The 119,338-nt window shown below is 37.1% G+C and overlaps 12 protein-coding genes and 1 pseudogene across 20 annotated transcripts; 5 read left to right on the top strand and 8 right to left on the bottom strand.

Annotated features, from left to right (window-relative positions):
• Positions 1-1,265: 1,265 nt before the first annotated feature.
• LOC113116847 (nectin-4-like) lies at positions 1,266-5,182 on the bottom strand. 2 transcript variants are annotated; one of them, XM_026285170.1, is made up of 6 exons: positions 5,053-5,182; positions 3,263-3,625; positions 2,590-2,725; positions 2,131-2,156; positions 1,668-1,699; positions 1,266-1,508 (listed from the first exon to the last, which is right to left on the bottom strand). In XM_026285170.1, the coding sequence occupies exons 1-6, from the start codon at positions 5,111-5,113 to the stop codon at positions 1,305-1,307; spliced, it is 822 nt and encodes a 273-aa protein (XP_026140955.1). In that variant the 5' UTR covers positions 5,114-5,182; the 3' UTR covers positions 1,266-1,304. The 2 variants fall into 2 exon arrangements, with proteins under 2 accessions (XP_026140955.1, XP_026140956.1); XM_026285171.1 differs by having other exon boundaries at positions 2,590-2,698.
• A 6,736-nt stretch (positions 5,183-11,918) lies between these two features.
• Positions 11,919-20,021, bottom strand: LOC113116846 (nectin-4-like). Of its 2 annotated transcripts, XM_026285168.1 has the most exons (6): positions 19,831-20,018; positions 15,794-16,156; positions 13,445-13,553; positions 12,970-12,995; positions 12,508-12,539; positions 11,919-12,356 (listed from the first exon to the last, which is right to left on the bottom strand). In XM_026285168.1, the coding sequence occupies exons 1-6, from the start codon at positions 19,889-19,891 to the stop codon at positions 12,168-12,170; spliced, it is 780 nt and encodes a 259-aa protein (XP_026140953.1). In that variant the 5' UTR covers positions 19,892-20,018; the 3' UTR covers positions 11,919-12,167. The 2 variants fall into 2 exon arrangements, with proteins under 2 accessions (XP_026140953.1, XP_026140954.1); XM_026285169.1 differs by lacking the exon at positions 13,445-13,553 and having other exon boundaries at positions 12,196-12,356; positions 19,831-20,021.
• A 2,862-nt stretch (positions 20,022-22,883) lies between these two features.
• On the top strand, positions 22,884-24,399 carry LOC113116845 (carcinoembryonic antigen-related cell adhesion molecule 1-like). The gene is made up of 3 exons (XM_026285167.1): positions 22,884-23,655; positions 23,755-24,009; positions 24,218-24,399. Exons 1-3 carry the CDS (start codon positions 23,628-23,630, stop codon positions 24,265-24,267), a joined length of 333 nt encoding a protein of 110 aa, XP_026140952.1. The 5' UTR covers positions 22,884-23,627; the 3' UTR covers positions 24,268-24,399.
• A 7,899-nt stretch (positions 24,400-32,298) lies between these two features.
• Positions 32,299-41,590, top strand: LOC113116402 (carcinoembryonic antigen-related cell adhesion molecule 5-like). The gene is made up of 13 exons (XM_026284546.1): positions 32,299-32,468; positions 32,961-33,263; positions 35,989-36,270; positions 36,418-36,681; positions 36,780-37,052; positions 37,850-38,101; positions 38,243-38,518; positions 38,637-38,885; positions 39,177-39,452; positions 39,536-39,784; positions 40,264-40,539; positions 40,621-40,854; positions 40,976-41,590. The coding sequence occupies exons 1-13, from the start codon at positions 32,420-32,422 to the stop codon at positions 41,062-41,064; spliced, it is 3,072 nt and encodes a 1,023-aa protein (XP_026140331.1). The 5' UTR covers positions 32,299-32,419; the 3' UTR covers positions 41,065-41,590.
• A 4,298-nt stretch (positions 41,591-45,888) lies between these two features.
• pafah1b3 (platelet-activating factor acetylhydrolase, isoform Ib, gamma subunit) lies at positions 45,889-51,348 on the bottom strand. Of its 2 annotated transcripts, none has more exons than XM_026284544.1 (6): positions 51,215-51,348; positions 50,561-50,644; positions 50,322-50,411; positions 50,092-50,208; positions 48,402-48,524; positions 45,889-47,455 (listed from the first exon to the last, which is right to left on the bottom strand). In XM_026284544.1, the coding sequence occupies exons 2-6, from the start codon at positions 50,636-50,638 to the stop codon at positions 47,198-47,200; spliced, it is 666 nt and encodes a 221-aa protein (XP_026140329.1). In that variant the 5' UTR covers positions 50,639-50,644; positions 51,215-51,348; the 3' UTR covers positions 45,889-47,197. The 2 variants fall into 2 exon arrangements, with proteins under 2 accessions (XP_026140329.1, XP_026140330.1); XM_026284545.1 differs by having other exon boundaries at positions 50,561-50,640; positions 51,215-51,285.
• prr19 (proline rich 19) lies at positions 51,283-55,044 on the top strand. 2 transcript variants are annotated; one of them, XM_026284543.1, is made up of 5 exons: positions 51,283-51,367; positions 51,460-51,529; positions 51,810-53,209; positions 53,700-53,848; positions 53,993-55,044. In XM_026284543.1, the coding sequence occupies exons 3-5, from the start codon at positions 51,817-51,819 to the stop codon at positions 54,527-54,529; spliced, it is 2,079 nt and encodes a 692-aa protein (XP_026140328.1). In that variant the 5' UTR covers positions 51,283-51,367; positions 51,460-51,529; positions 51,810-51,816; the 3' UTR covers positions 54,530-55,044. The 2 variants fall into 2 exon arrangements, with proteins under 2 accessions (XP_026140328.1, XP_026140327.1); XM_026284542.1 differs by having other exon boundaries at positions 51,460-51,651.
• A 152-nt stretch (positions 55,045-55,196) lies between these two features.
• On the bottom strand, positions 55,197-59,206 carry tlr21 (toll-like receptor 21). 2 transcript variants are annotated; one of them, XM_026284540.1, is made up of 2 exons: positions 59,081-59,206; positions 55,197-58,442 (listed from the first exon to the last, which is right to left on the bottom strand). In XM_026284540.1, exon 2 carries the CDS (start codon positions 58,319-58,321, stop codon positions 55,376-55,378), a length of 2,946 nt encoding a protein of 981 aa, XP_026140325.1. In that variant the 5' UTR covers positions 58,322-58,442; positions 59,081-59,206; the 3' UTR covers positions 55,197-55,375. The 2 variants fall into 2 exon arrangements, with proteins under 2 accessions (XP_026140325.1, XP_026140324.1); XM_026284539.1 differs by having other exon boundaries at positions 55,197-58,439.
• Positions 59,207-59,471: 265 nt separating this feature from the next.
• On the bottom strand, positions 59,472-62,885 carry LOC113116399 (toll-like receptor 13; annotated as a pseudogene).
• Positions 62,886-64,739: 1,854 nt separating this feature from the next.
• Positions 64,740-65,962, bottom strand: cnfn (cornifelin). The gene is made up of 4 exons (XM_026285166.1): positions 65,877-65,962; positions 65,525-65,638; positions 65,185-65,321; positions 64,740-65,021 (listed from the first exon to the last, which is right to left on the bottom strand). Exons 2-4 carry the CDS (start codon positions 65,634-65,636, stop codon positions 64,932-64,934), a joined length of 339 nt encoding a protein of 112 aa, XP_026140951.1. The 5' UTR covers positions 65,637-65,638; positions 65,877-65,962; the 3' UTR covers positions 64,740-64,931.
• Positions 65,963-70,293: 4,331 nt separating this feature from the next.
• cxcr3.2 (chemokine (C-X-C motif) receptor 3, tandem duplicate 2) lies at positions 70,294-73,709 on the top strand. 2 transcript variants are annotated; one of them, XM_026284538.1, is made up of 3 exons: positions 70,294-70,378; positions 71,584-71,704; positions 71,787-73,709. In XM_026284538.1, exons 2-3 carry the CDS (start codon positions 71,672-71,674, stop codon positions 72,897-72,899), a joined length of 1,146 nt encoding a protein of 381 aa, XP_026140323.1. In that variant the 5' UTR covers positions 70,294-70,378; positions 71,584-71,671; the 3' UTR covers positions 72,900-73,709. The 2 variants fall into 2 exon arrangements, with proteins under 2 accessions (XP_026140323.1, XP_026140322.1); XM_026284537.1 differs by having other exon boundaries at positions 70,332-70,378; positions 71,580-71,704.
• Positions 73,710-80,663: 6,954 nt separating this feature from the next.
• Positions 80,664-82,875, top strand: cxcr3.3 (chemokine (C-X-C motif) receptor 3, tandem duplicate 3). Its single transcript, XM_026284536.1, has 2 exons — positions 80,664-81,097; positions 81,529-82,875. The coding sequence occupies exons 1-2, from the start codon at positions 80,753-80,755 to the stop codon at positions 82,285-82,287; spliced, it is 1,104 nt and encodes a 367-aa protein (XP_026140321.1). The 5' UTR covers positions 80,664-80,752; the 3' UTR covers positions 82,288-82,875.
• Positions 82,876-88,811: 5,936 nt separating this feature from the next.
• On the bottom strand, positions 88,812-106,004 carry LOC113116394 (C-X-C chemokine receptor type 3-like). Of its 3 annotated transcripts, XM_026284533.1 has the most exons (5): positions 105,954-106,004; positions 104,577-104,594; positions 93,161-93,168; positions 90,107-90,431; positions 88,812-89,715 (listed from the first exon to the last, which is right to left on the bottom strand). In XM_026284533.1, exons 2-5 carry the CDS (start codon positions 104,589-104,591, stop codon positions 89,062-89,064), a joined length of 1,002 nt encoding a protein of 333 aa, XP_026140318.1. In that variant the 5' UTR covers positions 104,592-104,594; positions 105,954-106,004; the 3' UTR covers positions 88,812-89,061. The 3 variants fall into 3 exon arrangements, with proteins under 3 accessions (XP_026140318.1, XP_026140316.1, XP_026140317.1); XM_026284531.1 differs by lacking the exons at positions 93,161-93,168; positions 104,577-104,594; positions 105,954-106,004 and adding an exon at positions 92,881-93,053 and having other exon boundaries at positions 90,107-90,472; XM_026284532.1 differs by lacking the exons at positions 93,161-93,168; positions 104,577-104,594; positions 105,954-106,004 and adding an exon at positions 92,072-92,238 and having other exon boundaries at positions 90,107-90,472.
• On the bottom strand, positions 101,748-108,356 carry LOC113116395 (C-X-C chemokine receptor type 3-like). The gene is made up of 4 exons (XM_026284535.1): positions 108,330-108,356; positions 105,954-106,017; positions 104,214-104,594; positions 101,748-103,158 (listed from the first exon to the last, which is right to left on the bottom strand). Exons 3-4 carry the CDS (start codon positions 104,589-104,591, stop codon positions 102,433-102,435), a joined length of 1,104 nt encoding a protein of 367 aa, XP_026140320.1. The 5' UTR covers positions 104,592-104,594; positions 105,954-106,017; positions 108,330-108,356; the 3' UTR covers positions 101,748-102,432.
• Positions 108,357-119,338: the final 10,982 nt, after the last annotated feature.

Genomic DNA, 119,338 nt, shown 5'->3' with positions numbered 1-119,338 from the left:
AAGAAAGAAAGAAGGAAATAGAAGAATCACAGGTGTTCCAAAATGGTGAACTATAGATTCATTCTATAGAAAATACTTTGGAATAAAAAAAATAATCTTTACATTTACATTTAATCATTTAGCAGACGCTTTTATCCAAAGTGAACTACAAATGCGAACAGAAGCAATCAGACCGACAAGAGAACAATAACAGTGTACAAGTGTCATGACAAGTCTCAGTTAGTCTAGTACAGAACACGTAGCCATTTTTTTAAAGAATATGATAGACAAGAAAAGAAAAGGTAAGTGCTAGTATTAGCTGTTTAATTGCCGGCGAAAAAGATGAGTCTTTAGATGTTTTTTGAAAATGAGTAAAGACTCGAATTGAGATTGGGAGGTATTTCCAGCAGCTGGGCACAGTCCAGGAAAAGGTCCGTGAGAGTGATTTTGAACCTCTTTGGGATGGCACCACAAGTCGTCGTTCACTCGCAGAACGCAAACTTCTGGAGGGCCCATAAGTTTGAACTAATGAGTTTAGGTATATTGGAGCCGTGCCAGTGGTCGTCTTGTAGGCAAGCATCAGTACCTTGAATTTGATGCGAGCGGCTACTGGTACCCAGTGTAACCTGATGAGGAGAGGAGTAACATTTCTTTTGGCTCATTGAAGACAACCCTCGCTGCTGCATTCTGGGTAAGTTGCAGAGGCTTGATAGTACATGCATGAAGACCCGCCAGGAGAGCATTATAGTCCAGTCTGGAGAGAACAAGAGCTTGGACAAGAAGTTGGGTGGCTTGCTCTGACAGGAAGGGTCTAATCTTCCTAATATTCATATTAGGGTCATTTGTCTTTACAAACTTGCATTTTTCCTTTTTTAATTTTACTTTCCTTTTTTTTAATTGTCAACCCTTATGGTTTGTACACACTGGATTGTGTTTTTCTGCAGACAATTGTGTTATTCTAAATCTAAATCAAAGCCAACAAAGAGATGAAAATAAAGGGACACTAGGAATAATTGTTTACAATGAGTTTGTATTGTAATTGTGACGAGTGGGGCGGGGCCGAGAGACGTGGGAACAGGAGCGAGGCCAGTGGAGTGATTGGAAATGAGCGACACCTGCTCGACCCACCAGTCTCGAGTCCCTGCCCCACTCGTCACAGTAATGTATTCAAATCAACCAATTTCTTTCATCTTAAGAGGTACTAAAATTTGTGACTTTTTTTTTGTGTGTGTAAACCACACACAGACTCAAGTCTACCTCTAAAAAGAAAACAAGAACACTTAAAATCTTAATAGGACAATAAGTTTTGACATTTTTACTCAAAATCAGTCTCTCTTCACCTGTGCATACACAGTGTCCTGCTCTGCTGTGTGGGAACCCAAAGCCATCTGACTGGCTGATGCTCGCAGTGACGCTGATTCTGAACGACCGCTGAAGGAAACCGCAGCATATTCAATGTCACCTGATGTTGAGGTGCTTCTGTTAGCCTTGCCTGATTTCAGTATTGTGACATCAGAATATGTGACATCCTAATACAGGTAAAGAGAAGTTAAGTTACTTTCTGAAGCTCATGGTCTGTTTGACATGTGTAAAATACATAACTTGTGATTCAGGATTGATTGCATCTTTCACTAAATATCTTTTGCTCCCACAGTAAAGATGTTGTTCTCAGCAGCAGGAAGTCTCACCTGTTGTAGGTCACTGGGGCTCTGAGTTGTGTCTAGTAAAAAGGAAAAACACAGGTCAAATAGCTGCATGATACATGGTTTCACAGAAGAGGATTGGAGTCAAAGGGATAAAAGTGTGACTAAAGTGCAAGAGCAAAGAGGAAAGTAAAGAGCCCCCTATACAACCTTTGTCAAAAGTCTGTCCCCATGATTTTGTAATCTGTACTCACCAATATTTTGAAGCCATACTGTCAGTTTTATACTTTATACAGTTGTACTTAGAGATCATAAACTGCACCCTTAAATTTGTATAAGATTAGTTCTAAAATCTGTTCCTATTTCAATTTCATCTTTCAGGAGACCTTTTATCTACAGCAATGTTAAGAAACAGAAGTAATTAATCAAGCAAGCATTAGTAATATTTCCAGTTTCACACTTTTAAAAGAGAGATTTTAAACAGTCCATGCATGACATTTATACTTACAATAAGTGAAAGTTCTGCCGGTTCGTCTGCCATGTGTACCAAAACATAAAAAGAGAAATGTTAAAGGTGTTTTATCATATTGTGATAACTTTATGCTGAATACTGAACATGATAATAAATGTATTAGTTACAGCTCACTTTACTATTGTTTTACTGATTCTATATTTAACATCAGTATGTTCTTTTTATTAGTTCCAGGTTTGTTAAAAATAAAGACAATGATGGATTATGTTGCGTTTCTTATATAAATATAATGTCTAATGCTGGCACATTATCTTGTTTTACCTATAATACATGTATAGACGCAGTGCTGGATTAACAACATGAAATCAATTTTTAGTTGGAGAACCTCATGAAATGGATTTAATTTTTTTTGCTGTTTTTTTGCCGTGCTTGTTGACTGTTGGCATGAATCAATCTTATTTTGATGCATTAACTAAATGTTTTGTGGTCACATACCGTCTGTTTTGCAGGAATAGATACCCCACAACAACAATAATCAGAGTGATGATCACTACAGCAGTCCCAATCCCTACAGCCTCAGCGGTGGACAGAACAGGACGACTGTCTGTGGACAGATCAGCAAGAGGAGCTCCTAATAAACCAGCAGTTTAGGAAATCAAGGGCTGAAACTATCATGAATGTAATGCACAATTTCTATTCACTTTCACTTTCAAGGAGAGGTGCACTATCATGTGTCACAGTAATCATTATTTTTAGAAACCATTAGAAACCAATATAGCAGGGGCAAGTAACAAATATTTGTATTCTTCAGAAAACTAGAAAATTGTAGGTTATAAATGTTGAATAGTTTACACAATTGTCAAATAACTAAACTTTAATGTTTCATTATGTAGGCTTATTAAGACACTACAGGCAAAAACTTTTGTAAGTGCTGGTCAATTTTAATATCTAAGGATGAGACAGTTTTTACACTTTAAAATCTCCTAATTAAGGTAATAATGGCATGACGTATCAACTTTGCTTATCAACATTACAACAATTCATAAAACATATATAAACATATACAATTTAGAAAATTATTCAGAATTTATAAAACTAAGTTTCTTATAAAACACCAGTTTCTTTAGACGCCTTGGTCAGTTGAAATGAGCTGTATTTACTTACATACCTTCTAACACTATAAGAGTGGTTTGTCCTGTAAGACTCCCTCCAGGGAAGATTGTGATGTCACAGCTGTAAAGTCCCTGATCACTTATCTTCACATCTCTGATGATGATGGAGGCCTCGTCGATTGAAGGAGAGCTCTTACTGAAGCTGACTCTGTCTTTCAGGGGTGTCTCATGTATATGAAGACCATAATCATTGTTAAAGACCATGATTTTATATTCACTGGACTGATTCTGCCATGTCCACTGCACTTGTGTAATTTTGTCTTCTGAGCTTCGATGGATATATTGGCATAACAGTGTGACATCATTACCCTGGTACACAGTAACCTTAGGATCAGTGACAACTTTCTGTCCATAAAGTACTGTAAAAAAGAGAAAGAGATGTGTATGTAATGATAAAATCTCCATATTCATCCGGAAGAAGGAGGCGGGAACCGGCGCACAATCAAAATGAAACTTTAATATTAAAAAAAAATACAAAACAGCGCACCAGCCCCTCGCGGACGACTGGTGCGCGCAAATAAAAACCAAAACATAAAATAATGGCCCAGGCCTGGTCCTCTCTCGTCCTTCACTATAGTCGCTCCAGTTTTATATCCTTCCACCTCCTACGTGGGACTCGATACCAGCGGTGGGGCGCAGGTGCAGCTCATCTCCAATCACTACACCTGGCCTCACTCCTCGTTCCCACGTCTCTCGGCCCCGCCCCACTCGCCACAGTGTATATTTATAGAACCATTTCATTGTTGACAGGGCTTTTTAACCATATAAAATATTCCAAGATTTTAAAAAGAATCTAATTACAATATATGTCTGCTAATATCAAGCAAACTAGTTTCAATAGTGTACTCTGTCCACACAGGAAATTTCCAGAGACAGCATGACAGGAAATGCTTTATAAAATAAAGTAAGACACAGAAAGAGTTTAGCAAAATCAGCTTTCCTCCTATACATATAACTCATATATGTTTCCTTATTTACACACACACACACACACACACACACACACACGTTTGTTTTTGTGAAAAGTGGGTTCATCCCATAGGCGTAATGGTTTTTATACTGTATAAACTGTATATTCTATCGCCCTACACCGACCCTACACCTAACCCTAACCCTCACAGGAAACTTTGGGCACTTTTACTTTTTACAAACTCATTCTGTATGATTTATAAGCATTTTGAAAAATGGGGACATGGGTTATGTCCTCATAAGTCACCCTCTCCTTGCAATACCTGTGTCATACCCATGTCATTATACAGAGTTGTGTCCTTATATGTCACAAAAACAAGAGCACCCTCACACTCACAAACACACTCACACACACACTCACACACACACACAAAACCCTTTGTACAATGAATTCCCTCTGAAAAACTCCTTCCATTGATCTGAAGTGATTTTATCATGATTCACATGATGATATTAGGACTGTGGAATAAACATAAAATTGTATATATATATATATATATATATATACAATTTTATGTTTATTCCACAGTCCTAATATCATCATGTGAATCATGAGTTTTTCAGAGGGAATAATGCATGAAAAGAAAAAGGATTGAAATCAATTACATTTTCATCATCTTACAGCAAATTTTGTAAAGACAGTCTGTAAATGTTAGAGATAATGATGAATACTGTATGACAGCTATGTTCTCCTGCACTAGATTTGACACTACATTCATTGTACAAAGGGTTTTGATCATATAGCTATTAACTTTATTTACAGTCAGGACTCGCTGAATAATTTCTAAAATATGAAAAAGCAGTAAAATTCACTAACCTGTAAACACAGACGTGCAAGACAGAAGTAGAGGAATAAACACATTATGTAAGTCCATCATAAGCTTTCATTTCCATCGAGCAACAACACAAGCTGCATAACACCAGTTCATCTTATAAAAACTTTTCAAAGTTTAGTCATATAAAGGGAAGTTGAAAGAGCTGCAGACAGCCCTGACAACTTGTAGATGAAGTTGTTTTAAAACAGAAGAAGAAAAAAAGCAGAAATTATAAATAGGTTCCCCAGATGCTGGATACAATGGTGAAAATGGGTTTGCATTAGGCCTATGTTTCTGTATTTGAGTCCCTTAGTTTTCCTGTAGCTCAATTGGTAGAGCACTGCGGGTTGGGGGTTTAATCCCCGGGAACACATGAAATGTAAAAATTTCTACCCTGAATGCACTGTATAAAAGTGTCTGCTAAATGCATAAATGAAATTTAATTAAACTTGTTATGTTCTGTTTCCATTTCTTTACAGTAGAAATTTAATTTGATCGGTTTGACATTTTAAGATTTTCACAAGATCAAGAGTTTGCAATAATGGAATGACCAATTGAATTTTTTTCATATTTTAGTCAATGTACTGTAGGTCTGCTACTGTATTATTGCTCAATCAAGGACAGCAAGCCAAGTGTGTTTACCATTAGGTATATCTAGCAGGACTGCATGGGCAGGCAAACTTGTGAAAAAAAAAAGTGTTCGTGTGTGTGTGTGTATGTGAGTGTGTGTGTGTGTGAGTGAGTGTGAGTTTGTGTGTACCAGGTATTCTCTACATTATGAGGACCAAGAGTCTCCACAAGTATAGTAATACTAGCAATCTGTGTGTATTGTGTGCTGGTGATTTGTTACAATCAGCAGTCGACGAAGTACACAAATCAAGTACTTAAGTAAAAGTACAGATGCGTATAAAAAATATTACTCCAGTAAAAGTAAAAGTACTACTTTTTCAATTTTACTCAAGTGAAAGTGCAAAAATACTACATTTTTTAATCCTACTGCTCAAAATACCTGAGATTTTTTCCAAAATAACCACTATATGGAGTCAAGATACATTTTTGTTGTTGATATGGACTACATTGACGAGAATTATGTTCATTGTGAAGCATATACTGCGATGTACCTGAGAGAAAACAGATCTGACCATATGATCTTCACCAGGAGGAAAAAAAGTGTTTTAAAGTTGTTTTTTACAGAACATCACAGTTATATACGACATGAGAAAAAGGCCTACACTTAGGAAAAACATATATATTATATTTTCATATTGATTTTTCCCTTCTTAAACCTTGTCTGTGGTGTAAAAACACCCCTAGCATCACTTCCCACTTTGATAATTAATGTAGTTACCATGTTCTGAACATCACATCCTTTCTTGTCCCTGCAGATGTAATCTATCTAGGTGGCTGAATAAAAATATTGGACTTATTTTAAAAAAAAAAAAATCGGTCAGGTCATGTTTTTTTTTTTTTTACCATAAATATAGAGACACTGATTGAGGTGTCATGACGTCATGTCACTATCATCAGACACGCTTTACTAGCATTGGACTTCCTCTCACACACTTGCCGAGTATTGTTTAGCCTAGCTCCCTTACCAAGCACTTCCTAGTTTCCTGTTTCCCAGTCTTGTTCCTTGCCTCGTTGCCTTGATCTTTTGCCTGTTTTTGGATTTTGCTCTATTGTCTCGCTGTTTGGACTCTGTTTTCCCCTGCCTGGACTATTGCTCATGTAGACAGATTACCCCTCTTGTCAAGGCTTTGGATATTGTTTGCCGATCAATGAGCCACGCATGCTCTCTGAATACTCTTATGTCTTGCCCGGTTTGCCATTGTTTGACCCTGCTTGTGTTTGACTATGTTTCTAAATAAAAGCTTGCACATGGATCTGCACCCCTCACGTATCGTCGGCTCCCACCTTACAGTCTGCAATCAAGCATTTTCAGTGGTCTTAAATAGATCACTCTTTACAGCACATTTAGTTCACAAACAACTGACAGTTTTGACCTATATATGATTTTCAGTTACAATAATTAATCGTAAATTTCAATAGATTAACCCTCTGGAGTCTAAGGGTATTTTTGGGGCCTGGAGAAGTTTTGTCATGCCCTGATATTTGTGTTTTTTTCCGTTTCTTATAAATATCTAAATGGGTAAAGTCTAATATCACTGTAATCAGCACAAACTGGGCTATAATAATATGTGAAATGCATGTATGTACATGATTGTATTTTTGAGAAAAAAAATTTTATGCATGGTTAGTGAAAAACTAAAAATGTTAAATCACTTGAATAAGGCCATAAAACACATACATAACATTGGTTCCCGGGATTGTTGAGAACTGGAGCTTGTAGCCTAGAATTTTTCTTTCTAAATTATGTGAAAATCATCTTGTTTACTCATTCACAGAAAAAAATATATTGATTTAAATTTTCTAAGACACTTTTTGTTGGTAAAAGTCATATGCGAGTAGGCGTCAACTATCATGAATATCATTGTGAATTACACCTGAGAAGACAAAGGCCTGCATAATGAGCTGCATAATGAGCCTCTCATTCAACTGTGCCACTGAGGGAGGACTTACAAGAAAGAATGTGAGAACAAAATAAAAGTATATAATTTTATGTTTGTAGTTTATTAAGAATATATTTAATTATCTGTAATATCCACTTGGGGGAGCAGTTAAACAGTTTACTAGGGACAATCAAAGCTGACTTTCAAACAAATTTTACTCCAGTCACACAATCCTTCAGAAATCCTTTTAACAATCTTATTTTCTACCAAAAAAAAAACATTTATTATCATCATCATCATTATTATTATTATTAATGTTGAAAAGAGCTGAGAATATTTTTCAGATTTTTGTTATGGGGAATAAATTGAAAGAACTGCATTGTTTTTACATTTGTTAGAGTTATCTCTATTTGTCACATTTATATTATTTACATCAAGCTTTTGAATGATATAGTATTGTATACTGTTATTGAAACTTCATAATGTTTCACTTGAATCTGAATTCTATTATATCTGAAACACAATCTGGTTTTTTTAAAAGGACGTCATATATCCAGCAATATTAAACTAGTCTAGTAGATTCCATGCACTCTCAAGGTCTTTTTCTTTTTCTTGATTTTTACAAAGCCTTTGACCCGACTGAACACCATTTTCTTTTTAAATCACTTAAATTGTTTGGTTTTGAGGATTCTTTTATTTCTACTATTTCTATGTTTTATAAAGGAATCCACAGCTCAGTTTTTATTCATTTTGACATTTCTCACAGATTTGATGTATGCCTACAGCGTGGTGTTAGGCAGGGCTGTGCTTTTTTTATTAGTTACTGAGTTGCTTATCTGTGAGCATTGTTCAGAATCAAGAATTGAAAGGAATCTTTGTTTTTTTTGGGGGGGGGGGGGATTTAAATTTCACACTTGGCAGATGACACCACGTTGTTCCTAAAATATGAAAATGTGTGTCAAAGGCTTTAGATTTAATTAAACAGTTTTCTTGTGCTTCTGGTTTAAAATTAAACATTTCAAAATGTGAGATCATGCATGTCCATGATTTGAATCATGATTCGATAGAAAATATTTCTGTTAAGCCCACCTAGGTACAATACCTAGGTATATTACAAAAACTCTTCTGGCAAGACGACACTTAAATGTTTCAGCTAATTAAATCTAAAAATATTCTTGATATCTGGTTACAACGGGACCTGTTGTTATATCAAAGGCAGAAAGTATTTCTTATTTTGTATATCAATCTTTTTCTATATTTGTTGAGAACAAAATAAAAAAAGAGTTGATCTCTAATTTTAGAGCAGAGGGAGGTGTTGATTTTATTTTTATTTTTTTTCTGACATGATAAGCGTGTTTAAAATAAATTGGCTTAAAATATGTTTTGCCAATCCAAGCAAAACATCCTGCCCTATCTCCAAGCAATTTTGGTCCAACGTTGGCTCATGTATATTTGATTATGCCAATGTTACTTCTTAATGTTAATTCTCTCAGTCTAAAAGACATTATATTTTATTATATTAATGATAAAAATAGACCCCTACGAGTGCAATCTTTTCTTTATCTTATATGGCATATTCTTTATTCATAAACAAATTCTATTACCATTTTAAAGCTGAATTAATATCACTTCTTAAATCTCTTAGTTAAATATAAACAACAAAAAATCCCTAAGATTTATAAAATATTATGAAGAAATGTTTAAAGAAAATACATGCATTTAAAAGCTTTCCCTGTATATTAATGTTTGTATGTTATTGTATCAATTATGGTAATGTATGTATTCTTTTTTTCTTCTTAGTTTTTATTTTTATTTTGTATAACCCTTGTTTTGTTGTGTTTTCTTTGTTTTATTATATATATTTGTAAGTAATTCCTTGACAATGTTCTTATGTTATTAAGCATTAATTATAATAATAAAAATATGGTTGGAGCATGTGATATATTATAAGGAGTAACGATATGTTTTATGAAATGTAGTGAAGTAAAAAATAGAATCTGCTTTGGAATGTAGTGAAGTAAAATTAAAACTTACTCAAAATAAAACTACTCCAATAAAGTACAAATACATGAAAAATGTACTTGAGTAACGAAGTATACTCCATTAAAGACCAGCACTGGTTACAATTGTGTCAAGGATGATTTAATGTTAATAAAATTCATAATTCATTCCAGTTCATGTCTTAGAATGTGTATTTTTGTTTGTAATTTCACAGCTGTTTCAAGTTGGCACTCTTTTATAGCGAATGTACTGAATCTGCTGATGTAATTACAACCGCTAATGTTAGAGGGGGTCAGGGGGTATGGGGCTGAGCTCTCGTGCCTCCACTGGTAAAAAAAAAAAAAGGAAATAAAAAAGTGACCTTGCCACTCAGCATCGAGCGTTCACTTTCATTGCTGAGGAGTGTTGAGAAAAGAAACCTGGCAAGGTTGGTATATCACCCATTCACCATATAGATGTAAATTAAAAACTATTAGTTTGAAAGTCTTGGCCTGCGCTGATAATGTACCAAGTACTTATGATGAGTAACGATAACGATAACGATATTGAATATTTGATCACCAATATTTCTATCGTACCAAGTGATAGGCCAAATGTTCACAACTCATAGACACTTCCTCATGTTTAACCACCAGACACTTACAGCTGCATATTTCTGTCTCAAAGGTTCTCCTTTCAGAGATGAGATAAGTCTGGCAGTTCTGCAGTTGCAGGAGAATAACAGGTTGGAGATCCTGAAGAGAAGATGGTGGGAGGGAGGGCAGTGTCCCAAAGAGGAAGACCACCGTGCCAAAGGCATGAACCTCTCCTGCACTTCAACACAATATTCTCCTCACATTCTCATCCCTGTGGAAAAACCCAGTTGGAAAAGGTCTTCCAAAACAAAGTTACTGTTGTTAGATGCACTTATAGCTCTTAAACATGAAAAAAGACAGATTTTCATGATGTGTCCCCTTTAAGTGGCCCTGGGTCCCCCCGCACTGACAGTGCTTCTGCCGCGGGGCTGCACTCAGGTGCGCATTTGCCAGGAGTGCCGATGATTCAGAGTCTCCACACAACGTCCTGCACACGTATCCCTCCCTCCTCGTCCCCTCTGTCTCGTCTGGCCCCGCCCCCTCCACACTCATCCTCCAATACAGACAGCGAAGGTGGCGGTGGGCCGAGCCTGACTGAACTCAGCCTCTATATCACGAAAGAGGTCACACAGAGGAAGTAGCACAGAGACACGCCCTTCTGGATGTCATTTTCTCAATGATAACATACAGATCAGAGCCAGACCGTGACAGAATGACAGCACACACGTTAATGGAGGACGATGACGATATAAAACACAGACTTGTTAATTAAAAAGATATTCTAAACAGATATTCTTACTTTTCTGTACTATACTTATTTTTAAATTCACTGTCTGTGTAATTTAATTCTGGGGTTGTGTTGTCTGAATTGGAAATTAAAAATAGAGCTACTTTATTGATACAGAGGAGATCAACTCTGACTGAATATGTATGTTACTGGAAATGAGGAGTTGTGTGTTCATTAAAACGTGGACTTTGATTCGTCTGCAAGAACTTGTGAGTCCGTAAACTGTGCTGGAAATCACACCACATACCTCAACCCAAATTTACTCAGGCGTGTTTGTCTGCATTCACCACAGATCAGAGTTTTTAGAAACAGGAAGTCAGATCTGATGTCATAGTTCATGCTTGAAGATTTTTCACACACATCAGTGAACTGAAAATGACTAATTTAAGAAAGAAAGACGGAAATAGAAGAATCAACAGGTGTTCCAAAATGGTGAACCGAATCTCTTTTTTAGTATAAATTATTTTAAATATTTCTATACAAATGTGTATTGCAAAAAAATGATGGTTATTTACATTAAAAATACATCTTGAGGTGCAGAGGATATTTTAAATTAATATATCAACAGGGATTGAGGAGCTTTTCCAACCAGGTGATCGTGTTATGTCAAAACTACAGATAAAGAAAATACTTTGGAATAAAAAATCATCTGTATGAATTTGTCTTTGACAACATGCATTTTTCCATTTTTTTTATTCATTCCTTTTTTTTTATTGTCAACCCTTATGCTGTGTACAGACTGGATTGTGGATTTTCTGCAGACAAATGTGTTATTCTAAATCTAAATCAAAGCCAACAAAGTGATGAAAATAAAGGGACACTTCGGAATAATTGTTTACAATGAGTATGTATTAAAATGTATTCAAATTAGCTAATTTCTCTCATTTTAAGAAGCTCTTAAATTTGTGACTTTTTGCGTAGACCTCAGACAGACTCAAGTCTACCTCTAAAAAGAAAACAAGGACACTATTTCAAGCATTTTTGCTTTTTTTATTTTAATAGTACAATACGTTTTGACAAGAAGCACAGTGGGAGAGAGAAACGGGGATGAAATCAGGAAAGAATGATAACAATAATTATTCATTAATTATTTTCCATACTAAAGGTCAATGACGTTTTGCTTCTTATAAGCTGGAGTTTTATTGTCTGCTGCTATAGATGCTCAAGCTGTATAATTCTCTACTGTACAAACACCTCATTCAATAATAGAAACATGTAATTATCTTTGACATTTGAACTCAAAATCAGTCTATCTTCGCCTGTGCGTTCACAGTCTCCTGCTCTATTGTTTGGAAAATCAAAGCAATCTGATTGGCTGAGGCTCGCAGTGACGCTGATTCTGACCACAAGCTGAAGGAAACCGCAGTGTATTCAGTGTCCCATGATGATGAGGTGCTTCTGTTAGCCTTGCCTGATTTCAGTATTGTGACATCCTAATACAGGTAAAGAGAGTTAAGCTCATGGTCTGTTTGACACTTGTGAAATATAAGACTTGTGTATTAGATTCAGGATTGACTGCATCTTTCACTAAATAACTTTTGCTCCCACAGTTAAGATGTTGTTCTCAGCAGCAGGAAGTCTCACCTGTTGTAGGTCACTGGGGCTCTGAGTTGTGTCTAGTAAAGAGGAAAAACACAGGTCAAATAGCTGCATGATACATGGTTTCACAGAAGAGGATTGGAGTCAAAGGGATACAAGTGTGACTAAAGTGCAAGAGCAAAGAGGAAAATAAACAGCCCCCTTTACAACCTTTGTCAAAAGTCTATACCTGTGATTTTGTAAGCTGTACTCACCAATATTTTGAAGCCATACTGTTAGTTTATACTTTATACATTTGTACTTAGAGATCATAAACTGCACCTTTAAATTTGTATAAGATTAATTCTAAAATCTGTTCCTATTTCAATTTAATCTTTTGTGAGACCTTTTATCTACAGTAATGTAGAGAAACAGAAGTAATTAATCAAGCAAGCATTAGTAATATTTCCAGTTTCACACTTTTAAAAGAGAGATTTTAAACAGCCCATTCATGACATTTATACTTACAATAAGTGAAAGTTCTGCCGGTTCGTCTGCCATGTGTACCAAATCATAAAAAGAGAAATGTTAAAAGTGTTTTATCATCTCGTAATAACTTTATGCTGAATACTGAACATGATAATAAATGTATTAGTTACAGCTCACTTTACTATTGTTTTACTGATTCTATATTTAACATCAGTATGTTCTTTTTATTAGATCCAGGTTTGTTAAAAATAAGGACAATGATGGATTATGTTGTGTTTCTTATATTAATATAATGTCTAATGCTGGCACATTATCTTGGTTTATCTGTAATACATGTATAGATGCAGTGCTGGATTAACAACATGAAATCAATTTTAAATCAATTTTATTACAAATTAGAGAACCTTTTGGAAATGCATTTTATTTTTTTGTTTGTTTTTTGCCGTGCTAGTTGGCTGGTGGCATGAATCGATCTTATTTTGATGCATTAACTAAATGTTTTGTGGTCACATACCGTCTGTTTTGCAGGAATAGATACCCCACAACAACAATAATCAGAGTGATGATCACTACAGCAGTCCCAATCCCTACAGCCTCAGCGGTGGACAGAACAGGACGACTGTCTGTGGACAGATCAGCAAGAGGAGCTCGTAATAAACCAGCAGTTTAGGAAATCGAGGGCTGAAACTATCATGATTGTAATGCACAATATCTATTCATTTTCACCACTCAATCTAAGTATCAAACTTTGGAAAATCATATCACGCCATTTGTAATAATTACAAGAATGAAACCTAACTGTGCTGCTTCATTATTTTTTGAAACCATTAAAGCAGGGGCAACACGTATTTGTATTCTTCAGAAAACTTTAAAATTGTAGTTAAAAGGTTCTAAATGTTGAATAATTTACACAATTGTCAAATAACTAAACTTAATGTTTCATTATGTAGGCTAATTAAGACAAGACACTACAGGCAAAAACTTTTGTAAGTGCTGGTCAATTTTAAGCAGTGGCGTAGCCAGGGGAGGGGCCATGGGGGCACTGGCCCCTCCTGAAAACTGATTGGCCCCCCAGTGTGCCCCCACCCTTCTACTTGTCTGTCACTCACAAATTCAAATCATAATCTTCGATTAGCGAGTTGTTGCAGTCCAAGAAGTGTTTGGTACTAACGTTAATGTCTTTCAGTGTTAGACAGACCAGGTTCGATGACGATGTTATCTCTTAGAGCAGACCAAGATGCTAATCATTATACTTACTATGCTCCTCTGATGCTGAATGTAAAAGGGGTTTACTGCGTTACGATTTACTTTTTTTTTCGGCCGAACGCGCCGATATAGGCAACAACGAAATTTAAAGCAATGGTTTAAAAAAAGTATTATAGCAATTCTAATAAAGTCATTATTGAATCATGCAGTCGATTAGCGACTTTTTTCACTTAAGTGAGGTGACGAAACAAATCGTATAATGTTTATCTAACGCCCCACACTTGAGACTTTTTTTTATAGTCTATGGGTGAGACACATGCAAAAACATCATTTTTTTACTGGTCAATTTTGAGATTTGGGGCTGTTTGTCTTCAATAACATGTCTTCTTTCAGACTTGTGGTGAAAAAAAACTTCCAAAATACACATATAGGTCTTTATTTTTCTACACCTTTAATCTATTTGCGTCTGTAGATTTCTCATAAATTCAGTTGCCGTTCTAAAATCACCATGGTGCTCCGCGATTGTTGTCTGCACCCTGGAAAGCTCTCTCTCCCCCCCTTCACAGACGTTATTGACAAAACGTCATTTGATGACACCCAGAAACATTCTCAAATTAAAAGTCATACATAAATATTTAATGCATGATTAAATAGCAAAATAAATAACTAATACTAAAATAACACTGGACTAATTAAGCTATTGTAAACTGTTTTATAGGATCCACATATTTTACATGTTAAAATAAAGCTACCTTTTTGAACAAGTAGCTTTTTAACAAAGTATGGTTATATGATATTTTTAAATCAATATGCTCAAGATTAATTAGCCGTGACATAAGTAGATTTTGATTATTTATCAATGCAAATTTACTGCAACTGATGCTATGCAAATTGAATGGGATGTGGATAATAAACAAAAACAATTTATTATATTAAATTTATATTATATTAATTCATTAATTGTGTATTTATTTCTATGAATTATTAATGTTATTCTGCATTTATATAAATAAGGCTATTATATATATAAATATATATATATATATATATATATATATATATATATATATATATATATATATATATATATATATATATATATATATATATATATATATATATTATATAAGGCTATTATAAATAAATTCTATTATTATTATTTGTGAGTTGTACACTATTCATACATTGGATTATTTTATTTATTGCAGTTTTTCTTTCACTTTTGTAAAGTGAAAAGTTAATACAAATTGTATTTGATTGTTTTGATTTAGAGCAGTGAATAACTGCTATTAAAATATAATAGGGTATCACTGTTTATTACTGATTTTAAAGGTTACTGAACTCTTGAAATGATTTGGATATACCATTCAAACAACACAAGATTGGCCCCTCTGTATTATTCGTGGCCCCTCTTGTGCCCCCCAGTTGAAAAAATCCTAGAATCGCCCCTGATTTTAAGATCTAAGGATGAGACAGTTTTTACACTTTATAATCTCATAATTAAGTTAACTTCAACTTTGCTTATTAACATAACAACAATTCATAAAACATATATAAACGTATATAATTTGGAAAAATTATTCTGAATTTATAAAACTAAGTTTCTTATAAAACACCAGTTTGTTTTAGTTGAAATGAGCTGTATTTACTTACATACCTTCTAACACTATAAGAGTGGTTTGTCCTGTAAGACTCCCTCCAGGGTAGATTGTGATGTCACAGCTGTAAAGTCCCTTATCACTTATCTTCACATCTCTGATGATGATGGAGGCCTCGTCGATTGAAGGAGAGCTCTTACTGAAGCTGACTCTGTCTTTCAGGGGTGTCTCATGTATATGAAGACCATAATCATTGTGAAAGACCATGATTTTATATTCACTGGACTGATTCTGCCATGTCCACCGCACTTGTGTAATTTTGTCTTCTGTGCTTCGACGGATATATTGGCATAACAGTGTGACATCATTACCCTGGTACACAGTAACCTTAGGATCAGTGACAACTTTCTGTCCATAAAGTACTGTAAATAAGAGGAAGAGATGTGTGTATATTTATAGAACCATTTCATTGTTGACAGGGCTTTAATCATATAAAATATTCAGAGATTGTAGATCTAATTACGATATATGTCTGCTAATATCAAGCAAACTAGTTTCAATAGTTTACTCTGTCCACACAGGAAATTTCCAGAGACAGCATGACAGGAAATGAGTTTAGCAAAATCAGCTTTCCTCCTATACATATGCCTTATATATATTTCCTTAATTACATATAATTTCTAACATATATATATTGTATAAGTGGTGGGCCGTTATCGGCGTTAATGTGCTGCACTAACATGAGACTCTTATCGGGCAATAAAAAAAAATATTGCCTTTAATCTATTCTCAAAGTTGGGTGGAGAGCTGGGTCTATACTAAGCAAGCTATGATGACTTTCACCTTGATATTTTAGCAGGGATGTATACCTAGCCATATTTCAATGTAGGGGGCGAGAACGAGTCTTCGAACCTGTGTGTATGCCCACTGTGAAGTTACCACATTAAACGTGACTTGCTAACATGGATGCAGCTGAAGCCGTCAGGCTTGCTTCTGGGAATTTATTTATTTTATCTTATTTTTTTGATGAAGCTTCCCAATGGAAACCTCGACAAGACACACGCCTGTTTCACACATACTCCGTCTGCAGTGCGTATGCAGTCTCTGTGCGTTTCGTATGTGGTGCAGAAGCAGCAAGGACTCATACTCATTGTGCTTTCACACAGGACACGTTTGCAGTACGTAAACGATCGTTGCACTGCTGCAGACGCAACGCTCCTGGAACGCACTGACGGAGCGCAACCATGTGAACGTTGGAATCCCGTAACATGGGTTTACAGCTTTCTCAAGCACTTTGTGATACATTTTGGAAACAGGAGATGAGCCCCTGGTCTAATGCACCACCTGGCTTGAGAAATGCATTCTCAAAGACTTACTTTTAGTCATTATTTTATTTGGGTAGCACACATATTGTGAATGCCTGGCAGAATACAAATGAGCCATTTTAATCTAGATTAATCAAGATTAATTCCAAGATTACAAAGAGATTAATCTAGATTAAAAAAAATAATCTATGCCCACCACTAATATATATATATATATATATATATATATATATATATATATATATATATATATATATATATATATATATATATATATATATTGTAGCAGAAATGAGTCGAATCAGACAAATCAAAGAGTCTATCAGAGCTGTGTGCATTGAGACATGAGCTGAATTCCTCAGGAAGTCATAAATCAGTTCTAGTGCCACAAGAACCAAGCAAGATAACCAACCAACCAACTTGTTCACACAACAGCTTTCAACATTAACACCAATAGAACAATTATTAACAATTTTAATTCGAAGAAGAGATTGTCAAATTTATTGTTCGTGATTGAAATGCAACGCTGGACATCACATGTAAACCCAGGAGATCAAGTTAAATTCTTGCATTGACTTCCCCCCACCCAGAAGAACCAGACTGAAATTCCTAAGGGGGAAGGGCTTTAAACCTTTGTCTTCACAGAAAAGTCCTTTGCCAGAGAATGGCAAAGAAACCCTTTTTATACATTATATATGGACCAGAATGAACTCAAAAAAGACTTATGAATGAATCATTCCATTGCTTAACTCCATATTCATTTACGTGTAACCCACACATTTGACTATCATGTATAATCACTTATTGTGTATGTCTTTTGATAACTATAGGATACCTAGTCATGTCTAGTATTGAAATAATCGCATTTTCTTGCTTGATATTGTCCTGACAATCATTTATTTGTAAAATATATCATAATCATGTTATAGGAATCATGTCCAAAATTAGACCCTGTGAGGCAAGAACCACATGCTTGGTAAGATAAACAAATGATTTATGATACCCACCCCAAGAACATATCTGATTGGTCAAGGCAACATTTGAGGGGTGGCCAACAGGAAAGTTTAAATACTTTGGATACGATTAAATTTTGCTTTTAGTTCTAGTCTAGCTGCTGCTATTAGCCATGTCGGCTTTTAGTTCTAGCATTGCTCGTGCTATCAGTCATGCCTGCTCTTAGCTTTTAGCTTGTAGCTTTGCTACCTAGCTTTAGCTTGTAGCATCTAGCCATGCGGTAGTCATCATTGTTCTTTGAGCGCGGTTCCAGCGTGCCTGCCTGCTGCTACTATGAGAAAGAACACAACCTAGTCTCGTCAAACTTTATTTCTTTTCTTTTCCGTTTGAGAGTTTCGTGTTCTGAGTTAAGTTTTGTAACGTCCATTCAACTTCAACCAGCGAACACGACTCTGCACTTTCAGCCAACGCCCAACAACCACGAGCTTCCCAAGACGTCACTTCAGCAACTACTGAACTTCCAGCCAATCAACGACCTCGGGATAGCCCTTTCACCGAGGCTCCTTCTTCACAGGAGATGCAAGTAACTTTACCTCCAGACTGTGACCTTTACTGGTGTATCTAATATAATTTTAACCTCATTGAGGAACTCAATGCGAGCGCTAATTACGTGATTGATGGTTGTTCATGTCTATGCAATTTAACGTATTGCTGTTAACTTGGGATTCCATATTTCCATTCTTTTAAACTCATCTTTCCCTAACTTTCGATATTCCTGCAACTTGTGTGAATGTGTGTGTGCGTGCGTTTATGTGTTAGATTAGTTTATATGTCTTAGATTTATCTAATAAAGCCTCATTCATATTGAAAAGAGAAGTATCTTGTGTTTTGTGCTTACAAGTTAATGTCTTAAGCTGCCGATCTTGTTACTGTGCTAATTGATAGTGTTTCACTATAGTTTGGATATTAGTATCCAGCGCAGATTTGATGTTAAACGGCTCGTTCACTGAACCGCAGGCGCGTCTCCGTGACCAGCCGTGAAACAGTGATTCTGTTCAAATTCCCTTTAAAATCTTAAATGATTCCCTTTGAGCTAAATTGACCTGTTTCCCTTACAATATATATATATATATATATATATATATATATATATATATATATATATATATATATATATATATATATATATATATATTGTGACAAGTGGGGTGGGGCCGAGAGCCATGGGAATGGAGCGAGGCCGGTGGGAACGGAGTGGGGCGGACCTCCTCCATGGGACTCAAGACCAGGCCTGGATTTTATTTTGTGTTTTGTTTTTGTTTGTACGCGGCAGTCATCAACGAGGGGCTGTCACACTGTTTCGTGTTTATTTTGTAATTCAAGTTTAATCTGAGTGTTCGCCGGTTCCAGCCTCCTTTTTCATGTGACTGTGTAGGTTTTCTATTGCGTTACACATATATATGTATGTGTTATGTTTTTCAGCAGTCTTAATGAGTTCTTGGCAAATCATGTTAAAATCAGGTAAATCAATTCAGATCAATGGAAGGAGTTTTTCAGAGGAAATAATGCATGAAAAGAAAAAGGATTGAAATCAATTACATTTTCATCATTTTACAGCAAATTTTGTAAAGACAGTCTGTAAATGTTAGAGATAATGATGAATACTGTACAGTATGACAGCTATGTTCTGCTGCACTAGATTTAACACTACATTCATTCATTCAAAGGGTTTTGATCATATAGCTATTAACTTTATTTACAGTCAGGACTCGCTGAATAATTTCTAAAATATGAAAAAGCTGTAAAAATTCACTTACCTGTAAACACAGAGGTGCAAGACAGAAGTAGAGGAATAAACACATTATGTAAGTCCATCATAAGCTTTCATTTCCATCGAGCAACAACACAAGCTGCATAACACCAGTTAACCTTATAAAAACTGTTCAAAGTTTAGTCATATAAAGGGAAGTTGAAAGAGCTGCAGACAGCCCTGACCACTTGTAGATGAAGTTAAAACAGAAGAAGAAAAAAAGCAGAAATGTGTAGAAATAAGTTCCCCAATCAGGGTATTTTCCATCCATTCCAAATCCTTTTGCAATTATAATACTTGAGTCTTTTCGTTTTCTATTTTTAAAGTATTTTAAAATGTAACGGCAGTACGACATATTAAGTTAATTACGGTAATGCGACAGAGAGTCGAGTGGTTATGACGCAATTGTTAGCCTATTTTTACAAAAACTGTTTCTACGGGGCCATAATGTAACATAGAAGGTAATGTAGCCCTTTATAGATTGTCGTGTATCTTTAGAAATAAATAATGGACAAATGGAGTCTTTAAACACCTCAGATGTAAAGTTATTCACTGTCAAAGTGACGCCAAAATGAATGGGAGTCAATGGGATGCTAACGCAAGTGAAGTTCTGCTAAAAGATGGCGGCACCCGGCCGACTTCAACTTCCGGTCGACTTCCTTGCCGCCTGCGCACGGCAGCGCGGGGGAGCGAAGGGGGAGCGAAGTGCAGACCGCTTTCAGTTTATGTGAACATCTAGTTATAACTTTTGTTTTAGACAATATGCTGCATTTTGAACCATGAGGGAACTTAAATAAAGTGACATATATTAATAGAAATTAGCACATCTATTATTTATTACTTTTCTATTTTGAGTTTTATTAATAAAGCACTTTATGCAAATTTCAGAAACCATTGGTTGTTATCCCAAATGTTTACCTTATGCTGTGTTCTAGACAACCCGGATGCAATATAATATTTTTATTATATCATACTTAATTATACGAATAAGATTATACTTTAAATAATAATAATAATAATAATAATAATAATAATTATTATTATTATTATTATTATTATATAGCCTAGAGAGAGAGAGAGAGACATTATTTTGGGGTCCAGGTTGCTGGTTTTCGTGCAAGTCAGCAAGTCATTTATAGATTATTTTTATGTACTAGTAGTTATTTATTAGGTACTAGTGTGTATTTTTTAGATACTAGTACTCATTCATTAGATACTAGTACCTATATTAAATAGACACTAGTACTTATTCATTAGATACTAGTCCTTATTATTAGATACTAGTACTTATTGTTTTAGATACTAGTACTTATTATTAGATAATAGTACTTATTCATTAGGTACTAGTGCTTATTTATTAAAAACTAGTCCTCATTCATTAGATACTAGTACCTATTAAATAGATACTAGTACTTATTCGTTACTAGTATGATTTTTTTTTTTACTAATATTTTTTTTTTGTTGAACTCTACTGTAGCCATTTGGACTAGTCATAACATAAGACCAGTAAAAAAGCAGATCTGACTAGTAAGATAAGAATAGTTACTAGTAGTGATTAAAAAGGTACTAGTGTCTAAAGAATAAGAACTAGTACCTAATGAATAAGAACCAGTATCTAAAAAATAAGTACAAGTATCTAATGACTACTTACTAATAATATTTAAATAAATACTAGATACTTTTGGAATAATTACTTGTTTAGTGTTTTTATTTATAAATAATAACCATAACCATTATTAGTTTTATTGATACATGTAAACATACATGTAAAAACATTCACTACTTACTAGTAAAATTTAAATAAATACTAGATACTATTGCAATAATTACTTGTCAGAAATTAAAAGATGATATCAAAAACAGAATAACTCCAAAATAAGTTATAAGAATATGTTCGTTTGGAGATAACTTCAACCTCATTAAGAACTAGTAAGAATGCATTTGGAGATATCTTCATTTAAACAGATCATTACATAAACATGAGTACCTCTCCACCGTCCAATCAGAGTCCACATGGGGGTTCACACTGTGACCGAAGGGAACCGTGGGTCTGCTACACCAGAAGGGAGAGCCCCGTCAGATGCTGAATAGGCAATGAGATTCGAGCCGCTGTTTGGCACGTTGGATGAAGGGCTCCTAATGCAACCCGAAGGGAGCCAGCGGCTGTACCCCATCGGGAGGGAGATCCCTAGCCATCGTTGAGCATGCAACATGACTCAGATCGGGTGTTCACACTGTGACCGAAGGGAGCTGTGGGTCTGCTGCACCGGAAGAGGAGCCCTAGTCCGATGCTGAGAAGGCAAAGAGATGCGACTGTTGGAGGGACTCCCGCTGCATCCGAAGGGAGCTGCGGCTCTGCTGCACCGGAAGGGAGAGTCCCACATTGCGGGTTTATGTGAGGCACATTTTTTTAGCCTCGGAGGGTTCTCCCAGCCTCCGCAGGGGATTCGCAACTCTGCAGCGGGAGTGCTGCCCCGGAGGGGAGAGCCCTGATTGACACTAACTGGAATACGACTGTTGGAGGGACTCTTGCTGCGTCCGAAGGGAGCTGCGGCTCTGCTGCACCCGAAAGGCGAGTCCCCCTTGCGATGCGAGGCATGGCTTGATGCGTCTGATGGAGGGCTCTCACTGCAACCGAAGGGAGCCAACAGCTCGTTTCCACCGGGAGGGAGAACCCTGTCTGCCCTTGAGCATGCAACATAACTCAGACGGGGGTGTTCACCCTGCGACCGAAGGGAGCCATGGGTCTGCTGCACCGGAAGGGAGAGCCCCATCAGATGCAGAATAGGCAAGAAGATTCGAGGCACGGTTTGATGCATCGGATGGAGGGCTCCTGCTGCGACCGAAGGGAGCCAGCGGCTGTGTTCCCCCGGGAGGGAGATCCCTGTCCGCCATAGAGCATGCAACATAACTCAGAGAGGCTTCTATTATTCAAGTACACAACATGACTTGAGGAATATTTATTTATTTATTATTTATTTTTATTATTATTATTATAATTATAATTATTAATTTTTTTATATATATGTCTGATTAACAACAACCGAGGGCATCTATCGGATTACGTGAGAGGCCCCTTTTGAGCTGCTTAAGTTTAGGGCTGAAACTATTCCTCAAGTAACATGATTACAAAAAAAAAAAAAATTATTTAGGTAAATTCCTCTGCCTTGAAGCCTCTTTTAATTTATTCTAAATCCCACATCATGTTCAGATCTTATTCATGCAATTATAAATAAATAGTAAACATATGACCTCATATGTCCTCATATGTGACCACAGATATTTAAAAAAAAAAAAAAACAATTATTTGTCCATCAAAAATTCTCTGGTCCCAGTGTGCAAGTCCACAATACATTCCTGACACATATCCTCAAGTGGGATTTTAAAATCTTTCTTATTTATTTTTTCACAAGCAAAAGTTTGTCAAACCCCCCCCCTCCCCCCGACCCCCCACCCACACACACACATTCTGCTCATAACTTGGAACTGGGTTCTAACTATATTCAATGCTTACTAAATGTGAAAGAGTCATTTTGTTCTTTGTCTCTCACTTACACAGAACAAATATCTAATGTCAGGCTTATTGCTCCAGAAGAATCATTAATAGAGGGAGAATCATTTGCTAAAATCAGCTCTGAGGGAACTGGCAGCATCACTTCTGGAGTGATGAAAAATAACAGTCCTCTGTCTCCTAGCAACAGCATCATTTTCTCATCTGATAACAGATCAGTGTCCATCAGTCCAGTGTAGAGATCAGACAGTGGAGAATATCAGTGTACATATAGAAACCCTGTCAGCTCTGAGATGGCAAAACTCAGCCTGATCATCCACTGTGAGTCTTAAACATTCAAACATCAGACTTGATGAAAAACAGACATTCTTCAGTGCTCCGTTTGTTCCTCTAACAGAGAGTCTCTTGTATGTGTTCTAGATGGACCAGACGATGTTTCTATTAAGGTTCTGGATGTGGTGGATTTAGGCGTTCGTGTATCGCTCTCTTGTTCTGCAAATTCTGAACCTTCTGCCTCATTCAGCTGGAAGTTTAATGGAGCAGACACTGATGTGACCACAGACACATTCACCATAGATCAGACTGACTTCACACACAGTGGAGATTATGAATGCACAGCCTGGAATAGTGTGACAAAGAGAAGCGTTTCACAAAAACATGCTTTAATAGTTAAAGGTAAGTACTGTAGCTATAATTAACCTGAAATGAGTTAAGTTTTGATAGCTAGTGCTTTAACATCTACAATTCTATTTTCAAAATCTAAAATAAATAAATATGTAAATACATAAATCTCTACTATTCTATACACCTCTATTTTAGCTTCTGCTCTTATTTTGTTTTAGAAATGTTGTGTTTCTTTACTGTTCTTGTATGTTTACCATAGTAGGTGGAGGAGATGGAGGTGGAAGATACTGTATCCCAGAGAACAAGTAACCATTGAATTGCAAAATGGAATAGAATTAATGTTTCAAGACAATGTTGATTCAGTGCCACTTCTGCACCCTCATTTAATGGTGAAATAAAAATGTTAAAATTACAATTGTTAAGTTATTCAATCAATATAACAAACAATATAACAATATAACTTCAATATTGCTAAAATCAAGTATACACACACACACATATATATATATATGTGTGTGTGTGTATGTATATATATATATATATATATATATATATATATATATATATATATATATATATATATATGGCACCCTGCATTTAATGTTGAAACAAAGCTCAGATTTTAAGAAAAAAATCTGTAGTGATGTCACTTAATCAATGCTATACTACAGTGTATTCTTAATTCTACATTCTTTAAACGACATTGAAAATACAATTGTAACAAAATTCAATGTCAACATTATTAAATATGATGTACACTGTTAATATTACTATTACACATTATTATTAACTCATCATTAACAAATATGCTTCATTAATTCATGACCATTACAAAGATTATATTAATACAGTTAAACAAAGTATAAAAAAATAGATTAAACATTTTTTTTACAGTATTTAAGTGACTTTCATTTTACTAGAATACTATACTACAGTATACTATACACACATATACTGTAAATCTGTCATGTATACTTCTGCGGCCCCTGCGCCTTGTCTGATGAGCTTTAGCAATGGAAAGCAATGAAAAGATCTACAGTGGTAGAGTACAGTACAGTGGCCATAATTAGGTATATTTGTCATGATTCTGCCTTCATGTCCTGACTTTTCTCTAGTCTTGAGGCAGGATCCGATCATGACAGATCCGTGTTTTGTGTACAAGCACATGGCCTTGTCTTTGGCCATGTGCTTGTGTTGTCTCGTCCCCTTGCCCCGCCCCCTTGTTATCCTAGTTTTGTCGTGATTGCCTTACCTGTGCCACCTGTTGTGTCTTGATTAGTTCCCCTATTTAGATCCCCTAGTGTGCTCTGTCTTTTGTCGGTTCATTGTAATTGTTCCTCATTGTGATTGTTTCCCCATTGTGATATGCGTTTCTACATGTTCCTGTGAAATATTGTTACTCGGTGTTGCTCTTGGAAGAAGACGTTGTGAGACCTGTTATTGTTTATTTGTAGTTAGTGTTCTTGTGTTTCGAGTCTTTGTTTATCGTGTCTACCCAGTCTTGTTAAGTAATTTAGTATCTGCCCTAGTCATTGTTTTCCCCCTCGTGGGTTTTGTTTTTTCCCTTTTGTGATTAATAAACCCTGCGTGTTGTGATTCCTGTCTGCACTTGAGTTCCTCCTTGCCAGACCCTGACAATATTGTTATGTGAAATATATTTGAATTTAATGTTTTAATGGTTTAACATTTAGACCTACATTTAATATTATTTATTATTTTTTTGAGCAAAGCTGAATTTTCAGCATTGTCCTCAGCGTCACATGATTCAGAAATCATTCCAATATACTGATTTGTTGCTTTATTATTCCAATTATTATTTATGCTCAGTTATTATATGAGTGTACAGGGAAAAAGTCTGCATCTTTCAAGAAGATTGATTTTTATGCAAGACAACGCTCCATCACATGCATCAAAGTACTGCACTGCGTGGCTGGCCAGTAAAACCCGCGTGTGCAAGAACGATCCGAACAGGATCTAGTTCTTTCTCACAACTAGTCCAAAACTATCTCATAATGTTCAGGGAGGTAAATATCATGTTAGTGGGGTTGTGTCAACCCACAAAGTTGAAAAACTTACCTTAGCAACAGAGAGAAAAAAAAGTATCCAAATTCCTCAGGGAAAATGTGGATATGGCAACACTTGCATAGCGCGCAATCATACGCAAGTAAACACGAAGGATATAAAGTAATCGATTATGCGTTTATTTAAAGTGTGATCTGAACAACACTTTTTTTCACTTCACTAAGTACTTATTTAACAGGAATTATATAAATAGATTTTGTAACAACAATATGTATAAGAGTAATTGGAACCATTTGATCCAGGGGGTGGAGATGGGTAGCTTTAGGGGTGAAAATGGAATGGGGAGGAGTTGGATCTCCAGTTGGAGTTGGAGCACCACTGTTATACCAGTGTACTTACATGGTAACTCCTCAGGGAACTGTCCACTTAATATAAAGATTACCCTTCTGGACAGCAGCCACAATTTATATGTAAAGCCTAACTTACTGGCCGATGCTGTGTAACAGAGTAATTAAATGATAAATCTTATTGAAAGTGTAACACTTTCTTTACCAAAAATTGCTGATAGTCCTGATATACAAAAAAAAAAAAAAAAAAACGGTCGCATTGCAAAACATTTGACATGGCTTGGATTTAGTACCACATATGGAAGTGGCACAAATCAGAATGAAAAAGATCAGATTTCATGATTCTTTGTAAGAAGCCACATCCTCTTAAAGAAGGATTTATTTCTGACATTATGAAGTCAGTTTGGAGTAAAAACATGTTACTAAATGTGGTATTTTCACTTGCTTTTAGATGGATAAAATTAACTACACTGAGTCGTAGTTCACTGACAAGCTACACAAACAGCTTCATAATCGCAGAACAATTTCTTTGATTTTATTCATGATTAAATCGTCTGAGATTATAAACAATTGTGTAGCTTGTCAGATATATTGCAAATATTTAAAATGTTATTTCAGTAATACAATTTATTATATAAAACGCTCTCTAAAAATACATAGAGAAAGAGAGAGAAAGTATTTGTCATGCTCAAAAATAATATATATGCAATATATATCAAATATATCTTCAAATTCCTTAATATAAGCTAAACTGAAATGCACACATGTGCACTGACCACACTTGTTTCTTCCTTTTTTTCTGAGAAATATGTAAAAGTAAATTTCTCATAGAATTTCCTTCGTCCTACAACTGTTACAAAACTCCAACTTTTACAACCTCCCAACAGATGATCAAATTGTAGCACTCTTAAGCATTTCTAAATTCATTAACTTTTACAAACTTAAATGTTCTGTATAAATGTTCTTTATGAAACATGCAGTAAACATGCATAACATGGTTGTTAAATCACACTGGTTGTTTAACTTTGTGTAAAAGGTAAATTTAGACAGAATTTTTGTTTCTGTAAAACAAACTGCCTTTGACAGGGTATTGTTGTACAGCCTGATTGATAATTGTCCTGAATCATTATAAAACAGTCTACTTGAACTGTGTTTTGTAGCCATAAAAAATAAAAATAAATACAAATTACGTAAAAAACGTTAGCAAAACAAATATTTTGTTAAGCCAGCTACTCTGCAAATAAAACAATACCTGGACATGAACATTTATTTGAATAGACCTATTTTTAATTTACCTTTATATTACCTTAAAGCTTCCGGTAAGAAAAATGGTCCATTATGAAAATTAATGGGAAAATCGACATTAAACGAACACTGCACCAATGAACAGTAGGCTATCTACTAAATAAAAACTACAAGAAGTTAGACGCAAGATGGCGCTAGTAAACAAGAGAGCGCGCCTGTGATGCGACACACTTGAAAGCAGGTAGCCTGATCCAATCAAAATCGCGCATTCCAGAAAGCCATATAGCACAATACTTTTATCCAGCACCGAGCCTGATTGCATTATTACTTGTGTTTGCATTACAGAACCAGCCTTTTAACCTATACACAGAGTATTACCCTTTGAAACGTCATGACTGTGTGCCTCTCTCCTGAGGTACAGATAAATAAAATCAACAGGTGCCTTTGTCTCTAGAGAAGTCTTGCGATATAAACGCAAACATAAGTAGACAAATATTTCCAGACATTATTGTGTATTGTAGCATAAAAGGTGAGGCTGGTCCTCCCCACCCAAAAAACAAAAAAACAAAACAAAACAAAAAAAAACCCCGCCTTTGGTATTTGTTATCTGATCGCCCACTGAAGATACAATTCTGTCTTTGATATCATTTATTGACTTTGTGGTTCCCAGACAATCAGGGTGCAGCAGCCACACTAATTTTTTCTTACTTCAAATCTGTGAAGAGATTTATCATTCAAAATAGGCCTAGAAGCCACAAAAATTAAAATTCAGTGTTACCATTTACCTACCCTCATGTCACTGCAAACCTCTATGACTTAAGTTTTGTTGTTGTTGTTGTTTTTATGTTCCACAAGAAGGAAAGTCATAGAGGCTTGGAATGGCATAATGGTGAGTAAATGATGACAGAATTTTCATTTGAATGTGAATTGTACCTTTGATGACTAGTCAAATTTATATCTTTAAAAAACTTGACCCTGCAGTGATGCATTTACAATGGTGACAGTAAAAAGCATAATCTATGTTTATTATTGAGCAAATATGTCAGTCAGTGATGGCAATAGTTTAATAGCTTATTAATGACACCATTTACAAATCATTCACAGTAACTGAATGATTGATCTTCATTTTAACAGGGGTTTAGCTGAAAAGAGTAGGCCTACATGAGAAAAAACATAAGAACATCAAAGAGTGCATGCTACAGAACATCAGATCTGTTTGCTCATGGTGTGTAGCAGGAGACAAATAAAAACTTTAGAACAATAGCACTTAGTCAGATATTAAAAAGCTCTTTTTTTTGTCATGGCACACCTTCTTTATATTAAGTTTTTACATGTAGAAATGCTGCTTGGTGAGATTGGATTCATCAAGCATTTTCCTCTTCACTGTTTGTTGTCAGCATATTATAAAACTACAGAATGGTTGATGTATTGATATTATATCAGTTAATTAAATGCCAACATTTACGGTACTGCAAATTTAAGTATAATCTCAATTAATAAATAATCATATAAAATGTAAGGACTTAATTTAAAATATCTGAACATATATATATATATCATGGGTCATTATTTTCCTGAGGCACAGAATTTGATTAATTAACTTGAAAAAAAGTTTGACTGTTTAAAACTCACAATGTTGATATTCAGACAAAACTAAAAATAGCACGCTGTGTTGAAATGAGATTTTGTGCCATATGATCAAGAGAATATATAAGGTACCATCTTATCCTGTCTTACTATATTTCATAAACAAACTAAGCAGTATATCACCCTGGGGATATATTTACACATAAATACATAATTATTTGATTTAGTTGTCTGCTGTTGACGCTTCCAAATTTATGATTAAGAGGATCACACTTATAGGGTAGCATTGTCACCGATGGTCATGTCTGATTATTACACTGTAAACCCCGACAAGTTAACTTAACTCAAACCGTTTGAGTAAACAGATTGCCTTGATTTAAACCATGTAAGTTTTAAAACTTTGCATTTAAGTAATTAAGTGATTAACTAAGTTCTGATTGAGAATTAGTGATGAACAGCTGCTGTTAACAAACAGAATCACTGAAGAAAAGAGAAACACAAGAACTACTACAACTGACTTCAGACACAGCCTTAGATGAAATCAACTGAAATAAAATACATGAAATCTCTCAAGATCTGATTAAACAACCCCACAAACAGCATCACCAGCTCCACTTATTAATAACCAGACTGACTTTATTTCTGTCAGACGTCTACAGAAGATCTTATTGAGAATGAACTAAGGTTTAGATGTTGATTTATTGTTTAATTTGAAGTAACCATGTTAGAGATCAGTGTTTGCTTTAGTTGGGCTCTTGACCCTTGACTTCTGTCTTAGTCTTTTCTCTGGCTGTTATAACCGTGTGTTTCTGAAACACATTTGTTGTAACTCAAAAGCCCAGAAGAAAAGCCATCAGGTGTTAACCTGTACCTAGGTGTAGGTTGTTATACTTTATATTGGTGATAATCATCAATTATTGATTCATAAGAAGTCTAATCTCTGATGAAATAAGTGTTATGTAATTTGATTGATTACAGGAGAAGTGATCCTAAGACCCAGTGGTTCTGTGATAATCCATTAATACAAAGACTTTCCAAACAGTTTGGTCTTCTATGGTGTCAATTAGTCACACACAGACATCAATAATCAGAATATGAACCTCAACAATGGTGACCATAAAAAAAAAAAAATCCTGCAGAGCATGCTGGGCGCCATGGATTTTTATTGTAGAGTTTTGTTCTACAATAGTACCCAGCATGCATTGCAGCATGTTTTTTTGTCACCATTGTAGAGGTTCATATTCTGATTATTGATGTCTGTGTTTGACCAGTTACTGGCATAGAAGACAAAAGTCTATGTACAAAATGTTTATGAAGTCATTTTAATATTAATTGAATATTACAGAATCACTGGCTTTTAGTGTCATTTTTACTAGGTCCACTTCTACTAATTACACATCAGAGATTAGACTCCACATGGATCAATAACTGTGAATAATAATGAATAATTACCATCACCTTTGTAAAGTATAACAACCTACACCTAGGTACAGGTTAACACCTGATGGCATTTCTTCTGGGCTTTCGAGGTACAACAAATATGTTTTAGAAACACACGGTTATAACAGCCAGAGAAACGACTAAGACAGAAATCAAGGGTCAAGAGCCCAACTAAAGCAAACACTGATCTCTAACATGGTTACTTCAAATTAAACAATAAATCAACATCTAAACCTTAGTTCATTCTCAATAAGATCTTCTGTAGACGTCTGACAGAAATAAAGTCAGTCTGGTTATTAATAAGTGGAGCTGGTGATGCTGTTTGTGGGGTTGTTTAATCAGATCTTGAGAGATTTCATGTATTTTATTTCAGTTGATTTCATCTAAGTCTGTCTGAAGTCAGTTGTAGTAGTTCTTGTGTTTCTCTTTTCTTCAGTGATTCTGTTTGTTAACAGCAGCTGTTCATCACTAATTCTCAATCAGCACTTAGTTAATCACTTAATTACTTAATTGCAATGTACATCTTTCAGTGAACTCAACTGAATTAAGTAAAGAGTACTCATAACTGTTAGTTTTTTCAACTTAAACGGTTTAAGGCAATCGGTTTCCTCAAACGGTTTGAGTTAACATAACTTGTCAGGTTTGAGTGAGGCTGTGTCTGAAGTCAGCTGTTGTTCCTTTCTCTCTTTTCTTCAGTGATTCTGTTTGTTAACAGCAGGTGTTCATCACTAAAGCTCAATTATCACTCAGTTAATCACTTAATCACTTAATTGCAATGTATATCTTCTTTCAGTGAACTCAACTGAATTAAGTTCAGAGTACTCATAACTGTTAGTTTTTTCAACTTAAACGGTTTAAGGCAATCGGTTTCCTCAAACGGTTTGAGTTAACATAACTTAAGGATATCTGTTTACTCAAACCGTTTGAGTAAAGTTTACTTGTCGGGTATTACAGTCAAGGCAATCAGTTTACTCAAACGATTTGAGTTGAGTTAACTTGTCGGGTTTTACAGTGTATTAGTCCCTGATCAATAAGTGACTACGTTTCATTTATAAAACATTTTATTATTATTAAAGAGTCAAATGGGAATGGTTCTTGGGTGCATCAGCTCTGAACATGAAAGTCAAAAGGGCGCTATAACATTTAAATAATCGCAAAATAATCAGTGATTCATGATCCTTCACTATTTTTACTGCATAAAAAAAATCCTGTCAATCTGAAGTCATCTTTAAGAATGAAGTAAATGAAGTAATGTTAAACGTAGTAAATGAAGTAATGTTAAACACGGCTTTTCAATGACGTGTTTGGTTAAGGTCCTGCACTTGAGATAAAACAGTTATATGTACTGGAAACATACTGTACACCTTCAGTACTCGAAACCAGGAGTGACGCTGAAAGCTAGTTTGAAAGAAAACATCAAACTTCAATTGTCATAATGAGTCACTCCATGTTAATATCAATTCTTAGTGTTGATAGTCCACACGTTTTACTGACCACAAATCTTTTCTTTCAACATGACGAACTATTTAAATACGCATGACATGACCTTCCATGACTAGTACGTCATCTTGGTACCAGCGGTCTGGCTCTATGTAATAAACCACAACAAACACACCCTCCACTCAACGTGAATGTGTGTGATGATGACAAAAGGTGTGTACCTTTCTGTCACATGCATATTCATTGGTGAACCTAGCCTTTTACATAACAGGGTAAATATTAGCAGAATGTAAGTATAGCTTTGATTTTACCATTTTACCATATTGCAGACTTGTCGGAAGTCTGTGGAAGAAGTGAATGATTTTCATAGGATTTCCAAAATGGGACATAAAGTAATCGCCATATTCTTCACCTTAATATGTGCACCAGGTAATTATTCAGCTGTATTTTCCTAGTTTTTTAAATTAAATTCTAATTTCCTATTTTTCATAAATAGCAATGCAGAAAGGAGACTGTTTGATAATGTAAATTTACAGCAACTGTTTGACACAACAGTTAAGTTTCTAATCTTTTAATTCAGTATTTTAAGATTTTTTTTGTTTTTTAAGATTTACTTGTAATTCTGCATAAAAAGGGGGTTTATGTCAAATTTAGGAAAATATCAGAAATACTGAGCAACAAATAGCTTTATAAATACATGTATTATCAAAAGCATTTGATAAATTATATTTGAATATTTGACTTTACTCAGTTTCATGACAGTATTAGATGTTGGCACAAATGGAAACAAGCAATTAATATACAAAGGCAAAATGTAAATCAGTAGACTTGGTTCCATCAAGATATGGAACAGCAATGAAGAGTTGAAAGTTTTCTTTATATATTCAAAATTATACCAACTGACACTCCTGTCTCTCTTAGGTCTTTTTGCAATGTTCCTGATTCCATCAAAAAACCCTGTGGCTGTTGGGACCAGTGTAACTATACGTGCGAATGACACTGGGATCATAACAATTGGTGCCTGGTTATATGGACCTAGTGCATTGTTCATATGGTACCCAGGGGGCATTTTACCGGGAACTAGCCTCAAAAATGGAACAGCATTTGACAATTCTACATATCAGCTCACCTTATCGTCAGTAACGCTGATGAGTTCTGGCCTGTATGTATTAGAATCCTTAGAGCCGATCAAAACACGAGCTGAGATAACCTTAGATGTTCAGGGTAAGTTGAAAAAGATTCTCTTATCCTACACACTGTAAAAATTAAATATTAACAGCATTTTAAAACCTTCGATTCATCTACATAAGAATATGTATTGCAAGAATTTGTTAAGCTACTTGTCCTAAAATGTCATATCATGAACTGCCTAGATTGTGTAGACTGGTAGAAATAAGCCACAGAACTTTGTTTTTAGGTTCACTGTTTACATTTGGATGTTATCATGTGAAACACTTTTTTTTATAATTATATTAGGGCTGTCAGTTTAAAGCAATAACTTAATTAATTCTGGAGAAAAAAAAATAACTCAATTAAAATATTTTAAAGCAGATAACGCACTGACCCCGCCGCCAGACCTATACATCACCAGGTATACTGAAACGTATCTGGGCCAGTTTTGGCAAAGATGTGGCACAGTAAGCTCTGAATAATGTGGCTGTGAGATAAAGTGGCCCGCATATGATGCCACAAATGTGGCCCAGTTATCCTAAAAAACGTATATGGGCCAGGTTTGGCAAAAATATAGCACAGGCTAATGTGATCATGAGCCTTAAGTGCCTAATATTGCCCAAATATTGAATAACAATTTGAGTCACTTTTGGCAAATACAGTATATGGCACAGTTAGCATTGGCTAGCCAGTGAGTAAGCCTAATTTTTTTTTTTTTGACATGGCAAATATGCCCAATATATTATAAAACAGATGAGTGTCCTTTCTGGTTTGGATGTAGCACTTGACACTGGCTAACTGAAATGGATATATGAAATTGTAAATATGGCCTAATAGATTTTGGCTACTTTTAGTAGGATGCAACACAGAAAACTGATGCAGGGTGATCTTGATACGAGTTATAAGGTGGCTACATACCCAATTAATTTTTTTAAACATGCTTTTGATGGCAGTTTTAAAACAGAAAGTATTAAGAGAGACTATAAAAAACACAGAAAACATAAAAAAAACAGAAGTGTCTGTCTGTCTAACTGTCAAGGTTTTTGTTAATTTAGACTTTTCTTTCCTTTTGCACCATTTCCTTTGTTTATTGTATTATTCTATGCCTAGTTAATTATTCCTGTTTGGTCTGAGTATTTATGTTCACTTTAAGTTTGTCTGGTGTTACATCTACAAGTCTGAATGTTGCTGTGCTACATTATGTTTGGCTTTACCCTTGTTGGTTTGAACACTTATGGTATATAACCATTCATCTTTGATGTGAGCTCTTTAACACAGCGTAGCTGTGACACTTATAGACTTACTGTGAAGGTAGAGTCTGAGTGAGAAGCATTTAGATTCAAACTTGTGAAGAACTGTTTTTAAAGTCTCACCATGTGTCTTTGAATATTTATCTGTAACATTTGGGTTGCTGCTTGTGCAATTGTCCTTATACCAACTTGGGTTGGGATGATTTTACAAAGTAGGAAAAATTTCTGTAACTTATTTAAATATTTAGGGAGGACATTTAAAAATGTGTCTTTACAATATGTTGAGTATTGTTGATTAGTAACTCGCTTAGGCTTAGTTTGGCCCAGATAATGTATGTTTCTGATTTATTTGTTTCTTATGAACTAAAATGTGCTCAGGAACGGTGGACGGGAGTCAATGGTGTGATGTCTACTTGATACTTTCTCATTTAACACACACACAAAAAATTAAATTAAATAATCTGTTGTGGGTATTTTCACAGTCACATTTATTTAGAGATGAATTAAATTTATTAATCGACTGCTCATGTAATTAATTAGATAAAAAAATGTTAAAAGACTGACAGCCCTTATATTTCCTTACAAATTAGATTTCTTGAGTTGTAGTAAATGTTTCTTGTGTTCTAGGTAACATTTTCAAAAATCTTGTATTTCCTGTTGTTTTCTTTAAAAAATACACATTTTTAGGGTTAATTGCTTATTTCAAACGCAATGTATCCCTCACAATTCAATGTGTTTGAACTATTTTAATATTCATAGTACCTTCTTGTGGCCTGATAATCTACTGCATGTCCGGTGATTTGTAGACTGCTCCCTTATATGACCACTGAATCATTTAACATTCACAATATTATACAATAGCCTAAGATAGCAGCTTAGCAAGGATCATCAAAACCGTACATTTTACAATGAAATGTTATAAATTCTTAACTCTTAATGATAAAATAATATAAGGACCATTGTGAACCAAAATGACAGACAGAAAAAAAAAACTGCGACAATCTTTTGCTATTTTACCAACATTATCTACTGGATCTCAGAATAATTTGCTGTGGTTTGTGTACACATTTTAAGTGAGGGTGATTGCAAAACAAACATTTGCGCAGTGAGCACACAATCAATTAACTTTTGCTTATGAAGCATTACTTAGTTTCAAGAAGCAAATCCTTACACTCCCTGTACAAAATGCAACATTATTATAACGCCTACATTTGCCTCATGATTGCTTAATGTTATTTATATATATATATATATATATATATATATATATATATATATATATATATATATATATATAAATTTAGGATTACATTTAATAATCTTTTTAATTTAAATAATAACTGTGCTAACATTAACCTATTAGCTAAGACAGCAGCGTTGTGTTTGCCGACAGCTATGGTTTTTGTCTACTCTGCAGTGAAAAGTCCAAAATATTACACGGTTGAGGGGATGCTAATGGATTTTAAAAACTCATTAAAAACGTAATGTACTTTAAACTTTCGCACTAAACATTTTCTTTTAACCTGTAGAACCTGTCGGTAATGTAGCCGCATTTGTAAGCATGACAAACCTGGTGGAGTTTAACGACAACGTGACCTTCACCTGCACCGCCGTCAGCGGAAACCCGCTGTGGTTTTCATGGCGCAACGGAAGCTCTACCGTCACAGCGGGAGGAAGAGTTGACCTCAGGAACGGTGGACGAGAGCTCTTCATCAATGGTGTGATGCGCTACGACGAAGGACCGTTCAAGTGTCTTGTGGAAAACAACATCAGCAAAGCAGAGTCTAATCAAATGAATCTAAACATAAGCTGTGAGTATGACAGCACACAACCATGATTTCACTAAAGCACTAAAGCAGTTTTCCTTCAAAGGGTATGGACAGCTGACAGTAACTACGAACCTAATTCATGTTTCAGAAGCTCAACTGAAATGTTTTTTTTTTTGTGTGTGTGTCTAGATGGGCCCAGTAACATGGCAGTGACAGCCTCGCCAGAGAAAGCGGCATATATTTCTGGTTCAGACATTTTTCTGTCATGTTCTGCTGACTCTAAACCGGCAGCTTCTTTCTACTGGATGTACAACGGCAATAACCTAAATGTCTCTGGTTCAAGTTATAACCTTAGAAACACAACTTCTAACAGGAGTGGCCAGTACACTTGTGTTGCCAAAAATGCAGTCACGCTCCGTTCTGTTGCAGTGATAAAACAAATTAAAATAGTTGGTGAGAACATGCATACACAAAATATGTTTTTATAAATTCCTGATTATTCTTGTGATAATTTTTTTTAATCTCAAATACATTTTTTTTTCTTTATTTAGATCCAATATTGTCAGTGACAGTGAATCCAGCGGGCTCCCCAGTAGAAGGCAATGTTTTTAATCTAAGCTGTAATGTTGTGGGGCCAGTGGACTCCATTCTTTGGATGAAGAATGGAATATCCCTGGGTGCCGATGATACGATCACTTTCTTCAATAAAAACACAATCTTGAGCTTTTATCGTCTCGGTCTTCGTTATGACGGACTGTACACGTGTGCTGCTAGTAATGCAGTCAGCAACATGACCAGTGGGGCCTACAATCTTATGGTCAACTGTGCGTATGATATTTCCAGAACATCCATGTTTCTTGTTTCTGTATAGATTAAGATGGGGTAAGATGTCCTCCCAACATAAATTTTTCTCTTGACTATAGATAGATGGGCATAAAAGGTAATTTCTACACAGTTATTGAATGGTTATGCTTTGGGGTGGCTCAATGCCACTTTTTCAGAACCAATCCTGACCTGATATTATCAGTTCTGAGTATCGGACGATAACGATTTTAATCTGATTCCAGTGCAGTTTTTTCTGTACCTCGATATGTGCTGAACGGATTATCACTCTTTTGTGTTACACACAAAACTAAATATAGACAACTTTCTCAGAAATATAATATATGACAAAAATACTATTCTAAACTAGGTTAGTGGATAAATCTGTAGCAAAAGTTACTCTAGAAAAATCATGAATGCACAATTTTATAAAATCTAACTGGGACACAGTTATTTGATTTAGTTTGTTGGTTTGTCTGTTATTTAACTACAACATGTACATGCACATGAAATATTTGTCAGGCTATTTTACATTAATGACTCTTTTTGAAAAAATATATACTTTGAAAGTCTTCTTGATCCAGGTAGGGAACCATCTTACCCCTAACTAATCAACTACTCAAAGCAAAAGTTTTAATTTATTTTCTCTAATAATATATTAAATAATATCAAATGCATCTTCAACAATCTCACCTTATATATGAGTTCAAAATATTAGTTAAATCTGTTTGCATTTCATTGTCAGTTTCCTTGTAATGTAATAAAGATAACATATTAATACAGTTGCTGTATTTGATAGATGGCCCAAACAACACCGCAGCCTCTGGTCCAAATATAGCAGAAGTGGGATCCAGCGTGACCTTCAGCTGTTCCTCAGTCTCTCGTCCTCAAAGTCAATACAGCTGGTATTTCAATGGCTTAAATGTGAAAAATGCTTCAGTGTATGTGACTGCGCCTCTCTCAAAAACCGGCAGCGGAGAGTACACCTGCATGGCCTTCAATAGCATAACAGGCAGAAGCAGCAGTTCCTCCGTGACATTAGCTGTATATGGTAAGTTATTTAATTCAGTGCTTTGCTTAACTGAAACCAGCGAGTGCATTTGTTCTAAAATGTGAAAATGTTTAACATCCTGGTTTTTAAAATCTAAAATGTTTGTGAATGTGATTTATAATTGTTTTGAATGAAATTTAGTTCCTGTCAGCAATGTTACGGTGAATGGGAACAATCGGCAACCAATCTTCAATCAGCCATTCACACTAACCTGCACTGCCAGTGGAGATGTTCAAAACATTCAGTGGATGAAGAACGGCACAAAAATAAACAGCGACAACAGGATCAGTTTCACCGCTAACAACTCGGTTTTGAACTTTAACCCACTCACTCTAAGTGATAATGGGCTGTATCAATGTCTAGCTAGTAATGCTGTCAACAACATGACCAGTGCGGCCTATAACCTCCAGGTCTTCTGTGAGTAAAACACCTTCATTTGACCTAGCTGCTGGGCTTTGTTCTCGTATGCAACACTTTCGAATGTAACTTTGAGCAGAGAGTGACTTGTGCCTTACCTGTGTCTGTGCCTTAACAGATGGTCCTAGGGACACAACCATCTCTGGACCAACTGTAGGAGCTATTGGACGTAATGTCACCTTCAGCTGTTCTGCTAATTCTAACCCACCAAGTCGATACAGTTGGTTTTTAAACAGCACAAAGGTGGGAGAGGGTCCAGTGTTAACCAGAGCTCTCTCTCTGGATAGTGGTGGACTCTACACATGCATGGCCTCCAATGATATCACAGGCAGCATCAGCAATGTAACACTGAAGTTAACTTTACTATGTGAGTTGTTATGCCTTCAAGTAATGTATTTACTGTAGTTTATGAAAAGTTTATAAATTTGGTTGTTCAACAGGCAGGTCAGCACATCTTTCTTATATAGTTCTTATAAAGAGTGATATCGAAAGGTCAGTTTGTTTTGTACATTTTTTTGTGCTCTCCAGAATAATGGATACTGTACATGTTTGGAAAGGCATAAGAGGGAGTAAATGATGACTGAATAAGAATATTTGATTGAACTATCCCTTTAAGTGATGTAATCTGTCTGATTTCGTTTTTCTGTCTAAATTTTAGATCCAGTCAGCAATGTGATTGTAAATGCGGTCAACCAGCCACCAGTATTCAGTCAGCCATTTACTCTAACCTGCACTGCCTCAGGAGATGTTCAAAACATTCAGTGGATGAAGAACAACATGTTCCTTCTTCCTCGCACTGGAATCACTTTCTCCACTGACAACTCGACATTGAGTTTCCAAAGTCTAAATCTGAATGATGATGGATATTATCAGTGTGCAGCAAGCAACAACGTCAGCCTCATGACTAGCCTCGTTTATGACCTGAAAGTCAACTGTGAGTAATGCACATATATTTGTAACATGTCCACTGAATCAGTGTTCATGGGAATCATTTTCGATGTATATGGCATCTTTTAGATGGTCCATGGAACACGACAGTTGTTGGCCCAAGCATGGGAGAGATGGGGTCCAGTGTGACTTTCAGCTGTTCTGCAACCTCTCGTCCTAGTCAGTATAGCTGGTTCTACAATAATTCAAAGGTAGGAGATGGTCCAGTGTTTGTGAATGCAGCTCTCTCACTGGCGAGTAGTGGACGCTACACCTGCATGGCCTTCAATAACATCACAGGCAGCAGCAGCAATGCATCACTGGAGTTCACTGTAATAGGTAAGCTATACTTCCTTACAGTGATGTCTTTTCTTCTTCTTTGAGGATCAAATTGGCTTTTTCATTTACATATAGAAAAGGATCATTTGAAAAGGTGATAAGGGGATTTAATATTACAATTAAAACACTGAAGAAATATTGTATGATTATTCCTTAAAAATAAGGTTTTAATCATTTTTGTAGTAGTAGTATCCTATTAAATACGTTCTACAGAACACTAGTAATGTAGTTCTGCCAAAATGTCTTCAAGTTAAACCAAACTTTTATTTTGATGGTTTGCGCTTTATGTTTATAAATGATATATAAGGATAGTTCAATGAAATGGTCAAATATGAAGTTACTCTCAGAGCAGTTCTGGAGAAGTTGTTTGTATATTTATGTCCTCACGTTGAAGGATGTTAATATCACTGCAAGCATCACGCGCACTTCATTACACACACAAGGTGAGTGACTAATCTAATATTCTGTACACTCCATAGAAGCCATTGTGAGAGTGGACATCACCTCCAATAAACCCATTCCTCTGGCTTCCCAAAGCCTGCAACTCACCTGTAACGTGACGGGAGCCTACAACAGAGTCCTCTGGCTTCGAAACAACCAGTATATCCAGCCATCAAACAGAGTCACGTTTTCCGCAGATAACACCACCGTGACTTTCAAAGCCTTGCAGACTGCTGATGACGGGAGATACCAGTGCGTCGCTTCGAACGCAGTGAGACCGCATTTCAGTCAGCCATACGATCTTGCGGTCGTCTGTGAGTAATATAAAACATCTGTAAATTACTTTGATAAAACATGTTTTGCATGAACTAAAGCTCTGTGTGTTTATTGGGCAGTTGGACCAGAGAGTGTGACGATCTTTGTGCGCCCTGGGATTCCCCCTGCCCTGACATGTCAAGCAGTGTCTCAGCCACCAGCTGTTTATAAATGGATCCTCGAAAACAATGTAGTAGTTGGAAATCATTCTTCCATATTGCTTCCCATAAACTCTATCTTTGGCAGCAATTACACCTGTGTGGCCAAAAACCCACTGACCAATGTGACACTCTACATGAGCCACATCCTCAATTGTGAGCATTAGCCCAACTTCACACACAGCAGCTAACATGCAAAATATAAGTTAACTGATTGTCAGAAATTATTTTGAAGGAAACTAATAACAGATCATCATTTCCTCTGTCTTTACTCCAGATCCTGACGCAGCTGTCAGTGTCCAGGCGAGTGTGATGTTGACGGCTCTGTTTGTTCTGCTGATCCCAGTGCTGGATGAATGGCTCTAATACTGATATTTCTGTGAACATGCCATCTGTCTTTGAGGCCAGAATGAGACTTGTGGGTACATTTATCACTTAAAAGCAGCAAGAAAAAAATCGCACTGGCAACATCATTCAGCCCAGATTAGTGGAGCTGCTTCTTAATTTTAAAACATATTTAAACATCATGTAAAGACAGGTATGAAAAATTATTAACCAAACATGCTTATGGCAAGTACAAAGTAAAAAAAATAAAAATAGGATTACATCTTAACAGTCATACATTTTAATGAATCATACTTTATCACTCGCCTATATGTTTATCTTCTAAAACCTATATCTTTCGTACATTTATTACTATCATTAATTGGACAGTAATTTAAGACATGGATGCTATACTATAATTAAATCTGCTGAAATGAATAAACTCTGGATTATTTTCTCACTTTTAGCTCTGGTTTTAAGTTTCTATTACTAATATACACCAAATTCAGGCAAAGAATACCCGAATGACCAATTATCCAAATTACCTGTTTGCATCCGAAATGTGTATTTATCTCACAATAGTAAAATATTTTCTTATAGAAATATTATATGCCTTCTGTGTGATTATTTGAAATGTTTTACACTTTATTTATATACCAAATAAAAGTACACTATTCAAATTAATTTCTCTCTTTGTCAACATGCTTTATTTGTAAATGTACATGTCTTTTTCCAGTATGCACTTTCCCCCGTTTTAAAACCTGAATGTAGAGCATTGACTAGAATACATGTTATTGTATTGTTAATATAAGAATTACAAAAATAGTTCAGTATATACTACTTAAGATATGGTGTGATAAGTACATGTTTAAAATTATGGGGGTGAATAGTTGGTGAGTATAGTGACTGTTAGTTAAATCGGCATACTGAAGCCTTTTTTCTCCTTCCTGTTTTCTCCAACCAACTGTTGGCATTTTCTAAATGTTGAAATTCCCTTCTTTTGGCACCATGCTTTCTTGTCTTTACTGAGGATTCCTGAAAATAAAACAAGATGTATGTATGTATTATAACTTCCGCAAAAACTTTGTAACTTTTGTACAATTATTTTACAAGCTTTCTTTTGACACAGTGTTTCGTGACCTGCTATGTATTACATAACAAACAAAATGGTCTGGGTAAATACAGGTTGCATGACTCACTATTTTGACGTTGCAACCCACAGGGACAGTTCTGCTCCAGTGCATTTCTTTTCCCTGTGGAAAAAAAACCCCACATCAATTAAAATTAATAGGACTCTTTCATTTTATATAGTAAATACTACAAAGTATTACATTTGGGCAGCACATACTATTAGAGAATTTCTGAACCAAAACCTACATCACACTTTAAAGAAGCACAAGACGACACATTTTACTACTGCAACACATAAAATAAGAGTTTTCTTCAGAATGGCTCATTGAATGGCTAAGGATCATTACTAAATCTTTATTTATGTATAAGAAGTTATAAGTGATTTCTGGCTCCTAATATGTGATGATTGATTAAAAGATTATTTTTAAATCATTTGTTGACATGGTAGGGCTTGCACAGACTTGTCGACTACATGCACAGAGTTTGCAAGTACTACGTGAATTTTAGGATTACAATATTGCGTTTAGCTGTTACTTTCTATGACTTTATTGATGTTGCATGTACAATTTAAATATGTAATTTAATAATTAGGGGTGTGGCCAAAGCTGAATACCTTAATCGGAATGGCACGGATTCAAAAAGAGTAACGGACAAGGAATAATTCTGCCTGAATATTCGGCTGAGGCTGGCACAGTCTGGTGTTTGCTTTAAAACAGATGAGCCAGGGGATCAGTGCAATATTATATAATGTCCTCTAAAGTCACGCAAAAGAGTGTAAAGTGAATGAATGTAAACTGGATTGAATGAAAAGAGCGCAATTCAAGCACCGCTTTGGTGTGGCCTCTCCGTGAAATCAGAGCTTGGCAAGAGTAATATCACCTATAATAATACACCATACACATTCTATTATTTGTATATTTTTTTAAAAATCTATGTTTTAGGCTACGATATGATGCGAATGAATGGAATAAGCAAGCGCGCTCAACAATCAAACAGTCGCGCTGCGCGTCTCAATCTCTCAAAAACAACACCAGTTCTCTCTCATAGGCTAATAATCATCTTAGAAACAGAAACATTTTATAATTGGCCTACATGTTTGCATCTTTATTTTTTCTGGTTTGCGTGGCACTCACATTTTTGTTTAGAGAAGTTCACAAAAAGACTCGCTTAAAGAGTTCTGCGTAATGAAAAGGTGCGCATTCAATTAATTCAGTTCAAATGAACACTTAACGTTTGTCATGACATCTCTCTGCTTGCATGATAAGTATATTTTTAGAAATTAATAATTGTTTTAGTTTAGTCATGCAACCATTTATGCCATGGTGACCTGTAGGTTCCAAAAAAATTCAACTTTCTGTAACTGTTTGCATAGAAAGATCACATACCAATGCAGTTACATGTCTTGCCCTGGTGCCTGGATATGACTTGACCTTTGACCACTGGAGACTTATTTGAATCTCCCACCTGAGGTTGTTCTGCAATAAAGGAGTATATAGAAACATATAGATACAAACAATAACACAAACTAACAATACACAGAATTTAAATTTTACCTTGACAGTTGATGTTAGTGGTAATCACCACAGCAAAGACCAGCAGAAGCACCTGGAAGTTCATTGTTATCCCTAGCGCTTAGTCAGAAAATGAGAAACGTTGTCTAAAAGGATGCTCTTAAGTCTTCAAGACTTCTGCTTTTCAAGAGAACTCTGTTCAAATCTAGGGTTACACAGTATTTATACGACAAAGCTCCGATTTCTGGGGCTCAAAAGCCACATCTAATTATGCCCCAACTTGTTGGATAGAATCTTAGAAATGAAGAGTGAATGAAAAGTTGACAGCATATCTCGTTTACTGGGAACTGCCAAGATTTGGGATGAGGGCAGCATGCAATTTAGGAAAAGAAAGCCATTATTTGCCTACTTTGTAATTCAAACTTTGATATGACCCTTCACAGATTTTTTTCTTTTCTTTCTTTTTCTTACCATATCTCATTTATAACTGTTCTGTTCAATTCAAATGAGACTCAAGTTCTGCACTTGAGTGTTCTGTGAGAATCCAGAGTTCAGGTTTCACTAAACCTTAGAAGAAATAATTTGTCCTTTCTCTAGTCTAATAACATACTATGCAGTTACTGATGCGGCAACAGTGATATGTCATGATAAAAACATGATGGATGTTTTTGAGAACAAGAAGACCATAGGTCAAACTTAATGCACACCTTAGGACCAAAAAAAAAAATTCCTTAACAGCTAAATGATTTCAAGCATGCACACCATAATCAGTCTTGTATTCACTCAGATTCATCTGAAAAGACATGGTGGTCTCACTAAAAGTATTGTATAACTGATGAACAAAAATGGAAAAACATATTGTCTTGGTCAAGAGTTTAACCTCAACCCAACTGAGATGCATTGGCATTACTAAGAATATGGTTGAAATACTCTTTCCATTTAATATACAAAATTCTCCAGAATTGCTGTGCAAGTATGATTCACATTTGTAGAAAAACGTGGTTTGAAACCGTATTATGTTAAGCAGACTGCGAAAATCAGTTCAAAGTTATGCAGAAATATAAGTGTCTTGAAGTGGGCTTTCAGATTAGATGGAATGAAGAGAAATCAGATTCTACCTGTAAATCTACCGGTTACATGCTGACATGTACACTGCATTGTGAAAATTTTTAATAGCATAACCCTTTATTTTTTTTTTCACATTTTGTTACGTTGCTGCCTTGTGTGAAGAACTGTCACAACTATGTAAATGTATTTAAAAAATAAGTACATTGCAAAAGCATATTCATAACCTTAACTTAGTACTTAGCTGAAGCACTTTACTGCCTCATATCTTTTGGGGTATGATGCGACAAGCTTTGCTCCTCATCATTTGGAAATTCTCTGTCATTCTTCTCTTCACCTCTCAAGCTCTGTCAGGTTGGATGGGGACAGATGCACATTTTCAGGGTTCTCCAGGAATATTTGATTGAGCTCAATCCCTGGCTTTGGCTTGGCCACTCCAGGACTGTGAACTGAGGTGTGTGGTAATTATAAGCAGTTTAACATAATACTGCAACATTAAAAAAAAAATTAAAAAAATTAAGGGGTATGAATACTTTCGAATTAATAAAACTTCTAAAAAGAACTGAAGTTACATATGTCTAGACACTCACTGATTTAGATCTTGGAACTGTAATTCCATCTTTACCAGGCTGAATCACTCAGCATGATCTCATATGTCACCCAACACATTTTATGTGTACACCATAACATGTCCCAGCCAAGTGCTTTGCAATGCGTATCATGTTGTAGCAGCAAAGACGCAGTATCATGAGACTTCAGCTCATACAGCTCAAGGAGAGCTGTCAGCCACTGAAGAATGTTTTCTGAAAGCAACAGTTGTTACTTTAATATCTTAGATACACATGATTAAATTAATTTATAAGCACGTTTAAGAACTAAATTGAATTCTTATGGCTTTTCTTATTTTTATGGCTAGTTCAGGCTGTAAAATGTCAGCCTTGGTGACCTTAAAGTGTATATTTTAAAAATATATATTTTAAAATCATACTAACCACAAATTTTTGGGTAATATTTAAAATCTTTTTTGTATACCAAAAAGTTATTTCTTGGCAAATGTTGTAAAGTGAAATTTTCCTTTTTTATTATGGACACATATCCATGATTCATAAACTAAACATAGCATTTCAAATAACCATAAGGAAATCCAAAACCTGACAAGTTTTCCATGATAACTGTTTATTGCAGCACCAGGCATGACATCGAACTCCTCAATTTCTGGAATCGCCCAAGACTGGAAGATAGTAACGTTCACAAAAACCCTTCAGACAAAGCAGTACGAACACAAACACCAGGACAAAGCAGGACATTTGAAAGTGATGGTTTGTTGGTTGTAATACAACAATACATTTTAACTGTAATACAATAAAAATAAAACCAGTGATTGGCTCCTTATGATTTAAATTCTCAACATAAAAGATCATGTCGCCCGAACCTTTAGTTATGCGATTTTAGAATTCCATCCACAGTTTAAATCTTTCAGATACCCCGGTGCATAAAGTTCACATAATTCACCTGCTGTCTTGTGATTCGACAGCTTATCACACACTGGAACGAAACACTAAATGAACAATACAAATATAAAGTAGGAATATACCTGGGAGAAAATTACAAAAATAACAAAAATACTGTACAAAGTAAATGAAACACTAATTCAGTGTTTATCACCAAGTGTCTAAACAATACATCTGAGGGAATCATTTTAAAGGTACATAACTTTTTGTGAAGCACCTACCCTTTTCTCAGAAAAGAGCATATGGGCATGTACTGTGGACAATCAGTAATGGAGAACAAACCAAATGAACTCGTATTGTTCCTTTCAACAAGTTAATGAAGAGTTGTCACCATCGAAGAGCTATACTGCATGCTTCTGGGAAAGCTGCCGTTTCCTACACAAGCATTACATGAAGTTCTTCAGCAATCAAACCACGATAGCAGCACATAGCCCTCATGTAAACTTCAACAGCCATTAGTCATCAGAGCTCATCCATGGAATAACATCATTTGAGTTGTTGCATCTCGTAAATATACACATTTTGCATAAAGAGAATAAATCTGACAGAATTTTGAAGGGATAGTTCACCCAAAAAATTAAAATCTGTTTTTACTTACCCTGATGTCATTCTAAACCTGTATGACTACTTATTTTGTGAAGCACAGAAGAAAACGCATTTGGGGACAAAAATAGAACAACATGAAGAATGACATCACAGATTTTTGTTTTTTTTGTTTTGATGAACTCTCCCTTTAAGTAGGTTCCCAGCGAACAATAAAATAAATTTTTGTAGTAACAAGGAAGCAATAATGTATATTGATGGAAAGCATGTGATATACAGTATATGTGTTTATGTATATTAAGCAGTCATGAGTTTTATAAAGGGTGTTTATATCCCAGTAATGCTTAATTTGTAGAGCATAAAGGATCCGTTAAATGGACATGAAAGGGTGTTTCTGATGTATTTTTTGTGTGTTCAGGGAGCATGTTTATCTAACAGGGATCTAATGCGTTCATGTAAGGGCTGGCACACCCTCTGGTAGGCCCGAGGCGTGAGGTGCAGATAATCATACATGTCCTGATGTGCGATGGAACCATCTGATTGAATGAACCCAGGGTCCATGTCCAGAAAGGAGGCATGAGACAGAGATGCTACCTCAGCCTGAACTAGATCATTCACACTCGCATTACGTGCACGAAGAGGGTTTGGACTTTTGCCTCTCGGCAGCAACCCCTAGTGGAGAGGAAAGAGAGCATTACATTACAGATGATAAGTTTGGGCCTTTTACACCACACAATGTACTAATGGGACACCAATACCTATTGAGGAGTAAGACGGTAGTATTGTTCAAATTTATTATAAAATTATGGCAAAGCTGAGTTTTCAGCAGCTGTTACTCCAATCGTCCGTGTCACATGATCTTTTAGAAATCATTGTAATGTGTTGATGTGGGGTTCATGGAACTTTTCTCATTATCAATGTGGACAAAGATAGCGCTGTTATAAATATTTTTGTTGAAACCGTGATACCTTTTTTCAAGATTTTTGATGAATAGAATGTTCAAAAGACCAGCACATTTTTGAAATTATACATTTAGCAGAAGCTTTTATCCAAAGTGACTTACAAATGAGAGGAATGGAAGCAATCAAAATCAACAAAAGAGCAATAATATGCAGGTGCTATAACAAGTCTCAGTGAGCTCAATGCAACACATGTAGCATGGTTTTTAAAATCATATAATAAATTATAAAAGAAAATGAAAAAAAAAAAAAATTTTTATAATGCTACAAATTCTGTCACTTTTAAGCAATTGAATGCATCCTTGCTGAATAATATCATTGATATCTTAAAAAACAACAACAACAGTGGTGCACATTATAGTTAATGTGATTTATATTTCCATTCATATGATGAAATTATTTGAATATCTTTTTTGTAAGTATCCCCTGATTCTTGTTTTTTTCAACAATATTTTCTTGCATTTTTTTTTTCTTTTGTTTGACAGGTATATTACTTCAGTTTTTTTTAAGCATATTCTGTTGCCTAATTCTCTGATGACCACTGCAAAATAGCTAAGAAATGCCACTTATAATACTGGTATGATGAATTAAATTAAACATTAAATGATTGTAAAGAATTAAACAATGCTGTGACAGATGTAAGAGCTAAGATTACTAACCAATACAAGAGTGTGAGCGTGGGGCAGTTTCTGATGGATCACATTGATGATGGCCATGATGCCTCCACAGATCTGTTCTGGGGTGTGACCATGATTATTAGTGCCTACCCATAACACCACCACCTGTATAAAAACAAACAAAATATCACATTTCTACTTACTCTATTCTGCTTCAAGATTATCTTCCACATTTTTGTTATTTCAAATTTAAGATGTCAAATTTTCTTTCATCTCCCAATAAAGATAAGGGATTCATATACAAATACAAATGCAGAGATTTACTGTTTACATATACATAGTTCATCTGGACCATCTAGAATAGGGTAATGATACTCCACCTTAAAGGGATAGTTCACCCAAATACCAAAATTATATAATTTAATACTGGTTCCAAACCAGTAAGACCTCCATTTATCTTCGGAACACAGTTTAAGATATTTTAGATTTAGTCCCAGAGCTCTCAGTCCCTCCATTGAAGCTGTGTGTATGGTATACTGTCCATGTCCAGAAAGGTAAGAAAAACATCAAAGTAGTCCATGTGACATCAGAGGGTCAGTTACAATTTTTTGAAGCATCGAAAATACATTTTGGTCCAAAAATAGCAAAAACTATGCCTTTATTCAGCATTGTCTTCTCTTCCGTGTCTGTTGTGAGAGAGAGTTCAAAACAAAGCAGTTTGTCATATCCGGTTCGTGAATGAATCATTCGATGAAACCGGAACTTTTGGTACCAGTTCAACAAATCGAACTGAATCGTTTGAAACGGTTCGCGTCTCCTATACGCATTAATCCACAAATGACTTAAGATGTTAATTTGTTTAATGTGGCTGACACTCCCTGGGAGTTAAAACAAACCAATATCCCGGAGTTATTCATGTACTCAAACAGTACACTGACTGAACTGCTGTGAAAAGAGAACTGAAGATGAACACAGAGCCGAGCCAGATAACGAACAATCATCTTCAGTTCTCTCTTCACAGCAGTTCAGTCAGTGTACTGTTTGAGTATAGCATTACTCCGGGATATTGGTTTGTTTAAACTCAGAGGGAGTGTAAGCCACATTAAAAAAGTTAACAGCTTAAGTCATTTGTCGATTAATGCGTATTTGGAGACGCGAACCGTTTCAAACGATTCAGTTCGATTTGGTGAACTGAATGATTAGTTTGCGAACCAAAAATCACAAACTGGTTTGTTTGAACTCTCTCACAACAGACACAGAAGAGAAGACAATGCTGAATAAAGTCGTAGTTTTTGCTATTTTTGGACCAAAATGTATTTGATGCTTCAAAAAATTCTAACTGACCCTCTGATGTCACATGGACTACTTTGATGATGTTTTTCTTACCTTTCTGGACATGGACAGTATACCGTACACACAGCTTCAATGGAGGGATTGAGAGCTCTCGGACTAAATCTAAAATATCTTAAACTGTGTTCCAAAGATACCGGTCTTTACTGGATTAGAACAACATGAGGATAAGTTATTAATGACAATTTTGCTATTTGGGTGAACGATCCCTTTAATATTCTGAAAAGCTTAGTTAGATAATCGCTGGCTTTATTGTGAAAAAAAAACAGATTTTACAGATTTTGTAAAATGAGGGGAATAAAATCTCTAAGAGAATTTTAAAAGAGTAATCCTTATTTTTATAATTTCATTCAATAAATGGTAAAATTCTTCAATCGTATACCTTTGGGCTGATGTAGTCCAGTTCTCCATTCATGAGTCTCCACAATACATGGTGTGTAGCATCCCCACCAACCCCAAAATTCAGAGCATGGAGAGGAGAAAACAGTTTTCGCCAAACCTGCCAACAAACATAAAAAAATATTTTACAAAAACACATAAATATGTGTGCGGTCGCTCATATGACTAACAGATATGAAGTATGAAGAAGGAGATGCAGATACTTTGCTATACCTCAAACTCATGCAGAAGCTGGACAAGTGAATCTCCAACAAACAGAACATCAGGCTCCTTTCCTTTACTGTCTGACACAAATCGATTGTGCTGCAAGAAGAGATCACGTTAAAAATACTATAACGACTCAATTTTCATATTAGAGAAGATATTTGCTAAGTGTTTAAAACAAAGTGATATATTAGCAGCCTAACAGGAAGTCTAAGGTTGTAAAATATATTATTATAGAAAAGAAGCACCAATGACATCCATCGGCCATCTCCCTGTATGTCCTCACAGGGTGTGGGTGTGGCTGCAGGGTTTGAATCTTCACTCATCACTTCCTGGGGACAGACAATAAAAGGTTACATTGTCTCCAATAGCGTTAAATATGCATCCGCATATTAGACCAAACAATATTTAACTTACATTTTGAGTACGACGTTGCGTTTTAAGCATACACAATATTTTTCGACAAGTTGTATTGTGGTTAGTTTATATACTTTGTACATATCCTATGACAAACACAAATGCAGTAAAAAAGCAGAAGAAAATTCACAGCTGAACTAGTTTGGTGCAGTTTTTGGGTGAAGTTTGCACTGCAGTAACGTTAGTTAACCTCACAAACAAGCTGGAGCACAATAAGCATCATATCTTATTAGCATCTGGCATCTTTGTGTTAATATATACAAGTTAACGTTCTCTAACGTTCTTCTTAGTAGAACTAACCAGCTCACATGGCTAATGTAACGTTAGCACTTAGCATGCAGATAACGCTGCCTTCAATCTAGAGAAACATTACGCAAATGCGTTAAAACGATGTGTTACATCATACATTTCTTATTTAAGTATATCTAATACATATTAACACTAATGTCGATTCATATTAGCTAAAGAAAGGAGATTATTGTTACCAAAAAGTGTTTCCACAGCGTGTTCAGTGTTCAATCAATCAGCCAGCGTCTGCTTCGCTTCCAAACCCCGGAAGCTGGAATATCGAGCCAGGCATTACTGGGAGATCGCCGAGCACCGTCGGCCTTTAAAATTATACTTTTTAAACGAGAAAGGTCATTAAATGTCCTTCGTTTTTGATGTTTCAGTGGTTCAAATGTACGTAAAACATTCAAACATTATTTAATTCCATTCCGTTTTACCGTAGTTCCTTTCTTCGAGGAAATATGCGTTTGATGGATATCTATCTTTGAAGCACGTTGCCAAGCAACGCAAAGGTAAAACATAACGGCTTTTGGATTTCAACTACATGTCGATGTTATTTGTTGATTTGAAATACCTATATTTAACAATGAAGAAAGTACTTCACTTTCAACACAAAGAATGATGATCATTTGAGGTATGTTGCTTATAAATGTTGCCATATGGTCTAAGTTACGTTAACGTTACGTGTAAGTTAATAACATTAAACATTAGACTGTTAAATCAGACTATTTATCGGAATTATGAACGCATTCAGACTAATTTGTTTTAATTTTAATAACTTGTGTTTAATAGTCTTAACATGAAGATGAGCCAGCAATCCAACAAAAGTTTTGTACATAAACATAATTTGCTGAAGACATCCAGTGACCGCCACAGTAGCACATCCAAGTCTTCATGCCAAACAGCCAATGCTGCCCACACCAGCAAACAAGTGTGCTCCAGCAGCACGAGAACAGATGTGCATTGCAAATCGTCACATAAAGTGAGGCGTCTTAAAACCAGGAACGAGAGGAATCAGATTCGAGGTCTGGAGAGGAACAGGTATCACACAGTTTCTCAGCACAGCAGAAGAGAAGGTGGTGAGAAAGCACATCATCCACTGGCTTGCTCTAGAAAAGAGAGGGCATTCGCTAAGCCATTCATACCCCAGAAACCAAGCATCATAACTGAAGGACGCCTTACTTCCAACCGAGGCATTTTCAGTCATGAGATTAGGTCCATAGATATTGAGAGGCTGGTGAGCGAGCAGATAAAGAGAGACGAGCTGAGAAAAGAGCAAAGAAATAAGTCTGTGATGCACATTACATCACCGCTGCCTCCCTCTATACCTGATTCAGTCACTGTCTGCTGTCTGGATGAGGTACAGGAACCAGAAAAGAATACGCCGCCACAAGTGAAAGGGAAGAAAAGCTCAAGAAAAGAGCCTAGTGAAATAAACACAAGTGGTTTTCAGATTAATAGAGGGGTTGTTGTATCTATGGGACCATCTAGAGAAGATGGGAAGCATGACAGAAATGCCAACTGCAGAAAGGAAGATGCCAATAGCCAAACAAGACAAGATAGTCAGAGTAGCCCCCCAAGAGAAACTGTGGTCTTGTCATTCTCCCGAAATGAACCGATTTATCACTTATGCTCTACTCCAGTTGAAACTAAAATGAATAACTCATATGATGTTTCACAAACAGGCGATCTCAAATCCCCTAATGGAGAAAACCATCAAAATGGTTTTATGAATATTCAGAGATTTGAGAAAATCTCGAGAACGGTGGGATTCCCAAACATGGAAGTTACGCAAATGCTCGAAAACCCGCAGACTTTAACCTCTCCATCTGACCTGGACTCTGGGGCTCGTCAAGTAGGAGACAATGTTGAGCAAGGAGGGCAAATGTCACTGTCATGTAGGGAAGCAGTGAAAAGGCTCCTGACAAGGTTGTGCCAGAGTTCAGAGCTCAGTGTGCCAAGCCTTTGTCATCCCCTGCTGGCTGAGTGTAAAGAGACACTACTACAGGATTTACAAAAAAGACACAGTTTCCAGTTAGAGCGCAACCTCCACAGGCTACGCTCCTTCTTGAATAGGAATCAAATGGCTTCTCAGCTCAGCTCAGGACAGAGAGATGAAAATTGTTCACCTTCTAGCCATACGGTGGAGAATGAGGATAGGTGCTTCAACAGGAACAAGGAGATATGGACAGGTGTGACATTTATTTTATTTTTTACATTTTTACAGACAAAAAGAAGAAAATTATTTTGGAAATCAGTTGAGCATGAAAACATTGAAAAAAAAACAACTTAAAACAAGGTCATTGGCTCAATTCCCACTGAATGTAAGAAATGTATACTTTAAATACAGTAAATTCACTCTGGATAAAAAGTGTTTGCCAAATTCATAAATCAAAATTAAATGTCTTTAAATAAGTCATGTTGTACCCATCAAGTAAAAAGTAATAACATACATTGTTCTCACACTTTGAATGTGTTTTTAAATAATAACAGATTATGCCAAACTCCTCTGTGGGATTTTATTATTATTATTATTATTATTAGATCAGGACAATTGTATCACTTATTTTTGAATTAATGCACTCCAAACATATGATTTGTAATTAAGAAAAAATATGCGTGCCATTTGCATGATGGGTATAATTTACGATGGATATTTTAAACGACCTTTCTGCATCCTAGACAGTGCCATGCATCAGGATTACTTAACACAGGATGTTAAGCAGGACTTGGACAAAGGAGCTTTCACCAAGAAACGTAGGATACACGAGTGGAAGACCTCGTCCAATTTCTTCTCCCTTGAAGAACCGCAACAGTCACACATTGAAATGGTGAGTAACGAAGTAAAGAATCAAATCCAAATAATACTAAAATAGTTGTAAACTAGACTATAACAGAGGTTAAAAATGTTCACTAATGCAGTTGAGGATTGAATGGCTAATTTGCATGTGCATTTGATTGGTTAATCTTTGCAGTTTGACCAGTGGAGGACAGCTAGGTTGTCTCAGGATTGCATGAGAGCTCAGCATCATCGCAGCAGACAGCTCTTTAACCAGGAACAGAACTTTACCCAGCATGCCATCCCTAAACTCAAAAGCCCCATCTGGGTTGATCATACAGTGGACTCCTTTTCTCAGCAGCAGTCACTGAGCAGAGGGGAAGGTTTGAAAAACATAGATTTAGATCTCTCAAGAATCTCTCAACAGTGGAGGGAAGACAAAGATCTTGATTTGAATTTGTATCACATATATGAGAGCAGAAAACAAAAACCGCAAGCATCTTTTGGAGGATCCAGATTCTGGTCGCATCAGCAGCAAGTTCAGGATGAAACTGAAAGATGTGCTCCCTTTTCATTCTCAGCATCTTATCTCTCAGAGGGCTTTCAATACAAGCCTTTTTTTCGCTGTCCACATCCATCTAACACCCAGCACAGGTCAGACTGTCTTGGTATGTCTTACTGTCCCAAGACAAACACACCAGATAGGGTATTTTACCCTCCCCTTTATCTTTAGCAAAGCTGTTTGCCACAATTGAGGCTGTTTATCTTTGTACGAGTAACACACATTTCTTTTTTTCTTTTTTTTTGAAAGACCATCACCTTGAGATTTGAATTTGAGGGTTCAGTGTGCTCAGATTATGTACAGTCATGATTTCTCTGGTGTATTTATACATACTGGTAACACAGGTATTAAGAGTGAATGAAACTTCTTAAAAATAAATCACTCTTTGTGCTGCACAAATAACACAAATATTTTATTCTTTTGAATTAATAGGGAAATGTTTATTCACACGGATGCTTATTGTTTATTTACTTATTTGATTATTATTTTTATTATATATTTTTTAAATCAGATTTCTTCTGTATATCTTAACTGGACTTTTATCAGTTAGTTCAGCATTCTGTAAATAAAGAAAAAGATGCATATGGTTTTGTGATATTCTTTAATAAAGCAGTACAAAAATAACAATTTACATTTTGTATTTGGTAAAATATCTTGTAGTAAATTTAAATGTAAGAATTCAGCTGTGTAATACTCTTGTGAAGGTTAACTGAACACAGCTTTTCAGTTATTTTATCTGTTGAATATATATATATATATATATATATATATATATATATATATATATATATATATATATATATATGTATATGTATATATATTTTTTTTTACAGTAAACTCCTAATTAAAATTCTAAATTCCTTCTGGCGAGTTTGTATCTTTTCCATTATTATTTGTTCCATGTTTGCAAACCCGCAGAATTTAAAGCCCTTTAATTTACATTTATTGAAGTTCATAAAATTTGTTCTTATTAAATTTGTTCTTATATTGTGCAGATTAAATTATATGTCAGTGTTATCAGGGCATCAGGTAATATACTTCATTATTTATTGGTGTCTGATTGACAAAATATTCTCTTTCCTCTTGGTCCGCACCCTCTTTGTCTTCCCTCCTCTGATCTTTATGCTCCTTCATCTTCTGCTCCTCTTGGCTTTCAGTGTTGCTGCTTCTTAGTGCTCTCTTTAATTGATTCCAGAACAGTTCTTTTGCACTGTTTGGATCAGAACAGTTTGGCCCAGGCCACTGCAGATATGTCTTTTTGAGCATGACCTTCCTCATACGATGATAAGTGGACAATTGTCGCTCAGGGATAGGTTCCAGAAGAACCAGCAAAAGCACATCCTGCATTTCTTGAAAGAGGCGATAGCTGGCCAGCTGGATCTCCAGTGAACACCATTCGCTGCGAAGGAAGCTCTGACTGACCACACAGATGGTTTTGCGACTGCCATATACAGCAGCCACAATGTTGTCAACAATATCACGGCCCAGCTCGAAATCTCTGTGGTGCAGGCAGAGCCGAAAAGAGGAACCCTCAAGGTTTGGCAGCAGCTGTTCCATAACCCAGTCTTCATCTGCTGAGTTGTAGGAAACGAAGGCATCATACTTGTAATTCTCTTCCTGGTCCCTTAAGCGACGCCACTGTTCTCCAAACCATGATCGAAACACATAGTAGCTGTACTTAAATTTCCAGTAAAGTTTGACATAGAGAAGTGGTATCAAGCTCAGTAAGATTGTGAATGTACATGTTGAGGAAAACAGGTAGAGTGCTATGTCTATATAACACACATTAGTGTCGAAGTTGTGAAAAAATGAGCCTGGATGGTCTTGGCAGGTAATATTGTAAAGATAAGGAAACTGGAGTCTTTTACTGCTTATGGTCCAGTTCTGTAGTTCACTATTCTGGCAGCTACAACTGAGAGGACAGCTGCGCATGTCGATATATGTTAGATTGGTCAGATTGTCCAGCAGACTGATGTCCAAAGACATCATGGCATTGCGGTTGAGATGTAGGAGCTTCAGTCCTGTGAGATTTCCAAAGACCTCTTTAGAAAATGATTTAATGCCCATGTTCTCAACAAATAATGTCTTTAATTTTCGAAGGTTTTTGAAAATACCAGGTTTGAGCTGGGCGATCCCAACACATGAGTTGTCCAGAGTTAAGAACTCCAAGCTTTTCAGGTCATCGAATGTTTCAGCCCCAAATCCAATGATATGGTTGTTGGTGAGGTAAAGACTTTTGAGAGAAGTTAAACCACGGAAAAATGCGCGTGGCAACAAGTTAATGCCGCTTGGTTCCTGTGCATCAAGTTTCAGATCAAGGAGCTTGGACATATTAATAAATGGCGAGTATGTATGTTCTGAAAAATACAGAATGTGGTTAGCTTGTAAATCCAGCACCTGCAGGGTGGCATGAAGTTTTCCAAAGAGTGTGCTGTCTATCTCTTTCAGTCGATTTCTGTCTAAATACAGTTTGGCCAATTTTTTCAGCCCAACAAATGCATGTGGCCTTATCTGTGTGATCTTGTTCCCTCCTAAATCTAAAGTAGTTAGATTTGACAGATTTTGAAAGGCATAGTTGAAAATCACAGCTATTTGGTTGTTGCGCAGGTTGAGCGTTTTCAAGCTGATAAGATCCTCAAAGGTGTCATTGTAGATATCGCTCAACAGATTGTTATCGAGACGAAGTGTGACAAGATGTCGGAGTCCACTTAAGGCTTTATGGTCCAAATAGGCAATTATGTTTATGTTTAGCTCGAGCTTTGTTAAATGTGGTGTATTACTGAAGGCATATGCGCTAACCTCTAGAATACGATTGTAACGATAGGTCAGGTTTTTCAAGCTGAGATTAAATTTGGTGCAGGAGTTTAGCCTGGTCAGATGGTTATGTTCTATTTTTAGAGTTTCCAATTGGTTCTGACAGTGTAGAAACTGCAAGCAGTCTGTGTTTTTCATCTCATTCCGTGAGAGGTCCATTATAGTGATACTGGAGCAATTACAAAATGTGCTTCTGTTTAGAAAACCTATGGAATTGCTCTGGAGTATCATTTTAGGTATTTGATGATCTCGCAGGTGATGACACAGCAAAGTCAGATTCTGATCTTTCAGTTTCAAACCTGAGAAGTCAATGTGCCTTGGTTGAATATTGGTATAATTAAGAAGCTTGTTGAGAGAGACATTGGTAAAGCGCAAGCGCAGGTACTTTATACTCTTCAGATTCAAGCCCTGAAAAGATTTGGATGAGAGAAATTTGTTGTCTGACAGATCTAATACTTTCACATACTTTAGGAAAGACTTGTCACATCCCAGTTTGTGTAGTTTATTATCACTGAGGTAAAGTTTGGCAAGCGAGTTCGGCAGACGAGTGGAGTGATGCAGGGTGGTTAGATTGTTAAAAGAAAGGTCAAGTTGTTCCAAGCTGGACAGGTTTGTTATACACTCAACCAAAGATGAAAAGTTTTTCAGGTGGTTCCTGCGTAGGTCAAGAATCTTGAGGTGTGTCAAATTGGAAAACAGGAACAAATCAATATATGTGAGATTATTGTTTCCCAGGAACAGCTCTGTGAGGTTATGTAGGTCACTGAAAACATCACGGTGGAGAGATGATATGTGATTGCAGGACAGATTTAACATCTTGAGTTTCTGCAGGTTATTAAAAGCATCTTTGTGGATGCTAGCAATATGGTTAGCATCTAGTACCAGAGAAGTCAGATTGAACAGATGATGAAAGCTTTGGCCTTGAATGTGTGTAATGTTATTCCGAGAAACTGTGAGGTTTGTTGCAGTGGGGTATACATCACTCACAATTGCAGTTATGTCTGTTTCATGACATTTAATACATCTGAAGATTGTATGATTAGAATCAGGGATCTCTATGCAACTCCTGAAGCTGTAGCTGAAGGCAAGGTCAAGGAGGCAGATGAATATTGCCTTTATGATCAGTTCACGACACGCAGAATCTGCCATGTTTTTCAATTCCACTTTATAATGTAACTCCCATTGGCTGCCTTCTTGAAAGTCCAACACTGTGAGGTTCTTCACTCAGTATGATCAGCACCTAACACTAAGAGTTTAATACAGCCAGCTGCTAGAAAAAAAGGGAAAGGTTATAATCAGTTTGAATCGGGAATAAACTTATGTATTAATCCATACATAATGCTGATACATAAGTCAAATTTACATATTTATTTTCTCCTTAAATGTAACAAATGCATCAAGAAAATGTTATGGATGTCTTATTTACATTATTTATTATAAAATCACTTTAAAGATGATAGAAGTATCCAGTTTATTTAAATATATGCAGGGCAACATATGCAAAAACATCCTATAAATACTTTACTCAGAAACAAACTTCTGTAATGTATTCTCAAATGTCCCAACAGCCAATTTCCCATTCCTCAAATCCTTTTCCCCTTTTGTTTTATTTAAATCCTTAAAATGTAAAGTATACATTGATGGATTGAAACTATAAATCATTGTAAATATTTAAAGACTTTCTTAAAGAAGGTTTTCATGGAAATGCATGACAAGCTCTTCTGAAACAAGTTTCCCTTTTTTCACATTCTACGGTTGTTCACGATAATGACACTCAAGTACATACAAAGGCAAAAAGACTTTCCCGCTATACAAAGTCATTATTTCATATTATTACATTGACAATTTTGCTTAAATATTGTCTCTAGATTTAAACTTAAACTAAAATAACGTGATTCAGTAGCTTACCTTCATAAAATCGTCCCTGATAATGCTGCACGACTATCATAGTTGTTCTCTTTCTTTTAACACATCAGGGACATTCCCTTCACAGGAATAGAAAGAGGAACCAAAGTGTTTCATGCCAGAGCAAATGAGTTCAGACAACGGATCACAGCCTGATCCAATTGTTTTGATTTATTGTTCAGAGAAATATTAAAATAAATTAAATTAAATTCAAGTTTATTTGTATAGCGCTTTTTACAATACAAATTATTACAAAGCAACTTTACAGAAAATTACATTTCTACAATATTTAGTAGTACCTTATAAGTGGTGACTGTCAGTTTGTGTGTGTATGACAAGATTTTTCAGAAAACATTAATACAAGACGTAGTCAGCCAGACGATGAACACTATTAACAGCAATTATTATATGATGCGGTCACACTTGTAGCAATATTTGTTAGTTCTGTTTTTGATTCAGGATTAGCATCATCTGGGGTCCTCTGAGGGGTCAGAAATGTTCACCAATGCAGTTGAGGATCTTATGGCTAATTTGCATGTGAATTTGATTGGTTGATCTTTGCGGTTTGACCATTGGAGGACAGCTAGGTTGTCTCAGGATTGCATCAGAGCTCAGCATCATCGCAGCAGACAACTCTTTAACCAGGAACAAAACTACTTTACAGTGAACCATGATCGAAACACATACTAGCTGTACTTAAATTTCCAGTAAAGTTTGACATAGAGAAGTGGTATCAAGCTCAGTAAGATTGTGAATGTACATGTTGAGGAAAACAGGTAGAGTGCTATGTCTAAATAACACACATTAGTGTCGAAGTTGTGAAAAAATGAGCCTGGATGGTCTTGGCAGGTAATATTGTAAAGATAAGGAAACTGGAGTCTTTTACTGCTTATGGTCAAGTTCTGTAGTTCACTATTCTGGCAGCTACAACTGAGAGGACAGCTGCGCATGTCGATATATGTTAGATTGGTCAGATTGTCCAGCAGACTGATGTCCAAAGACATCATGGCATTGCGGTTGAGATGTAGGAGCTTCAGTCCTGTGAGATTTCCAAAGACCTCTTTAGAAAATGATTTAATGCCCATGTTCTCAACAAATAATGTCTTTAATTTTCGAAGGTTTTTGAAAATACCAGGTTTGAGCTGGGCGATCCCAACACATGAGTTGTCCAGAGTTAAGAACTCCAAGCTTTTCAGGTCATCGAATGTTTCAGCCCCAAATCCAATGATATGGTTGTTGGTGAGGTATAGACTTTTGAGAGAAGTTAAACCACGGAAAAATGCGCGTGGCAACAAGTTTATGCCGCTTGGTTCCTGTGCATCAAGTTTCAGATCAAGGAGCTTGGACATATTAATAAATGGCGAGTATGTATGTTCTGAAAAATACAGAATGTGGTTAGCTTGTAAATCCAGCACCTGCAGGGTGGCATGAAGTTTTCCAAAGAGCGTGCTGTCTATCTCTTTCAGTCGATTTCTGTCTAAATACAGTTCGGTCAATTTTTTCAGCCCATCAAATGCATGTGGCCTTATCTGTGTGATATTGTTCCCTCCTAAATCTAAAGTAGTTAGATTTGACAGATTTTGAAAGGCATAGTTGAAAATCACAGCTATTTGGTTGTTGCGCAGGTTGAGCGTTTTCAGGCTGATAAGATCCTCAAAGGTGTCATTGTAGATATCGCTCAACAGATTGTTATCGAGACGAAGTGTGACAAGATGTCGGAGTCCACTTAAGGCTTTATGGTCCAAATAGGCAATTATGTTTATGTTTAGCTCGAGCTTTGTTAAATGTGGTGTATTACTGAAGGCATATGCGCTAACCTCTAGAATACGATTGTAACGATAGGTCAGGTTTTTCAAGCTGAGATTAAATTTGGTGCAGGAGTTTAGCCTGGTCAGATGGTTATGTTCTATTTTTAGAGTTTCCAATTGGTTCTGACAGTGTAGAAACTGCAAGCAGTCTGTGTTTTTCATCTCATTCCGTGAGAGGTCCATTATAGTGATACTGGAGCAATTACAAAATGTGCTTCTGTTTAGAAAACCTATGGAATTGCTCTGGAGTATCATTTTAGGTATTTGATGATCTCGCAGGTGATGACACAGCAAAGTCAGATTCTGATCTTTCAGTTTCAAACCTGAGAAGTCAATGTGCCTTGGTTGAATATTGGTATAATTAAGAAGCTTGTTGAGAGAGACATTGGTAAAGCGCAAGCGCAGGTACTTTATACTCTTCAGATTCAAGCCCTGAAAAGATTTGGATGAGAGAAATTTGTTGTCTGACAGATCTAATACTTTCACATACTTTAGGAAAGACTTGTCACATCCCAGTTTGTGTAGTTTATTATCAATGAGGTAAAGTTTGGCAAGCGAGTTCGGCAGACGAGTGGAGTGATGCAGGGTGGTTAGATTGTTAAAAGAAAGGTCAAGTTGTTCCAAGCTGGACAGGTTTGTTATACACTCAACCAAAGATGAAAAGTTTTTCAGGTGGTTCCTGCGTAGGTCAAGAATCTTGAGGTGTGTCAAATTGGAAAACAGGAACAAATCAATATATGTGAGATTATTGTTTCCCAGGAACAGCTCTGTGAGGTTATGTAGGTCACTGAAAACATCACGGTGGAGAGATGATATGTGATTGCAGGACAGATTTAACATCTTGAGTTTCTGCAGGTTATTAAAAGCATCTTTGTGGATGCTAGCAATATGGTTAGCATCTAGTACCAGAGAAGTCAGATTGAACAGATGATGAAAGCTTTGGCCTTGAATGTGTGTAATGTTATTCCGAGAAACTGTGAGGTTTGTTGCAGTGGGGTATACATCACTCACAATTGCAGTTATGTCTGTTTCATGACATTTAATACATCTGAAGATTGTATGATTAGAATCAGGGATCTCTATGCAACTCCTGAAGCTGTAGCTGAAGGCAAGGTCAAGGAGGCAGATGAATATTGCCTTTATGATCAGTTCACGACACGCAGAATCTGCCATGTTTTTCAATTCCACTTTATAATGTAACTCCCATTGGCTGCCTTCTTGAAAGTCCAACACTGTGAGGTTCTTCACTCAGTATGATCAGCACCTAACACTAAGAGTTTAATACAGCCAGCTGCTAGAAAAAAAGGGAAAGGTTATAATCAGTTTGAATCGGGAATAAACTTATGTATTAATCCATACATAATGCTGATACATAAGTCAAATTTACATATTTATTTCCTCTTTAAATGTAACAAATGCATCAAGAACATGTTATGGATGTCTTATTTACATTATTTATTATAAAATCACTTTAAAGATGATAGAAGTATCCAGTTTATTTAAATATATGCAGGGCAACATATACAAAAACATCCTATAATTACTTTACTCAGAAACAAACTTCTATAATGTATTCTCAAATGTCCCAACAGTCAATTTCCCATTCATCAAGTCCTTTTCCCCTTTTGTTTTATTTAAATACTTAAAATGTAAAGTATACATTGATGGATTGAAACTATAAATCATTGTAAATATTTAAAGACTTTCTTAAAGAAGGTTTTCATGGAAATGCATGACAAGCTCTTCTGAAACAAGTTTCCCTTTTTTCACATTCTACGGTTGTTCACGATAATGACACTCAAGTACATACAAAGGCAAAAAGACTTTCCCGCTATACAAAGTCATTATTTCATATTATTACATTGACAATTTTGCTTAAATATTGTATCTAGATTTAAACTTAAACTAAAATAACGTGATTCAGTAGCTTACCTTCATAAAATCGTCCCTGATAATGCTGCACGACTATCATAGTTGTTCTCTTTCTTTTAACACATCAGGGACATTCCCTTCACAGGAATAGAAAGAGGAACCAAAGTGTTTCATGCCAGAGCAAATGAGATTAGACAACGGAACACAGCCTGATCCAATTGTTTTGATTTATTGTTCAGAGAAATATTAAAATAAATTCAATTCAATTCAATTAAAGTTTATTTGTATATAGTGCTTTTTACAATACAAATCGTTACAAAGCAACTTTACAGAAAATTACGTTTCTACAATATTTAGTAGTAGCTTATAAGTGGTTACTGTCAGTTTGTGTGCGTGTGACAGGATTTTTCAGAAAACAATAATACAAGACGTAGTCAGCAAAATGATGAACACTATTAACAGCAATTATTATATGATGCGGTCACACTTGTAGCAATATTTGTTAGTTCTGTTTGTTGATTCAGGATTAGCATCATCTGGGGTCCTCTGAGGGGTCAGCATCATCTCTTCTCAGGTGTTCTGGATCCAGACTGGAGCTTGTGTAAATCCTAGTTATGCACATATGATCAGATACAACTGAATGCACATATGATCAGATACAACTGCAGTCACAATTTAAGAGATGCATTAATCGAATACTTGGCGAAAGAGATGCGTTTTTAATCTAGATTTAAATAGAGAGAGTGTGTCTGAACATTATCAGGAAGGCTGTTCCAGAGTTTGGGAGCCAAATGTGGAAAAGCCTTTAGTGTACATTGCTATCCTAGGAACTACCAAAAATCCAGTGATTTGTGTGACCATAGGGAGCGTGATGGATTGTAATGTGGTATAAGGCTAGTTAGGTATGCAGGAGCTAAACCATTTAGGGCCTTATAGGTAAGTAATGAAAATGTGTAACGGAACTTAATAGGTAGCCAGTGCAGAGACTGTAAAATTGGGGTAATATGATCATATTTTCTTGACCTGGTAAGGACTCTAGTTGCTGCATTTTGGACTACATGTAGCTTGTTTATTGACGAAGCAGGACAACCACCTAGAAGTGCATTAAAATAGTCCAGTCTAGAGGTCATGAATGCATGAACTAGCTTTTCTGCATTAGAAACAGGTAACATGTTTCGTAGCTTGGCAATTTTTCTAAGATGGAAAAATGCAGTTTTTGTAACATGGGAAATATAATTTTCAGAAGACATGTTGCAGTCTAATATAACACCCAGATTGTTGACTGTAGATTAAGTAACAGTACATCCGTCTAGTTGCAAATTGTAATTTACAAGATTCTGTGTACTGTTTTTTGGTCCAATAATTAATATCTCTGTCTTATCCGAATTTAATAAGATACAATTATTGGTCATCCAACCTTTTATATTTTTAACACACTCTGTTAGCTTAGATAATTAAGAAGTTTCATCTGGTCTTGAGATATATTGCTGAGTATCATCAGCATAACAGTGGAAACTAATCTCGTATTTTCTAATAATATTACCAAGGGGCAACATGTATATTGAAAATAGAAGGAGACCTAGGACGGATCCTTGTGGCACTCCATATTTTACTGGTGATAAATGAGATGACTCCCCATTTAAATAAACAAAATGGTAGCGATCAGGCAGTTTTTTTGCGAATCTTTCTTTGGTGGCTGAAACAATAGTTCTGCCCAGACGGTAACGCTGAGACATATAGTTAATATCAGTGATACGCAGCATGCATGATACAAGGAATTGGTCAATAACATTTTCACTTTGAGGTACGATATCTATTTCAGTAAGATCGATTCCATGTGATATAATTAAATACTTTCTTTAAACAAATAAATGTATAATAATAATCATCATTCTCACCATCATATATCCCTAAGGTTGGAGTAGGCAGTTGGAAGATATTTAAGTTTCAAAAGACTCAAACTAGAGCAAAAAGTTGATTCATAATGCATCTTGATTTAATGTAAGGTGTAACAATATAACACATAACTAACATTGTGTCTTTGATTTCATGCAGCATTACATGCATGTATTTGCAGGATCACACGAACCATGGATATTTTGGAATATTCTAAAAACAACAACAATCCCAGTCATCTTAATTAGCCATTCTCTCCTCTTCATTTTCTTTTTAAATCAGCCTCTTGCCTTCTGCTCTCGAGCCATCTGACAGAGTCCACAGGACGGACAGCAGGTCATAATCACCCAGTCGTCACAGACAGAGCCCTAAAAAAGACACAAGCCAACAATGCAGTGCTAGTCTTTGACATCAAAGTAATGATATAATGTATTTCAGCAGAAATTACAACACTACATCAAGAGCAGAAATAAGCTATAATATAAATAATATATATAAATATAATATAAAGATATTTATTGCATGGCCCACATTAATACGATATCTGTCACGGATGCTGGTTCTCAATGCAATCATGGCGCCAGGTAGAAAGGGCAAACAGCAGCTGTCACCATTGTCCTGTGCCACCTTACATCCCAAAATGCAAGGAATAAATGCCCCACACAGACCTGAGGAATAAACCAGTGTCAGATTTCACACTATTTTAACATGTAAGGCTTGTAAGGTTCAACAAATTGGTTAAAGGGATAGTTTGTTAGAACTGACTCACCCCCATGTCATGCCCAACCTGTATGGTAAACTAACCCTTTAAACAACGTACTCAACCTATAATTTGCATTCATAAATGTATCTCCCTGCTTCATACACTCACAGATTCCACAGTCGTCACAACAGTCGCAGACATCAGAGCTCCAGTGAGAGACAGTGTAGCTGGTTACAGTCATCTGAGGCTGGGAACTCACTGCTTCTGTTTGATATGACATCACTGACATAAAGCAAAAGATACAATATAATGATTTACAACTACAACTTGCACTCTTATGTTGTTGCAAAAATACTGAAAAATATTGACTTGATGTGTATATAAAAACTAACTTATCATTTGATGGCTGTCATATCAAAGAGATATTTTAATATGTTAAATATGTATTAATTAATGCAAAACATAAATGACATTTCTAAGCAACAGAAAGAATGGTTTAAATGGATCTTCTCTCTCTCACCTGTTTCTTTGGAGATGCTTCCTGTTACTATGTCTCACTTCCTTGGGAGTGATGTTCAATTCCTGATAGATCTAAGTGAAGTTGGAAATCACCTCAAGCTTGACGAAGGGGAGGAGAAACTTTACTAGCGGTGAGTGGTTTCTGTGACCTATAAACTAATGGTTGAAGTGTTTGATTTGGGGGTGAGGAGTTTTGCTCTATTTTAGGTGTCCACACCCTTCCATTATGACAATAGTTTTCTACTAACTTTTAAAACCTTCAGAAAAGTACTTTGTGTTACCTGTATGAACAATGGCCTTTTAAGCAGATGCAGCTGTGATCACCAAAATACATTTCATTGTCATTTGAGCTATTATCCTAGAAATAAATGGAAGCCCATTTCTTCCACATAAGAAAAAAAAATCATGCTTTGGTAAATCATAATTACAACACATACCAAAATTGTGAAATGGAAAACAAAATTATAAGATTAAAACAAATTTGCTAATGTAAATCATCATAAGGAAGATCAGAGAATGAATTGCATTTATAAATAATGTATGAAAATTTGCATACTTTTACATCTGACATTGTGTTTCTATTTTTTTCTCAGATTTTAGTCTGTCTTTGAGTCCTATAAACTATAATGCATCGTGTCAATGTAGAGATGTTTCAGCATACCTGGTTGAAAACGTCAATGTTAACCTCTGAATTGCACCAAACCTTCAAATATACCATCCTGTTGTTAACCCTTTTTGAGCAAAACAATGGCTGTAACGTTTAGACTTTGATTTGCAGGGCTAACCATGTTCTCTTTCAAAGGCAGCACTTTTAATGTGACTGGCCACAAGAATCATATTCGAACAAAACACTGTGAATGTGACTAGTGCATTGTTTGCACAATTTTTAGACAGTTTCTAGGGAAGAACACTTGACACTGGTCCCTACAGCCAAAGCCACAGGTCGGACCATGTTCTGGATGAAATCCGAGAGTGATGTACCAAAACTAAAGTGTGAAAATGTTTTATCAGGCTTGGCGTATTTTTTTTTTTAAAAAGAAACCCGAAAAGAAATGTATTTCCTAGGGAATGTGGAGGTGCATACATATGAGCATGGTATACTCAAAGAGTTATATCATTTGTTCGATCAATTAAAATCTTCATAAATAGGATACTTGAAATTTACTTGGAAGTTTTTTTGTTTGTGTTATTAATACAGATTTGCCACATCTTCAGACATAAAAGAGCAAATGAGGACAAAGGTAAGTTAAATGGTGGCTTACGGTTTCATAATAGTGCAGCAAATCTGTTGAGCTGTTTGACATCATTATTTACACATCAGGGCATGTCTCTGGTTTTCTTATCTAATGTATTGCACTGCTGTAACACTTATTATTTCTTTGCCTTTTCATGTGCATCTGTGAGGTCATTTTGTACAAACACAGTAACCAGCCTCCAGCCCCTTAAGTAAATAATCTCTTTAAAACACTCAAAGTCATATAAGAATATGAAATTTCATACGTGCTCAACAGTTATAATATACTGTGAAACGTGAAAAGAAGCATTTAGCAGTGTCTTCGTCTTTAAAAGTACTATTTAGGTCTATTTCTTTTTTAAAGCAATATTATATAGATACTGTATTTTTGAATTATTTAGTCCTGTATGTGAAAAGAAAAAATATTACATATACACACTTTATTTTACCTATCATAGATTTAAATGAATGCTTCAAGTCTATTGTGCAAGTTCTACAGTCAGTTCCTTATTCTGGTTTCTTTAGCCACACAGACATGTGTAGGCCACATGATTTCACAATGCCAGAAGATAATATGTTACACAACTGTATTGTCAAAATCACACTCCACGGTTTCAAGCGTGTTGGATATGGTTCAAGTAACGGATCTGAAACACCGCCTTTGTTTCATTAGCATTAGAAACAAGAAGCTCTGAGTGCAGTTGCATTAGCAACTGTTCAAATGTAGAGCTGTCTGGATTTTTCTGTATTTTAACTGTATTTCATCTGTGATGCAGAAATGATGACATTAACAAAATAAAAAAGAGAATAATAAAGTATAAAGGATTTAAAATTGTTCCTGAGCTGCTTGGACTATGTGCAAAAGAGGGTTACTTGAATAAATATATTTACATATTTAAGTGGAAATATAGAGCACATGTCATATTTTGCTGTGATACATTATGTTAATCTTCCACAGGTTACAGCTGTACTTGAAACATCCAGTTCAGACAAAAAGAGAGAATACTGCTGCTCTGTGGTGGACTGAATCATCGCAGGTCATAATTATTCAGTCATTCTTGCCATTGGTTTGTTTTTGATCTTTCGTCAATAAACATAATGAATAATATTAAGTAAGCCAAAATTATCAACTTGGAACTGTCTATTAATAAACTGTATATAAGTAGTCAGTCATTTGTCTAAAGAGACCACAATCTTGAGCTACATATCTTTACCAAAATCCAGGAGACACATTGTTATGAATAGATTTGTGAATAAATATTTCGGGTCATATCTACAAGTAGACTTGCTTAAATTAATGTCTGTATATTTTGAGACACAAAAACGTGTCTATATACAGCAGACATTGGAAACGTGTAACTGAATCTAAACCTCAATTTGTAAAGAATTGTTTTTTTAATTCAAATCGAACATGAATAAGACTCAAGCACTGTAGAGGATACAGTTGTACATTGCAGTCATTGATCAATGCATAATTCTCACTTTGGAGTTAAAATACTTTTAAAGGGTTCATGAACTGAGAAACCAAAACTTTTCACATATATGAGGTCAATGTTCTATAAAAACATCCTGTAAGTTTCAGAACTCAAAACTTACTCGTTAGTCTAAAAACAGCTAAATACTCACACAAGTGTGAGTAACATTTTTTTATTACGTGGTCACTATTGTTTGTCTGTTAAACAGATCGTTTGATACAAGTATTCATGCAGTCACAGCCTAAATCACAGCAGCGTCCATCTGTGAGGAATGAAGGCTGTCAAACAAGCCAATCATAGCAGTCTACAATCCACCACACCTCTGATGAGAGGGGTTAAAAACAGGACAGAAAATAGCATATTACTTCTGAAGTGTGTTTTTGATGTAAAAAAAAATAATATATATATATATATATTTAGTGGCAGTTAAATATATATATATATATATATATATATATATATATATATATATATATATATATATATATATATATATATATATATATATATATATATATATATATATATATATATATATATATATATATAAAAAAATATGCTATTTTCAGGACAGAAAATAGCATATTACTTCTGAAGTGTGTTTTTGATGTAAAAAATAAAATATATATAAAAAAGCGGCAGTTCATGACACCTATTGTTATTGTGTGAAATAAAGATCATCTTACAGTAAAATCAGTTGGTGGTATTATTATTTTGAATTTATATTAGTGAGGCCAGAGGATGTGGTTACATTTCTGAGAACGTGTCAACACACATCAGAGCTGTTCGTTGAAAATTAAAGAAGTGTTTGTCATGCACTTAGTTTACAGTAAATAAGTAATCACAACCGTTTGCTTTACAAGGTGGTTTAAGAGTAGTTTTACAATGTTACAATATTATATATTACAGTGTATTCATGCTCAACCTAGTCGGATGAATGAAAAAGTAATTGTTCTGTGACAATGCCCTCATCAAAATCCATATTCAAATATTTGAATGTGATTAAAAAAAAAAAAAAAAAAAAAAACTTTGCAGAGGAAATTTAGCATGCTATAAGAAAAAAAGCCTGCCTTATTTTATTGTAGACCAAAACCAATATGTATTTAATTTTTTTTCTTTTTTTTTTACATTTTTTTTTTCTTTTTTTTTCTATGTCTTATAATGCATAGAGCAAGAAAGATGAATGTCTGAATGCTACAAGACTCACAAGACTATGGCTAAATGGTTTGATGTAAATTAAAACCTTCTGGAACCAGATTATTATCATTGTGGTTTAAAACTGTCCATACACAAATAAAAAATAATGCAAATATAAATACATTAAAATGAACTATAGTCTTATGTGTCAACCTTTTTTTTTTGATAACCCTCACAAATATAATGGGCTTACTTGCATGTTTGTTTGGACAGAAATTAACTGCATACATGTAAATAGTCTAAACAACAGATCATCATGTATGACTAATTTGTTAGCAGACTGAGGTTATTGGCTTCCTGTCTGTAAACAGGCAAGATGCATCAGAATATAATTAGATAAAAAATGAGAGCAAACAGTCTTAAGCAGTAGCAGCAGAAGATATTTAGCTCAAAATTACTTCTCCTTTTCTCTCTTAACAAGCACCTTTTAATGTGATGTTTAAAATATTTCCGGTAAGAGTATGTTTTGTGGAGAGAGAAAAAGGGAAGAGAGAAAAAAAAGGTCAGGAAACACTAAGATAAACATGTTTCCTGAACAAATTCAGTTACAATCAGATGATCATCTGATCTAGGTCAACCCCTGCACAGACAGAACAGGTAAAAGACTTTGGATTTTTGCTTCTACTGTATACTCTAATATTTAATGTTAGTCCTTTATACATCTATGAACATTCTTTAAACAAAAAAAGTTTATTTTTCTCAAATTTGAAATATATTTGAAATTTGTGTCAAATTAACCAGACGTTAAAGAGTTTGACTGCAGTGTAAAAATATATTGGTTTTGAAATTAACTACAACAAATGAGAATATTCTCTCTATTTTACATGCAATTTAAAGTTACTGCAAGTAAAAATAATTCCTTGCCTTTTCTCAATGATTTTACTAGTAACAAAACCACATCCATCAGACTATGGTGAAAATATTTATTATTCATGCACTCAGTTTAGGGTAAACAAGTTAATACAACCGTTTGCTTTACAAGATGGTTTAAGAGTATTGTTTTCTGATATGTTACAATATTATATATTACAGTGTATTCATGCTCAACCTAGAAAGTTGGATGGATGAAAGGTAATTGTACTGTGACAATGCCCTCATCAAAATTAATATTCAACAATCTGAATGTGATTTCAGGGTGTAAAAAAAAAAACCTTGCAGAGGAAATTTAGCATGTTATAAGAAAAACGTCTGTCTTATTTTATTGTAGACCAAAAGCAATATGTTATATTTTTGGCCTTATAATGCATAGAGCAAGAAAGATGAATGTCTGAATGCTACGATCACAAGACTATGGCTCCAGTGGTTTGATGTAAATTAAAATCTTCTGAAACCAGATTATTATTTTGTAGTTTAAAACTGGCCATACACAAATGAAAAATACTGCAAATATAAATAAATTTATATTTTATGACTCAATGATTTTGCTAGTAACAAAACCACATCAGTCCGACTATGGTGAAACTAATTAATATTAATATAAATATACTTTTAAATACTTTTCCCCAAGAACCCTTTATAACTGACCCCTAAAAAAGTATAAGATTTAATTTCACACACTTTCAGATCTGACAGCCAGCTTTGCTTGATGTTGTAAAGGTGTTTTCGAGACACTTTTTGAATATGTCTGCTCTCAGCAAATTGGGGATGTCAAAAACATGTTTTTGTATAAATTTATCAAATGAGTGCAGTTTTATTTCCCTGTGGACAAAGCCTCCAGTTCCCCTTTGCAGTGGTTTAATGAGTAGGATTCAGTTTCTGTGTTGACTTCTCCCTCTCTTTCCCTCTATTTTTCGGTAAGAAAGGAGAGACGTATAGACAAGACGACCTGAGAGACGAGTGCATCTCGTGCCCACTGTTTTACTTGTATGTCTCACTTCTCTGAAGCTCATCATGAAGCACACGACAGCTACAGAGGTCCCTGATGTGAGTGTTAAGACAGCACTGAGAAAAACCAACAAAAGTTAACAATCTGATTTAACGGAATATTGTCCTTTGCTTGTTTCAGAACACCGATTATGACTACACAATCAATTCTGCTGATTATAACAATAGCGATGTGGATGACAAAGATGCTGCCCCCTGCAGTCTGTGGGATACATGGGACATTCTTAGTCACTTTGCCCCCGTGGCTTACATCCTAGTCTTTATCTTGGCACTGGTGGGTAACATCCTGGTTCTGTGTGTGATCCGCCGTTATCGCCAGTCTCGACATAGTCCCTGCTCCTTCTCCCTGACAGACACCTTCCTGCTCCATCTGGCCATCTCTGACCTCCTACTGGCTATAACTTTGCCATTTTTTGCTGTCGAGTGGATTCACGAGTGGGTCTTCGGTGTATTCATGTGTAAAATAGCCGGAGCGTTGTTCTCACTGAACGTTTATTGTGGGGTGCTTTTCCTGGCCTGCATCAGCTTTGACCGATACCTGGCTATCGTACATGCAATCAATATCCGTTGGAGACGCAAGACCTGCCACGCACAGCTGGCCTGTGCCACCATCTGGGTTGTCTGCCTAGGATTGGCGATGGTGGACGTGTACTACCGCAATGTAGTGACTGTTTATGGCATAAATCGGTTGATTTGCCATATAGATTTTTCTCAAGAGAACAGCCAGCAATGGCAGATCGGCATGCAGCTGGTTAGTATGATTTTTGGCTTCATACTTCCCTTACTGGTCATGCTGTACTGCTACCTTCGCATTTTCAAAGCACTCTGTCACGCCACACGTAGGCAGAAACGGCGCTCGATGAGGCTCATCATCTCATTGGTCATTGTGTTTGTAATCAGTTGGGCACCTTATAATGCCTTGCGGATGACCGACAGCTTGCAGACGCTTGGGGTCATTGTCAAAACCTGCGCGCTCAACAAGGTGCTAGATGTGGGCATTTTTGTGACAGAGAGCCTGGGGTTGGCGCATTGCGCTTTAAATCCACTACTCTACGGCCTTGTAGGGGTAAAGTTCCGTCGTGAGCTCACCCAGATGTGCAAGGCTGCTTTAGGACCCCAGGGGTGCCTCGGATTAGCAGGATGGGTAAACAGTCGGGGATCGACCCGCAGGCCAACTGGATCATTCAGCTCGATGGAGAGTGAGAATACCACCTACTTCTCCGTCATGGCTTGAAAAGAGTGAACAAGAGTGCAGGAATAGAAGTGAAGTGGTTGTTTTTATCTGGAATTGGGAAGAAACCACAATTTCATTTGGTGTAGTCTGAGAGATACTGAAACTGTTTCATGTTCTTTCTTTTTTTCCCTTCTTTTTCTTTTTCTTTTTTTAAGCAAGACAATTTGTAATGCAGTCTTAACATCTATTCTATTCTGGAGGAGGAGACTTTGTCGTTAATTTTCTGTTGTTATTATTAAAGATAATAAAAATAAGTGCCTGCATGAATATCCCAAAATTAACCAATTTAAAATTTTGCTGCATTTTAGCTACAGGCTCATATAGCTATATATTCATATTTTATATATTTAATATTTTCCAAACATTACACGCTGAGACAGAAAAAAGAAAAGAAAAATGCTGTAGAAATGCATTCTCATCAACAATCATGCCTTTGTGGCAGCTGTAATCATGACAATCATCCGTTGAGTTGTCTAGGTCTGGTATCACAAACAGGAACTGAAAACAGACTCCACATCCACTTTCTTTACTTTTCTTTTTTTATAGATATAGATATAAATACTTGTCATAAATAAGGCTGTGACATCAAATTGAGTTTTGTTTATCATTTTATTAATCTGTTGTTTAATCCTTTAAGCAGAAGAGATTATACAATACATCACAACATCACATACAGTACATAATAAATATGAATATGACAGAAAGCTTTCTCCTGATGTAATTTTTGTAAAACATTCCTATTGTTATTTTTGTGAATTTAATGTTTCCACTTCTGATAAACTGTATTATACATTAAACTTTTAATATAGATTTGTGTGAGTCACTGTTTTATTACTCTTCCTCAGCTGTAGACTACGGAGGATGTCACACTCTGAAGATATATTTTGTCATTCTGAGAATGACAGCCACAGTGGATACCCAGAATAAAAGGTGTAATCGCTTTTGTTTCATCTCGATTGAATTTATTCGTTTGATTTTCTTGTTTCACAGCTATTCTCATCCATATTTAAACTAATTGAACATCTATTTTATTCTGAGAATGACAACCACAAAGGAAACCCAACGGTATAATTGCCTTTGTTAATCTGTATTAAAAATACCTCTCTAAAAATTTAAATATTTCTCTTTCAGAAAGCATTTTGGAAGTGTTTGTATTTATTAATGCTACAGTTTTCCACAAATAAATACATTTGAATTTTTTTTATTACGAAATTTTCTGCAGTGAAATTATGACATAAGTGTTGGTAACAATGATAATATAAATAGAGGTCTTGCAACTTGAGAGCATGCTCTTTCGGCTGAAAGGCAGTCTGGGGGTCAGGAAATGTGAGTCAGACTGGAACTATAAACACCCCACACCTATCTGCTGAGCCTGAACCTTCTATATATGGTTGTGCTGAGCCTTCTAGCCTTCAAACTTGGTTCTCTGTGGATTTTAGTTAATGTCAGTTTGCTTTGAGGTACATGCTAAAAGAAACTCTGAGCCCATTATAGCAATATAAAGTAGCACAGCACTGATGTGATGTGAACTCAAGCTTTTTGGGACAAGCATTATGACAGCCAAATATCATGATTCAGTAGGGGAAAATGTTAATACAGGACAGCATTTTGTACTTGTTTTAAAATAGCATCTTTTGGACAACAATTCGATTGTCACCAGTAAGCTCTGATTACAAAGCACTTGTATACATCATGCTCGTTTATGACTTAAACAATGGGAAGGGGGATTTTATTTCACCATCTTATGAAGACAACTTAATTTCACTTTACTCGACCTCTGTCAGTTTGAGCTCTGTTGTTATATATGCGTATTCAATTCAATTCAAGTTTATTTGTAAAGTGCTTTTTACAAAACAAATCGTTACAAAGCAACTTTACAGGAAATTATGTTTCTACAATATTTATTAGTAGCTAGTAGTTTGTGCACATTTGACAGGATTTTAGAAAAAATAAAAAAAATAATAATAATACAAGACGTAGTCAGCTAGACGATGAACTATCAATATTATTAATTAAGTTATTATATGATTCAGTCACACATTTAGCAATAATTGTTAGTTCTGTTTGTTGATTCAGGGTTAGCATCATCTGAGGTCCTCTGAGGGTCAGCATCATCATCTTCTCAGGTGTTCTGGATCCAGGCTGGAGCTTGTGTAAATCCTAGTTACCACGGGATGTGAGGCGAAACATAGAAACAAAATAGAGACATCATTAGCATAGCTGCTGATCCAACAAAGTAAAATTAGTTTAACCCAAGCTAATGAATAACAATGCACCTTTGATCAGATGCAACTACACTCACAAATAAAAGATACATTATTTGAATGCTTGGCGAAAGAGATGTGTTTTTAATCTAGATTTAAACAGAGAGAGTGTGTCTGAACCCCGAACATTATCAGGAAGGCTATTCCAGAGTTTGGGAGCCAAATGTGAGAAAGCTCTACCTCCTTTAGTGGACTTTGCTATCCTAGGAACTACCAAAAGTCCAGCGTTTTGTGACCATAGGGAGCGTGATGGGTTGTAACGTGGTAGAAGGCTAGTTAGGTACGCAGGAGCTAAACCATTTAGGGCCTTATAGGTAAGTAATGATAATTTGTAACTGATACGGAACTTAATAGGTAGCCAGTGCAGGGACTGTAAAATTGGGGTAATATGATCATATTTTCTTGACCTCGTAAGGACTCTAGCTGCTGCATTTTGGACTACATGTAGCTTGTTTATTGTCGAAGCAGGACAACCACCTAGAAGTGCATTAAAATAGTCCACTCTAGAGGTCATGAATGCATGAACTAACTTTTCTGCATCAGAAACAGATAACATGTTTCGTAGCTTGGCAATGTTTCTAAGATGGAAGATGCAGTTTTTGTAACATTGGAAATATGATTTTCAAAAGACAAATTGCTGTCTAATATAACACCCAGATTTCTGACTGTAGAGGAAGTAACAGTACATCCGTCTAGTTGCAGATTGTAATCTACAAGATTCTGTGTAGTGTTTTTTGGTCCAACAATTAGTATCTCTGTCTTATCCGAATTTAATTGGAGAAAATTATTTGTCATCCAATCTTTTACATTTTTAACACACTCTGTTAGCTTAGATAATTGGGAAGTTTCATCTGGTCTCGTTGAGATATATAGCTGAGTATCATCAGCATAACAGTGGAAGCTAATTCCGTATTTTCTGATAATATTACCAAGGGGCAACATGTATATTGAAAATAGAAGGGGACCTAGGACGGATCCTTGTGCCACTCCATATTTTACTGATGATAAATGAGATGACTCCCCATTTAAGTAAACAGAATGGTAGCGATCGGACAGGTAGGATCTAAACCATCTTAGAGCCTGCCCTTGAATACCTGTATAGTTTTGTAATCGATCTATGAGTATGTCATGATCTATGTTGTCGAACGCAGCACTAAGATCAAGTAAGACTAGAAATGAGATGCAGCCTTGATCTGACGCAAGAAGCAGGTCATTTGTAATTTGAACAAGTGCAGTTTCTGTGCTATGGTGGGGCCTAAAACCTGACTGAAATTCTTCATACACATCATTTTATGCAGGAAGGTGCCCAATTGAGCAGACACAACTTTTTCTAAAATTTTAGACATAAATGGAAGATTTGAAATAGGCCAATAATTTGCCAGTACACTAGGATCTAGTTTTGGTTTCCTTAATAAGAGGCTTGATAACCGCCAGCTTGAATGGTTTTGGGACGTGACCTAAAGATATTGACGAGTTAATGATATTGAGAAGCGGTTCTTCGGCTACAGGTAACAGCTCTTTCAGTAATTTAGTGGGTACAGGATCTAATAAACATGTTGTTGGTTTAGATACAGTGATAAGTTTATTTAGCTCTTCCTGTCCTATGGTTGTAAAGCACTGCAGTTTATCTTTGGATGCGATGGATGAAACTGAAGTGTTAGATGCTGTAGAATCTACATTCGCTATTGTATTTCTAATGTTATCTATTTTATCAGTGAAGAAATTCATAAAGTCATTACTATTTAACGTTGGTGGAATATTTGAATCAGGTGGCGTCTGGTAATTTGTTAACTTAGCCACTGTGCTAAATAAAAACCTTGGATTGTTTTGGTTATTTTCAATGAGTTTGTGTATATGCTCTGCCCTAGCAGTTTTTAGAGCCTGTCTATAGCTGGACATACTGTTTTTCCAACCTGTTTTTCCATGCAATTCTAAAAACTTCTAAGTTAGTTTTTCTCCATTTGCGTTTAAGACTACGAGTTACTTTCTTGAGAGAGTGAGTATTACTGTTATACCATGGTACAGTACGTTTTTCTCTAACCTTTTTCAATTTGATCGGGGCAACAGCTTCTAATGTATTAGAGAAAATAGTGCCCATGTTGTCAGTAATTTCCTCTAATTCATGTGTATTTTTGGGTACAAATAGCAGTTGAGATAGAACAGGCAGGTTATTTGCGAATCTTTCTTTGGTTGCTGGAACAATAGTTCTGCCCAGACGGTAATCGCTGTGACATATAGTTAATATCAGTGATACGCAGCATGCATGATACAAGGAAATGGTCTGTAATATCATCACTTTGAGGTACAATAGCTACAGCAGTAAGATCGATTCCATGCAATATAATTAAATGTAGTGTATGATTCAAACGATGAGTGGGCCCGGTGACATTTTGCTTGACTCCAAAGGAGTTTATTAGGTCAGTAAATGCAAGTCCTAATGTATCATTTGCATTATCAACGTGAATATTAAAATCTCCCATGATTAGCGCCTTATCAACTGTAACTAGAAGGTCTGAGAGGAAATCTGCAAATTCTTTTAGGAATTCTGTATACGGCCCTGGTGGTCTATACACAGCAGCCAGAGCAAGAGATGCATTAGATTTCTTTTGCATGTCTGACAGAGTAACATTTAGCAGAAGTATTTCAAAAGAGTTAAACCTGTATCCTGTTTTCTGGGTAACATTGAGAATATCACTATCTATATATTGTTGCAACACCTCCGCCACGACCAGTCTGACGGGGCTCATGTTTATAACAGTAGTTTGGTGGAGTAGACTAATTTAGACCAAAATAATCATTTGGTTTTAGCCAGGTTTCAGTCAAGCAGAGTAAATCAAAACTATTATCTGTGATCATTTCATTTACAATAACTGCTTTTGGTGTGAATGATCTAATATTTACGAGCCCAAACTTTAAAAATTGTTTTTGTTCATTTACTTTACATTTTTCTGGTTTAATTACGATAAGATTTTTTCTAGATCCTACATTATATTTATATTTTGACCTCACTATTCGGGGAACAGACACAGTCTTAATAGTTTTTACAGCGCAAGTACTTTTATCATTTAAGCGGGTGGAACAAAACTCATCATAATGGTTATTTGAGAATTGTCTTACTAGTCACATGGAGCGTGAGTACAGTGGAGGTCACGATGATTAGCCTACTGTTCTGTTGAATTCATCTGATTCTATGTTTTTTTTTTTTTAATCCTTAGCTGCTAACGAGAATTTTTATAATCTTTTTATAATCCTTTTATATAATTCCAAAAAATGGTCTAACATAGCTACTTGAGCTAACAAGATTTTATCAAGTAAATCCTTATTTACAGACTTTTTAAAGAGCTATCATTTAACTATCATTAAATCACCTTGCATTATTTTTTTTTACATTGTATATATTTAAAAACTTTTATACACTAGTAGACTCAGTGTGCATCTTTACTACAAATTTTTTACAATTTTTTTTTAGGATGAAACAAAGAAAATATGAGAATTTATGTAGCGATTTGTAGTGAAAAAACTAAAAAACTATGACTTCATGTTAGGTCAAAATTATAATGACTATAATGGCCAGTAGATGGCTGAAGTGTTCTAGGCAACTGCTGTGAAAGAATTCTAGATATTATGTTTAAAATATTAAATTTATGTACATGTATTTATACTTTTATTTATTTGTCTGTTTATTTATTATTATTATTTTATATTTATTTCTTTATTTAATTTATTTAGACCCTGATCCAACGATAATTCTCATTGGTTTAGTTGTGTTTGATCAGGGTCAGAGCTGAACTCTCATTAATTCCTTCATTTCTACAGTATGTGTTTGTTCAGACAATAGCCAAACTGTGACTTTTATGACCACTTATGACCACCATCAAAAAGTGGATAATTGGCTATTATGTATAGCACCTATCTATGAGAGGAACCCCATTCTCCTTCTTAGATTTTAGATGTTACTTCACTCTCATATGTTAGCTATGAATAGTCATTTACTACAATGGCTAAAGCTGTTTTGAAGCACTTTTATACCGTGCTGAGTTTTTTTTTTGAGTGGAGGCCCTGGAATTAGGGGGCAAAAAGGATGAGAGACACGTTATCTTCAGGGGTAACACTTTAGAATAAGGTTCCATTAGTTAATGTTAATTAATGTATTAATTAACATGAACAAACAATGAATAATATATTTATTACTGTGTTTATTCATCTTCGTTAATGTTAGTTAATGAAAATACAGTTATTCATTGCTAGTTCATGGTAATTCACAGTGCATTAACTAATGTTAACAAGCACAACTTTTGATTTAAATAACGCATTAGTAAATGTTGAAATTAACATGAACTAAGACTTATAAATGCTGTAGAAGGATTGTTCTTGCTTAGTTCATGTTAACGAAAGTAGTTAACTAACATTAACTAATGGAACCTTATTCTAAAGTGTTACCTCTTCGGGAAATGTACTATATTTATTTTGATTGTTAAGGGATCTTTTGTATGGCAGTGGTGCTATCATCACCTTAATCACCCCAAAGAACCGCTGAAGAACCATACTGCACTTAACATGTTCCTTATAGCGGTTCCCCCATTGTGTGTTCTCCATTCAGCTGCATTTTAGACTATCAAACTCTAGAGGGCGGAAATCTCGATTAGGAATAAAATATCAGCGCAAATACCAGCGCAATCCCAGAAATCACAGAGATGTCTTTTTTGTCAGTATTGCAAACCCTTACTTTATTTTTCTTTATTTTGGTTTGCCACCCCAATATTTACTGTGGCCTCATCTGGCCACCCCTATTAATTTTTTTTCTAGGGACGCCACTGGCTACAGTACCAAGTTTGTTAGTGTAATGTATTTACAGATATAACCGGCTGGGGCAAGAGTGCACGGGGGTAGTAGGTAGAGAGGAACTAGAGAGCAATGGGTTAAGGTGAAGAAATTTAACGAGGGCAGAATCATCGTTATCTACTCCTTTTCTTTCACTCTGTGCGCGCGTGCACGGCAACCAAATGTATCGCAATGAACAAACATAGCCTACTCCGTCCCAAGTCCCAATAGACGGGTTACGTGAAATAGGCTAAAGAAAAGGCGGACTGCTTAGAAAGGAAGACAAAGGAACACAGACGAGCTGGAACATGACAACACCTGAAAGTGTTTTCTGGCAGATTTTACGTTTCATGATTCTGTCACTGTCGCTTAAATCTGTTCTGTGGTACCTACTATAATGTTTAACATGAACATCTTGAACCAAACAACCCCAGTTTTTGATACAACTCTCGGAATTAACACTTCGAGAGCAGCTAAAGGGTTTTGCATAGCCTACTTAAAAACAAACCCTCATCATATCTGTTTGCATTGGCAAACTCAAGCGGTAGCTCAGTTCAAATGTAGTTTATTTGTGTATGTGCGCGTGTCTTCACCACCTCCGTTTCATCTAACCCACAGTTTTACTTTCCATTTAGCTGTTATTGCGACATCATGTGAAAACCCAGCATGTGACTCTTTGCACTTAAAAACACTCACCGCTGCCAACACAGATAGAGAGCAGCTTTAGTCAGACACATTGACTCTTAGTCCGTTTTATTTTAGTCAAACATGGAGGTGGAGCTGCACGGACTCTTTGAGGAAAACACAACATTCGACTATGAGAATTATGATACTAAGAACATCTGTCCGTCCAGCACAGTCTCAGACGCTTTGGCGGTCTTCATGCCCCTGCTTTACTCTGTGGGCTTCTTATGGGGGCTGCTGGGAAACGGACTGGTGCTGGCAATACTGTGGCTTAAGATGCTGAACCTGGGTGTGATGGACATCTTCGTCCTTCTTCTGAGTGTCGCAGACACCCTCTTGCTGCTTACACTGCCTCTCTGGGCTGTAGATGCGGTTAAGGGATGGGTCATGGGCACAGAGCTCTGCAAACTGTCTGGGTTTCTGTTCGAGGTGAGTTACTGTTGGCTTCGTAATGTATCCGTTTGATGAGATTGTAGATGTCATTCATTGTACACATTGCAACCATCAGACATGGTTGGAAGTTAATCACACTCTAAAATCAAACTGGCAAAGTGTGGAATGACAAGTTTTGGATCTTCTGGTGCAAAACAAAACAAGAAATAATATCATAGAGAGGACCATGACAGACCCTCATGACTGAGTATCAAGTAATATAAGATAATTTGACCTTTAGATTACAAGACAAGGTTAGTTCATGTTTTAAAATTTAATGTGGAGTGACTCCCATAAAAATGTACAAATTAATGATAAATACATTTACATCTTTTAAACATGTTATAAACACACTTTCTAATTTGTCATTAGCAGTCTATTATGGCTATATTGTAATAATAACTATTTCCTTTTCATTATCTCTTCAGTTCAATTTCTACTGTGGTATCTTCACGCTGGCCTGCCTCAGTGCTGACTACTACCTGTCCATCGTTCATGGAGTCCAGCTGTTTTCTCGTAAAAAGCCTAGGTCAGTTTACGGTTGCTGCTTGATCATCTGTGTCCTCTGCCTGCTTCTGTGCATCCCTGATTTGATCTTCCTCAGTGGTAGCACAGATCAGAGTAACCAGGAATGTATGCACCATTATCGGCCTGATTCCTGGCGTCTTGCCTCTCGTCTTCCACATCTTGTTGTTTCAGTGGTACTTGTGCTGCTGTTCTGCTTCTCCATCATCCTGCTGAAGTTACGGCACAGCTCAAAGTGCCAGCAGAAGAAGAAGGGCCAAAGCATTGCTATCATTGCAGTCCTCATACTGGTTTTCTTTCTCTGCTGGACACCCTACAGCATTACCTTCATTGTGAACACTTTTCAGTCAAAGGATGGCGACTCTTCAGCAGTGGAAGGAGACTGTGAAGGGAGGCAGTGGACAGCTAGCAAAATAAAAGCAGTTTTTGGGCTTCTCCATTGCGTTGTAAATCCTGTGATTTACTTCTGTCTCTCCCAAGAGTTTCGGGCTCGAGTTCTGAATGTGATAAAGTTCAATGCTTGTGAAATGGAGAGTAATGATGTTTCACTTTGGGACTCTAGTGAAGTAAATGGTAATGCTTCTGTCCAGGAGAAACAAGGTTCACTTCAACATATGAATGACATTAAACAAATAATAAAAACCCAAGATCATTATATATGAAAGTATGGATCATGGATCTGTATCTCGTAATTCCTAAAATGTATGGTATGCATTCTTCATTTAACATTTAATAGATATCACTAAGTATGAAATAACCAGTTGACAGATGATGCCTTTTAAAGGTTTCCGTACATGTATTCTGGAAAAAATTGTCATTATGGATGAGAAAGGATGAAATGAAAAAAGATGGACATTAAATGAAAGAAGGTTATGAAATGTTGGCAAACTCATTTGCACTTTATGTTATTTTATTTGGTCAAATGTCATATTTATTTATTTTTGTTGTAAACGTTTTGGAGTCATGTTCTAGAACAGTAGTAATGGACTGAAATTATCAGCCAATATTTGGCCATTAGCCGGTTCTGTGCCTATACTTGTATTATCAACAGATGTCTTCATTCACACTCAATTACAAAATCATTGTCAATGGATAAACATTTCCTTTTAAAAAATTTTTTTGTCAAATGTATCACTGTTGTATGAAATCATTTCAGCATTCAAAACGTTTGTACATACATGCATGCCCATATATAATAACAATATGTATATATTTAACTGTGCCATTTAAATTAAAACATTGTCTATGTTACATTCATGTTTGTACAATAAATGTATTTCTATCTTCTAAATCTGTTGTAGGTAGGACAAATAGTTTTTTAATGAATTTACTCAGTAGCATCAGCGGATACACTGATGAATAAGATTTTTATTTTGAATTTCGGCTCCAGTGACAGGAAGTCAACTTGCTAAGCGGTTTCTTACACTTTTTTTTTTTCATTTTTTTTTTTTTTTTTTTGATGTCTTCAAGTCAGTGGTCTCTGGAAGGGTGTGTCCTGTTACTTACATAAGTGTTAAATGTATAACGGAACACAATGGTATTTTTATGTCCCACCCAAATTCTTCTCTTTACTTTGGACTAGTGTCCTTAGTAGATTTTAATAAAGCTCAGTATAGTAATGGTTATTAAATAGAAAATATATTGAAAATGACTTTTTACTCATTGCTCATCAAATAATGCTGAGAGAATAATCATTTGACATCATTTTGTGTAGTTTTCTGTGAGATGGGGTCATAAGGGATTCTTTTCCCATGTTGCATAACCAAGTGTTCTCCTGAACCCTTTTGGAGGAAGAACTTTCTTCCTGTGAGTTATTCATAGCTCTTTATGTAAGGGGTGAATTGGAAATTGGCAAAGACTGTTGTTGGGATTTTCAGACATAATTTTTTTGGTGTTGTCATTAGTGGAATATCCCATGGACAGAGCAGACAATGTGATGTACAGTCAGAAAATGGGGCATTGTACATGCTCTAGTTTTGTACTGTGTTGCAGTGTAGTGTCCTTTCGAAATACTGTCAGGATGACCGGATCCTAAACAACAGAAGGGCCTGTGTGTAGTAGTGTAGTATTTTTTACATATCTGTAAACATTTAATACACATAATCCATTCCAGTGACAGTCCTTTTTCAGTAGATTGTTTTCTTAGAAAGTTATTTGTATTCTAAAGTGTTCTGAGGCCATGCACACACACACACACACACACACACACACAAAAACATGTGATGCTTAATTTCCTCATCTTCTGAAACAGAACATGTGGTGAGCATTAATGTGAAAAGGACAGCATGATTGCATTGTCATGTGATAATGAGATCATCAATATTCTATCAGACATTACCCATGAGTCATCATTAAAGTAAGAAAAATAAACAAAATGAGAGTAGATGTAGTTGAATTTTCAGAATTTAAAAAATATATTCACACTGGTTGCAGTATGAGGAAGCTGCTTTTTTTTAAGGGTTCATTTCCTGTGCTATTCTGTTTAAGTTACTGTGTCTGACAGTTTTTTTTTGGTAAAATGTGATAGTTAAGTTGTTTCCTTTTTCTCTGTCTTTTAGTAAGTGCTATTGACACATGATTTGCATCCAGTGTTTTGAAATGTGTTTTTGTAGCTCCTTTTATTTTTTGAGAGGTCGAAAAAAGTAGTGTGTGTGTGTGTGTCTGTGTGTGCTGTAGTAACCCTGGTAGATGATGGCTGAGAGCACTGGAATAACTTGTTTAATTCTTACAATATGTGTATACACAAACTTGTTTTAACATGTCTTGGACTTTTTTGTCGACTTTTGAGAACTGGGTTGTGAATGGGCGGAGCCTAATCATTCAGTCCTGTCAATCACCAGCGTGTAAAGCAGCAGTCATTTCATCATCCAGTTGTTGAGCTGAGCTTCAGGTTCGAGACTCCTTCAAGGAAAACAAACCATTTGCAGCTTACCATTATCTATCAAGACTGAATAGGCAGGCGAACTCATGAAAAGTGCTAAATATAGGTACTTTATTATTAGTATTTTATAACTCGAAAGATAATTAACACTTATGGCTTTATGTTCACTTTCATCTGACACCTAACAAATACAATTAAGTATCCATGCTGTGAAGGCTCTATACTATGTGCTATTAAGTCTGTGAAAAATGGTATCTTTGACTTGATGGCTTATTTTCTTTTTCTCGAGAAACTTTTTTTGCTGTTAGAGATGTTGTGTGTGCCTTTTCAGATGTCCAGTCAGCTGCATTCTCCACAGGTAGACTCCAATCAAAGTGCGGAAACATCTCAAAGAATATCCATAGAAATGGGACTCATCTGAACTAAATTTAAAGTGTTGTATCAAAGACATCTGAATGTCAGAAATGTAAAAAAAAAAAAAAAAAAAAAAAATCAGTTTTATGTTTTTAAAGTTATTATAAAACTGCAAAGTCTCTTTTGCCTTGTCATTGGGTATAAAGTGTGAATTTATATGGGGGAAATTCTAACAAAATGTGAATGCACTGTGACAGATTTGCCGTAGCAGTGACATCTAGTGGTTATTTTGGGGATATTTTTAACGTGTACTGGAGTATATGCTTCACATTTCTTAGTAGTAGGCCTTTGTGTGCCTGGCTGTAATAGAGAGCCCCAGACATGATATGCTGAAAAAAAGATAAAGTAGCCTCTGTTTTATTTTGTTAGCTTGTTCCCTTAATTTAATTTGTGGCTTCTTTTTATTAATTGGTTCACTCGTTTAAAGTCGGTTACTGATTCTACTGATTCTGAATCACCATGCACAGACATTTCGTTAGGCAGGTGAGGGAAAAAGGGCACCCTCTCAAATTTATTTATATAAAACCTGGCAACCTGGCAAAGACTGAGCTTCTTGTGTTCCCTGCAGTGATGAAGTCGTCAAAATCATGTTTTACTAAAAACAGAGGCGTTGTTCCCCAGTCTTCACCTTTTCTCTTGCCGCCTCCATCTCTACCTGCAGACTGAGCTTGTGCATCATCTTCGCGCCAGTTATTCAGCCAATAAAGTGTAGGCCTATGTATTTCAAAATTGTGTCTAGTACTATATAAATTACAAAGGTTAAATTGGCATCTTTATTTCAAATGATCCGACCGACCATGACCGAATATCATTAAAATATTTTTGGGGCGCCACTGCTCCCCATCGCTGCACCACTGCGGGTATGTCGACTTTCCCTTGGTGCCACTTGTACGGAGTTTGGGGGGGGGTAGCTTACGCTGACTCATTCCAATTATAGGTCTCTGCAGGAAAGTAAATAGGAGTTACCAGATCTGGGTGTTTTTAGGGGTGGGGTTGGATAAGGGGGATCATTTAGATTGCATGATTTAGAAACACCCAGCAGTTTGAAAACACCCACAAGGTGATAAACGCCGCTTTTGCTCTGCAGAGACCTAAGTCTCACTCATTCGGACGATTCGGCTTGGTTACACGATTCAGGTCGCCAGGCGACCTCCCAAGTTCTCTCGAGACTTTGGTGGCAGTCCGGGATGCCTCTGTCTTGCACAAGGAGATTGCTGTCCTGCTGGCGAAGGATGCAATCAAGCCGGTCCCTCCAGCCGAGATGAGGAGCGGGTTTTACAAACCTTACTTCATTGTACCCAAGAAAAGCGGTGGCTTTCTACCTATCCTGGATCTGCGAGTCTTGAGTCCTATCCTGGATCTGCGAGTCAGGCCCTACACAAGCTTCCGTCCAAGATGTTGACGCAAGATGTTCTGGGTAACGTACGTAGCCTCGTTCCTTGATGGAGGGAACGGAGACATCATTCCACAACCTTGAACCAATCGCTGTTGCCGGGACATGTTCTCTGCTCCTCAGTGTAAAACCTGAAGAGTGGATGCACCTGTCGCTTATTTATACCCATAGGCACAGGGAATGGCTCAGGTATATAAAATCCACTAGGCAATTTTCATTGGCATTTTCTCTTAAACTCAGAGATGATTGGCATCCCAAGTGAGACCTCATATGTCGTTGACATAACGGAACGAGGGTTACGTACATAAATGAGACGTTTCCGTGGGAACCGGAGCTTCTAACCCAAATCCAAAGGCTCTGCTTCTAACTGCAGCTGCAGTGATGCAATTACTTTTTGAAGTTTTTTTTTGTTCAGTTTCTCCCATTCATTAGTAGGCTAGTTGAAGTGAACTGCATTTGTATTTGTGTAGTCTTTCTTTCAATGCAAACATAATCCTCACCTTGCTGTCATCAACAAAGTCAGGTCCAGGAAAAAAAAAGTCATGCCTAGAAGACCTTACCAAGTGTGCAGCATACACTCACAAAATAATTTATTCTCCATTCTGAACCCCACCCTCTCTGTGTAAATGAATGGGGCATGAGTCAAATTACAAAATCAAATTGCATTTCAAATAAATATTTCCCAAAGATGGATTCTGTCATTTTATGTAGTTCCTCTCACACTGTATCAAATATTAAAATATCACTCTAAATATTAAAGTGTTCATTTTTCTTATAAGTTTGGTTTAGTGAATTATTTGATGCTACAAACGGGGTGTGGCATCATGATTTTGTGATTGGGTCTATGGGACCTTAGGCAGGACCGTGATACTGTGCCTCTACTTCACCATCACTACTGCACAGACTCTGTCTGGCTCCAAATTGCATTACCGGCTCAAGATGACAGCTGCCATTTCTACCACAATTCTTCTACAGTGGAAGGAAACATGTTACCCATCTTTCTGTTACAGTCTGTGATTTACTTGCTATAGCATGTTTAATTTTATCACACATATCACACTGATCTCATACTGCAGAAAACTGACAATGTGGTAAGCTGAAGCTCTGCCTCTTCTGCATCTTGGAGCACCTACACTAATTTTATTTCAATATTGTCCCTCAGTATATGCTCCTCAGGGGTTATATCACCACACATTGAGTCTGAGCCCCTTTACTCCCATGACAATTGATAATTTTCTTCTACTGTGTTGTAGTTTTACAGCATTTAAAAATAAAGCAGATTTCTGGCATTACAGCTTAAGGTTTTATGTTAGTACACTGAAAATGATGCAGGGACGTTTTTTATACATCAAAATTGAATACTGTTCAATAATAATATAATGTAATTTTCATAATTTACATGATTTTAAGATGCTCACAATCCATTGAACAAATCTGCCAAGCAACAGCAAGTGATCCATTTTGACAAAATAGAAATTTGTAAAAAAAAAAATCTGTAATTTGTTACCTCTCTAAAATATGTGTGCTTTAATGCATCAGGTCAGGTGTGCATAAAAATGTAGCGCGGTTGAGAATATACAGTTGCTAAAACAAAGAGAAATTTCTGAAAGCAAGATTAAAGGTGCCATCTGTAATGTTTGGCAAAAAAAATCAAGTCATACTCCACATTCCATACCAGATGGGGGCAGTATGCCTCAATAAAGTGAATTGGTCTACCGTAGAGTAACAACCGAGAAACGGCATAGTCTCTATGCTCTGCCCCTACTTTCACAACAACACTTCAGCCATAGCCGAAGCCTAACTGTGCGTTCACACCGCCGGCATCTAGGGCGTCAAAAATCGCTCTTGCCACTCTGCTCACGACGCTGCAGAAAGATTTGTGAGCGCTCAGACGCTCTAACGTAGATCGAATGCTTATTTTGTATTTAAAGCGGCCGCAAAGCAATAAGCTTGTTGATCTCGTGCAGACTAACCACAAGGAGTTATAACCTCATTAAATATTGTTGTGGACGAAATATTAGGATCCTTTACTTAAAATGAACAATCTCAGACACCTTGGTCCACGTATCACTTTTAATTAATTTTTTTATGTCCCTGTAGGCAAACAGGGACACATCATAGATTAATAGAAACGCTAAACAGCAATAATCAACCTGTCCTTTTTTCTGCTTGAGAACTAATGTGCCAACTCTCAAGCATTCACCGTGAGACACACGCAATTGACTCTTTTCACATGCTTTCACACCACACAGTTCCCTGAACTGAAAGTAGTGGGCTGTACTTTCCACACGATTGACTCAGGTTCAGGTACGCCCTGCGAGTTATTCCTGTATTGCAGGTTGGCTGGTGGTTATGTTGCCCGCATACCGCCTCCCATGGCCGAAACTGGTATTACGACACCTGTCGGGCCAGGGCTAGTAATGCTAATGCTAATTAAGGTTGATATCTCTGCAGCACTATAACTTGACATTTTTTTAATGACATCATCCCCCTTATTTCTTCTCATTCTTTTGATGCGTGTAGGTCATGTTATGGATATTTTTACCTAAATTTTTGCATATGGCACCTTTAAACAAGAGTTCTACTATATATTCATGTCTGTTATGTAGTCTGCACACGTAAAATCACTGTCATGCTTCTATAATTACAACCAAAGTGCTCTTTATACTGATACAGATGTTAAAGTTTGCAGAAAAAAATGACATTCTGACTGATTGTACATATATTAGTTTGATTGCATACGAGATTTCAGAAACCAGACGTGTGTGAGTTGTCCACTGACTCGGACCACAGAGAGCTCTTCCGTGACATCAGGCCCACATAATAAATCACTGGATGGACACAGCAGTGTAAGTAGCCCAATTTAGTAGTAGCTGTGAGAGCTACATCCAACGATGTGAGGGTCCCACAGGATGTTTGGTTACTGGGATCGATGGCCTCGTTGGTTTGTATGGTGTCAATGATGAGGGTGATGTTGTAAGGCGTCCAGTGGATGAAGAAGGCTACTACCAGAGCCACGATGACACGGATGGCCCCCTTCTTCTGCTTGCACTGGGAGCCACGGCGCAGCCGCAGCAGGATGCAAGAATAACAGAACATCATTATAAGTGCTGGAAGAATGAACCCCAACATATGGTAGAGCAGACGAGTGGCCAGACACCAAGAATCAGATGGATAAAATGCAGCACATTCTGTCTTTTTCTGACGTCTGGAGTCCTTGTAGTCCTTGAGAAATATCCAGTCAGGAATGGAGAGCAGAAGGCAGAAGAGCCAGACCATCAGGCAGCAACAGTGAGTCACTATTGGCTTTCTACGAGAATACATCTGCACTGCGTGGACGATGGACAGGTAGCGGTCAACACTGATGCAGCAAAGCATGAAAATGCCACAGTAGAAATTGATCTGATGGAGAAAGATTTGGCAATGAGAGATTTGGGCAAACCCAAAGTTGATTCTTAAAGCAATATTCCTGGTGCAGAACAAACTCAATCGACAGCTTTTTTGGCATAATGTTGTCACACAAATGTTTTCCCCATGTATTACAATAGAAATGAATAGGGCCATAATCCATAAAAGTAGTTAAAATACTCACTGTTTATGTAGTATTCAAGTTTACAATTTTTATTTGTTTAATTCTCAAAATTCCTTTAACACTAAATATAAAGAAATACTCTTCTAATACCACCAACTGCATGTCTATTCTGTAGAATATTGTAATTCATACAATTAAACCCATAATTTCACAAAATCAACATAAGGCCATAAAAAATGTACCTTATAGTCTTTTGCTCACCTTGAACAGAGCTCCAGTCATTTTGCAGAGCACTGTGCCAAAGATCCAATCATACGCTGCCTGTACAGCCCAGAAGGGCAGTGTTAGCAGCAGCAGAATGTTAGCTATGCTCAGATGGAGGATGAAGATTTCAGAAACATTCATGCTCAGCCTTTTCTTCCACAGTACCGCCAGAACCAGCCCATTTCCCACCAGCCCCACTACCAGCGCCAGAGTAAAAATGGAATCAAAGTACATGGAAGACTCCTGATCACAGATTAAGTCATCACAGCAGGACTCATTATAAATCCCATCATAGCTGTCATTGTAATCAGGGAAGCTAATGTCTTTCCATCCCATGGTGATCTTTGTATCAGCACTCATCTTCTGAAAAAAAAAAGAAAGAACTTACACTGAATACTATAGTATGTCTAGTAGTCATCCACTGTCAGTGCATTTTTTTAATGCCATGAGTCTGATTTTTTAGGTGTGAGATCTTAAAACTAGTCAATGAGCTATTTCATGTGTGGCAGCTAGTTGCTAACTTTCTGCAACTCCAACCCTAATCCCAACCCCTCAGTTCAACTTTTTAATACTTTATAACTACTCTTAAAGTACTTTATCATTACATACAGGTTTTTTTGGAGCTGGGCTATCACTGAACTTTGCAGAATGGTAAATCTAATAGGACAGGGCACCTCTTATATTACTTTTGCTAAAGTAACTTATTTTGACCAACAGGGGGCAATGATGACCCATGGTGGCTGGCTGAAAGGCTGCATGCTCGAGCTAAAGGATCATTCAGAATAAAATACTCACTCTATGCCACTTCATTACTTTCTTACTTCCATGGAACACAAAAGAAGATACTCAGAATTTTTCTTTTTTTACCATATAAAATGAAATATATCCATTTAGTTTTTTGTTGTCGTTGTTATTTGTTGTACAGGCAAAGTTTAAATGTTCATCAAAAATCGTCTTTTGTGTTCTGCTGCTGGCAGCAAAAAAAAAAAAAAAAAAGAAAAAAAAAAGAAAAAGAAAAAAGAAGAAAGAAAGAAACAAGAAGAAGAAGAAGACAAAAAAAAAACCTTTTTACAAATTTGAAACAACACTAGGGTGCCTAGTCCTGTTTCTGGATTTCAGTCTTAATTAATTAATAATTACAGAAAGCTTAGTTTGATTGGGGTTGATATCTCCAGACACAGGATTGGGTCCCTCTTATGATGTGGATGACAGAATGTTGCATATTACTACATCTATTAAGAATCATCCATAGCCTTTTCAGGAGCATATTAATTTCGATTTGGGAGCAAAATATAGCATTTTGTAAGTGCAGTTACAGCAACATTAGATGTTAGGTGCAAATTAGGTGTTTTCATATTCTGTGAATCACTCAACTGAAACGAGATGAGAAACTGAAAAAAGCACACTGGCCAGAAAGCATATATCTATCAGTCATAATGCAATTCAGTGAGATCTTTAGTCTTTAGTTTTCTTTAGTCATTGATGAGACCAGGTTAAATCTCCTGTGACCTTCACATTTGTGGCTGAGGTAGCAGTCTCTCACCTTCCTGCAGCAGAAATAAAGTCCATCTGTTTGTCCTGGAAATTCACATATACTCTTTGATTCTTAAAATCATTCATCATAATCAAAAGTTATACTCCTTTAAAAATCTTTCAGATTACATATCAACCCAAGGGAGGCAAAATTAATATAATTTCTGTTCACATATCAGTTATATTTAACAATGCCTTCTTTTTAAAGTTTTCTTCAAGTCACTGGCCCCTGGAAGTGTGTGTCTTATCATTTACTGTAAATAGTTGTAAGGAACACAGTTCCACCCATAATCTTATTTTCACTTAATAAAGTAATTAAAAGCTTGAAATGGTGGTGGTTGCCCTGTTTCCTTTCCCCTTCTTTCTTTTTAAATAAAAATGTGGATGTCAGTTTATAAAATGCAGAAAACAAAATTAAAGAACACTTACACACTGTATAAGCAGTTATTTGCCAAAAACTCCAAGTCAATTGGAAGACACAATCTCCACTTCACACAGTAACCCTAAATTCTATCTCCTCTCTGTAAACCGTCTCATGAGAACTATGTTCATGTAAACTTCACCCTTATTAATTGAGTCAGTTCTCCCATTTCAACAAAGTAAAAGTAAAACAGTAAAGTCACATGAATTTTTCTGCACTGCCACACTCTCACTTCTTTTCTGAGAATGGAAGCTGTGTTCTGGGAAATGGCAGAACACAGGGAAATGGGAAATGGCATAATGTAATGGGGGGGGGGGGGATGTAAAATAAGTAAGCAAAAACAAGCAGGTGCTCGTATTATGTGACACTGGAGACTTGATGTCAACTCTCAGCACTTCATTTAGGCAGGTTGTAGTGATTTGCTGAAGTTTCCCTCTAGATTTTTGATTATCACCTTTTAATATTTTGCCTTTCACATATCTTATGTGATGTTTTACCTTTACGTCAGACCACATTCTGAAGAAGCTTTTATGTTTTGTAGATGCCTCAGTTGTCACTCATGATCGGAGACTGATGGGAACGTACAATCAGTAATGTAATTGGTTATTTTTTCCACTATAGTTTTACTACCACTACAGTCTACAAAAATTAAAGTTGTAGTTAAACTTCATGTTGAAAAATACAAATTCCTGCTACTTTTATCTAAAAAAACAAACATATTCTAGGTTTTTACAGTAACAGTTACAATGTAATTAATGTTTGGTCTATTACATTAAATGTCTATTCATAAGCAGCAATGCACAATTCAAAATCATACCATCAAGTTCAAAGATGACATGAAAGTGGTGGGTCTCATCAGTAAGAACGATGTTTTAGCATTCAGAGAGGAAGTGCACAGGTTAACAGACTGGTTAACTGAAAATATCTGCAAAATAAAAGGGATCGTTAAGAAAATGCTGAAAATCAACAGCTCCTCCATGGAGATTGTCAAGAACAAAAAAAAAATCCTTGTGCTCATCTAGAGGAGAACCTTTCCTGGGCTGCGTAAGGTAAGCATCGTAAGGCTAAGTAAATCATAGAACTAACTATTGACTCCAGTGGTCACTATGATGGGCTTAGCTTACAATGCTTTTGAGAAATGCAGCCTTGGTCCCTGAACACCAAGCCCAGCAGCATCTCCACTTTTTACAGAGGGACTATCATTACATATCATCAAGGCTGAGAAAAGAACACAACGCTGCAGACAACAGGTAGCTAAATGCCATTACCGCCATTTCTTTGTTCCTCTGCTATTTAAAAATTGCCAGGTAGCCGGTGTTTCGTATGCGTTTGGTCAATCAGCGTACACTTACGTCACTGGTAGTTCCTGTAGAACTGTTTTACACCCGACTCTTAATTAAGAGCTAGTTTAGTTCCCCCAAACTGAGTTCCTATGACTAAAACTGTTTCTAGTTCTTGGGATGCGAACACAATTACACGGGAACTACTGCCAATAGTTTTAGGAGCTATTAAAAGGTTGCTCTGGTGAAAAAGATACCCTATTAAGGACTCTAGAACATAACATGGTGTCAGAAGCAACAGTGGAGTGAGTATCGCAAATAGTTTTGTTGATACAAACTGACATGCCAGCTTAAATTTGCATGCTATCGGCAGACGAACATGGAACAGTTCAAGCCACCCTTGCCACTAGTATTAACAGGCAATTTAGTGGAAAACTGGCAGAGATGGGAGCAACCTTTTTTTTCTCTATAAGACAGTGACAGAAGCGAGTCAAAATAGCTTTTCTTCTCTGCTACACATGGAGAAGTGTATAATACACTCACCATCAATATAGTCGATGAATAGAACGTTACGAGAAGATGTGCTCATAGCATTCCGAGACTACTGCAGCCTGAAAAAAAAAAAAAAAATCACAGTGTTTGAGGGGCATCAGTTCTGGTCTAATGGCAGATGACATGACAGTGGACTGATTCATCCTACAGCTGAGACAAGAAAAAAACAAAACAATGACAGTGAGTTTGGCCCAAGTGACATGCTCAGAGACAAGCTGGTGTTCAGCAGAACTAACTCTTCTCTCAAAGAAAGACAGAGGTGGGTAGTAACGAGTTACATTTACTTCGTTACATTTACTTGAGTAATTTTTTGGGGTAACTAATACTTTTCGGAGTATATTTAAAGATGGGTTCTTTATACTCTTACTTGAGTAAATTTTTTGGGGAAAATCTGTACTTTTACTTATTTACTGTGGGCGACGCTCCTCTCGTTACTTTATCTTAATGCAATAAATGTTATAAATGCTTCAGTTTATTCCAAAGGCGCCGTCTACTTTTCTCTGGGCAAGGAGCGATGTCCATTCGCGAATGATTCATTCTTTTGAGTCAATTCTGTTCAAAGGCTTGATCAAACCAATTGGCAAACGAGTGAATTGGTTCATGAATCAGTTTGAATGAGTCGTTCAGTTCCCTGCCGCACACGCTGAGGGTCTGAACATAGACAGTAAAAGAAATGGACACAGCGACCCCATTGGAACTCAATTGAGACAAGCGAAGCCCATTTTTAGCGTTTTTTAGCACTTCCGTTTCTGACGCGCAGACTCAAACGAAGCTTGACGACGTCAGCAACCTGTCTGACAGATGTAAATCTTCTAAGTGGCTGTGCGTGCAAACTGCCATCGTTAATCTTGCAGAGACGGCGAGTTTGAGCGGGGAGTTCTTTGTCGTGAGTGAGCAGGAGTAAGTATTCTGATTAATTTTTTTGTATAGCATTTTAAAATGTAACGCCAGTATGCCATATTTAGTTAATTGCCTGCGAGCTTCTCCTCCTGTCTGTACGGTAATGCGACAGAGAGACGAGTGGTTATGACACAATCGTTGGCCTATTTTTTACAAAAACTGTTTATACAGGGCCATAATGTAACATAGAAGGTAATGGAGCCCTTTATACATTGTCGTGTATCTTTAGAAAATGGACAAACGGAGTCTTTAAACGCCTCAGATGTAAAGTTATTCGCTGTCAAAGTGACGCCAAAATGAATGTGAGTCAATGGGAATGCTAACGCAAGTGAAGTTCTGCTAAAAGATGGCAGCCCCCACCCGACTTCATCTTCCGGTCGAGTTCCTTGCCCCCTGGGTCTGAAGCGGTTCACTCAGAGTTGTAACGTTTAAAGGGGGGGGGGTGAAATGCTCGTTTTCACTCAATATCCTGTTCATCTTGAGTACATATAGAGTAGTACTGCATCCTTCATAAATCCAAAAAGTCTTTAGTTTTATTATATTCCTAAGAGAAAGATAGTCTGTACTGATTTTTCCCGGAAAAACATGACCGACTGGAGGCGTGATGTGTGGGCGGAGCCAAAGAATCACGAGCGCGAGTAGGCTTTTGCGTTGAGAACATGTGGAAGCTCTGGCATGGGAGGGGACGCACTAACAAGGAGGCAGAGATATTTGAAGCAGTTTTACTCACCGCCTGCGGTTCCAACACACGATCGTGAGTGACCCTTTTTCCTTGGGATTGCATCATCCTTAAGAAATAAAATATACGCAAATCAGTCGTCAAACTGGGCCTTGTGAACAAGCATCTTCGAAATGCAGGGAACAATCAAAAACACTTGCACAACTCCATCCATTGGTCCCTTAATGCTGTTTTTTTTTTTTTTTTTTGGTAATCTGTGCAGGGTTGTCTTGCCCTGGCAACCAAAAACACACTTCTTTTGTGACTTTTCGCGACGCTCTCGCTCTGATCAGTGAAATGTCTGTGCTGCTCAGCCTCGCTATAGAGCTCGGGCGTAGACGTCATGGAATGGTGCATTGTGGGTAACGGTGGCCATTTTAGAGGTATCGCAAAGCAGGTTTGTAATAAGATAATAGCCAGTCTCCAGAAAAAGTTATAGAACGTGACAAAAAAAGTTGCCTATACCTATACGGACAAACTTAATAATGAAGCCAAACAACGCTACTTAAAAAAAAGAGGTTGTAGGCGGAATCGATCCCTATGAACACATGAAAGTTTACCAAGCCTCAGTTTCCCTGATAATTTCTCCTACCGGGTCTGTGGAGTGAGCGCTTACACCTCCGATCAATTTAAAAATGTCACTTTCACTTTTTAAAAAGTCACTGGAGGCTCACCTGCAGATCATAAATGGATCTGCAAATTAAACGTGGAGAAAACAATCTTTCTCACTAAGGAAATGTTAACATTAACCAAGCATCAGTGGTGACACACACACACACACACACACTTATCAGATTCTGCGAGCTATGAAGCTTGTCTATGCGGGTTTGTTACACTTCAGGAGTAATTACTCACCTATCATACTTGCAAAAATCCACTGTTTTCCTCTGGTAGTTCTGTTATCCGGTATAATATTGACGAACATTCACCTCAGACACAACCCTCCATTCACCAAAAAAAAACGCTTAACTTCCTATTTTGAAGTTCGTTCCAGTTTTTTTATTTATTTTTTTAAACAAGTTGTTCAAATTTGTTAAATACAGTCAGCACAAAAATATCAAAAAGCAAATTAAGTTCAGGATTGGGTCAAAAGAAAATGTTTAAACAAAAAATACAGACACTAAACTGACTCCCTTACTGGCCAAAAACTAGAGAAAGCGTAATGTGTTTGTGTCTGAGTTTGTGTGTGTGTATGTGAGAGAGAGAGAGACCATACACAACATGTCTCACCATAACTATGTATTATAATATTATCGAAGGTGATGGTTTCCCTCCGTACAGTGGCGACCCAAGCCATCTGACGCCTCTTGGTGATTTCAGACACCTTGTGTTTTTTTTCCAAGTAGGAAAATGTTTTAAACTAATATGATTCACGAGGCGTTTGCCCTGTCGATCATGAAACCGATTACAGCAGTTCACAATACAGCAATACTGAACCATTTCCCAAAAAATAATCAAAATTAATGACCAAATGACCAACGTTACCTAATGCCTACTATACAGTACATCTACTTCTGTACCGCGACTCCCACAATGCATTGCGACGTGACGCAACGATCCCGACCTCTATACGGGAGCGTGCGCTCTTCCGGCAGAAGTGCGTCAGGACCCATATAAGGAAATTCCGCTCCATCTAACTTCACACAGAGCCATACTCGAAAAAAACTTTCCGAAACTTGTGACAAACCGGAAGGAGTATTTTGGGAACAAAAATACTCCTTCAAATGTACAACTTAATTTTTGAAACTTTGTCCATGTTTAGCATGGGAATCCAACTCTTTAACAGTGTAAAAAACTCAGTATGCATGAAATAGCATTTCCCCCCCCCCCCTTTAAGAACATCAGCAGTGTTGAAAACGGGGCTATGGGACTGCACTGAATTGAAAGCAAATGTGCAAAGGCTATTATTTGCTTGCGATGGAGATCCTTATTAGATGAACTCGTGTGCTGTCTACTGTTTATCAGGTAATAACTTGGGCTACATTCGATTACAGTACACGATACCACTGTGACATTATTTTGTTGTACGTGTGTGGCTTATAACAGAGGGCAGTCAAGTTGAATGCAGCTTCCAAAAGACAAAAAATAGCCGATTAAGATTTTATTAATTTTAATACAATCACACCGCTGCGAGTACGTTCAGCAAGTCATATCATAAGCTGCTTCAATCTGTGATCGCTTGCTGGCGCTGAGCCAGAGAGAGACGCGTTTTTACAGCGCTGCGCATTATAACCAATCACACACGATTCTGAGCTTTTGAATGCTTCACTCGCTCACTGACTGAATAAGTTACCTCTTTCTGGCGAATTCTCTCGTCAGAAACAACAAAGTGCAGATGTGTGTACGAATCTATAATTAAGATATTGATTTCACAGTGTTAACAGTTTCAGTGATTTTAATGGGAGTTTCTGCGAGTGAATGAACTCTAGACTGTCAGTGAAAATGATCTTTAATAATTTAAATGTTATTTGCACTCTTTCTGAAAAATGAAAGATTAGTAGCAATATTTATATCACATTAACTTTCAATGTTAAATTCACATTTAATATAAAGTCAGTCGTATTAAAAATATGTTATGGCATGACACCTATCTGTTACTTAAGTAAACAGACAGGGTTTTATAATAAATTACATAAATTGGAGTAAAGGCTGAGTAAATATATACATTTATACACTCACACATACATTACATTTTATCTATATATCTAAATAAAAATAGGCTCAGTATATATGACCCAAAGTAACTAGTAACTAACTACTTGAGTAGATTTTTTATCCGATACTCTTTTACTCTTACTCAAGTAACTATTCAAGACTAGTACTTTTACTTTTACTTGAGTAAATATTTCTAGAAGTACTTTTACTTTTACTTGAGTACAGTTTTTGGGTACTCTACTCACCTCTGAAGAAAGATTACAAAAAATGATTTAGCATTACACAGATATATTGAAATATCCAGAGCAGCCGAGCTACCCAAAACACAGATAAAAGCAATGCAAAATGCCACAGTTGTCCAAAATTGTCAAGTAAATTGTAAAACAACAACAACAACAAAAAAAACCTCAACAGAGAAACCCAGTTGCAAGAAGCAAAAGCAGTAAGAAAACAGTAACATAAAACTATCTCAGATGCGGAAAGAGCCATGAGCCATGCAAGTGCTGGCCCTTGGAGCAGGTATGTTATAAGTGTGGCAAAAGTTACCATTTTTCCAAGGTACTCCACAAAGTCATTTACAACGATAGCAGAGTAAAGACACGAAACAGTGAAAACAGAAGTGAAAAGTGAAACAGATTTGATTTACATTGGCACATTAACACATGCTGAAGTGCATGAGATGGAACACATAAAAGACAGTGTGTGGTACACAGCAGCCATCTGAGGCATTTACATAAGATTCAAACTAGACACAGGTGCAGAGGCAAATGTGCTACCTTTTCCAAAAGATCCCTGGTCAAGTTAAACCACAGCCTACATCAACAGTATTAGTAACATTCAGGTGAATGCTCTCCACTCCAAAAGGCGTTGTGTCACTGAAATGCAAGACGAAAAAGCCACATCCACATTACAATGTGTCCGATCAATCAATCAATGTGCTGCTTGCAAAAAAAAAACATGCGTCAACCAAAGAACTACTCCATTCCCAATCCTCAAGATGTGTGTTGTAACCTGGCTGGAAAGTCTGTCTTCACCATTCTCGACAAGAAAGCTGGTTACTGGCAAATTAAGTTGGATGAGCCATCCTCAAAACTATACACTTTCAACTCACCTTGGAGCAGATATCGCTTTCTGAGACTAACAATCGGCATCAAGTCAGCAAGGCAAGTTTCAGACTTTGGTGACATACAAGGAGTACACATTATTTCTGATAACATGATCATTACTGCCTCATCATAAAATCATTGATAAGGTCATGGAGAGAGCAAGAGTGGGCAAGGTGAAATTTAATGGTGATAGGATCCAGTGTAAGGTCAATACTGTGAAAAATATTATATTATTACATATTCCATGAGTAGGAGCAAAGTGTGAATCGCGTTAGTGAAACAATAGCATATATCTAATAATAAAAAAGCACCAGTAGTCCAAAACTGATCTGACCATGGCCTGAAAAATTAGCAACATCGGAGCTCCCCACTCACATTCAGACAGCCTTCTCATTACACTTTTTCACACTTTAAAACAAAATTTATTTATATAAACATTCCATGTCATATGCTCTTCAAACCAAGCACCCAAAAATGTAAAAACCTTGACTTTCTTCAATGGGGTCCCATACGTAAGCGCCACCTTGGAATTATTAAAAGGTTCTGCATTCTGAGTAGTTTTGAGATATTAAGCTCCAAAGTTTTTGTGTTCCATAGACTTCTGTCTATATAACCCTTTGTGTTTTTTTAAAAGTCAGATTACAGAAGAAACATCACATAATGTAAATAAATCGTCACAGAATAAGAATATGAGAATAACTAAACTTTGACAAAAATGTCAAATAGAGAGCCTTATAATTCCGAGGCAATGATAGATAGTCCTAAATTAGGTAACTTTCTTTCATCACAACCAAATGTCATACATCATTTTCTTTTAGTTGAATTTCATTTTCATACCTTGGAAATCCCCGACTAATGGTGGTAGAACTGGGCACATTGCTAGACCCCGAAGGGTGCTGCCATTGAACATCAAAATTTGATTGGCTGATGATTTTGTCACTAATGCTCGTTACAAATCAGATGCGACATCTCTCAACAAAAGGGTAGCAGTATCTGTAGAGTAGACATCTGTAGTGTCTGTAGACTTTTTAAATGTAGAATAGTCCATTTCAACCTCAACAAAACTAATCATAGTCAATTAGAAATAGAAATCCAAGGAGATCATTAATTTATTAATTGATGATGATGTAAGTTTTATCATTCTTTCAATTTCACACTACTAACCTTAAAGGTTTTAAGTGGTTTAATCAGGTCCCTGGTGCATCTACAAACCAAGAAATGTGAAAAAGATTAAGCCAGTAACTTTGTTTTGGTAAGCCTTTTTCTGCAAGCATCTGAGAAAACGAGTCTGTCAGATTTTGCTCCGTTGCTCCTGCCACACAGATTTAAAATAAACATGCAATGTATTTCCCAGATGTTGACCTTCACAGACATAACCATGGGCAATCTTTGAGAAAAATGCTCGGTGTTGGTTTCTGTGCCTTGGACCTCATGTTACTCTGATATCCATTTTCAGCTGTTAGACATTTTATATAAAGGTGTGTGCTTTTCTAAATCATGTGCAATCAATAGAATTTGTCAATCAAAGCAGAAACATCTCAAAGATGATCCAGAGAAATGTCAAGCACCTGAACTAAATTTCAAGTGTCAAATAAAAATCAAATTTCTCCTTTTAATAAATTTGCAAAGTTATCACAAATCTGCTTTTGATTTGTCATAATGGGGTATGAAGTGTAAATATATGTGAAACAAAAAAATATGTGTTTTAGCATTTTAGACCTGCAACATAAAATGTCGAGTAAATGGATGAGAACTGTCAGAATGGGTTTGAATACTGTAAAAACACTGTAAAACAATTGCTGTGATAGTGACATCTTGTGGTTATTTTGGGTACAGCTGTTTAGTTCACTTCATGAGCAGTGCGTGGTTTAATGTTGCGCAACTCCCCACCAAAAAATAATGTATAATAAACTAAACCAACCCTGGCAGCCCTAACAGCAACAGAAAGGTGCTCATAATGTTTTCTGGCTCATCTATATGTGCACTCTAAATGTCTTTTAGGAGTATGTGCCTGGCTCTAAACACATTAATATGCAGCTCTGAACAATGTCAAGCCAAAAAAAGATTGATATGGTGGCCACAAATTAAGAATAATTTATTCATCGTATTTTCTTCATTCTTTCTCATTTAAGTTAAATTGTGGCCATGTTTTATGAATTTATTCCCTCATTATCAGACTAATTTGTTCCCTCATTTTAATTTAGTTCATCATCGTGATTGTCATATATAACCATTCATATTCATATTTCATTTCATATATAACTTCTCTTCCTACATAATGTCTCTTTTATTTTGTTATATTGTGGTTTACAGCATTAATGAAGGCTTCTTGCATTCAGGTTTTATGTGTACAAAAAAGACAGAGACGTTCAACAAAGTTATACATCAAAATATAAAAACATACAAGAAGACAGTAAATAAGCCTAAATAAGCATTTACTCAGTTCTACTTCTGGGTAAACTGAAACTTCTTCTCATGTGGACTGCTTCAGACGAAGTAATAAGATGTTTTCAAAATGTATTTGCAGCAAATCCAGATATAAAAAATTATCGCAGATAAACAAAGAAGCATAAGACAATTAACTAATAAAATCAGGAACTTTTAAGAACAATGTACAATATAAGATTCAGAGGCTCTTGTTTTGTCAAAAGATCTATTGGAAAAATCTGTCATTATGACAAAAATAGAAATTGTAGAAAAAATAGAATATCTTTACAAAACTTTAAGGAGTCAGTATGCTTGAGAAATACAAAACTGCAGTAGCTGCCATAAGTGCAAAGATAAATATCTGAAAGCAAGATTGCTCTATAGTCTGCAAACTAAAAAAAACACTTTCATGACACTTAAGACCGTTCTCCTCAAGAATGATAACTATAAAGGTCACTATTAAGATAAATTGTGCTGTCATTGAGCTGTCATAGTTTTTTTCCACATTCGTCAACTGGAAAATCATTCTGAAAATTATTCCAATGATATTGTTCCTCTAAATGACGCTATCATTGGTGGTGTGGACTTCCGTATACAGTTATAATGATTATTAAGACTGGACATTGAATAGCAGTGCTTGAATACTTCAAGCCCAACTCCTCTTACTGATACAGATGTTAAAGTTTGCATAAAAGCATAAGCATAAAAGCAGTATGATTGCATACAATATTTCAAAAAGCAGACGTGTATGATGTGTCCACTGATTCTGACCATACAGAGCTCTTCCGTGACACCAGGCCTGCTGGGACCTTCAGCGTGAAGCCCAGTGGTCTCAGCATGTCCAGCAGATGCTGGCGAAATTTCACCCCCACGAAAGCGTAAAGCACTGGGTTGACACAGCAGTGTAAGTAGCTTAATGTGGTAGTAGCTGTGAGAGCTACATCCAACGATGTGAGGGTCCCACAGGATGTTTGGTTACTGGGATCGATGGTCTCATTGGTTTGTATGGTGTCAACAATGAGGGTGATGTTGTAGGGCGTCCAGTGGATGAAGAAGGCTACTACCAGAGCCACGATGACACGGATGGCCCCCTTCTTCTGCTTGCACTGGGAGCCACGGCGCAGCCGCAGCAGGATGCAAGAATAACAGAACATCATTATAAGTGCTGGAAGAATGAACCCCAACATATGGTAGAGCAGACGAGTGGCCAGACGCCAAGAATCAGATGGATAAAATGCAGCACATTCTGTTCTTTCCTGACGTCTGGAGTTCTTGTAGTCCGTAAGAAATATCCAGTCAGGAATGGAGAGCAGAAGGCAGAAGAGCCAGACCATCAGGCAGCAACAGTGAGTCACTATTGGCTTTCTACGAGAATACATCTGCACTGCGTGGACGATGGACAGGTAGCGGTCAACACTGATGCAGCAAAGCATGAAAATGCCACAGTAGAAATTGATCTGATGGAGAAAGATTTGCCAATGAGAGATTGTAAGCCTAAAGTTGATTCATAAAGGGACAGATATTGCTGATGAATATTGCTAATGTTGTTTCAGTATGTTGTACATTTATTTTTCCAAAATCATTTTTGAACAAATAAAAAAGTGACTTTTTATTCATTCATTCATACATTCATGTTTGAGAAAAATCCTTTTAATTGTTCCCACTTAATATATCTTTTATACAATTTTAATTAATGGAAATGATTAATTAAAGATATGCATAAAACAATAAAATGTAGGGCACTAGAATTTAATAATTTAAATATAATGCAAAGATCAGCACACAAGTAATCTGTAATTGAAATTGAAACTGTAATCCACGCCTTTGTAACTACACAGCTGGACTATTCACTATATGTGGGGGTTAGTGGGTCCTCCATCACCCGTCTCCAGATGATACAAAATGCAGCAGCACGTCTTTTAACGGGCACACATAAACATGAGCACATTTCCCCTATTTTAGCTTCATTACACTGGCTGCCTATTAAATTTAGGATCCATTTTAAAACTCTGTTATTTGCTTTTAAATCACTAAACGGTCTTGCTCCGCCATACCTCTCTGAGCTTCTACACTCTTATAAACCCGTCCCCTCTCACAGATCAGATGATCAGCTGCTCCTGACTGTGCCTAAAACTAAGCGTAAGCTCAGAGGGGACCATGCCTTTGCTGTGTCTGCCCCTAAACTATGGAATGATCTGCCTTTGCATGTTAAGCAGGCATTTTCTTTATCTGTTTTTAAAACCCTTCTTAAAACCCATCTTTTCTCTTTGGCTTTTGACACCTAGTAAGATGTCGACTTTATTGACTTGATTCAATCTGTTACTTTGAATGCTTTTATTGTGTGGTTATAAATGGTACATATGTTTATTTTATCTATTTTATTTTTATTTTACTATATTTTTCTGTACAGCACTTTGGTCAACTTTGGTTGTTGTAAAGTGCTTAACAAATAAAGTTGGTATGGTATGGTACACAACCATAAACACTGCACCCTGAACATTCTTTTGCTCACCTTGAACAGAGCTCCAGTCATTTTGCAGAGCACTGTGCTGAAGATCCACTCATACGCTGCCTCTACAGCCCAGAAGGGCAGTGTTAGCAGCAGCAGAATATCTGCTAAACTCAGATGGAGGATGAAGATGTCGGTAACGTTCAAGTATTGCCTTTTCTTCCACAGTACCACCAGAACCAGCCCATTTCCCACCAGCCCCACTACCAGTGCCACAGAGTAAAGGACCGGAATAAAAATGGAATCAAAGTACACGGAAGTCTCCTGATCACAGATTAAGCCACCACAGCAGGACTCAGTATAATTCTCATCGTAGCTGTAATTGGAATCAGTGAAGTTAAAGTCTTTCGATTCCATGATGATCTTTGTGTCAGCACTCATCTTCTGCAAAGAAACATACTTCAGATTTCATATCTATTTCTGTCATCCATTTACACTATTTATTTATACAATAATTTCATGAGTTTTCATGAATTGTTTTGGGTGTGAGATGTTAAACCAGTGAATATAATATTTTGTGTATAGCAGCATTCTGTGTGAATATGTGGTTTAAATCTCTCAAATTAGCAAATTTTTTTTATTATAGTTTAGGTCTGAAGCAGCTTTGCTAAATTTTATTTATTTATTTTTTACCAGAAGGGGGCAATAATTTGACACTCTGGTGGGCATACAAGGATTAAGCTCAAGTTAAAGGAATCAATCACCAAAAAATTAAAACCCTGTCATCATTTACTTGACTTTTGTTGTTTCAAATGTTTATAATGTGTTGTTGTTGTTTTTTTCGGATCCACTCACATTTTATGGACAAACCAGTTTAAACACTGATCAAAATATTTTTTTTGTGTGTGTTCTCCTGATGTAAAAAATAAAATAAAATAAATACCACTTTGAAACAACATGTGTACTGCTAAATATATTAGTATTCATCCATACCCTATTCAGGAATTTATTCATTTTATATTACGGAACAAGCTTTGGCACTTAATTTAAAAATTCTGATGTTTTCAATTTCCGTGAATCACTCAATTGAACAGATAAGAGAAAATGTAAAACCACATTCATCTCTGATATCAGTCATAATGCAGTTTAGTTTCTCATTATTGATGAGACCAAGTTAAATCTCCTGTGACCTTTACGTTTGCTTCTGAGGTAGCAGTCTCTTACTGTAGCTTCCTGAGCGGTCATTCCTGCGTAAAGTAGTCTACCGTTTCTTTGAAGATGATGTTTGTAGTTAGTTCTGGATAGTGTAGTAACTCGAGTGTCGCGAACCCTACATTTATGGGAAACCATGGGTTTTACAATAAAGCCCTGAATGTCTGAATCTGAAACCTGAAATCTGTGGAGGTGATATTTGTAACCCCCTGGTATTTCCCTTGTATCATGCTGCGGTAGAAATAAAGTCAGTCTGTTTTTTGTTTGAAATACATTAACTTAATTTTACATTGACTTAACTAAAATAATTCATCAACACTGGAAGTGAAACGTCTTCAAAACTCATATTAACGTATACTAGCGCCTTAACGTGTGCAAAGAAAATTGCTAAACATTATAACAATATATGAATCCAGTAATAAATAAAGAAAATTAGACGGTCACTGAATATATCCAAAAATAATTATGACATATATAAAATGTTTTTTTTTAGCAATAAATCGTGTGAAGTAGGTGCGTGTATTTATGATGGAAGGAGATGTATAATATATAGTCAGAAAAAGGAAAAGGGTTGAAAGGAAGAAAACGTACCTGTGTAATTGCGGGATTTGACAGTTGTTGAGGGCTGCTGAAATGATTGGCTCACAGAGAGTAACTGATTAATAAAGGTGACAGCATGCAGATGCGTAGAAGTCAGTCAGACCGAGGAGGAGGAGACAGGGAGCACCATGAGTATGAAATAGGAAATAAGATAAAGATCAGTTGTCAGTCATTCATAATTCTTTTTCAAATGTTGATTTCGCTTTTCTCAATGAAAGTTTGTGCTCTGGGAAATGCTGATGTATGATGCGTGTTCCAGGCTAACAGGCATTGTTCAGAAGTTAATTCCTAATCAATCTTATGGATCCTCTTGTCCAATAAAACACTACACAAATACAGAGATGCTGAGAAATGGTAACTGTCGGTCTGTATGCTAACTTATAATATTCCAGTCCAGTGTATTTGAAGTTAACAAGCGTTTTCCCTCCCAGCATTTCACTCAGAAAACCAAAAAATCCAGTCAAATGTGCAATTTATAGTCTGTTATCTGTTTTTGTATTACAGATATTTCAAGTATGTGTTTATTTTCTCTAAGTTTGATTATGAAATTCTCCATTGCTGACTTTGTAAAATTAATAGTTGCAAAGTAGAGAATCTTTTGTTCTGTTGCTCGTTTCATCCTCATGTCACACATGCTGACAGCGGGATGTTTTTTTCACACTTTACACCACGTCCTGTTCTTTCAGTGCTCTCGTCATTCTCACTTGTACACCACTGCTCTCAATTATTCATGTGTACTTTTTGTTGACTGATTTTGGTTTTCTTCATTACGTTCACAGATTTTGTTATTGTGTCAGGCTGAACCTGTCACTACTAAAAGCCAAGTGAAAGCTGCAAATATATCTTTTTTAATGAAGAATAGAGAAGAGAAATCTGGACTATTCTTTAAAGCAAAAGAAAAGGGAACTGGGAGACGATGAGCATGTTTCTAAAGAGTGGTTATAGCTAAGGATGGCCCAGCAGATCAGATGCTTAGTTTAAATACAGTCTTGGTAATTATGACTTTCTTAAACGGGTGCAACGGTAAGTCAGAAACTGTAGAAGTTGCACCTGAGGTCAGGAAGTACCACCTCTCTCTTTTTGTTTTACTTGCAAACCTCATGACCCTAGAAAACAGCCTCAGACCTGAAAATACCTACCCACACAAAACCAAAAACTTCTCATTGGACTTCTCATTGGCAGGGCAACACACTCTTTAAAGGAAATTTCACGTTTGTAACAAATTTGAAACATCACTCTAGTATCATAGTTAGCCTGTTTATTTGGGGTTCCATAACTTTACCCGAGAAAAAAATAATCTGTCTTCCTTTAATCATCACTTAATCATTTCATTCTCATGTTTGTTTGCTATAGGACACAAAAGGAGATTGCTGAATATCTGAGCTTCTACTAAAAAAAAAAAACACTATAAAACATTCCTAAAAGTAACCATTCTGCTTGTGTGCTACATTCTATACTTTCAGAAGCTGTTCAATATTTCTGTATTAAGAAAGAATTGTAATTTAGTGCACCAGGCCAGTTTCCACAGGAAATAACAACCAGCTGCAAAATGGGTGGGACGTTCAATTCAACTTCATCATGTGAGGGAGATCATGCATTTTGGCTGCTTGGTATCAGAGATCCACTTTTTATTTAGAAAATAATAAGCAGTATTAATTAGAACGTGGCTTCGGTCTTCAAAAACAATGAAATACAGTAACTTAATAAATCAATTTTTTAATCATGATACTTATTTGTGCTAAAACGGTTTGAAGAAAAAAACATCACATCAATTACTACCGGTTCGTTTTTTTCTTTTTCAGAAGCAGATGCAGTTGTTACATAAACATTTTAATGTGCATGCAACATTTTCAAATGAACAGCAATAGTTTTAATGGTTTTCAAAGAGCAATGCTTAAGGTGCAATTTAATGTATTGCATACATGTTCTGGGCATATACACTTGCCTGTATATGGTATACATCATCAATATGATGTATGCTAAAATTGGTCTTGTAATATCACTGTCTTAATACATTAGTACTTACTACCTAGTATATAACTGGCAGGCAGTGGAAAAATCTACATTCATGTGTTGGCACATGGAAACTATGAATACAGGAAGCTAATGCAAAGTGCCTTCAAAAGACTGGCACTGCCTTTCTACAAGATGAAAATTATTTACATGAGCTGTATTTTAGATCTTTTGCATAACTTCAGACCGATATATCAAAACAAATGTTATTTTATTACATTAGTTCCTGCTTTATTCAGTAACAGAAGTAACTTATTATTAGGCTTCAATGCTACCAATAAAGTCTATTTTAGAAAAATATTTAATAAAATTGCAAAACTAAGAATAAATGCTGTTTGTCAGGACACTACTTACCACAGCATACCGCTGAGAGCTGCTGAGATGACTGACCCATTTAAGGTTACTCATCAATAAAGGTTAAAGCAGAGGAGGAGACAGTGGCAAATAGAGGAAATATAATAACGATCAATTGTCATTCACAATTCTATTTCAGATATTCGGTAATACAACAGGAAATGCTATTTTCTAGCAAAACCTTGATAATAACTGAGAAAACGTGATGTAATATTTTTTGTATTTGCAATCTACAGCCTGTTTTTGTACTTTTCAGGGAACTGCTTTATTCAGTACACTAGCAGGTGCATCCATCCACTGAAACAAGCTATCCGAAAGACCCATTCTGCAGAATTCAAACGGAAATCCTATCAGCCTGACAGTTGGGGTGTCCAAAAACAAGTAGAGGGACGCACACAGGTAAAAGCACTTAAGCACTTTTGGGATGTCAGTAGACTCAAAGAAAAAGATTTTTGTATTTAAACCAGTGGTTCCCAAGCATGTTCTTGAAGGGCCCCAACACTGCATATTATGCATGTTAATCAAATATATCTGATTCAGGTCATCAGCTCCAGGAACATTTAAACTGTTTTAAACTGAAGTAAAAATGTGTTGTTCCCCTTTCAGGAATTATATGGCTTTAAAGGGCACATATTATACCTCTTTTTACTAGATGTAAAATAAATCTCAGGTGTCCCCAAAATGTGTCTGTGAAGTTTCAGCTCAAAATACCCCACAGATAATTTATTATATCATACTTTAAATGACTATTTTGACTGGAAGCAGAAACAGGCTGTTTTTGTGCATGTATATTTAAATGCAAATTAGCTTCTGCTCTCAGTCCCCTTTTCCATAATAGAGCTGTGCTTTTACAGCTGGTACCTCAGATACTCCACTAAAAAACATCTGTTTGGTTTTGATTATCATATATATCGTGCAGAGCTCTCTGACCCTGTGTAGACGGCAACGCAACTGTAATGTGACCAGGTCCAGAAAAGTAGTAAAAGGACATCAGTAAAACAGTCCACGTGACATCAGTGGCTCAATTTTGCGAAGCTCCGAGAATACTTTTTGTGTGCAAAGAAATTGTTGCCAAAACATTGTTGTTATTCTAAACATGTGTAAGAATCTATAATCTGCCCCGACCAAGATTCCACTCCTCAAAATGTTTGATCATGCTCATTTCCCAAAATGGCATAGTAATTATAGAGAAGAAGAAAGTCAACAGGCATGTTGTTTGTAGACCATTTGGGATAATCACATCCTGAGCAAATGGTGACCAATTGTAGAAAGGGAGCAGGTGTGGGACACTGAGAACCACCAGACAAAGGGGTGTCAGAACTTAATAGACCACAGCTGTAACGACAGGAGAAACTTACATGAAAGGTAGTTAACTGAAAAGTTTGAACTTAGGATGTCCTGGGTTCATTCTGACTCTGTTAAACCCAAGGTACTACATGTACTTTGTCACTGCTATGCTGCAATAAACATCTTCATCAAGATTTTCAACGTCCTCATCACTTTTACTTACATTAGCCCAGTGAGGCATTTCTGAAAGAAAGTGGGGAAAGTGGTTTCTATCTTTTATGTTGTTTTGTCAGGGAACCCCCTCATTTAAAAAAAAATCTAGAAAACACAATTTTAAGGACAAGAGAGAATTTGGTTTAGTCAGTATTAGCAAGAGGAGCTCCTAAAGGTGCCATAGAATGCAAAAATCACTTTTATAAGGCGTTTGAACAGTTGTGTGGCTGCAGTGTGTGAAAACAACCAGCCTATAATGGTAAAAATCCACTCACTCATTGATTTATAATCCCCAAAAACTCATAAACAGTCTTTCCACACTACCAGTTCGTCTCAGGTTACGCATGTAACTATGGTTCCTCGAGGGAACAAGACGCTACGTTGGAGGAAGCTTTGGGAATGGTCTTAAGTGTGACGGCTCTGAACCATGTGTGTAATCAGTCCAACGGATGGGCGAGACATCACGTGCGGGGTGACATAGCGACCAGGAAGCTTAAATGATGTTTTAGTAACAAGGTTCGGGAGGAGTGCATCAGATACTTAGCCTAATCAACACCGGTGGACTACAATCAAGTAATCAATACCATAGTATAAATACCGCTGACTTTCCTCTATCCACTGATGGTTTATCAGCATCCCTCCTCCACCCCATCTCCTCACTTCGAGTTCACTTTACAAATAGACGGGGAAGGGGGGGTACTAACAGCAGAAGGTCCCTGTCCCAGCGCACTCTTTCCAGAACTGCCAGGAGCAGAGCAATTAATGGGGCTGGATGAGTCAGAGAGAGAACCAGAAGGGAGAGTGCGATATCTCTGGAGTAACAAACCTAAGAGCGCTACTCTGACTCTAGACTCTGTGGGGTACGAGAAGTGACATCCCCAGCATGAGGAGCTGAATCACAAGAGGTTTGGGACTGCACCCGCCCAGCAGCCTTGGCTGACAACCTCAACCTCCTCAGAGGAAGAGAGGTAAACACGTGCTCTCACTCGAGAAATCTTTATCCCGAGAGCCCCAGTATGTCTAATGTCTCATAGTCAAATAAATATTTCATTTTATTCCTCATGATTAAATGTAGTCAAACAACCAGATGGATAAATACAGTCTGGTGTAAAAAAATTCACATCAAAAAACGAAATTATGCAATATATGCGTTGCCTCTGCGTTGCCTCTGCTCAGTTACATGAACAATATCAATCACCTCAAAGAAAGATTGCCGCTGCAGCGAGCTCTCATTTAGAGGTGGAAGAAATGCAGCACAAACTTCCAAGCCTTGAGAACGAGCTCTGGATCTAGGGAACATGGGTGGAGATAGGAGGAGCTGTCTCCATCCCAATGTTGTTTTCGTCAACGATGACGATAACGAAATGATTTCGTTGACGCACCTTTTTTTTTATGACGATAACGCGACGATGACTAGATAAAAATGGCTCTAATGTAACCAAAAAATGACGAGGCGTTTTCGAGTTTTCGTTGACAAGACGAGATGAGACGAAAATTATTATAAGTCTGACGTTCACAATGCATGTCATTTCTGCCTATTTTGCGTGAAATCTGACACTTCCTATCCTTGTTTTGGGTATGCCCACCACACGGCTGCCGCTATGCCGCGCACCAGATTCCACACAACAACAAACCTGCGGCTAGTCACTCGCCACACATCTTTGAAGGACCATTCATTATTCAAACAGTGTGTGCGCCTCGTCCGCAAGATGCACGGTAAAACTCTCCAATATGATATATTCACATTATAATGCTCGATCTGTAGATAAAAGGCTGTGGATTTGCATAAAATGACTTTATTTTGTGTATTTGTATTTTATGTTTGTTGCTGTTTTTAAATGACTCGCTAGTGTGTGCCTGTTAGATCACACACATCACAGGGACTATGAATTGGCATCAAACGCACAATAACTGGAATTTAAAACTGAAGAAACAAATGATCAATAAACTGTTGGACAGATTTGTTGCACTCGACATTTCTTCGCTTTGTGCCGTGTACTTGTAAATGCGCACATGAGCAGCGCAGCACACTGTGACTATATATTGCTTTGAGCACATCATTCTGCACCCGCTATGTGCATACGCGCTTTGTGCGCTCTGTTTTGAAGCATTTATATTATCATAGTTTTGCGCACTGAAAGATTATAAAAAAACTAAATTTTTATACCTAGCCTACACAATACATTTAAAATGTGCATAATTTAATTGTATATCATTTGTGTGTAGTGTAGGCTATATATGTCAGGAGAAATGGTCAGGATTCAGATGCGGGTTTACTCAAAGCTTTATTTAAAGCAGGGGAGGCAGAGCAGATGAGTCACGTTCACTGGATTACTCGTAGTGACTGGATGAATAGTCAAAGCAAATGAATCAAACCGATGAGTAATGTTCCACAGTAATTCGTATGGCTGCTGAGACCGGGGCCATGAGGACTGGAAGCTTCCAAGAGCTCTGCACTTTGTAAGAACAGGGGACAGAGAAATCAGCTAAACACACTGGAGCCTGAGGACAAGACACGTCAAAGTGAGTGCCAAGAACAGCTAGAAGATCGGAGCTATTGATACGTGTAACAACAGTCTGACAATAGACAGAGAAACACAGGGAATGATAAAGGGAAAAAATTTGAAGAACATAGAGAACAGGTGGCGAGCAATTAAGGTTCACAACACTGAAACAAGGAGGGCGGGGAAAACTCAAACAGGTAGACGCGGTGAGCTGACAAGCGATCCAAACACACACAAATACACACACACACCAAAAAGACAGGTGATTAGCCCCGAGACCCGACAATATAAAATACATCCTCTTGACATTCATATATAAATATAAAATTGTGATATTTGCTGCGGGGTGAGGGCTAGAGAACGCCAGAGGTAAATTACTTCAAATTGCTGTTAATTTTCAGTATGTTAGTCACTCTTTGTCATGGATTCTGTCTAGTCTTGTTCTGTCGTGCCATTGTCTGCTGCTACTGGTTTTGTTTTGTTTTCTATTTTTTCCCCTCCCTCATTTCCTAGACCGGGCACCTGCATTCCTCAGAAGTGATTTTGGTTTGCTCTGTTACGGGCTCTCTCGTGTCTTCCTCCCCCCTCCGCTCTCAATGCGGCCGCACCGATGGGCGCCCCCTGCCTGGTGTATACGCAAGGACATTGAAGTCTCATACTTTTCTGTTGGACCTTTTCCCTTATTTCCTGGCCTGTTTCTGTTCGTTGGAGGGAGTGTTTTCTTTTGGACTTTTTGAATAAATTCTCACACTGTAACCTGCATCTGTGTCCAGTTGTGTTCCTGACAGAACGATCTGGCCAAGATGGACACAGCAGGCGCAGATTCTGTCAGAACCGCAGTCACCCAGCAGGGAGTTCTTTTGGGCCAGCACGAAGACAGATTGTGGAACACCACAAGGGAGGTGGAGTTTTTAGCCAACCAAGTGACTGAGCTGACCACCCGCATCCAAGAGCTGCAACGAGAGGCTGCACAGGGTGGTGCAGCTCACTATCTTCCTCGCTCAGTGACGGACTATACGATTCATTTCAAGACTCTGGCAGCAACATGTGATTGGAATGAGGAGGCCTGTTGAGTTATGTTCCGTGCAGGACTAGAGGATGACATCCAGGATGAGCTGGCCACTCAGGACTTGCCACGTGACTTTGACGATCTCGTTAATATGGTATTGCGGATCGAGGGTCGCCTTTGCTGCTGCCATCAGCGCCTGGCAGTTCGTTCACCCTGGAGGACCGAGGAGTCGTCACCTGTTTCCCCCACAGAAACCACTGAGCCTGAGCCTATGCAGGTGGGGCGCCTTCAGCTCACTCCTCAACAGAAGCAGCAACGCCTTGCCCTAGGGCTGTGTCTATATTGTGGCAAGTCCGGTCACTTCGCAGCAGGCTGTCCATTAAAAGTCAAGGCTCACAAGTAAAGAGGGGGATCCTGGTGAACGCTACCCCTTTATTGCATCCCCCCTCCTCTCGCACTCTCCTTCCTGTCTCAATTCAGTTTGGTGATGTCTCTAACTCCTGCGCAGCACTGGTTGACTCGGGAGCTCAGGGCAATTTTATGGACCTCTCTCTAGCCACCAGCTGGGGGATTCCTGTCATTCCTCTTCCTGAACCTATTCCTGCCCGTTCATTTAATGGCACTTTGATCACCACTGTCTCCTATGCTACTCCTCCTGTCAATCTAATAGTTTCGGGCAATCACCGTGAGGTGACCACGTTGTACCTTCTTGAATCCCCGAGTGCTCCCATAGTTCTGGGGCACCCGTGGTTGGTGCAACATGGCCCTCCAACTCTGGACTATTGGTCCAGCAACTCTGTCTTGTTTTGGAGTAAGTTTTGTTTTGCGTCTTGTTTGGGTGCTGCCTCTTTTCCTGTGTCTGTGTGTCCTGTCTTGCAGGTGGAGGCTGCTGATTTGAAGGGGGTCCCGGTGGAGTACCATGACCTGTGCCAGGTGTTTAGTAAGTCCCGGGCCACCTCGTTTGAATCCCTCAAAAGATGGTCTCATCCGACCCTCTTCATCTCCTGCAGGTGCTGGGTTCTTCTTTGTCAAGAAGAAGGACGGCTCCTTGCGTCCTTGTATAGATTACCGAGGCCTGAATGACATCACTATTAAGAACAGGTACCCCTTGCCTCTTATGTCATCTACCTTTGAGCTATTGCTGGGAGCCAAGGTTTTCACCAAGCTAGACCTTCAGAATGCCTATCACCTGATTTGCATACATGAGGGGGATGAGTGTAAGACAGCTTTCAACACACCCACGGGACACTTTGAGTACAGGGTCTTACCATTTGGTCTGACCAACACCCCAGCTGTATTCCAGGCCCTGGTTAATGACGTGTTGAGAGACATGGTGAATCGCTTCGTCTTCGTGTATCTTGATATTATCTTGATATTTTCCCCATCTCTGCAGGTACACACTCAGCATGTTCGCCAGGTGTTACAACGGCTGCTGGAGAACCAGCTCTATGTTATGGCGGAGAAGTGCGTCTTCCATGCCTAGTCAGTTCAGCTCCTGGGGTTTTTTGTTTCTGCAGGGGAGATCAAAGCGGACCCCTGTAAGGTAATGGCCGTTGCCGAGTGGCCAGCTCCTGACTCTCATAAAGCTCTGCAGTGGTTCCTGGTGTTTGCCAACTTCTATCGGATAAGAACTGGGTGCACCTTTAACGGCACTCACCTCTCCCAAGGTACCATTCAAGTGGAAAACTGGGGCACAGGAGGTCTTTGATAAATTAAAGTCCCGTTTTATCTCTGCTCCTGTCTTGTCTATTCCAGACCCTGAACGTCAATTCATTGTTGAGGTGGATGCCTCAGATGTCGTTGTGGGCGCGGTCCTATCTCAGCGCTCACACGAGGATGGAAAGGTGCATCCCTGTGCCTTCTTCTCCCACCGCATGAGTCCCCCAGAACGGAATTACGACATAGGTAATCGGGAGTTGTTGGCGGTCAGGCTGGCTTTGGGGGAGTGGGGTCACTGGTTGGAGGGCGCAGCTCAGCCCTTCCTGGTCTGGACGGATCACAAGAACCTCGAGTACATCAGTTCGGCCTGGAGGCTGAGCTCCCGACAGGCTCGCTGGGCCCTCTTCTTTGGCCGGTTCAATTTCACCCTGTCATACAGGCCCGGGTCCAAAAATGTTAAGCCCAATGCTCTCTCTTGTCTCTTTGAGGCTCCTGAAGGGGAGGAGTCAGCAGACACCATCTTGCCCAAAGGGGTGGTGGTGGCATCTCTCTCTTGGGACATCGAGAGACGAGTAGAGGAGGCCCTACTTAAGGGGCCTGTGCCGAAAGGGGGTCCAGCGGGTAATCTGTTTGTTCCCACCAAGTTGCGGTCTGAAGTGATCCAGTGGGGTCACTCGTCCAGGCTGGTCTGTCATCCAGGAGTCCGCAGGTCACTGGCTGCCATCCGTCAGCGATTCTGGTAGCCATCCTGGTGGCCATCCATGGCTGTCAAGCAGTTTGTGGCTGCCTGCTCGGTGTGCACTCAGAACAAGACTTCCAATGCACCTCCCGTTAGCCTGCTCCACCCGTTGCCCATCCCTTCTCGCCCCTGGTCATTTGGCCCTTGATTTTGTCACTGGCCTCCCGGAATCTATGGGTAACACCGTCATTCTTACGGTGGTGGACCGTTTCTCTAAGGCGGCCCATTTCATTCCCCTTTCCAAGCTCCCCTCAGCCAAAGAGACTGCTCAGGTGATGGTTGATCACGTATTCCGGATTCATGGTCTTCCGGTCGACGTGGTCTCTGATAGGGGTCCCCAGTTTGTCTCTCGGTTTTGGAGGGAGTTCTGTCAGCAGATCGGGGCCTCTACGAGTCTGTCATCAGGTTTCCATCCCCAGACCAAGGGGCAGTCCGAGCGGTCAAACCAGAATTTGGAACGCACTCTTCGCTGCCTGTCATCCCACAATCCCAGCTCCTGGTGTCAACAGCTGTCCTGGGTAGAATACGCCCATAACTCCCTTTCCGGCTTCTGCCACAGGTATGTCTCCATTCCAGTGTTCTGTTGGTTATCAACCTCCCTTGTTTCCCACACAGGAACCCGTAGCTGCGGTCCTGTCTGCTTTGGCTTTTGTCCGACGGTGTCGATGCACCTGGAAGAAAGCTAAGGCGGCCTTGGCCCAGGCTAATAGGCGAACCAAAGCAGCGGCCGATCGTCACCGGACTCCTGCTCCCCGCTATGTGTGTGGTCAAAGCGTATGGCTCTCCACCAAGGACCTGCCTCTCAGGGTAGCCTCACGCAAGTAGTGGATGGCTCCCCGGTCTATACGGTGCGGAAGTTGCTAGATGTCCGACATAGGGGTTGGGGCTTTCAATATCTTGTGGACTGGGAGGGCTATGGCCCAGAGGAGAGGAGCTGGGTCTCGGCCTGGGGACATCTTAGATAGGACACTGGTCAAGGACTTCTACTTGCGACCAGGTGAGCCCCTTCCTGCGGCGCCTGGTGGCGTCCGTCAGAGGGGGGGTACTGTCATGTCCGCTGTCTGATCACCCAGTTCTTCGGTGTGTGTGTTTTTGTTTTTGTTTATGTCTGCATTTCGTGTGCACATGGTATTTTGTTTTTGTTTTGATCGTTCGTCTTACACCTATCTGTGGCGTTCCTCCCTCCCCCCATTACTACAGTTTCCGCTTCCAATTGTTTGACTCCACTCACCTGAATTCAATGTCTGTTCATCTCTTGCTCTATTTATTCCCGTCTGTCGTGCCAATCGGTGCCAGATCATTGTTCGACTATAGCCCATGTGTAGCCATTCTGTCTAGTCTTGTTGTGTCGTCGCATTGTCTGCTGCTACTGGTTTTGTTTTCTATTTTTTCCCCTCACTCATTTCCTAGACCGGGCACCTGCATTCCTCAGAAGTGATTTTGGTTTGCTCTGTTACGGGCTCTCTCGTGTCTTCCTCCCCCCTCCGCTCTCTACGTGGCCGCGCCGTTGGGCGCCCCCTGCCGGGTGTATACGCAAGGACATTGAAGTCTCTTATTTTTCTGTTGGACCTTTTCCCTTATTTCCCGGCCTGTTTCTGTTTGTTGGAGGGAGTGTTTTCTTTTGGACTTTTTGAATAAATTCTCACACTGTAACCTGCATCTGTGTCCAGTTGTGTTCCTGACACTCTTGAGTTATGCTTGTATGTTATTGTCACTTTTTTTTAGCAATTGTTCATGGCAATTTTATTGAATGTCCTTAAAACTATTTATTGTTCTCTGTATTTTTGTCTCTTCTAGGTTTGGAGCCATAGATATGAGTAGGACCCCCTGCGTTGTACACACTCTACTACTTGTGGTGAACATGATCCAGAAAGACACTAGTGTCAACCGACTGCTGAGCAAAGTTAGAGGTCTTGTTAAGCTCTTCCGCAAGTCATCTGTGGCAACTGAGCGACTGCTTCAGATGTGTCAACTAACCCTGATCAGAGACTGCCCTACTAGATGGTCCAGCACATATCAGATGATATCACGGCTTCTCCAAATCAAGGACTCAGTAGTTCAGGTTGCTTATGGGAAGAGCTGAGACTATTTACTGTCAAGTGAGTGGCATAAGCGGTCCGCTCTAAGAGATTTACTCATCCCCTTCGCTGAGAATACCCAGTTGCTCCAGAGTGACACACAGTCATTATCCCTTATGGTACCTGCCCTTCTGGACCTGCAGGGTCACCTGTCTGAGTTCCCCCATGCCCAGGGATCTAGCTTTAGAGGTTCAGCTGCATTCTTGTCCAAACCAAGCCGGCCTTCCAAGTCTACCATCTCAAAGCCGTGTGTCAAGGAGGAAATCAAGAAATTGAAGGAGCAGTTGTCACAGTCTACAAACCAAGAGACTGCCCTAGTATTTTGGGCTGCACAGGGTCATTTTAGAAAGAAGTGCTTTCCTGAAACTGAATCGGGTCAGTAGGCTAATTTAACGAGCATTTAATGTAAAAAATTTTTTTTTACTTATACTCTGATATTCTGTTTGGGCTTGCTTTGAGACTGCACTAGAGGTAGGGCATTCCTCTAATTCATTGTTTTAAACCAACGTTGTTTTTATTTATTTAGTAAATTTTATTATTTTGTTGCAGAATGTTTGCAACTTTGCAGTTTGTACGAGTTAAAGATAGACATGGTTGTATAATGTTTGTGTTAATAAATAATATGCATCTCCATCAATGAGAAAGTCTAGTTTATTATGCAAAGCTTTTAAGGTTAACTGCTGTTTTATGAATTGCAACACTCGTTAAAACCTGTCAATCCTAAGTCCATTTCCAAATTAATTTGTTAAAGAATACTTTTTTGTTTTTTACTAAAACTTGACTAAAACCTTTTTGTGTTTTCGTTGACTAAAACTTGACTAAAACTATCAAGTTTATAAGTGACTAAAATGTGACCAAAACTAAAAAGCATTTTCGTCCAAAAGACTAAGACTAAAACTAAAAGGGCTGCCAAAAACAACACTGCTCCATCCTGTCCACCAGATCATGTGATCACATGCAGCAGCGGGACCGCAATCACAAGATCACATGCATGGACACACACCTTGGAGCGTGCCCAGTGAGAGAGGAGTGCTTAACAGTGGGAAAAGCATAATTATCCACCCGAGAGCCGAATGAGCGAGTTCCACTCCCCATTAAGGCTGCTCATTATAATATCAGGCATAATATGCTTGTGTAATTTATGTTTGTGCAACTGTGGTAGTATGAGCTCTTGAAGCTCTGCACTCTTCTGAAAAGAGAGGCGGGAGCAGCAGCTTATTTCCATTTAAAGGGGACATACAGATAAACAGCGTGTTTTGGCTCATAACCTAAAAGTGGCGATTTCATTGCTTAATTTTCTAAAGTAACTGAAACTTGCTGTTGGTCTCTTATAATTCTGTTAAGATTCTAAAGTAACTGAATCAACCTGATAGAGGCAGATTTGTATAGACCTATTGTCTCTAAAGTAACTGAAACAAAGGTGTAAGTTTCTAATGTCATCTAATGTGAGTTGTTATAATTCTGATTAAATTCTGAAGTAACTGAATTGATCCAACGCAGTGTGGTCACAGAATTATTTC

The sequence above is a fragment of the Carassius auratus genome, chromosome 16 (genome assembly GCF_003368295.1).
Source record: "Carassius auratus strain Wakin chromosome 16, ASM336829v1, whole genome shotgun sequence".
Classification (NCBI taxonomy): Eukaryota; Metazoa; Chordata; class Actinopteri; order Cypriniformes; family Cyprinidae; genus Carassius; species Carassius auratus.
The sequence above is the reverse complement of the archived record's forward strand: the minus strand, read 5'-3'. Positions and strand labels throughout refer to the sequence as shown.

Bases quoted from the DNA above. Each gene is read 5' to 3' on its own strand.
- LOC113116847 (XM_026285170.1), bottom strand. From the start codon at position 5,113: ATGATGGACTTACATAATGTGTTTATTCCTCTACTTCTGTCTTGCACG. The intron at 3,626-5,052 runs GTTAGTGAATTT...TCTTTTTTACAG, and splicing joins TTGCACGTCTGTGTTTACAG to TACTTTATGGACAGAAAGTT. The intron at 2,157-2,589 runs GTATGTGACCAC...TACACATGGCAG, and splicing joins CTATTCCTGCAAAACAGACG to ACGAACCGGCAGAACTTTCA.
- LOC113116846 (XM_026285168.1), bottom strand. From the start codon at position 19,891: ATGATGGACTTACATAATGTGTTTATTCCTCTACTTCTGTCTTGCACC. The intron at 16,157-19,830 runs GTAAGTGAATTT...TCTTATTTACAG, and splicing joins TTGCACCTCTGTGTTTACAG to TACTTTATGGACAGAAAGTT. The intron at 12,357-12,507 runs GTGAGACTTCCT...TACCTGTATTAG, and splicing joins GCCCCAGTGACCTACAACAG to GATGTCACAATACTGAAATC.
- LOC113116845 (XM_026285167.1), top strand. From the start codon at position 23,628: ATGGCAAAACTCAGCCTGATCATCCACT. The intron at 23,656-23,754 runs GTGAGTCTTAAA...TATGTGTTCTAG, and splicing joins ACTCAGCCTGATCATCCACT to ATGGACCAGACGATGTTTCT. The intron at 24,010-24,217 runs GTAAGTACTGTA...TGTTTACCATAG, and splicing joins ACATGCTTTAATAGTTAAAG to TAGGTGGAGGAGATGGAGGT.
- LOC113116402 (XM_026284546.1), top strand. From the start codon at position 32,420: ATGGGACATAAAGTAATCGCCATATTCTTCACCTTAATATGTGCACCA. The intron at 33,264-35,988 runs GTAAGTTGAAAA...TTTAACCTGTAG, and splicing joins GATAACCTTAGATGTTCAGG to AACCTGTCGGTAATGTAGCC. The intron at 38,886-39,176 runs GTGAGTTGTTAT...TCTAAATTTTAG, and splicing joins ACTGAAGTTAACTTTACTAT to ATCCAGTCAGCAATGTGATT.
- pafah1b3 (XM_026284544.1), bottom strand. From the start codon at position 50,638: ATGAGTGAAGATTCAAACCCTGCAGCCACACCCACACCCTGTGAGGAC. The intron at 48,525-50,091 runs GTATACGATTGA...GTTTTTATACAG, and splicing joins TGGACTACATCAGCCCAAAG to GTGGTGGTGTTATGGGTAGG. The intron at 47,456-48,401 runs GTTAGTAATCTT...CCTCTCCACTAG, and splicing joins ACGCTCACACTCTTGTATTG to GGGTTGCTGCCGAGAGGCAA.
- prr19 (XM_026284543.1), top strand. From the start codon at position 51,817: ATGAAGATGAGCCAGCAATCCAACAAAAGTTTTGTACATAAACATAAT. The intron at 53,210-53,699 runs GTGTGACATTTA...TCTGCATCCTAG, and splicing joins GAACAAGGAGATATGGACAG to ACAGTGCCATGCATCAGGAT. The intron at 53,849-53,992 runs GTGAGTAACGAA...TAATCTTTGCAG, and splicing joins AACAGTCACACATTGAAATG to TTTGACCAGTGGAGGACAGC.
- tlr21 (XM_026284540.1), bottom strand. From the start codon at position 58,321: ATGGCAGATTCTGCGTGTCGTGAACTGATCATAAAGGCAATATTCATC.
- cnfn (XM_026285166.1), bottom strand. From the start codon at position 65,636: ATGTCATATCAAACAGAAGCAGTGAGTTCCCAGCCTCAGATGACTGTA. The intron at 65,322-65,524 runs GTGAGTGTATGA...TTTATTCCTCAG, and splicing joins TTGTGACGACTGTGGAATCT to GTCTGTGTGGGGCATTTATT. The intron at 65,022-65,184 runs GTGGGCCATGCA...TGTCTTTTTTAG, and splicing joins GTGACAGATATCGTATTAAT to GGCTCTGTCTGTGACGACTG.
- cxcr3.2 (XM_026284538.1), top strand. From the start codon at position 71,672: ATGAAGCACACGACAGCTACAGAGGTCCCTGAT. The intron at 71,705-71,786 runs GTGAGTGTTAAG...TGCTTGTTTCAG, and splicing joins CAGCTACAGAGGTCCCTGAT to AACACCGATTATGACTACAC.
- cxcr3.3 (XM_026284536.1), top strand. From the start codon at position 80,753: ATGGAGGTGGAGCTGCACGGACTCTTTGAGGAAAACACAACATTCGAC. The intron at 81,098-81,528 runs GTGAGTTACTGT...TTATCTCTTCAG, and splicing joins TGTCTGGGTTTCTGTTCGAG to TTCAATTTCTACTGTGGTAT.
- LOC113116394 (XM_026284531.1), bottom strand. From the start codon at position 93,042: ATGGAGGAGCTGTTGATTTTCAGCATTTTCTTAACGATCCCTTTTATT. The intron at 90,473-92,880 runs GTATGATTTTGA...TTTTTTTTTCAG, and splicing joins TGTCATCTTTGAACTTGATG to AAGATGAGTGCTGATACAAA. The intron at 89,716-90,106 runs GTGAGCAAAAGA...TTTCTCCATCAG, and splicing joins TGACTGGAGCTCTGTTCAAG to ATCAATTTCTACTGTGGCAT.
- LOC113116395 (XM_026284535.1), bottom strand. From the start codon at position 104,591: ATGAGTGCTGACACAAAGATCATCATGGAATCGAAAGACTTTAACTTC. The intron at 103,159-104,213 runs GTGAGCAAAAGA...TTTCTCCATCAG, and splicing joins TGACTGGAGCTCTGTTCAAG to ATCAATTTCTACTGTGGCAT.